The 108300-nt window shown below is 45.2% G+C and overlaps 2 protein-coding genes across 3 annotated transcripts; both read left to right on the forward strand.

The window, feature by feature from the left end:
• The first annotated feature begins 36358 nt into the window (after window positions 1-36358).
• LOC142563937 (uncharacterized) lies at window positions 36359-57861 on the forward strand. Of its 2 annotated transcripts, XM_075674674.1 has the most exons (5): window positions 36359-36389; window positions 46189-46314; window positions 50519-50655; window positions 55380-55455; window positions 57438-57861. In XM_075674674.1, the coding sequence occupies exons 1-5, from the start codon at window positions 36384-36386 to the stop codon at window positions 57525-57527; spliced, it is 435 nt and encodes a 144-aa protein (XP_075530789.1). In that variant the 5' UTR covers window positions 36359-36383; the 3' UTR covers window positions 57528-57861. The 2 variants fall into 2 exon arrangements, with proteins under 2 accessions (XP_075530789.1, XP_075530790.1); XM_075674675.1 differs by lacking the exon at window positions 55380-55455 and having other exon boundaries at window positions 57438-57525.
• Window positions 57862-69245: 11384 nt separating this feature from the next.
• LOC142564816 (organic cation/carnitine transporter 2-like) lies at window positions 69246-92479 on the forward strand. Its single transcript, XM_075675984.1, has 11 exons — window positions 69246-69302; window positions 71164-71543; window positions 74662-74765; window positions 75374-75528; window positions 77716-77884; window positions 80601-80748; window positions 81239-81330; window positions 83255-83469; window positions 86269-86450; window positions 87481-87626; window positions 92348-92479. The coding sequence occupies exons 2-11, from the start codon at window positions 71175-71177 to the stop codon at window positions 92421-92423; spliced, it is 1656 nt and encodes a 551-aa protein (XP_075532099.1). The 5' UTR covers window positions 69246-69302; window positions 71164-71174; the 3' UTR covers window positions 92424-92479.
• The last annotated feature ends 15821 nt before the right edge of the window (window positions 92480-108300 follow it).

Consider the following 108300-nt stretch of genomic DNA (forward strand, 5'->3'; position numbering starts at 1 on the left):
TGGAAATTCACACCGACTGCATTTTAAGAAGAGCTGATCCATCAGGATTTGCACGTACACGCAATAAGAGAGAGAGAGGTCCTGGATGGTGAATATTGCAGAAATTTGGCTGGCATCGCGACTAGCATGCTGTTCCCGGTGATTCTGCTTAAGTAAAAGTGATATTCACAGAACATACAACTAACTCTTTACACACGCATGGCAGACGCACAAGAAACCATACAACATGCATAACTGAAGTATCTCGCTGAGACCAGTGTCTCGCAGTAGAGTTAAAACTGCCTTCGTAGCGCGTAATGCACAAGTATCCCTATGGTCCGTGGTCCAAGAACATGTTGTAGCTCAAGGCGTGAAACTTGAGGTACGTTTACTGCGTCGATTCGTTGTAAAAGGACGCAAATGAATGTACACAAAACAAGTAAACACCACAAACGCTCAATTGAAACTGCTTTGTTCCAACGAGGAACAAATACACAGGAAAAGAGCGAAGCCGAAAGACAGCAGTTGAACAAAACACAAGGGGGAAAAAGTTCGACATATATCACCTGCTCTCATGGAAATTTAGAATTCAAAAAGCAATGGTGGACGAACAATTCACGCATATATCGCAGTCATTGTTAGGGGAAAAAACGCTTCAACAATGTAGCTGGGTCTCTTGTAATTGTTAGGATACAGAACTGACATGCACTCAAGTGCTGGAATGCTTACATATTTTGTGCTGTGTGATGACATATGAAATCCCGGAGCAGCTTTCAGTGCACTGTAGTGCTCGTGCAAGCGTGCATACAAGCAGCGCCTAGTCTGCCGATTGCATACCATGTCGCTAGACAGAAGAATGCGGTAAAACACTCTGCATCGGGAATTTGTTTAGCAATTACTACGTTTTCGCCCGGAAACCTTAGCCATACCCCCACGTTTCAGTTTAGTTTTCTTGCCAACTATGCAGCATACCCGCTGTAACTGCTTAGCCGGGGGAAAAACCTTAACTATAAATTTATTGCCTACTTTTTTTAAAACTTATGCGAGAACGCCTGGAAGTATGAAATAACTGTGAATTTTGCCGTTTTGCCTGAATTTCATGGGAAATGCCTGTAGTTTTCACCGTTTTGAATACCCTTCGCATAGGCTAGCATGTCTGTAGGGAAAGCCAGCTGTCTGCAATATAGTGCGGACGAAAAAGTTTTCCTCTAATCACTAAAATGAAGTAAACTCTGGCATAGCTGCCACGCTTTCGCACTCTGCAGTTATGAGGTCGTGTGACCATGCAATGGGAAATGTTTTTTTTGACGAGACAGACTTCTACATTGTAGGCAGCATGGCTTTCTCATGGACATGCTGGTTTTTCTTTCGGGAGCCTTGGAAGGTTTACAAATGACTAAAGGAGAGAGAGAGAGCAATTGATAAATGAAAGGTAGGGAGGTTAACCAGGACTGAGCCCGGTTGGCTACCCTACACTGGGGAAAGGGAAACGGGGACGGAAATATTATAGAAAGAAGAGAAAGTCCACCGGGGATATCATTCAGTCACTCAGTCCGGATCACAGACGCTGACTCAATCCTGTATCTTTCAAATATCGCGGCAGCGATTTTGTGGCCTTTTGAAGCTGTGGCACGCCAGGCCATGGTCCCAAGATCTTGTTCAAGGTGAACGGTTTTCTATCTAACTGGTTGAGAGCTGTGCAGAGATCTTGTCTTTCATTTTCAAATGATGGGCAGTAGCACAGTAGATGGTCTATAGTTTCTTCGACACCGCAGGCATTGCACTCGGCGCTATCAGCCATTCCAATTAAAAAAGTATATGCATTCGTGAATGCGACGCCCAAGTGTAAGCGGCACAGCAAATGTATGGGCTCTTCCTACGAAACGAAATAAAGGCGGGAAAAATTCCTGACCGTTCCGCATTTGCAAGCGTTTTCGCATATGATTAAAACAGTCGGCAAGAAATTTAATGTTGAGTTAGCTTTGTTATTCGCAAGTAACCATCCAATTGCAGTGGCTATGTTTCATAACTCCCAAGAAAACAATGACGAAACTTGGTGGTTTGGAAAAGGATTGCGGGGAGAAGCATACCAATTGCTGCGCGAATTCTCAACGCAATGTGGTTTATTGCATTCCTCTGTATTGAAACAAGGTGTACAGGGTAGACCTGGCGCTTCTTTAACGTAGGCCTTCGCGAGGCCGCACAAGGATTGGGTTTGACAGCAGATTGCGCACAATACGAGTGCGTTACGTCATTTGAGGGCTCATCAATTCTACATGCTAACAATTACATGAGTAGCGGGAAAAGTGCTGAAGCACTTTTTATCAACAAGAACTGCGATATACGTGCGAGTTGTCCATCGATATCTCGTTTCTTGGTGGTTTCTCGTTTCTTGGTGGTAGGAGACAAGTGTCAATTTTTTTCCAGTTGTTTTTGTTCGCCTCCCTTTTTCAGCTTCGTTAGTTTCTTCTGTATTCATTCCTCGTTCGAATAACCCTGTTTCAGTTAAGCGCTTCTGGTGTCTAGATGCTCTGCGACTGTTTGATGGCACTTCTTTACAATGAATTTTTACCGAGCTAGCCCAGCCCTCTGCTCCCTTACATTAAGTACGGTCCTCGGAAATGCAAAGAGCTTTCGATTTCTGGACAAATGTGGCTAATGATCACGTATTATGCATGCCTAATGTGGTTAAGAGTTAGTAATGCTCAATAATCACTTGCATAAAGGGTGTACATATAAGACGTGGTCTGAACCTATGCACTCTTCATGTTATTAGGTCTGTGTAACGCACATTATTTACAGCACTCAGTTGTGCGCCCATCAGAATTAGTGGAGACCTATGCACACCTAAGGTGAATAGCTGTGCACAATGCCCAATATTCACTTGAAGTATGTGTGTACTTATCACACTAGATATGGGCCCATTAATGCCTCATCTGATTGAGCGTTCCTAATGCACATTATTCAAATGCGTCAATTCTGAACTTATCAAAATTAGCCGAGACCTATGTACAGTTAGTGGGATTAAGTATACATAACACACATTATTCACACGCACCAAGAATAAACCTATAACATCAACTGTGGACTTACGCACACTTAATGTGATTATGTACATATAACCCACACTTATTACCAGCATCAAGTGTGCACCCATTACATTAGGTGGATAAGTCGAGTCTTATGAACAGTTATTGTGATAAAATTTGCAAAGGTGCACATGAGCAACGGGGCATCGTGCTTGGATGCGCTGTCGCTCTTGGCTTAAAAACAAATGTTACGGCGCTAAGCAGATGTGTACGAAGTGAGACACAGACGACATATACAGGCGCCATCTTCCAACTGTTTATTCACCAGAAACCGCGCAATTTTATACATCAGACCTAAGTGCAAAGTAATCACAGCCGAGATAAACTAACAGGGGCGATAGGACCTAACACTAAACGTATGCCACTGACCCATACTGCATTGCCATGGCAGGTACATATGGGCACGCGTGCACTACAGGCGTAATCAGAGTATGCAACCAAATGAGGCAGCGACACATTCTAATCTTAGCGTTGATTACAGGCTGTCATTTATGAATGACACTCCTTTGTCGCATAATCCTAGGAAAGGTGTGCTAACGCCCCTATCTCCTGCTCTTTTTATGAAGAAAGCCTCGATTATCTCTCTTTCAGTCCGGTTTTTTGCTTTCTTTAGAAAGATCGTTTTGTCCAGTAGTGGCACAGAACCACAGCGCTTGCAGTGGTCTGCCAAGCGGCCACCCATGTTGCTGTTGACCGCCAACAGGTGCTTTCTCGTTCGATCGTTGAAGCATCGTCCCACTTGTCCAATATGCATACTGCCGCATATTAAGAGGATATTGTAAACAACATTGCTAACACAATCGGTGTAGCGTGTGACCTCCTTCTTGGAGCATGTTGCAGGCAGCTTACTCGCCATCAAAGGGCAAATCTTGGCCGGTTTTCATCGGGCTGAATACACAATGCGCATATCGTATCTAGCTGCGGCCTTCTTTAAATTGTGTGACAGCTTATGTACGTACGGAATTACACGTGTGTTCATTTTTTTCATTTGTTTTTGTCGCCTTTTCCCCTTGTTTTATCTTCTGCAGAAGGTCTTCGCACACACCCGTAATAACAAAGCGAGGAAATCCAGCGTCTTTAAATCAGCTAATCTCACGACTAAAACCTGCAACATGATTGTGGCCGCATGACTTCTTTAATGCCGTATCGAGACATGCACTAGCTCTTCCCCATTTCATCAGTTTAGAATGTGAGCTTTCAAGTGGTAAAAGGCTTTTCTTTGTCCTTGATTGATACGTCCGGCAGTTTAAGATCCAAACACTGAACTGAGTTATCTTGTGGCAATTTCCAGAAGAAATCTAGTCCGCCAGGTCCTGTGAAGAAGGTGTTAGTTAATTCTGCCACAGCAAATGCCAAGGCTTGTCTCAGTTAGATTTAAACGCACAAGATTGTCATCCACATATCTAGAAATCCGACCTACATTATAATTGCCGATTTTGGCAAAGATGCGCTTGTCAGTGGATACAAGATCAATGTCCCCCAAAACTGGAGCTACAGAAGAGCCGATGCAAATACCGCCTTTTTAAAGGTAATGAGAACCGTGAATACAAACTATGGTCGACTGTAAGTAGAAATATAAATTCTCTAAAAACGGATTAGAACTCACGCCAGCATTGTTCTGGAAGTCCACTTCACCCGATGCTTCGATAGTTTCACGAAATGCGTTAAACAGCCCATGCCGGGGTACGGAATAGAAGAAATCTTGCACGTCAAGTAACAAGGCAGTTGCTGCGGTAGCCAACTTGCCTTCCGCCAAATTTTAACACCACAACTGTCAAATTGCGCACCAAGAATGGGTCCTGTATGTCCAGCTTCTTGAAGATAGATGCGTTCAAGATAATCGCTAACCTCGCGCTGCCAAGTACCTTTCTCGGATACTATCACTCTAAACGAGCACTAAGGCTTGAAGGTTATTATTATCCGAGTTGTTAACTGCCTTTCGGAGGTGCTCCAAATTTCTGTGTTTTAGCAGAAGGAGGGCCAAGGACTTTGCTTACTAGGTAGAGGGTGCGACGGCTTCAAATTTTTCCCAATCGCCTTATATGGTCTTTTGTATCGAACATACTTTCATGGATTAACAGAAAACCGCCCTCCTTGTCTGCTTCAACAATGGCAAGACCTTCTTGTTCCAGGCATTCCACAATCTTCTTATATAGAGGTTTTTTCTGTGGCTTATAATTTGGCTTCACGCTTTTACAACTTACGGAAAAATGAGCCCCTTGGTTCCCCGTGTAGTTCTTGTTCGCTGCTGTTCGGTGTTCTGTCTGAAACGGTGTGGGACGACAGAGAAAATTCGTCGTCGAAATATACACGTGTCCATTTAGGACTGTGCATTGGACATGCTTTCTTTTACGGAATTATTTCAATTGCAAAAAAAAAAAAAATATTCTTTAATGCTGAATGAGAAACAAGTTCATAACCAACGCTGTCCGAAATGTACTTCTTTTTAGCTCTGTGGAACCGATTTCGTCGCTCCCAATAAGAAGCATGGCAGAATTTATTTATTTATTTATTTATTTATTTATTTATTTATTTATTTATTATCATACCCTCAGGGCCCAATGGGCATTACAGAGGGAGTGGATATGGTTCACAAACAAAAACATTCAAGCGTATAAGGACAAGTATAAGATAAACAGACAGTAAGAGCAGCAAAATAAAAGAAAAAACAGCAAAATTCGAGTCATTTTAAAGGATTACCTGTCACAGCGGTCTTGAATGATGATGCATCGGCTAAGGTGGCGATAGAAGAGGGAAGGCGGTTCCACTCAGAACAGGTTTTCGGCATAAAGGAATCCGAAAACATGTCCGTGCGACAAAGAGGAACAGCTACCTCATTGCTGTGATCGATACGGGAGGATAAGTAGAGTGGCTGCGAAATCAGTTGCTGGTTCAATGAACGGTGATGGAACACTTTGTCGAATAAACAAAGGCGCGAGATGTTGCGCCGACTTTGAAGGTTAGCAAGGTTAAGTGACGATTTCATCTGCAAGACACTAGCGGTACGCGAATAGTTCGACATCATAAAACGGGCTGATCGATTCTGAAGGCATTCTGTGGATTGAATGTGAGTGCGGTGTGCCGGATCCCAAACTGCACACGCGTATTCGAGTTTGGAACGAACGAAAGTTTGATAAAGCATTAATTTTAAGCGCTGAAGAGCTTGGAAAAAATTACGTCGGAAATAACCGAGAGTGCGATTTTCATTACCTATGATGTAGTCAATGTGAGTATGCCATGACAAGTCATCAGATAAGTAGACCGCGAAATAATTGTATGCAGACACCGGCTCCTGTCCGATGCCATTAATTATGTATGCTGAAGCCAATGAGGCATTAGTACTTCGCGAAAATGTCATGTACTTGCATTTACTGATGTTAAGGGTTATTAACCATTTATTGCACCATTCAGATGCCTTATATCGGTCAGATTGAAGGACAAGTTTATCATTAGGATTATTTATTTCGCGATAGATAACATAGTCGTCTGCAAATAGCTTTATACTAGAGTTATCTTTATACTATGTTATCTGGAAGATCCTTCATATAGACCAGGAATAGTAGTGGACCTAAAACGGAACCTTGACGGACCCCAGATTCAACAGCACGAGATGAAGCGTGATTGCTAGCGATATCATACTGGGTTCGGTTAGATAAAAAGCGTTCATTCCATTTGAGGATGTTTGCGTCAATTTTCAAAGTGCTGATTTTTAGTACACTCTAAAAACAAAGAGAGTTCCGGGCACTCTCTTTGAGGGAGTAGCGGCTTGTCCCATATTTCCCTGTCTTTTCGAGAGTAGATCGACCCTCTTTGAGAGAGAGTACGTCACCTCCTGTTGACAGAGTTTTGTTACTCCACCGCAAGGGATTGCTAGTACTCTTCCGCAGAGTGATAATAGTCATCCCACAGGGAGTGCTAGTACTCTTCCGCAGAGTGCTAATACTCTCACCGCAGGGGTAATGGCACTCCACCAGACCGAGTACTTCTACTCCCCCAAACAGAGTGCTAGTACTCTTCCCAATACCCTCTTAGCGAAGTCATGGCCACGCATGCAGGCAGGAAATCAGATTGAATTAGAGCCGCTGATATACCGTTCCCTAGGCGGCTCCTCAGAGTCAGTGGCCCAATTCCAAGCGGCCTTCATAATAGGCGTGAGCAAAGTTATGCAGGATTTTAAAGCCATTTTTCCTGGCTATTTGCTGTCTACCATGAGGAGTGACTGCTCGGAATCGGCCTATGCGTATGAGCCCCGAACGCCACTGCGGAGAAAAAAAACCTAATAAACATTTCATCCGCAATTATTTTCGCAAATTTCACAATCAGGAGTCACATAATCTAATTAGAACACAATAGTCAAGGCAACCACATACTTATGGAGAACCACATTGCTCTATACATCACGTGGATTCAAACCAGCGTACACTCGCATCTATACAATTCAAAGCACACATCCTAACCATTACACCACAGAGCCACCACGCCCAGTCACGTTCTTTTAGAGGTTATATATATAACAAATGTATTTGAGGAATCGGCTGCGGTGGGTGGGGTTTCTCTGCAGTGTGCTGTGCTGTTGTGTACTGGAATACGTTTTTGCATCATTTCCATTCCTTGCCCAGGAAGTCACCCCAGGAATATAACAAATGTGCCGTTCAGCTCACGATCGATTGCTTTTCCAGTCCATGCATTATATGTTCTCCGAAAATACGCGGATACAAAGTATCGTGCCAACCATCCACGTATGTGAATTTAATTCGCGCGTATACTGGTGAGCATTTCTGTTTATTTTTTCCGCCAGTTCCATTCGTACGTGGTCAACTGCGACGCCAGTACCAGGCATTTCGACGTTCCTCACGCTGCCGTGTAGGCGTTCTTTTCAAGTGCGTTAGTGTAGAGTTTGGTTCAGTCCGCTGTGGGCTGTTGTCCTGCATTAGCAGCGGATCGCTAGTGTTTTGAAGAGCATACATTCCAGCATTTGGAGACTGCTTATGCCGATAGCCGCGTCACATGCATTGGCACGCATGTTTAAATGACTAATGTGTCCACTTGTTACGCGTGCACTGCTCGTATCCTGTGGCAGTGCTCGTTCTAAAAGCTTCCAAGACCATCTACACTCATACGTGTGTTCAGTATATATGCACAGGATGGACTTGCCGGCTAGTTGGGTGAGCATTTTAGAAGAAACAGCGCAACACAAGGACGACACAAAAACATGGACCACACCACGAAGCGCTGGTGTGGTTGATGCTTTTTTTCGCCTGGTATTAGCGCTGTTTCTTCTTGCACGATACACGCACACCACAGGTACGCGAAAGTTTAGGAGCATAGGGCGTTAACTTTGTTTTCCCCGTTTCCTCTCAGTGTCAATGGCACAATGCGTTGCCCGGAATTGCGCACGCTTACCCCCATATTCAGAAATGCATCATAACTTGAAGCCCATGCTTGACTTGATCTAAATGACGCAAGTCGTGAACGCACCAAAAGAAAGGCAGTGAGCGTCCGGGGGACGTTCGCACCAGGCGTCGTTTATATAGTAAAGCATGAGCTTTGTATAAGGGCACATTTATGAATACGGGGGTTAGTCATCTACTTCTCAAAGAAAATGTCGAAGAAACGCCCACCAAAACCAGGCACATCCGTAAACTTAATTAGGCAATACGAAGCACCATAGAAAAAGAGTGGTATTAAAAGCTTTCAGTATTATTCTTTACTCCAAAATGGTTGCGCTGTCGTGGCTTCAATGTACACAGATAGTGCAGCGTTAGCTAAAAAGCATGAATTTCCGAACTCCATGCCAAAATAAGCTTGTAAAATTATTTAGGTGCTAGCAAAGTATTTACTAAGGTAATCGCAAATAGAATCAGGAACACCTTAGACTTCTGTCAACCAAAGGACCAGGCAGGATTCCGTAAAGGCTACTCAACAATAGACCATATTCACACTGTCAATCAAGTGATAGAGAAATGTGCAGAATATAACCAACCCTTATATATAGCTTTCATTGATTACGAGAAAGCGTTCAATTCAGTCGAAACCTCAGCAGTCATGGAGGCATTACGGAATCAGGGTGTAGATGAGCCATATGTAAACATACTGGAAGATATCCATAGCGGCTCCACAGCCACCGTAGTCCTCCACAAAGAAAGTAACAAAATATCTATAAAGAAAGGCGTCAGACAGGGAGATACGATATCTCCAATGCTATTCACAGCATGTTTACAGGAGGTATTCAGAGGCCTGGAGTGGGAAGAATTGGGGATAAAAGTTGATGGAGAATACCTTAGCAACTTGCGATTCGCTGATGATATTGCCTTGCTTAGTAACTCAGGAGACCAATTGCAATGCATGCTCACTGACCTGGAGAGGCAAAGCAGAAGGGTGGGTCTGAAAATTAATTTGCAGAAAACTAAAATATTGTTTAACAGTCTCGGAAGAGAACAGCAGTTTACGATAGGTAGCGAAGCACTGCAAGTGGTAAGGGAATACGTCTACATAGGGCAGGTAGTGACCACGGATCCGGATCATGAGACTGAAATAACCAGAAGAATAAGAATGGGCTGGGGTGCGTTTGGCAGGCATTCTCAAATCATGAACAGCAGGTTGCCACTATCCCTCAAAAGGAAAGTGTATAACAGCTGTGTGTTACCAGTACTCACATATGGGGCAGAAACCTGGAGGCTTACGAAAAGGGTTCTGCTGAAATTGAGGACGACGCAACGAGCTATGGAAAGAAGAATGATGGGTGTAACGTTAAGGGATAAGAAAAGAGCAGATTGGGTGAGGCAACAAACGCGGGTAAACGACATCTTTGTTGAAATCAAGAAAAAGAAATGGGCATGGGCAGGACATGTAATGAGGAGGGAAGATAACCGATGGTCATTAAGGGTGACGGACTGGATTCCAAGGGAAGGGAAGCGTAGCAGGGGGCGGCAGAAAGTTAGGTGGGCGGATGAAATTAAGATGTTTGCAGGGACAACATGGCCACAATTAGTACATGACCGGGTAGTTGGAGAAGTATGGGAGAGGCCTTTGCCCTGCAGTGGGCGTAACTAGGCTGATGATGATGATGATGATGATGATGATGATGATGATGATGATGATCCAGGGTTTGTAGCGATCCTTGAAAACCCTTTATTTCTAAAATGCCATTTTCAAGGCATTGAAAACCCTGGAATTTTTAAAGGTACTCGAAAGTCCTTAAATTTGTACACTTGGCTAGACTTAGCAGACATAGCCAAGCGTTTTTTTTCCCTTCTGTGACACTCTTCGCATGTCACTGAGAATTGTCTGAGGAGGTAATAGAAGGAAAGCGACATCCTTAAAGTTGAAATTACAAAGGAGCTGCGGATACCAGTTTTAGGCACATGGAACCAGCGACAAATGTACTTGGAGGAGCAGAAGCAGGAAGCTCAACAGTTGAGGCATTCAAAGAAAAGCCGTGATGAGTAAATCAAGAGCTACAGACACAATAAAAGGAAATTACAAATGACTATTGCTTATTTGATGGTGAAAAGCTGAGGCAACAGATGACATAACACACACTGTCAAACAGTATTCAAAAACTGCAAGTGTTGCTGGTCCAAGTAGTTAATTGTGCTATTGCAGAAAAACTTTGAGCGCGTTCTTGAAATGCTTCCTTGCGTGCGTTTAGTGATGGGCGGTGAAAGGCAAATTAGCAGTCTTTCAAATGTTTGAAATCAGTGAAATGCGATTTGTTTTGTTTTCTTTTGTTTGCATTAAAGTTAACGATGTTGTTGAACAAGTTATTGCCTGTCCAAACTACAAAAAAATTGCACGAGGTTCTTGAAATTACTGTGTCGGGGCCTCGGAAAGTGGTTGAAAACCATTGATTTTTTTCTTCAATATTGCTACGAACCAAGTAGAACAACTGTCATGGAGTAAAAAACTTGGCTGAACGGGGGCTTATACGAAGAGTACAGGAAGACTAGAAATGCAGTAGTAGGCATGGAGGGCCCTGAAAAAAATGTGCCACATCTGCTCGTCTGCCTTATGTTTCTGCATTGACTGTCACATTTTTAATAGAAGTGCACTTCCTGTTCTACTCCAATAAACGCAACATTACCAACTCCAGTGTGGGGCAGTCCTTCAGCCAGTGCAGAACTCTTTCTGCACATCCCTGTCAGCTCTGTCATTTTTCCAGCATTGTAGTACAAGATTTGTTAAACTGGTTTCGCAGAATATGAGCAGTATACCCTTAAATTAGCTGTTTTATTTGTATGCACAAGTTCAGGCCCTCAGTTTGGTTGCATGACAAATTGCCATACCTCAATAGATACAAGAAACAATTTTATTAGAGTTTAATAAAATCCAAACAGTAATAATCACAACAATATAATGACATACATTTCTTTTGGTACGTATACAGCCCATGTCTTGGCACTCTATAAATTCAACTATACATCGCAGGTACTGTGTCCTGACCACTATTATTCTCATGTGTAAAACCATCACAGCAATTCTTCAACAAATATCACAGTGATTAGTGACATACACTTTGTAACTGCTTTACATGAGCATAATGTATACAAATGGTCCCTGTGTACCTACACATGACTAGTGCCACCCGAGTACTATTACTCACAGGTGTAAAACCAACAAAGCAGTTCTTTAAAAATATCACAGCGCTTAGTGACGTACATGCTGTAACTCCCTTGTAAAAGCTTAATACAAACACGTGAGCACACAGAAAGCTAGCAGTGGTCCGACATGGAAATACCACCGCCTCAATACTAATTCCCAAGTGTAAAACCAACCAAGCAGTTCTTTAAAGAATATCACAAACCTTAGTGACATACATTTTGTAACTAGCTTATATAAGCTTTACACAAACATGAGAACATACACAAAGCTATCGGTGCACCTACATAGAAGTACGGCCATCTGAACACTATTATTTGCAAGTGTAAGCTCAACAGAACAGTTCGTTATAGTGACGCACATTTTGTAACTGCCTCATACAAGCTTAGTGCAAGCACAAGAATGCGGAAAAAATTAATTAAAAACTTGCTCTATGAATACACAAAAGGATCAACACAAATGGTAAACACCGCTTTGAAGACACGTGACCGTGACAAAGCGCAGTGCTGTGCCGGTTGAAACTGCCATCCACAAAAATATTGAGCAATGCTTAAACCACACGAAATAAAGTGCTGAAAGACTGCGTCTCTAACGTACCTATCTTAATTCAAATTTCTTGAATATAGGGCTCTCTTGCAGATAAGGCATCTGATCCAATTGACCTGATTTTACACTTGCTAAATGCATACAATGCACTCAGATATAACTGGTACTAATAATTATAAAAGGCATTCAAAAACTTGATAGTATGATGAAGATGCATGACTAGAAAAGTTCTGTCCCCCTCGTACTTGTTAAAAAGGTGTAAGTACGACACATGTTCTGTTTTCCCGCAATTTTTGCATTAATGGACACCCGGGAACCTCGAACCCACAAGAAAAGAAGATACTGCTGTGTTAATAGTGTTATGAATAACTTTTTGTGAAACCTTTTTACAGACAAGTTGCAGTTTCGTTTATAGAGGTTGAGCTGTATCACGCAAAATAACATGAAAAGTGGTCACATGGGAGCATGACACTATGCCATGATGTTTGTTTCAGTTGACTCTCTTGCCTACAAGTCACTGCTCACTGTGACCAGTGATGAAACAGCAGTGTCTGTGCGATTTTTAACACACTTCTCTCCTATGCCATCCTTACCTGAGTTGGCGGCACATAGATACCCAAATTTCGATAGTGTTGCTTTCTGAGGTGGTTGTTTTTGATTTGCTCAATATCAGTTGGCACTTCAGCTGCATCAAACTTCTTTTTTACCTCTTCAACAACAACATCAACAACAATCTTATGACACCTGTGCTGTCCCTTTAGTTGCCTACAAAGACCAGTTAATCTAGCAACAACACTGACAGTCTCTACTATCTTCCAATGGGGAAGAGGTGTGTCCCACCATGTGTTCCACATTGTTGTCACTATGTGGGCTGGATGGGGAGGCAATAACTGTAATATGTTTGCATATCTTAAAGTGATGCTTGTACTGTGTTATAACACCTTAGTCTTCACTTGCTGCACAAGAACACTGGCTCACAGTCGTGGCGAAAAGCTTTTGTATGTTGAGCAAATGAGTTGTATGCGCTACAAAAAAAGTCACAGTGATAGCACATATGTTGCTCTACCAGGCCTGGTGCGGTTCCTTCTGACACTGCTGCTGATGCTGACACACTGCTGCTTCCCTCGTACACTGTTGCAGCTGCAGTTGACATGGCCGTCTCTGTATCTATTGCTGCCGTGTAACCTGTCATGGTAACTTCAGGTGGTATCGGGCTCACTTCTGCAACAGAGATGTCGTTTGCCCCTTGAGGGCTCTCGTCATCAGGGCCAATAATTTCGTAGGCATTGTCTCCTGCATCGGAAAACCAATAAGAACAGCCTGAATTAATAAACATAGCTCTAAAAAGTACGGCAACAAAGCTTAACCACAAGCTTTGCACATCAGTCACCAGGCTTAATGAATAATACTTGCAGGAGCAGTTACACAATTGTGTGTGTACATTACAGTTAAGCCTCATTAGAAGAGATACTCAAGAGGCACGGGAAACATGTCTCTCGAAACCAAGAATTTTAAAACACTGAGGAGCCAGACTAGATCACTTTATTATGCATCATCACTAAAGTATGTTCAGATATATCTGAAGGAATAATTGCTCAGGGTGGCTTAAAGGGCCCCTAAACCACTTCTCGACATAACATTTCAAGTAAACACACGCATCAAAATCAGAATGTCGTCACAACTGATGATGCGAAACGCCACAGTGCGTACCACTGTGGGAGCACCACAATATGAAGAAAATGACCCCGTGCGCCTCTCTGGACCTATCCTGCACCCCCCAATTTGTCCTGACATCCCCTGGCTGTCTCTGCTGATGTCACCAGTTTCCGGTGCTGTCGATTGGTCGAACGAAAGTGTACGACTGCCGGCAAGGCCTGCAAGCAAATACACACTCCTTCTTCCTCGTCGCGTTGCTCGCGATGCCATTGTGGGCAGCCAATGGGGGCAAAGAACAGAAACGCCAACAGAAGGGTATCAATATGAGGCTCTTCAACTAGAGTCACCATACAGTTCCACTGTATTGGCGAGGTCATTAGCGCCACCCCTCGCAGGACGACGGGCCTGCGTGGCAGCGACAGAGCTCGTTGGTGATGGCCTGTCCGTAACATATGGAGGTGTACTAGGCGAGGAAAAGACGATACTGTCCAGATGGCGTGTACCAGATGAAAGAGTAAAATGAGCGGGGACTACCTTTCGATAATCAAACACACATAGCTCCACTATTACTGCACCGTTTCGTAAAATTCTCGTGGCTACGTGTTCGTTGCCTTAACATGTACAACTGCAACACCGCAACTAAATTTCAACCTCGGTGGTTTAGGGGCCCTTTAAAGAAGACATTCACAGCTTTTTAGTGACTGTAGATTGTATTAGCTTCCTTCCAACTTCTGGAAGTTAAACACTTCACTTTGCAAGCCTTGTTGCTCGCAGGACCTTTGAGGTGCTCTTAGACGCTCGTCAGCTTCAAATGCCGACACTTTCTGGCCTGCACTGTCCTCGTTGCCCTCCTTTTCTAGTTCATGCTTAAAGAGACATGCGCAATCGACTTGTGTGAGGATTGCGTGATCTTTACGCCCTGCGGAGCACACAAGGTGCATGAAGTGAATGTGTCTGGGTTGTGTCCCTTCGAAGTAGTGAATACTTTAAAAGTCGTTAGTAACAAAGGTGTCGCTTGTGCACAGTGTTGTTAACGTGGTAAACATCGGAAAACCAACCAAACCATTTTCAGATGTCTCTTACAACCAAGTGTATCTTGTAATGAGATTCTACTGTACTGAATATTTTTCATCTATGGATCATCTGCATGTACATAAGGTCACAAAGACATGTTGTGTGGAATGGCGAATCAGGAAAAAGCTCGTACTCTTAATTTTGTCCCTAACATAAGCAGCTGATAACAATATGAAAAAAAAGCAGGTAATGAGGCTAGCATGGAACATAATCCTTCAGCTCTAAACAGTTTTTAGGGCCCACATCATTCCCTCATATGACATAAGGAAACAACTCGATTGCAGTAATGGCTGCATGTGATCTGAGTTGATTGAAACAAACAATACGTAAGGTTGCCCTGTATGTAATTTTATCAGAGTGCTTTTTAGATGTCCTGCTGGCGATCCTGGCTGCTCGATGTTTCTCAAGCTTTTTGCCACGATTCCTTTCTTTTCCACTCCACTCTTTTTTCTGGTTTTCTCCCCTTTCACTTCCCCCTAGCGTAAAATAGCACACCTGAAGTATCAAATCTGTTGAATAATTGTGTGTATCAAACCTGATAACATGCGGGCTTCTGTGTGGGCTGTGCTGTATTTTTGCGCTGTACAAGTCAATTCAAGATGAAAGATGGAATGTCCCTGCCTTTAGTTTAATTTTATATATATATATATATATATATATATATATATGTCTCCCTCATGTTTTGAAATATATGTACATTCAGGAGTGCCTGCATGCTCTACTCCCCTGCTCCAGTGACGAAAAGGAGAGCCTTTTTATGTACCATAGTAAAACATTCACAGGTTTTCGCTGTGCCCATTACATCACTTATCATATGGATCTGTCACAATACAGAGTAGCAGTGGTCCATAATACTAGCCCACCCCAACATAACTATAAATTAGCACATACCGACATGCTGTGAAACAGCTGTTGCAAAGCCGCTGGTGCTGGCAATTTCCGCAGCACTGCAGTGGTACAGCCGAGTGCCACCTGTATAGTGACAAATGCATATGCATGTAAGCAACTCAGTAGTTGCTGATGGTTTCATAAGCTTTACACTACACAATAAAGTAATCTAGACAACTTTGTTGGAACAAATACACATAATTAGGACACCATTTAAACACTAACACGATTAATTGCCTACAATCTCTCACTCACTAAGGGATAATACTACTGAAACATCGGTGGAGAGCTCAGATTAACACAGCCCATAAAGGACAAGCTTTCTTTGAGGAAGACAGCTATAACAGTGGTTAGTTTTCTTGATCATTTTATGCGCTAGCTTTGATTTAAATGTCATGCAGTACTATAAAATATGAAGTGCCGCATTTCTAGCAGCAGAAGGCGTCGTCAGCCTCATGGTACAACTGATTTTTGCACTGTTTGTGTCAGTGAGCAGACACATACACAGAAAGCCGAATTCACACATACATATACAGTGCCAAGTGCACTCCACCTTCTGAAAATGCAGCCACCAGTTCCAATGCTGCTGAAAGGACAGGTTATATAGAGTGCGAGACTGCATGGAACTACCACTTATGACTGAAGTGTATGATCTGCTGATTGGAGAGGTAGTCACATGCTATTTCTAGTCTCTTTTAGAAGCATTACTAAAGGATGAATTAAAATCTATTCATAAGTCACGAATTTCACGCATCCACAGTTTGGTTAAATAACTTGTGAGAAAAAGACATGTTTGCCTAGAATAGCAACCTTTTTTTCTGCTGCAAAACTTTCCTTCGAATTAATGAAATAACTTTACAGTGTCATAATATATTGTGTTTCTCGCAACTACTTGCCGGCACTGGTGAGTTACAGTGTTTATATGTGACTCATTGGGCGACAATACTGCCAAACACAAATGCTTCACCAACACGAGAACACGTCCCTCGCAGAGAATAGCAGCCATATATGCCTCTGTGAGACATGATCGCACCTTCGTGGTCAAAATGTACATTACAACGACACCACCAGCTCACTAAAAAAAAGCCTCAGTACAAGGCAGCAGCCAACTGCATAATGTGAAATTGCAACTGATGTCCACTTACTGGTGGCCTGTGTTTGAGTCACTTCTGGCAGTTGACTGGGTGCTGAGAAATGCACGTCCTGGGTTGTCCCTACAAAACATACAGGGTTATGTCAAATGTTGAAAATATATATACACCGGCATTTCATAAGTTGCAAAACAAATGAGCAAACTAATAAACAACTGTAATGTAAACAGAGTACACATGATAAAATAGGCTGTCAAGTTGTAATGAATTACGCGAAAAACCTAATGCATAGGAAAGACTATATGTATACACACGAAGCTGACACAATTTAATTCGCTCTAGGTTTTTCCATGCAGTATATTCAAATTATTATGTCTCTTGGTTAGAGCAAAATTAGCGTAAATTACGCACTAAATTATGTAACCCGGAAAACTTTTCTTCAATATGCATCTGTGCGCGCTTCGAATGAGTAGCGTTGTAAAATTTACGTACATGGCATTTAACATAATTGCTGAACACGAATTTCCTTTGCCCTGTGTCGTGTACAGTGAGCTACATATATCTGCCCCCCCCCTTATTGTACTAGCCATACTGCGTGCCACTGCACCTATACGCACGTCAATAAACCTCACGACACAGAAATAAAAAACGCGCCAATCACCCATGCCTGCATGTTGTAGTGGGCCTAACCTAACCAAGCATGAACTGTTGCTTTTCATAGTAAACACAGGCACCGTGCTGATTGCAAGTATACATCATGTCACTAAGCAAATATGCAATTTCATTCTACCACTATTTTTTTATCACATGGATATATCTGTTGAGAGGCAAGACAAAAAGCAGTCACTTCTCAGAACTAATCAGCTTTTTAAAACACATTTCTAACTTTTCAATGACACTTGCTGCTATGTGTTTGTCTCCAGAGAGCATACTCGATTTGACTTTCCAATCAGACATTACATAAATATACCATGTTAAGATGACTGCCTGGAGCACGTGAGAATTTTCATCTTGGTGTAACATACTGTATCTTGATTTTGTTGACATTTGGTCAAATGGTACACGCAATATACCCACATACTAGTTTTCTTGTCCAAACTGAATGCTAATGTATTTTGATTTTTTGGCATTGGCTCCTCTGCACTACGTGAAGTCGCGCTGCACTGGCTCTTTCACATCCTCGTGTCCTTGCAGCTGCCTTCTTGCGTTATATAAAGCGGGTGCCTGAAAAATATCGTATGCAAAAGTCAACACAAGGGCATGGTGCAAAACAACATCAAGACAGTCAAGGCCATGACAATAAAAGAAAGTCTTAGCTCTTAGTCTTCCTAGTGAAATGCATGCAAAACATCCAAATGACTGCAACAGTCAACGGCTAAACTAACTTCAATATTTAGATTTAAGCAAAAAAAAAACAAATAAATAACAGTTCATCCTTGTTTGTCACGAATGTTAGAATACTCCTGCTAATGAATAGAATATTGGTCATTTTGAGAAGTCATAGGTCTGTCATGAGTCTGGTGTATCGCAAACACCACTTGTGACACATCCTAAGCACGTGCCCAGTTTGCCCCCCGCACCATCCCTGGTTGTGCCACTGCTGAAGCCATAATTTGCAATTCCGTACTGCAAACATGATGCTCAGTAGGGATGAAAATATTGTCCTTCAGCTCAGTGGATATATGGATGTGCCTATAAAAAAGGGCAACAAGGCTTGTTATGGCAAGCTTACCCACATTTCAATACTAACAAGAAAGTTCACTGCGGCCTGCATGTAAGCTTACTAAAAGGCATGAACTTATTTTCATGCATGAGGTGCGCAGTGGAGTTCATTTTTGACAGACCCGACTACTGCTGCAGTTTGAAATCTAGCATTTTAGATTCTTGAAGGCATGTAAAAGTTGCAGTTAGACCGCAGTTATTAGTTTATTACACCAACCCATTGTTCTGTGTACGACAGACTGGTAACACGGAATTAAAGCAACACTTTATTTTGATATTTTATTTCTCTACTAAAAATATTCAAGCGATAAACACATTTTGATCTGCCATGCAATAGCAAAATGCAGACATTACGCTTGTAACCCCCCGAGGAAGGCTGATTTAGCTGTTCATATGACATAACTCTGACACGCCAACTCATATTAGCAAATGCGCAGGCATGTCCAAAACAATAAGCGTATGCAAAGCGCCCCTGCAATTGTAATTCCACACAGCAGCCGTTATATTCGATGCCGATGCGTAACTAGCTGCTCGACAATTCACCGAGTTCGTAGACATAAGCATCCTTTCAGTTTCGCACCGTGCACGAAAACCGCAACAGGAGACAAAACCAAACCTATAATCACACCATTTCAACATGAGCAAAAACAGTTCAGTCTTAGGGATAAACACTGTGAGAGCGATTTAGTGCGCGATGGCGACGATGGACGGCTTCGAGCGACAAAACGGGCCGTCGCTTGAACAGATGGCTCGGTTCTAGAAATCTAGAAATCGTCGCTCGTCGCCCGGAAGTGCTATGAGTGACTAGCCAATAGCGCGAAGCCGGAACTGTATGTACATACACCGCTCAAATGCTATCGATTGTCGCGCGGAACGAGCAAATGATTCAATTTTTATACGTGCAAGGATAAGAACCTACTGCAAGACCTCCGGAAATATTTCATGCTACTTTTTTATAGTAAAATACATCAACGTAAATTACTAAAGCACGCGTCACACGTGATTGCAGCCCTCATGCCGGCAACACCGGGGAGGCGTCGCTCAATATCGTCGCTCGCACGGAGTACGACTTGTAGGCGACGAGCGAACGCGACAGCCATCTCCATCGCGTCACTTGTAGCTGCCGCGCGCAAGATCGCTTATATGGGGTTTATACTTTTTTTCAGCATAAAACATGGATTCCTCATGCGTTTTCAGTAAGTTCAAGATAACGCGCCCAACTGACCTCTTGCAGCATGCAGCTGAATGCCGGCGGCAAAGTTTCTAACTAGCACTGGTGCTGCACGTAACTTCAGTGGTCGCCGATTCCCCCTGCGTGAGACACCGTCAAGCGCGCGGTTTATTTATAAAAGAAGCATGCTGCCAGCAAAATGACGCCTTCTGTTATGTGATTCCTTAGTTCAACAGCGTTCCGTACACCGTAGACTGCCAAACTGAATAAATTCAAACACACAAAACGCACGCTAATCACGCTCCGCATAGGCTCGGAATCACGGGCTGGTGAACGAACCATTTTGAGCGTCCTCTAGCCTGGCGTCTTATTGAACATACCATAGTTCTGGCAGCGTTTGCGATTTTTAAAGCTCTTACGGACAACGGCAAAGTGATAAAATCACATGCAGTTATCGCGACGACTGGCTTTTTCGATTGACATCGAGAGACAGCGCGTATGCCTAGTGCTTTGTCAATCGCATCGGCTAAGCGCAGCGACGACTTCCTGGCGATAGCATGACATATACGGAGAATGTGCACCCAAGTTAGAATTCACTTACCGTGGAGGATTTGTTGTTATATCCAAGGCGTGACGAACGACTGTCGTGTTTTCGTGGCGACGCGAGATAGCTGACACACGATCTCCCTTGGCTGGCCTTCGTTGCTGCTGCTGCTCGCTGGACGGATCGCTTTTCTCCTGTGCTCTGTTGTTCCGCGATCTTGAGCGCGCGCGCGCGCGGTGGAGCAACTCCGAGTGAAAAAGTAGAGCGCTCGCTACGCGTCCCTTTGAACTTCGGCGGCCTGTTCTCTTAGAAGCAAAACGATGTGTTCTTTGCTCAGCGTGCATGAATGATACATTGCCATGTTCAGGGCCAGCCACCTACAGTTGAAGCAGAAGATTACGCTACGTTTTGTTCTCTATTGCCGAAAGAGTAGAACGGGCATTCTACTCTTTCTCTGAAGGGGAGAGTGAAAAGCACATTTCACTCTCTCCTTGGTGACAGAGTGAACAATGCATTTCACTCTCCTCGACATTTTGCGAGAGTAAAACGACGCTTTGAAGAGTGAACCAGCCACTTCACTCCTGCGATACCCTTCCTAGTTTTTAGAGTGCAGCTGACACGTGGCGGTACCATTCCAGAGCTTGCGCAGATGAGTATTGTGTCTTCTTTCTTTTTTGGCCTCAGTGCTCCCTTCAGGTGATAGTCGGCGTTCGTGTTGTCCACTTCTCTATCCTTTGTCCTGTCTGCACGGCTCACCTCTTTTGCATAATGTTCCACGTCCACTGCCTTGACCGTGAGTGGCACGGGCTAACACTCCCAGGGGTAAACTTGCACACAAAGTCGAAGAAAGTGGGCGAGAAGATGGCCACTATGATAGCCTAGTTGGTAAAGGATGGCTTGCTTGACACGAAGGGTGTGGGTTATGCCCTCTTGGCGGCAAGTTTCTTTGTCCACCTTTATTTTTTTCTTCCGCGGATTATTTCATCATTTATATCAAGCTTAGCAATTCCTGTCAATGGTTAACCTTAATTCGCGCTGCACATTTAGGATTATGCATCACCAACTTGCCCAATCAACCACCCTGTTAACTTGACAATTCAAGTCGCCGGTGTGCTTTTACTAGATTCATTGTAAATTCCAAAAAATACACACACACACATGAAGAAGACATGAAAGACGCGGAAAAGCGCTGCTACCAACTGTTTATTCCAATCGACACACCCTCCGATGTTACAAAATGAGTCACGCACAAGGGTCCTACACCCTTTTCCCATGTGAAAGTGATAAACATAAGTAAAAACTAAAAAAGGTGAACAAAACTGCTGCCTGCTTTAGATAGCAGAACTCGAGAAGTCCAGTTTGGTGCCGTGCAAAAGCAAAGCTGGCTCGCTTACACAGATAGATGAATTTTTGTGGATATGGAATGGCTTCTAAACCATACGGCTCGAGTGGCTTTAGAAGCCACTCGAGCCGTATGGTTTGCAGGTGCATTTTTGGCACTGTTTTCGGAATTTATAATGTTAGACCAACTAACCAAACAGACGGTCCTTCTGAAGTATATTTCTAGATGAATTGCCAGCCGCTTTGTATGATTGTGACTAACCAGAAATATAGCGCCTCTGATACCCTTAGGTTCCTCGTTCATTCTCGATTACTTAACGTGATACTGCGAATAATCGTGTCAGAAGTGAACACCTTTTCAAATCAGCCAGCTGATGCAGCAGAATTGTGCTATTAGTTACAGGAGAGATTTAATGAGTCAGCTTCTACTAAAATAAAGACCAGTTGGTATTTATCAAGTAAGAAGTGTGTAACTGTTGCCCTTCGTGTGCGTCTAGGGTGGAGAGAAAACTGATTGTCTGTTTTCATTTACAGGTGGTATCTGGGAGTTAAAATCAAGGATCGTGTCATGTGGGATGTGTCAGGGCGACGCCATTGATATACGACGTTGTGTGAATTGCAAGTTTGTCCCCGAGAAGTTGCGGAAACTAGAATGCGAGCACGAGTTGTGCGAACATTGCTATGAAACCATCACGTGGTATACTTGTCAATTTTATGGCACTGGTACTCGTAAAGAAAAGGTATGTGAATGTTTCCCACCTTTCAAGGTGCAAAACCTGGTGTGTAGAATAGAGATAAGGTAATAAATATCTAACTTCTGACACGCAAAAAAAAATCGATTGTTTTTTTAGATACTATTGTTGTTTATTAAATACTAATTTTAGAAGTTTGGTGGGAGAGATGAAATCCAGCACTCCCCCCCCCCCCCAAGAAGAAATTATTTCTACATATTTAAGTCGACAAAGGAAAAGAGTGTACATAAGGCGGCCAGGAGAGCGACGCCGACGGTATTTCATGTTCTGAATCGCTGTTTATACACTGTCAAATCTTTTGAGAACTTTTTTCATGTTCATGTTAACATGGTTTTGTGCTTTCTTCAAATGTACGATTGATGAGGTAGAAGCTAAGGATTAGAAAACGAGCGATGAAATGAAACATGATACGCGCAACCTTAAGAGACAGGTAGACTGCCATGCAGATTGGAGAACCCACACCTGTATATAGCTTATTTCTTAGTTGAGATTAAGAAGAACCTTTTGCCAGGAGTGATGTCCCTGTTCCCTATTATATTTAATGTGAAACGCGTAATTGCTTCAATGACACAACCACTGGCCAGATTCCAAGAAAATGTTAATTGAGACAATAGGTTAAATTCTAGCTGCTCCTGGAAGCAGAATTTTGATTTAGAGGACTTTACCATTGAAAAAGAAAAAAGAGTTGTGTCATTACTTTAAAACAAATGAATAATTAACTTTACAGATTCGTAGCTCTGCAATGCAAGAAAAACAAAAAGACAAGCTACGCAGATCGAACGCACACGTTGCAATCTGTGTAAACCGAAGCGCTCATGAAAAAGTTAATAAAATGCTGTATATTTGGTGATTTCCTTGCTTGGTCTTTCGGAGTAAGGGAAACTGGCGCGCGCATGCGCTCTCGCTCGTCCGTGCGAACCTTATGTTGGCTTATATTTCTCATACAATCTCCCTTTTTTATTTTAAATGCACCATCCACGTTTTGGTGAACCGCCAATTGTAGGCATGGGTCATTGTGCGGAAACGACCATCATCATCAACAGGGTGATGGGCTTCGTGCTCAATACCCCATTGTAGGTACGCGCATAGTAGGGAAATAATCTGAATAATGAACACGCCGACACCCATCTTAGCCGACATTCCGTTCTGGGTATGCGACATATTATGGAAACTATTATAATCATCAGCAGGCGGCGATCATCTCGAAGGGGTAGTTGGTGGCACGATATGGTATGGTATGGTATGGTATTCCTTATGCGATGGCGCACACCCACTGTGGGGTATTGGCCAAGATTTGGATGAAATTAGGCTATCTTTATTAAAAAACTGAAAATGGTAAAGCTAACTGGAGGAAATGAACAAAAATAAAATGTTGAAGAATTCAAGACAATCTCTTTGTAGCAATTATAAAATCCTCCACGGTTGAGCAAATATCCCTGTGGCACTGTCCAAGAGAGGAGGCTCCTAGAGAAAGGATATTTATAATTGAAAAGCTCAAACCAAGCTGTGTAAATCTTGATTCTAGATTTTTTCTTAAAGATGTGAAACGGCGGCAGAATATGAAAAAATGATCTATTGTTTCATCTTCTCCACAGACTGGGCATAGAGGGGAGGGCACCAGACCTGCCCTGTGACGATAGAAGTTTAATTTTGGTATTCGACAACGTAATTGAGTAAAGATGACTTCAGTTTTTCTGGTGTGAAAGGAATTTTTAGGCCAAGGGAATAGGAGGTGTCGATATTCTGAAAAATTTGCTACAGCTGGGTTCAAGAAGTCTTGAGTAATTGTATATCTCCTGAATCTAGTAGTCGTCAGGTAAGCTATTGTAGGAAGTAATGGTAATACAGGGCCACTGAGGGCCGCTCTCGCGAGACTGTCAGCCATTTCATTCATGACTAATCCTTTATGTCCAGGCACCCAAAGCAATCTAATTAAATTTATGTGGGCAGGCACTAGAAAATGAAATGTACGTAAAAGGTTAGTGACACCATTTGCTGTGAGCGAGGAACATAAGGATAAAGAATCTGTTATAATTACTACCGCCGATGTTGACAGATTTAGTTTGCGTAAGGCTAGGACTACAGCCAGAAATTCAGCCAAAAATACTGAAGAAAAGTCCGGAATCCTGATTGCAAATGACCAGTTTAGAGAGGGAGAGAAAATGCCAATTCCAGATTTTTCTTCACACTGTGAGGCGTCTGTCGCAATGACCGTACTTATAGCTAAACTCAATAAATGATCCTGTAATAAGCCGTTTAATATATTATAAGGGAGATGTTTTGCATTATTTGGGTAGATGTCATCAAATATAATTTCTAGGTTCTCTCGCACATCACAAATAGGCGGTACCTCCCAGAGACGTACATTTAAGGGATTTATCAATGTTTGTACGAAGACGACCTGTGGTGTATGAAAACGATGCCAGTGTACTCCGAAGAAAAGTGCAGGCTGAGAAATGAATATGTATTTCAATCTTCTAATAGGGGATTCATACAATTTCAAGACTGTTTGCACCGTCAGTAACCGAAATCTACACAATATTGAAGGCAACCTGACTTCTTGGTGTAATATGGTATTGGCAACATATTTCGGTAATCCGCAACACAGTCGTATGGCTTCCCGCTCAAGTAGAACAAGGGGACGTAATTTATAAGCTGGGGCACCAGAAAATAAAACACATCCAAATTCTAAAATGGGCCGCACATACATCTTGTATATCATTAAAAGTGGATCTCTCCGCATTCCGGACCGACTATTGCACAGCTTACGTAGCATACCAACTGCTCGTACTCCTTTTTTAACGATATGGTCAATATGGCCGAGCCAGTTGAGGGAACCGTCATATACTACACCTAAGTATTTCACCGACTCCACTTGAGGTATAGTCTCGAGGCGATAGGATATCGATATATTAACGGGATTGTTAAGAGGGAAAACCAATATCGAGGATTTTCTAACGTTAAGTGAAAGGCGAATTTTGTTTAACCAGGTTTCTATGGCGTTGAGGTAGTTTTGCAGTCGATAATATAGAGAGTGAATATCACTGTCTGATGCGAAGAAAGCAATGTCATCCGCGTATACGTATGTTTGTACATCTTGATGAAGAGGAATGGAACACATCAGAATATTAAATAGTAATGGTGAAGTGACAGCTCCTTGAGGAACACCTCGTGATTGATTATATATACTCGAGGAAACGCCTCTCAGACTGCAGTAAAATGTTCTTCCATTTAAAAATTCACCAATCCAGTTTGAAAAATAATTTGGAATCTCTATATTTCGCAATATATCTAATAAAATTAAGTGTTCTACACTGTCGTAGGCTTTGGAAATGTCTAATGTCACAAGGGCACATATTTTCCTCTGTCGCCGTGCTAATTTTATTCTACTTTCTAGGTCCACGTGAGCATGCCAAATTGAACATGATGGTCGGAATCCAATTTGGCAGGGGCTAAGCAAGTCCTTGTTCTGTATAAATTTAAGCATGCGGGCATATAGAATTCTTTCAATTAATTTAACCAAATTTGAAGTTAGCGCAATTGGCCTAATGTTATCTATTTTATATCCTTCCCCATGATTTTTAAGAATAGGGATGATTTTAGCAATTTTCCACGCAGACGGAATCCATGAGAAGCAAATTGAGTGATTTACAATAGCTAAAAGGTCATCGGGAGCTTCCTTAAATAAAATTCTTAGCATAGTAGATGTTACCCCATCCACACCGGGAGCTGAATCTGGAAGTCGCTCCACGATTTCAGCCAATTCTAACATGGAGATCTCTGTAAAATCATCTGATGCCCTTCGTAAGCGAGAACCACTTGGCAAGACAGAAGAAAATCTAATTTCTAATCCCTTCGCGATTTCTTCTAGTGATTGTTTCATTTCATCGCTACTTAAGATTATAGAGTCAATATTAATTTGACGCGGAAGAATTTTTCTACCGCGGAGAAAACGGAACAATGCACGCTTATTTTTATTGTTAGATAAGAAATCAAAATGCTTACAGTCGAATTCATCTTTGGCTTTAGAAACTGTATGTTTAAAGACAGCTCGAAAAAATTTATAGTCACTCCAATTTTGGGGACTCTGGTTATGCAATAATTTTTTCCAAGCAGCTTTTCTCTTTCTGTAGTCTCGAGTGCATTCTTCATTCCACCAAGGACTGTAAGAATTTCTTTTATTCAATCCAATCTCAAATTGAGCCTTTTTTTGAGAACTTTCCAAAGCGGAACAGATAATCGTGGTTTTTTGTTCTGTAGGTGCATCAGACAGAGATGAAAGAACATTTCGTAAGCATTTTTTAAAAATGTTGTAATTTATGAAGGTTCGAACCTGAACACCTATAAATGTTACCGGACGTGCAACGTCAAATACTATCGGAAGGTGATCACTGCTTGTCGAACAATCAATAGTCGACCAAGAAGTTACGGAGAGACTCGGGCCAGAGAATGTAAGATCTAGTGAAGAGTAAGATCGGCCTCTAACAAACGTAACAGATCCGGAGTTTACACACGTGAGGCGATTGTCCAACGACCAGTTCCACAATCGGGTGCCGCACAAATCTGTTCTTAAACCCCATGAGATATGGTGAGAATTGAAATCACCTGAGATCACAATGTCACGTCCACAAGAGTTAAGAACACTATCCAGTGTGCTAGTGTCCTGTACGCCAGATGGAAAATATGCATTAACTACGGTAAAAGGAGAACATCCCGGGAGAACCAATTTTATAGCTAGGATTTCACACTCTGGAGTAGAAACTTGAAAGGAAATTTTAGCCTTATGGCAAATTTTAGATGAGATAAGTGTAAGTAATCCGCCACCTCTTGTAGGACGGTCTAATCGAAATGACCTGTAGAATTTCAGTTGAAAAGATTTCTCAGGTTTTAGCCACGTTTCTTGTAACATAATTAAATCAGGATTTAGTTGAGAAGTTAAACAAGTTAAATCTACTGATGCAGAATATAAAGAGCGGCAGTTCCACTGAAGCACTTTTAGTGATCCTATTTTTTGGAAAGTGCCGCAGTCGAAACTGCCTTCTGCAGAATGTTATCCTTTAGAACAACACTGGACTGACTTTTCTTCGCCTTTGAGTGAGGACCGGGGGAGGAGTCTTCACTAATAGACGACATGGTTCTTTTATATGCTCGAGCATTTTGTTCTACCTCTGTCATCTCCAAATCTGTATTAATCAGATTGCAAGTCGTAGGGCCCGCAGAAGAGGGATTTGAAAGTCCAATATCATTATTGCAAGGATTGGTGTATGATCTTTCATGGTTAGTTTGGTGCTCAGGATCAATTTTTTGCGTTGGTACAGGAGCTGGGCAGGTAGGTTGCATCAAATGAGATAAATGACTAGAAACGGCTTGGGAGATACATTCACCAAGGCTCATTGCCAACCTTTCCATAGCTTTTGTAACTGCCTTTTCCACAGCGGCCTCTATAGTTGCAGTAAGTGATCGGTCCGTGGTAAGATTTTGTCTACCTATTGTCCCCGCATAGCCAGATGCCCTTTCTTTCACAATGTTTATGGCCTCCATCCTAGAGCAGCGTCGACGATCAATTATTTCAATCACCTGTAACTCTTGAGCCCTAACAGAACAGTTTAAATAATTGGCTGGATGATTTCCATCACAGAGACAGCATCGCTCTTCTTGGGCATTACAATTACTTTGAGCGTGTTCTACCCCACATGCGCAACAACGTTGTCTTGATTTACACCCTGCCATACTATGGCCGTATCGCCAGCAATTGCGGCATTGAATCGGACGCGACGCCAGGCGTTCAACTCTGAACACAAGGGGCCACACCTTGAGCTCTGACGGGCAGGAAGTTCCAGCAAAAGTCGCAATCACTGATTCTGTTGGGACCCGCTTATTGTCTACCACTCGAGTGCATCGGTAAACAGCAATTACTCCAGTCCCAAACAATCTCTCAAGTGTTTCAGCGGGAGAAAGATCAGCATCGACACCTCTGACTATTCCCTTAGTGCAGGCGAGGTGAGCAGGGATGAAGGCACTCACCGGTAATGACGCGAATGACGAGCACTTTAGCAAATCCGCGACACAGGACTGGTCTGGCGATCGACACACGATACCTCCGCGGCCGAACTGCCTCACTTCCGTGATGGTCTGGTATGAAGAGGTAGCAGCTTGCAGGGATTTCTGGATCGCCTGGGGATTGGTGAGACGTATAAAGCCTCCATTTGAAGGAACCAGAGCCACCGGGATGTTGCTCACACCACTGCGGATGAACAAATCTAGAGGTAATTCATCCGTTGGAATAGAGGCCGCCCATGGGGACAAACCCCTGCCTGGGGAGTTTATAGACATCCGCCTAGGAAGAAGGTGGCGTTAGAACTAGTGAGAGCTCAAGAAATAAGATTAGTAAAGCCTAATATCACCCAAAACCTGGCCAAGTGACAGAAGCCGAAGCGAACGGCTTCGGTAAGTATTAATCATGATCAAAATGTGGCGGAAATCTGAAAGAGCTAGTTGGTGTTGGCACGAGAAAAGTGCGCGTGCGTGTGTGGCCCAATGGTCAGAGCATGCCTGCAGCGCTGGTGGGCCAAGGCGCGAGTTTCGTCGCCAGACGCGGTTTTATCTTAAAGTGAGTTGGAATCTACTCGGCAAAAAGCCGAGCAGCGACCAACCGACAGAGCGCCAACTGATCCAGAACAAGCCACAGGATAGTTGATAAAGAAAGCCTGGTCGCTGAAAAAAAAAATTGGAGGACGCTTAATCTTCGCCTTCAAGAGTGGAACGCGACAGCGTTCCTGTCAACCCGCCAAGGGGTGTAAGACAATGGGCTACGGCGCAGCGACTACGCGCCCCGCATCGGACGCGGTGAGCGTCGAGCAACGCAGCGTTCGGCGCGACAACGAAATGTGCGCCAGAGCAAGCGACGCACGCCTGAGCCTCAGAAACAGCTCGTTTCTGAGGCAACACCGCGTTCACTAGAGGCGCTTTTGTACCGCTTTGAAGCATCGAACTCGTGGCTCAGTTGCAATAAAGAAAAAAAAAACTCGTGGCTCAGTGGTAACGTCTCCGTCTCACACTCCGGAGACACTGGTTTGATTCCCACCCAGCCCATCTTGCAAGTTGTTTTTTATTCATGAAGTGCCTGCTGGGATTTATCGCTCACGGCCAACGCCGCCGACGCCACCGGCTTTTCTGCGACACGAGCTCCTTAACGCTGTCGCGTTAAAAATCACAGTTACGTAACTGCCATTTGTTGCGCCAAAGAAAACGGACGAACTAGATATATTGCTTTGCATCTTATGTAAGGAAAATGGTAGCGTAAACGGCAGCAGTTAGTGGTTTACTTCAGAGCGGTGTACAATCTATCAACATTGTACGCTTCAAATGTCCTCATAGGTGCTGTTTACAGAATTTTGGGTCCTTATTTAATAATGACATATAGAATCGAAATGGGGGTACGTAGAGTTTATTCTTTTATGCGTTGGCATTCTTAGGCTGCTTCATGCACGTTCAAGGGGAATGTATAGCTATTATTCTATCTATGTATGTCTCTGTGTTTGTATTTAACCGTTTCCTCGCCTATAACTGGGTCCCTGGGAGGTCAGTGATCGATTGGCTAGACCATGGGGCTGCTTTGCTGGGGCAACAGGGTGCTAAAACAATCATTCGACCAACTTGGGTCATTGAGTATGTGGGAAAATGAACCTCTATCTTGCCGATATGGGTCACTGTGGACGCGGTACTGGATTGGCACCGCTGTTTGAAGAAACTCTATGGTGCCTACTTGGAGAACTTCGCACGTGGCACTCTGTTTGTGCTGGTCTCCAATGAACACCTTTGATGCCAACTTGGGTTATTGGGTATGTGCCAGTATAGGTGTGTGCCACTCTTCAATGGGCGTAATTGACCAAGCGCGAGGCACACCCTTCGGCAGTCTCTGACCGCCGAGTCGAACCCCACAGCCTGAACGCTGGAACATAGGTGGCATTGTCGCTGTTCGGGAGTTTCGTCTGATACACTCTGCATCAACGTCGAGAAAGCGCTCCTTCTGTGCAGGAGTTTCATTTGCACGTTCACCAATTTAACGCAATCTGTCTGCTTAGCGCTTCTTCCCTCATTCAGCTACAATGTCAGTGCTACACGAAAGAGCAGCCTCTCTAAAGGCGACGCCGTTCCTACGGGCGCACCCGAGGCAACTAACGTAACATTAGTTAATGAATAGTAACGTCAGGCATGCTGCCAAAAGTGGTGGCGTTCCCTCAACTAGATGCGTTTTGGAAGAGTTATTTATTCTCCTTTTCTGGGCAGAACACCACACGTACAGTAACATTCTCACTTGATCTTACAAACGTCGCATACACTTGAGCAATCCAGCAAACGCAGTTTACAACAACCACGCTTTTACGACTCTTACACGAGTGCGCAATGTCGTCAGCTGCAGTATAACGTGACAGGCTAATCAAGTATGTGATGTTGAAGGAAAATGCCGTGACCCATCTGTTTGAGTACTTTATGAATGTCAGCATCAGCTGACGCACGTTCACATTGTTGTTTCAGCCATAGTTCCGCGTTGACCAACCAGACAGACTCGCAGCCTCGTCCATGGCCAGCCTCCAATGAACTGAGACGGTACTTGCACTGACACGCTGCAAAACTATCTGCAAAAGGAGAACAACGCCAGCAGCTTCCCCCCACCAGTCGCAACAGTCGCCGAGCGCGGCTTCTCGTTGGCTGCAGAAGTCGTTGCGTGCGCGCTGTGATTGGCCGTGTCATGCGAGGCGGTAGTGTGTCATTGGCTGCACGTGGTTACTCTCCTAACGCGTGACGTACCTACTACTCCTTGCCGACAGGAATTTCGCCGTCCGCGTCGGCCGGACCACCAGCTCGCCTCGGCCAGTGACCACCGGTGTGCCTCAGGGTAGTGTGTCGAGCCCGTTTCTGTTTAACCTTACCCTCGCTCCCATCATCGAGTGCATACCGAAAGCTGGCCGTTTCCCTGTGCGTGCTGTTGTGTACGCGGACGACGTCGCACTCTACGTGCGTGGGCCGACGTCTGCCATAACCCAGATGCGACGCGGACTACAGGCGGCCCTGGATTCCGTCGCCGGCTTCCTCCGTGCCATCGGCCTGCAGCTTTCATCGGCCAAGAGTGAGGCGATAATGGTGCAGCCTCGCGCTGCCGCTCGCCGCCACACCGGCCGCGTGCTCATCGATGGTGTCCCACTGAGCTGGGAGCCGACGGTGTGCTACCTTGGTCTGACCATCGACCATCGCCTCACCTGGGTCGCGGCTGTGAAACGACTGCGCGCCGCCTCTCTCCGCGTTGAACGTGCGGTTCGCCGCCTCCTCGCGCGCGGGCAAGGCTGCCCCCCATCGTTCGCCGTCAGTGTTTATGGAGCGATGGCGCTCTCGCGGGTGTTCTACGCGCTGCCGCTCTGTGATGTGCGCGACTCCCTGTGGCGCGCCGTTGACCGCGACCATCGCAGGGTGCTTCGAGTGTGCCACGGCCTCCCCCGTATGTCACGAGTGGCGGAGACGCTCGCCGAAACTGGCGCCTGGCCCCCTTCATTGACAGCTGACCTCCGCGCGCTCGGTCGTATTGAGCGCCTCTCTCGAGCCCCCGGAGCGGGCCCCATCCTGTCGCTGCTCCGGGATCTCCCTGCATCACGTGTAGGCAAGATGATGCAGCTGTTCGAGAACATCGCGGCTGGCCCGCGGGCTCCACCACCAGCCTGGCCGCCTCCGAGTCTCGCCGTGCCCCTGGACGTGTGTCTCGAACTGCCAAGCGTCCGCTCCAAGCACCGCACGCCTCTCTGCTCCATCGTGCAGGAGGCGGCAGCAAGGATACAAGATGACCTGGCGGGGAGAGCACACCTCTACACGGACGGCTCGGTTCTCGAGGACGGCTCCGCGGCTGCTGCCTGCATTGCTCCGAGCCTTGGCATCGAAAACCAGTGCCGCCTGCCCTGCCGAGCATCCTCCACCACCGCTGAGCTCGTGGGCATTCATCTGGCCGCGGACGTGCTCGAGCAATCGCCACACATCTCTCGTGCGGCGATACTCACCTACTCGAGGCCCGCGCTACAGTAGCTGCTACTTGAGGAACGCGCCCCACTACTCGCCCAGTGTGTCGCGTGCAGGCTCCACGCTTTACAGCAGCGGGGACTCGATCTTCGCCTACAGTGGGTGCCTTCGCACGTCGGCGTCGCCGGGAATGAGGCCGTCGACAAGCTCGCGCGACGCGCACACGACCCGAGCATCGAAATCACGCAACGGGTAAGCTCGTTCGACACCGCGCCGGTGAGAATCCGCCGTGAGCTCGCGCTGCGCCACCCAGACGGCCGAGTGGCGCGCGGTAAAACCCCTAAAACTTCGTAAAGTAGTGCCACTCTCCTCCTCCGCCTTCACTCCTCCTCGTTTCTCCTCTCTTTCACGCTCCCTCCTCGACCATGGCGCCGCCTACGATGCTCGAGCGCAGCAGACGACCTTTCGCAGAGTGAATGCACGCATAGCAAGGCAGTGCTCTTTAGGCGTTCACGTTGGCTTTCCAGATCCGCGTAACTTCGTGTACAGCATAGAATTTCTAGTTGGATTCTTGTAAAACTTCGGTAACGGCAGCTTTTGTTTCATTTTTTCATAACTATTTCTTTAAAAAGTATCTGAAGGAGTGTTAACGCTGTGCGTTGACGACTGCGAATGTATCGCGTGCCCTACAATTAGGTACGCAACATTTGTCAAGAACGTGTCGCAAGATCTTGTTGCGAATGGTGGTAAATAACACGTTTACCATCGAATGACAACCTCTTGGCTTCCAGCAAGCCCTCAGCCTAAAGAATCCGCGCCGCCCTTACTATGTGAATTCGCGGAGCGTATGAGCTATGATGTACAAAGGCTGACGCAGATCATTGCTCGGGAGGTTCGAAAGTGTATTACAAGCTACAGTGCCGCCAACGTGCGTGCTTGCCAATCTAAGCGCGCGCAAAGCCTCAGAGGTGGGCGCTGGTCATTATGTTTCTCGTGTCTCAACGCCGACAGAAATACCGCGGCCGATCATCGAGTCGGGACTGTGCGTACACAAGAAAATAAAATGAGCTTTTAGCATTCGTGCGCGAAGCGGGAGCGCGATAACAATGCTTGACTCAATCTCAAATAAGACCACTGTGGCCTTCAGTAATTTTTTCAGGGTAATGACTTCTCATGAATAACCCTGCATCGTGCGTTGGTTCGTCCGTTTACTAAGTGACGTACTTGTCGCGAACCGAGTTGCACTGAGGTGCATGCATTCAGGACGGTTGCACTCCCTTCGAAGTAACATTTGCGAGACATGACTTTATTAGTGAAGTCATGATCGCGCAAAGAATCTCCCCGCCATGACGCGGCCGAAATTGCGGCAAGTGAAATGAGGTTTTATCCATAGGTTAAAATGATATGAAACGGCATTCGAGTTGCAAGTTAACAAGTTTATTTTCACATAGATGCATTACAGATTTGCCTTTGCAGTCACAAGTCCGTGTGCACCATTTATTGTCTCATTGCGTAAATAAACGCACCAGCCTAAGAGTCCTACAGCAAGCGCGTCTCAATTAGGCATAATGACTGTAGAAACTAATAGTGGCATAGACGAGCAAGCGAACGAGTATATGAGCGCTCGAACTAAATGAGCGAGCAAACGACTAAACGAGCGTGCAAAACAAACGAACGAGCAAACGACTAAGCACGAACGACGACTAAACCAGCCAGGGAACGGGCGGGCGACCGCACGTTTTCTTTGCGAGGGCTCCACCGCCGCATCTTAAGCTTCGCACACTTTAAAGCTCACGCGAATTAGCACATACGTCTTAATTACCTATGATGCGGTCGCTCGACGACGAACGCACCGCGTAACACGGTTTCGGGAGAGCACGCACGCTTTTCATCGGTGCCTCTGTATCGCAAATTCACCGGGCGACCGCCAACGAGGAACACGAACAAATGTGGCAAACAAAGCTAGTCTATCTAAAGAAGGCTAGTAAGTAACCACAAGAGGCAGAGAGTTGCTCTCCTGAGGCGCTTTCATGATCGAGACTGAAATTTTATCAAGAGGACTGCGCTGAATCTTACAAATTTCGTAATCACGTTATCGTACGCAACCTCGCGTGCCCGCGAACTCGAGCCGGTTGGCGTTCAAAACGATTAAGCGCACCAAATATGACTAACACGACCACGTAGTGCGCATATAAGCAAAGCAGACGTTGCGTAAAAATCATGTTAAAGCGTGCGTACAAATGACAACATGCACAGTGAACTGTGCAATATCTACTACGTTATTGCCCGCAGCACAATACGCAAGCCTGGCACATACAATACTCTGAGAGAGCCACAACTTACATCACATAGTCGCGCGGAGGAAGTTGGTCGGAAGTTCTCCCACCCGATTCGGTGAAGCCATGTCTTTCTTCTAAACGCGTTGCGCTTACCGGACGGTATCGCGAACATATTCTTGCCTTTGCTAAGACTGTATTGGCATCCAAACGCGCAGCAGGTCATGGTAACAGAAAATGACGTGAAGCGACGTCCCACTTGCCACAAAACATCCTTCAAGGCGTTCACAAGATCAAAACAACACAAAATAGGAACGGAAGGAATGCGGCCAACAAGCGCCGCTTCTCGAGCAAAGATGGCCCTGAAGCGCGACTGTAAACAAACGAAGCCGGCGCAAGGGGCCACGTGATGCCATTAGGCCAATAGCGACGCGGCGTCGGCTTCGGCCAGAGCGCTGGAGGAGGATGCGGCGTTCTTCAAAGCGTGGCACTACTTTACGAAGTTTAAGGGGTTTTAGCGCGCGGACGCCCGCCACGCCATCTCCCGGAGGCAGGCTTCACCAGGCGCGAGCGCGCTTTCCTCCTCGCCTTGCGGACCGGTTGTCTGGCCCGCCGAGAGGAGGCACCGCCTACAAGGAGCCCCTTCCCCTTTCTGCCGGGACTGCGGCGCGACCGAAACGTTGGAACACTTGCTGTGTGAGTGCCCGACTTTCTCGAACGCGCGCGCGGCCCTCGCAAAAGTCTACCGTACACTCAACCTCCCCTGTGCAACGGTGGACAACCTACTGCACCCCTCGGGCTGCATCTCGAGCCAGAGGCGCCTCTTCCGAGAGTTTCTGGTGTTCGCCGAGGACATCGCCCTAGCTGATCGCCTCTGAGCCCCCTCCCCACGCCTATTGCGGTTCGGCCGCAGCTGCTACTTCCCTCTTTCTCCCACCACTCTTTTCTATCCCTTCCCCCCTGTGCAGCACGGTTGAGGTGTCCTCATCTGAGAGACAGTTACTGCGCAGCACTTTACCCCAATTCTTCTTCCTCCTCAAATAAGAATCTCTATCTCTCTCCTCCTCTCCACGACGCGGCGCTCCGGTTGGCTCTTCATGATCCCGCAGCGCACGGACGATAACACAACGGCTTCCCACCTGATTGGAAGCCCTAGCACTGGCCCAATTAAAATGTGGTTGCTACAGTCACTACAATTTAACCTCGATAATGACGGTTCAGCTGAAGACGAGCATAGAGGTTTATTCCTTTCTATGTATTGAAGTAGGCTTCGCCAAGGTGAGGATGGAATCGGCTTTGGTTAGTTCAAATAATGCGTAGACGAAATAACCTGGTCTTTGTTAAAACAACAAGGGGGTTTCTCAACTGAACAGAAACACAGTAGAAGGCGAGAGAGCATCAGGTGGTGTGGTGAGGCTAGCGAAGTTGCAGGCATCGCAATACTACGCAAGGTAAATATACCTGCAAGTCGGTAGAAAACGCCTTCTTCCTGCAGGGGACATAAAGTAGCCTGATCGTAATGATAACAATGACGGTGGTGGTGATGGTGATTTTTCGTACCTTTCAGGTTTCGGAAACAGGTTACAACACAGATTTGGATGGCGTTATGCTTACATGTCCCAGATGCGTCGCGTACAAGACCTACTCCGCGATGAAGGTACGAAAAATTTGCTTCACTCATTGAACGTAGGATCGCGTCGCCCGCGGAGTTGTCTCAAAGCCTAAATACTTGGTCCTTTATCGCTAAATAGTTTGTCCAAGAGCATGGTAGGGATTATTGCGCTGACCGAATGCATATTTGCCAACATCTGAACTATAAAATAGGTTTAAAAAACGAGAGAGGAGGGAGAGAATGAATAGAATTTATTGATAGGAAAGACAGAGAGGTCGACCTGAGCTAGTGCGCTCTAGTCTGCTACTCTGCACTGGGGAAGAGGGAAGGGGAGTGAAAGTATAGGAATGGATGATGATGATAAGAGAAGTGGTGAGTGCTTATGTACATGAGACAGTTGCCTCGCTAGAGCCGCTCGTCGAGCTTGCTGTCCTGCAGAAACTCCAACAATACTTTTGTTGCACGCATTGAAATTGCAGTGTCAGGCCATGGGCCGAGGATAGCTTCCTCCGACAGTAGTTGCCTGCCAACGCTGGCTAAGAAACTGTCTAACGTCCTTCGCTCCAGCATATATGCTGGGCAGTCGCACAGTACGTGTTGCAGTGTTTCGGGCATCTGGCAGTGTACACAATCAGGGCTGTTCGATTGGCCAATGAGGTGTGCGTAGCGACGGGTGAAAGCAACGCCGAGCCGAATCCTGTGTAGCAATGATGTTTTGCTCCGTGTAAGCTTCGGGGGCAAACAGAATTTACCGTCTGGGTCAATCATATGAAGACGTCTGTGAATGTTATCAGAGTGGGCTCTGTAAGCCTTTGTAAGGTCCTGCATGAGTGCCTTGATCATGGAGTTGGTGTCAGGTCGCGAGTAGGCAATCCGTATTTCATCAGAGTAAGAGGAGGCCGATCTTGCCTCACTGTCAGCGAGTTCATTACCAAAAACACCACAATGGCTAGGCACCCATTGAAAGGTGATCACGTGGCCACTTAACTCGGCACTGTGATAAAGTTCGACGATTTCCAGCACGAGCACATAGTATGGTCCTTTGTTTAAAAAGTATTTTAGCGCCTGTAGCGCTGATTTGGCATCGCACAATATTGTCCATTTATGGGGTGTCTGCGTTCTCATAAAACGGACAGCCTCCCGTATTCCCGCAAGTTCCGCAGCCGTAGATGTCGATTTGTGGTCTAATCGAAATCGTTGAGTAATTCCAAGTTGTGGGATGACAAATGCGGCCGTTGTGGCAGATGGCGTGACCGAACCATCGGTATATACTTGTACAGTCCCACTGTATAAAGTAAATATGCGCATGGCAGAAATACTACACCGCTGAAAAAACGTACCTATCCCTTGCTAGTCAAGCAAAACGCTCCTTTTCTTCGACTACCCTACCAAACATCCTGCGAAATAGCTCCAAAAAATTCTGGAATATTATAAATCCAAAGCGTTCGCAACCACTTGCTCTGTGCGACGAGAAAAATAAGCCTATTCCTGATCAGGAAATCGCCGAAGCGCTTAATCATGCATTCTCTTCCGTGTTTACGAATGAGCCTAAAGGTGAACTTCCTGAATTCCCACTTTTCAGTTACCATACCATGCCCGCAATCACCTTCAGTTCTGATGGAATCAGGAAATGCATTGATTCCTTAAAGCTGTCGTCTTCACCTGGCATCGATGGTATTAATTCTAAAGTCTTAAAAAATACTAAATATGTAACAAGCGAGATATTATGTCACATTTTTCAGCAATCCTTATCATCAGGAGTGGTGCCGGATGACTGGAAAGTGGGTAAGGTTATTCCAGTCCCAAAGAAAGGTCCTTCATCATCATGTAGTAGCTACCGCCCAATTTCTCTAACTAGCGTCTGTTCGAAATTGATGGAACATGTGCTTTACTCCCACATTGCTTCATTCCTAACATCTGTCAGTTTCTTCCACCCTAACCAGTATGGCTTCCGTAAAGGTTTATCTTGTGATAGCCAATTAGCACTCTTTATAAATGACATAAGCTCTAACCTTGATCAAAACATTCCAGTTGATGCCCTCTTTTTAGATTTCGAAAAGGCGTTTGACAAAGTTCCGCATCAACGACTACTCCTAAAACTTTCTCGCTTGCACCTTAATCCCCTTGTTTTGAACTGGATACGAAATTTCTTAACTAACAGACAACAGTTTGTGTATGCTAACAACCACTCCTCCTCTAAAAGCCCTGTTCTCTCCGGTGTACCCCAAGGCACAGTTCTCGGGCCCCTCCTATTACTTATATATATTAATGATTTACCGGCTAATCTCACATCTAACATTCGCCTTTTGCTGACGATTGTGTCATTTATCGCCCAATCCTAGCTGATACCGACAACCACGCATTACAAGATGATCTAGACAAAGTTACCTTGTGGTGCAGCATGTGGCTAATGTCACTGAACACTACAAAGACCTTACTAATACCTTTTCATCGACGGAAGATTCACCATACTCCTAAGTACGTTCTCTGCAACTCGGAAATATCATCAGTGGAGTCATGCAAGTACCTAGGCCTTACACTCTCAAATAACCTTTCTTGGTCCCCTCATATTACGAACATCACTAACGAAGCCAATCGCACGCTTGGTTACTTCCGCCGCAACTTGCGCTTCGTACCACCATCCCTAAAGATACTAACTTATCTAACTTTTGTCAGACCTAAGCTAGAATACGCATGCTCTGTTTGGGACCCGCACCAAACCACCCTTTCTAACACTCTAGAAGCAGTTCAGAATCGTGCAGCTCGCTATATTTATTCTGATTATTCTTACCACACTAGTGCCTCTCAGCTAAAACTAAAAGCAGGATTTTCCAATCTAGATATAAGGCGTCATGTTTTCAGACTGTGCCTTTATCACAAATTTTATCATTCTGCTCCTAGTACTCCAGCCATCAATCCAGCACACCGCCAGTCCTGCCGATTATGTCATGAAAAATCTGTGTATCCTCCGCCTGCCCGGACCACTGCGCACCTACATTCTTTCTTTGTGAAGACTGCCCGGGACTGGAATGACCTTCCCGCCGACGCCGTGCACCACTCCAATCCACATCATTTCAAGGCTGCCATTGAGTCCATATTCCACTGAAGTGGTCACCCATCCCTCATGTAATACCCCACACTGGGGCCTTTGAGGTAATAATAAATAAAAAAAAATATATGGGACAGGGTGAGCTGCTTCAAGCCAATGGAGGAAACGTGAGATTTCTTCCTAATTCCGGGTATCTGAAGCCTCACTAGTGGTCTTGGCAATGTCCATGGAGGTGTCGCGGGGATGTCGGTTGCCTGGAATCTTGCAGGTACAATGCTTGCGTGACATGCAATAGCTTTAGAAAAAGCACAGTCAAGGTTGATGCTTGGAAGCGTTGACAGTGGATGGTGTGAGTGTCTGGTTAGCAGGCGAAGATAGGTTCGCACAGGTTCACAAGACCTGTATATGTCGATAGGACAAGCCCGTGCTTCCGCTATTGTGCCCTTAGTTGACGTGCAGCGTGGCAAGCCAAGACATATCCGTAGTGCTTGTGCCTGAAGGCTCTCCAGCGTGCGTATACAAGATGACCCCATGTTAGATAAAACAGGCATGCTGTAGCGTATGTAGCCCACAAAAAGTGCCTGGTACACTTGGAGCAAACTTCGCTCAGAGGGGCCCCATCTCAGTCCTGATATTACACGAAGAACGTGTATGAAGTTACTCAGTTTAGCCCTAAGCGCAGTAACATGTTTGGTCCAAGAAAGACTGCGGTCTATTATCACGCCAAGAAATCTGTGGTGGGTGACTAAAGGAAGCGTCGTTCCGTCGACAAAGATTGGATAATTTGACATCGATTTGCGCGTAAATGCCATGACTGCACACTTAGTTGCTGAGAGTTGCAGGCCTCTACGGCGCAAGTACTTCGCCGTTATGGTAACCGCACGTTGAAGCCTAGCACGCACTTGTGGACGTGTGACCCCGGATGACCAAATACAGATATCATCCGCGTACGTACTGATACGCGCTGTTTCAGGTAGCTCGTCTGCAAGGCCCACCAGTATCATATTGAACAATACTGGGCTAAGGACACCACCCTGCGGAACACCCCTGCGAACTTCATGTCTATCAGTCTCGCCATCCGAAGTGGACATGAAAATGGTGCGGCCACTGAGGTAACTCTGCAGCCATGCATACATCCGGCCACCAACACCAATATCCTCAAGCGCCTGAAGAATCGAATGGTGGAAGACGTTGTCGTAGGCACTTTTGATGTCCAGAAATATTAGGTCCAGGAATTATTAGGAAATATTAGGTAGAAATACTAGGTCGATCACACCGTCAATGGATGATCGGCCTCTTCTGAATCCATTGATGAAATCAGGAAGTCCACCACTTTTCTCGAGTAGCCATTCCAGTCTGCTCAGTACCATCCGCTCCATCACTTTACCGACACAGCTTGCCAAGGCTATTGGCCGATAATGTGAGAGATCATGCGGGCATTTCCCAGGTTTTAGCAAAGCCACAAGACGACTGCAGTTCCAGTGATTAGGGACAGTTGCTGTGTCCCACGTAGAACTGTAGAGCGCCAGGAGAATTTCTCGAGCTTCTACTCCAAGATGACCAATCGCGGAGTATGTAATTCCATCTGGTCCTGGACAAGTTGATCGGCGGGAAGAAGATATCGCAGCGTCGAGCTCGTGCATAGTAAAAGGCGCGTCCAGACGGTGATCACTAGATGACGGGAAAGTCAGTCGTGAATTGGTTGGTATATCGTTCGAGGAGCTCACGAGCAATTTGCAAAAGAGGGAGAGAAAGAATAGCTAGCGCCCATTGGTTTTTTTAAAACAGCCATGAACACAAAACTCTCGTGGGATAGGCACGCATTCGTTTGACGGTTACCTAATTGTAGGCGCCGCGCGCAAGCCGAAACTTTGGCACAACGCTGCTTGACAGGTAACAGATTCGTTTTCAGATCGAAGTCGCTTTTTCAGCGTCCTACTTTGTACAGGTTCGGGCACTTCGAGAAACATCTAGAAAGTTTGTTCTGAGCAAGCGGCCTCCTTACGGCGTTCTTCGTGGCCACAACAGGGCCGACGTAGTATCAAACCTATTTCTTTTCGCCATGTGGTATTATTATTATTATTATTATTATTATTAACATATCGCAATGCTGTGCCTCTACATAATAACGCAGCTTTCAAATATTTCCGCGTGCACAGTTTATGTTCTGAAAAAAATTTGATGCATGATTTGTAAAATAGTATGCAGAATCCTACTTTATGAACATTACGAAAAATTAGGGATTGCTCCCAAGTTGCGGATTCACGTAATAGAGGACACATTAGATTTCGAGGTGCCGAAGAATAAGAGAGAAGGCAGGAGTATGAACCAGAAAATCGTTTAATCGCCTACACTAAGCTGTGGGAGCGAGTTAACTAATGGAGTACAAATATTACAGAGAGAAGCAAAGACGTGGTGAATGCGTGTACTAGTGCGGACGGCGCCCGGCAGTAACAAGGTATCCACAGAGAACAGTCACCTTCTAGAAACAGAAAGGAGCCTTTACTGGAATATGGGACTACGAGCCATTGGGAAATTATATGAGCAGCACCCGCACGGGCAATGTCCTATAGTTCCGTCAGCGTAATGCGTTGGAGAGTGATTGTTTTAGTCATTCAAATGGAGAGAGGAAGCATGAAAAAGTGTTCGACGTACTCTTCGCAGCAGTAGACATTGATCATTGCTGCAGGAGACATGTAGGTCTGAAGACATGTAGAAAGGAGACATGTAGACAGGTTCACATGAGAATTCGCAGCGGGAGACATGTAGGTCATTGCAATAATTTAGTTTAAGCCTTCGGTGAAGGCAACTCCTAACCACAGACAATACCGGAAAGATGCCCCGCGTCGAAAAAGTGCCCACGAAATTCGGGCATGCACCTAAGGGTCTAGACTATTCGTGTAGTCTGGTCCTCCTCTGTGTTTGGGTTAAGATTGATGAAAGCGGGTCACATGATTTAGTTGATGACACAGTTTCAAGTGTAGCACGGTGGCTAGGCTGTGGTCAGCGCAGGCAGAGATGTGCGTGAGGCTTTGCCTATGAAATCTTGGTGCTGTCCATTGTAGTACCACCTTTTGGCCGAGGGGCCTGAGGAACTAGGAAATTTCTTAGAATTGCTTCGAGGAAAAAGTTGTAGTGCTATGCTGTTGCATGGTTAGGAATGCAAAAAAGAAAAAAAAAGAACTGTGACCCCTACATTTACGTGTTCTCGCGCTTTTGCTGGACATTCTAGGTGCTTGTTGCGACGTCACATTATTCTTTCGCTCACGGACGTCCTGGGCACACTTCTTGAGGGCGGGAATGAGCACTTCTGTAGCTGCTGAAATACAGTCATCCGCAGTTTAGCCAAGAACACCTGAGGATTTCTGAGCGATGGATACCAAAGTGAACCGCACTAATTGAAACGTCAGATAGCTTCAAGGTGAAGCCAGCGTATACTCAGTTGTGTTCACGTTTTCCTGATGTCTGTTTCTGTCCGTGCCAAACGCAGGCCATTGATGACGGTGACAGTGATTTGGTTAAACTTTTCTGGCGGAAACTCAGGAACGGCCTCGATAAGAATGCTCTTGCTGTTTGTGTTGAGTATTTTGTGTTTCTATCTATCAAAATGAAATAAACTCTCTCGGCTGCTTGTAAGCTTAGCATAACAAGGCGTAATGCTTAGTTCATTTAGCCACACATTTATATTTTCTTTGAACGCCTTCAACGTTCAACTGAGGCTGTACGAAAAAGAAAGATTATAACAAAGACAACAACAACAGCTATAACAACATCCATAACAACGAGATTATGGTGCCGATAAAGTCGACCATACATTGTTCATTTACATGTGTGTTTGTGTATTCAGGCGCACCTCGTGGAAAAGCACAGTAATCCTCCGATGAAAATGCAATGATCCCAACGCGAGAATTTGGTGAGTAGTCACACAGGCTGCTGCCTTCAAGTATTATTGTAAGACTAAGACAATGGACTTTACACAGTCGCGCCGGAACGTAATGAATGTAAACACTGGATAGGCCAAAAAAGTTGCATAATCGCAGGTTATATGTATCAGCTGTCGAATGCAACGGTCCCAGAAAACTGGAAGAATGCGAACATTATACTAATCCGCAGAAAGGGAGGTGTTAAAGAATTGAAATATTATTGGCCCATTAGCTCACTCCCAGTATTATATAAAATATTTACCAAAATAATTTCCAATAGAATAGGGGCAACACTGGACTTTAGTCTACCAAGGGAACAGGCAGGTTTCAAAAAGGAATACCCTAAAATGGATCACATCCATGTCATCAATAAGGTAATTGGGAAATATGCAGAGTACAATCAGCTCCTATATATGGCTTTCATAGATTACGAAAAGGCATTTCATTCAGTAGAGATACCAGCAGTCATAGAGGCATTACGTAATCAAGGAGTACAGACCCCTTACCTAAATATCCTGGAAACTATCTACAGAGATTCCACAGCTACCTAATACTACACAAGAAAATCAGGAAGATACCTTTAAAGAAAGGGATCAGAGAGGGAGTCACAATCTCTCCACTTCTATTCACTGCGTGCTTCACAAATTATTCAAGCTGTTAAACTGGGAAGGCTTAGAAGTAAGGATCGACGGTGAATATCTCAGCAACCTTCGGTTTGCCGATGATATTGTTCTATTCGGCAACAATGCAGACAAGTTACAACAAATGATTGAGGACCTTAACAGAGATAGTGTAAGAGTGGGGTGGAAGATTAATATACAGAAGACAAAGATAATGGTGAATAGTCGGGCCAGGGAACAAGAGTTCAAGATCACCAGTCAATCTCTAGAGTCTGTGATGGAGTCCGTTGACCTTGATCAATTAATCACAAGAAACCCTGATCATGAGAAGGAAATGAATAGAAGAATAAAAATGGGTTGGATCGCATACGGCAGACATTGTCAGCTCCTGACCGGAAGTTTGAGATTATCACTGAAAAGGAAGGTGTACAATCAGTGCATTTTACCAGTGCTGACATATGGAGCAGAGACTTAGAGACTGTCAGAGAAGCTTGAGAACAAGTTAAGGACCGCGCAAAGAGCGATGGAACGAAGATTGCTAGGCATAACGTTAACAGACAGAAAGAGAGCGGTTTGGATCAGAGAGCAAACGGATATAGACGATATTCTCATTGACATCAAGAGAAAAAATGGAGCTGGGCAGGTCATGTAATGTGCCGGTTAGGTAACCGTCGGACCATTAGGGTTAGAGAATGGGGACCAAGAGAAGGAAAACGCAGCCGAGGACGGCACAAGACTAGGTGGTGTGATGAAATTGGCAAATTTGCCGGCGCTAGGTGGAATTGGTTGACGCAGGACAGGGGTAATTGGAGATCCTGCAGTGGACATAAAACAGGCTGGTGGGGCTGATGATGATGACGAGATTTATCAGCAGTATTGTTTTGATTGCTCGCGACTACTTTTGCTAAGCAGCATGGGGAGTATGAGGGCGATGGTAGCCGTGGTTTGCCTTCCTTTGGCTTGGATATAGAGGCCACCTATTAGCAGTATCGAGTCTCACATCAAGTCAAAGATATGTAGAATGAACGGGTGTGAGACAGAGAAGCCAAATAATAGTGGATAGCCAAGCTTAAATCCAATTGACTGCCCTACAGTTAGGGACGGATAACCGACGTATACTGTTCGTGCAATTTCTGTGATTTCTCATATTTTTCATCAAGGAAGGAGAGCATCCAACCCAGCATCGGAATTATTTAGGACACGAAAAGGGTGAAGTTTGTGGCAAAATTGTTCAAACTGAAAAGCCGCTCCGTGCAGCTGTGGTCGCTGATCTTGACGACGGAGCACTGTGCGCTGTTCTGCGATACAAAAGACAATTTCTCTCATATAGAAATGCATGCGGTGTAGAGGAAGAGGGGGCGGGTTGGCAAGCGAGCAGTATACTGTTCTACCAACAGGCTATTGATCTTTAAAGAAGCGGTAGCGAAATAATGCTGACATGAAAGTGAAAACATATTTGCTGATGAATGAATTCATCTGAGGAAATCAGATGTCGCAAAATTAAGGCCTGCAAATGGAACGAGCCCGAGTCGTCTTGTTAAAACGACAAATCGTTGAGAGTGGTCTGAGATGAGGCTTAATCCTCTAACGTACTCGCCCTGCGTTCAGCTAACCAATACTTTCTATAGCAAGCACCCGTTCTTCGCTTTTCGTTCCTATATTTGGGCTTTCTCTGAGCGGCAAGCATTGTTGGAACTGTTTTGTTCCTTCGATGTATATTCTAGTGGTTTCAGATATTCAAAACGAGTCTGTCAAAACCACCTAGACCCCACCAAAGAAGCTTAATTGCAACATATCCCATCAGTGTCTGGCTGCCTATCTTTCTTAGAACTATCGCAGCCCCTTTAAACATCTTTTTGCTTTTTCTATCCCAACATAGCTTGCGCTTGCTACAGTTGAAGTACAATGCTCAAAAACTGAAACGTGAGCAACTTCGAATTTACCTCAATACGTTGTTTTCTTTTCTGCACTTACAACAGTGGCATAATTCAGACTCCAAGACCCGCACTTGGTAATACCGCACGCTCAAAAATTATTTATGGAGCGATATTACACGTCGCACTTCCATGTAATTCTGTGTAGTAGGAGTTCGCTACTGTTAGCTTAGAACCCTGCTCATGTGAGTCACAGCATGGGTTTGAACTTTCAGCACGAAAAACGGCAGGTGGCTTAACCATAACACGATTGATACATATGGCATAGATACATTTCTGTACGTTCGGTAATCATCGAAAATTTAATTTCACTTCTAGGATTGTGACGACAGCACGCCCTTGGCTTCAGTGGGCGAAGGTGGCGGTGATCGGCAAAACGACACTGTTTCCGGATTCGAGACCTGTCCTTACTGTTTTAAACCATGGGAGAAACAAGAGATTCAAGTAAGGCCAATTTTTTTTCTAATTTAAAATTTTGATCTATTGCCAAGGAAGAGTCGGAGTTACAGGGAGGGGTGTAGTCGATGCAGTCGTGTAAGTCGTAAGGTTTGCGAATTCCACTCGGTCAGTGAGAGACTTCCTACTAGGTGTCGAGACTGCCTTGCGGCGTCTGTCCTGGAAGGCGGAATTTGAACGCTGTGCTCTTCGTGATATGCTGTGCGAGCAGCGTTATTGGAGGAATCATTGCCACTGATTCCGCAATGGCCAGGTACCCAATGAAAAAGGACCTCGCGACCTTTTTGTTGGACGTGATGGTAAAGTTTCACGATTTCGTAAGTCAATTGGTCATGACATCTGTGTCGGAGAACTGACTGCGTGCAGTGTAACGCAGGTCTTGAATCACAGAACACAGCCTATTTTCTAGATCTTTCAGAGTCAATGAATTCCAGTGCTCGACGCCGGCCCGTTAGTTCTGCCGCCGTTGAGGTTGTGACATGAGATGTCTTGCACCGCAGTGTCATTCCTCGCGTTAAGGTAACCACCGCAGCACCAGAACTGCACGACGTAGTCGATCCATCGGTATAGATGTGCACGTAGTTGCTGTACTTTTCATGCAAAAGAAGTAAGCTCAGCTGTTTTAGAGCAGGGGCCGGTAGATCTGTCTTCTCCTGTAGTCCTGGAATCATTATATGTACTTGTGGACGGCTCAACCACCACGGAGGGAACGCTGGCTTGACCGCAGGTGCGTACCCTGAAGTAAACGACTATATATGAACAAGTTGAAAGGTAACTGAGGGGCTCGATTTCCATTAGTCAAATCACAGGAAGCCAAGAAACAATGACACGAAGGACAACTTAGGGGCATGTTGTGCAATGTGTAACTGATGGACAGATTGTATCCTACGCTGATGACACTTCGGTGTTCATAACCGGGAGATCAGAAAATGACATTGAAGAGAAAGCAATCAAAACACTGAGTGCATTAAATACGTGGGCAAAATCAAATTGTTTGAAGATTAATTCTAAAAAGACAAAAATAATATTGTACTTTCCAAAAGGAAAGGTAATTTCTCATCCGTTGAACGTGTTCTTAAGCTCTGATACTGTTGAAATTGTAGATTCTGTTAAAATCCTTGGCGTTATATTTTCAAAGCATTTGACTTGGAATGATCATGTTGATTATATCAGATCAAAAGTGTCTTCAGCTGTCGGTGTCATGTTGCGGCTGCGCGGTATTCTTCCTGTGAAAGTTAGGCTATTGCTATACAACTCATTAGTTCTTTCTCTTTTGCAATATTGTTGTACCGTTTGGGGCACTACGGGTGTCACAAATTTATCCAAGCTTCACCTTCTTCAAAAAAGAGCTGTAAGATGCATTGCTGGTGTTCCTTATTGTTCCCCCACACATGACTTGTTTTTAAAATTTGAAATCCTGCCAATCTATAGTTTATATAATTATAGACTTTTAATGATCTATAAACGGTCTTCACACAGTCATGAACATTATATTAGTTATCTGGCAAAACTTGAGAAAAACACGCATATCCTGCAGACTAGACATAAAGAAATTTGGTTAGTGCCGACGCCTAGGGCATATTATACCGAGCAGTCTCTTTCTTATACTGTTCCAGTATTATTAAATAAATTAAACAGAGAATTGTTTGACCCCTTTCAGCATTCAAGTGATGTTATTAAGCGATTTTTTCTTCGCAAGATTACGAAATGTTGCACTCAGTTTAAACCTATACCTGTTATTATTTTTTTTTCGTTTCCCCATGACCAGTTATTTGTTTTTTTAATACCTATGTTTGTGCTGCAATGCATAGCGCTGCTTTTTACAAGTGTTTTGTTATTTTGTTTCAGTGTTTATTCGGAAAATTGAAAATCTCTGCCTGTGTACTGTACTGCCAGGTTGATAAAGGGGGCAGGACCTCTGTCAAGCTTACGAGCTTTTAGTCCTGTCTCCTTCTCTGTCCAAGAGAAAAATAAAGACTGAATTGAATTGAATTGAATTATTAGTTGTTGATAGTCGAATTAAAGCGATGATTAATAAATCGAAATGAAAGTGCATGATAAAACAACTGGGCGTAGGTGGGATACGAACCCACGTCATCACATTACGCATGCGGCGCTCTTACTTGCTAAGTGAGCCACTGCGGCAATGTGTTCCCACCAACTTTCTCGGGCACTTATGTCCATCTACAAGAACTAACGCTGGGAGTGTTAGCCAGCGCCACCACTTACGGTCACGGCAGTGGATGTAGAACGTCTTATCTGCCGCAGGCATCACTTAGTGTGGGGACTTTTTGGTTCAAAGCAACTGGTCAATAAACCCACACATGCTACCTGAGGCCATCAAAACTGTCAGATTTGAGACAATCCGAGCGCTCAGTTTCCTTTCTTCTCGTTCATTACATAGCGAAGGTTTTCCACTTATGGACAACGGTAATTATCAACACCTTCAGAAAAACCAACACCACGAGCAGCTGCGCTTGCGATTCGCTTTTCGATAGCACATTACGAAGCCTTTCGTTGCTATTTAGGCACTCCCGTGATCACAGAAACTCTACTGCCCATCATACTGTGCACACTTTGTGACTGCTAGGTGACCACAAAACTTCCGTGGCGCAACTTATGTCGAATGATAATCATGATATATTTTGTAGCGCGACGGCAAACCTTCCTGGTGCTAGAACACGCATCATTGGTATTGCACAACGGTGGATGACAAAAAGTGTGAAAGCTGAATGAACAACGGTGTTTATGGGCGGTGGTAGCAGATGATTTATTTTTAAAAAGTAGAATATTCATACTACTTTTGTCCCTACCACTTATTTTTACCACAGAACCGCTTTTTTTTTCGAGGTCTTCAACAGAGTACTATTGCACAGAAAGTATTTAATCACCCGACCACACATATATACCGCGTCGTATAGTCGTGTGTATAGCCATCTGCACTACCACTACAACTAAATCGTCACTAGCCCTGTTCTCTAGGTATTTAAGCGACAAAACAACGTAGGGTACGTAAAAATTGTCACCGTATCAAGTACTCGCCGTCAAACGGGTTATTCCTTTTATGAACCGTATTGGTTTCCTTGGTCCTTTCCCCGTTTACGGACTCTGATTTTTATCGCTTAGGACACTTGCTGTCGCCTGACCGACTTGCGAGGTGCATTGGCTGTCGAACGAGAGCTATTTTTATAGCTCACTGAAACAGACGCGATGTCGCTCAGGAATGGCGTCTGAAGGTTCAGGTGCTGTGGTCCGTCGGTGGCACTTCTCGCGTTTCTACGCCAACTGGCACGGTGGTTCCAGGCAGTGTTCGTCGATTAAAATCCGCTACGCGTCTGTTGTGAAGATGCCGCGAAATGCGCCGTTTTCCCCATGTGTATTAGAGGAAAGTTGGGTGAGGTTATGTCTGCCTCCGGAGTCCTCATCTTGGAATGCTACCTCATGGAACGACGTCGAATTCGTTTGTCATCCGAAACGTATCGGTTAGCCCTGTCGTTCTCGTGCGCTCACCACGAACCGCACCCATTTATTTATTCCCTGCCGCATCCTGTGGTGTGCTATTTCTGCGCTCCTCGTTGACACGTCGGAAGAGGACGCCGCAATACCTATTTCGATGCGGGATAATTGGTAACCTGTTTGTCAACCTATTGTGACAGCTTTCGTTGTTCCTATGGCACTCAGTGGCCTCCGCTTATGCGGGAAGCTAGTTTGGCTGTAAAATCAAACAGACGTATTTTTTTTGCCCGTAGAGAGCACCAGAACAGTGAAAATCGTGCCGGTGATAGCGTACGTTAGCAGTATCACAGTCGTGGTTTCAACGACGTCGGCTTACCGATGTTTGACCGATAATGTGGTATAGTCACGTAATATACCTGAGCCTATGGCAGTATATATGTGCGTTACACTCATTTTCTCTTGCACGTGCGCGTATCTTTGTGTTTGGTACTAAGTAAAAAGGGTTTCTGATCACGAAACAAAGTGGTTAAAGCTTTTGTGCTTGTACCCCCTTTTATCAACAACGACAACGGAAAATTGCTGAAGTTGGAAGAAAGCTGTATTGGCGGACCTTCTAAGAACTCTCGCTTAAAGCTCAGAGCTACACAGCGGCCGTCAGGTGAAAGTGCAGCGGAGAACCACAGCAGAGGAGCAGTGCTGAGAGTCCCTATATCATGCATTTGTACTGGTGTCGCAGGAACACGTGGTTGACTGCTCGGAACAGATCACAGAGTGTCCGGAGTGCGTCGAACAAATGAAAAAAGCCGATTACGCAGAACACGTATTACAGTGCGGCATAAAGGAGAAAGAAAAGAAGGCAGGGTGGTCTGCAAGGTGAGTAAAACATTTTTCCCGGTAGTCGGTGAAAGAAATAAGCTGACTGTATAGACAAGGGTGTACGTGAGCTTGACACGTGATGCTTGACGTCTCCTTTGAGAATGCGGGTGGCCGCTGGTAACAATCGCTTACGAACAAAAAGCACTGTGAATATGCGCGCACAGCTCGTCTATCTAATCATGGCGAAACATGTTGGTAAAGAGCGGCCACTGCCGCAGGGCCCTGCGGCCGAGTTACTGCATTGCCGCCAGCATTCCGGGCTGCTTGTCAGGCCGTTAATTTTGTCTTCCGAAATTTTAGACGCGTGTTTTAGCTCTGTTTTGGTTTCGGTTTCGATAGCAATACTTTAGATTCTGCTTTACCTTCGGCTGCAAAAATGCTCAATACGTCGTCTGTAGCGGAGCAGAAGATAGCTTTAATATCTCATTTTTAAGCATGTCGTACAAATGGACGTAATAGGCTCGCTGATCGCAAACGTTTTACTGGGAAAGCTGCCAAGCTTCTTGTAGAACAAGAAAGGCTGAATCAGCTCATGTATATTGGAAAAGTAATGCGATCAGTGATCGCCTTATTGCAATTCTTTTGCCGTTTCTCAGTTGCACACAAAAGGAACCAGTGGCTCCATAGAAAAAAAGCTTATTTTTTTCTTGTTAACATAGGTAAGTGGACAGGAAAAATATTGGGTCACACACTTCATAAAGCCACAGACTACAAGAAGAATGTTTCAGCCTTGACAGGCAACGCTTCAACTTAAAGTGACACTTGCGAACCAGGCCAAGCGCATGCAGCATGCAGTGAGTTAAACATCCTTCACTAACGATCCCAAATGTCTATTACACTGCTCGAGTCGCGCCAAATGAAACGCTTGTGTGCTCGTACGGGTGAGCCACATATAACGAGCCCTGTGCTTTAAACCGAAGGTCCTACGAGTGACTTTCGGAAAACTACGCGTTGGAAGGAATGCAAATCTCTTCCTGAAAACATGGGTGCAAAAACAATCAATCAGCTGCGCGGTAAACGAGTGCCGCACCTCAGATTCTATGCTAGACGTCCAAAATACGCTCACCCAGCATAAGAAACGTTTTGGTAGCACTTTTCTCAACGCAAGAGTCAGCAAAACCATATCTAGAGAAGGAAAAGAAGCACCTTGCCGCACGAACGAGGCAACGCGTGGAAAAGCGTGGTGGTGTGGGGGTAACCAGCGGCGAATGACCGGCGCAGCATCAACGTCTCTATGGAAACGGGATGCGTGCATGGAGGTAACCCCATAGACGTATGATAAGCTGTCTACCTTTGAGGTAAAGTGGAAGCGCACATCGCTACGCCACCTGGCGGGTGGTCAGGCCCTTACTTGTTCCGCCGCGAAACGGCTCGAGTGTCCGCTCGTTACTTAGGTATGTTTCTCTATGGTCTAATCTGGTCACCAACTCTTGTTGGCGCAGTCTTCGCACAGCTGCGGGTTTGATCAGCTGACGATAAAGCCATCGCGAGCGAGCGCTGGCGAGAACTATGCAACAAGAAAAGGCTGAGCATTACCACGCCTGTTGTTTCATTCTTTCCGCAAATCCCCGCAGTCCCTGTCAAAAGGTGGCTGCCCCCTCGAAGCAGTGCAAGTCTGGTCTTTAGTAAGCACAAACACTAAGGCTGCGCTTTTCTTATTGCTTTGGAGCAGCTCCTTAGTCCGTTTTCCCGAACAAACCTTAACGCCATAAGACGCCCTTTTATAAGAGTAGGGAAAAATAAGTTGCATAAAAAGCCAAGGTGTGTTTGGAAAACTAGCCTTATTAGATCAGAAAGGCAGCCTTTTGCTCGGTGACCTTGTTGTCATAAGGGGCGAACATGCGAGCGAGGCTGTGAGCTTCTTGTTTGGCCGCAATCGTTGGTTTATTTAAATCAAATTGCTTTGAAGTAGCTACAGCCAATAAAAATAAGAAGTTAGAAGCACATTACTACGCGCTGTCACAAAGCAGTGCATATACAGCGAGTTTGTGGTTTTGTGCGTTTCTCACGGCGCAACATTTATCGTCGTCTGTTTTTCTATTTCTGTTTTCTTATTGTGCGTGTTTGTGCGTTCGTGGTGCTTTGCATGTGTGCCGCGGCATGGTTCATTGCCAGGTAATCGTATTGTGTGCCCTGTCCTCTGTGAGCTGCCTGCTTTTCTTGCCGTTTGACTGTTTATTACGCCATGCGATTTCCCCAAAAGCCGTCGGTGTTTTTGTCTGGGGAGGAGACGCCCAAGCGTAGCGAAAAGTTTGTATGATACTTGGTATATACTCTCCTTCAGTAGCACTCATACGAGTGTCGAGCTCATGCGTCCCCCCCCCGCCCCCCAGCCTCCCCCTCAGCCTCCCCCACCAGCCCCCTCCCCAGCCCCTCGCCCCCGTTTTCCCCGTGGAAGAAATGCAGACGTGTCGTTTCTGCTCTCTATTGCTCACAGTTAGGCCCTCCCTTTCTGTTCTGGGCAAGGAGCTGAAAAAGTAGCGCCGGTGTGGTCGATCCCCCTCGTGAGTGCGAGCCTTGTTCTGAGACAACCATAAGTAGCAGCACGAGAGAATCGCAATCGTATGGGCTCGGAGTGAGTGGCCACTTGGGGAGAAGAGGGCGGACAGCTCGATTTCAAAAAAGAAGCTAAATCTACCGAGAAACTTTTCCGTCGTTGTTTACCTCTGTGGAATACTGACGGTCCCTGAGAGCAGACCGCATGAGTTTCAGGTAGCGGTGCGCTTCGCGAACGTCGGGTTTTCCGTTTTGGTGCCGAAATCCACGCGCTCTGCAGTGGTCAGCCTTCTTGCACCGGATACGTGGCGCCTTAACGTAGCTCACGATCTACCTTGAAAGAGCGCTTCCTTTTTGAGGCGAGAAGGTTAAGGGAACGTTGAACTGAGCCCCGCCGCGGTGGCTTAGCGGATATGGTGTTGCACTGCTAAGCACGAGGTCGCGGGACCGAATCCCGGCCGCCGCGGCCGCATATCGATCTGGGCGAAATGCACAAACGCCCGAGCCCCGTGCAATGGGGGCACGTTAAACATGCCCTGTGGTCAAAATTAATCCGGAGTTCCCCACAATGGCGCGCATAATAATCAAATTGTGGCTTTCGCAACGTAAAGACCCAGAATTTTACTCAAAGTTGAATTATAAGGGTTGTTTATGAAACGTTTTAAGGCGCCGAAAAGGCAAGGAGGGCAAAAGTTCACTAAATGGTTGGTTTGTGAAAATGAGCTTTAGTGTTCGACGTGGTTTGTATTGTTACACATGCATGATTATTATGCTATTGCTACATGATATCTTTATTTTAAACTGATGCTTAATGGATTTTGTGAGTACTCTTCTTTACCGTGTTTTTACTCATGATAGTTGCTCGTGATTTTTCAAGGATATGAAGTTTCTTTATATGCAATGCATGTGACTACATTTAGTGAAGCGGTTGCAGTTCATAATCGATTTATATCTCTGTGAATGTGCGTGCTTGTATTGAAGTGACTTTCAGTTATAAGCATGTGCTTCTTTCTTTTCTCTGTCGTGCAATTCAGCACCGAAATTGTTTACGATGATCTTTGTTCAACTCGCTTACTTATGCAACAGTAAGGTTGCTTCTCTTGTTTCTATTGCTGCTCTATAGATGTCCAGTTCAACACTAACTGCGACAGAGATCCCAACAAGACGCTGACTGTGGGAGCTTTTTGTGTTCGTTTTCAATCAACTTTGGATTGTTTTCATTTCTATCAGGGATACTGGGCGGGCACAGGGATAAAAATCATCCATCATGCTTTACACTATCTCCACTGCTGAACATTGGCAAAGGAGGTGCGTGGTAATACAGGATCTAAGGGAAATACTGTGGAGGAAAAATATGTCAGATGTCTTTATTAAAAAGACCAGCTAATACTGCCTTAAATGTGAATTAAAAGTTTACACGTTAACAGGTATTTGCGCATCGTAGCGCTTGTAAAGGGAAAGACAAATTCACATAAGCACGGGGATGCCGCAGCAAATTGCACATCGTTTCTTGATTCCAGGTAACGGGGGAAAAATTGGAAATATAGACGCTGGGATTATTACATGTAAGCACATAAAAATGTAACTGTGTTATTCCTGGGGCTATGAATTTTCACGTATCACAAGTAATGGGTATTTTAACATCTTAATGTGGTTAGCACGCGTTCGTGAGCCTATTATACGTCATAGTTGCCAAAACTACAATAATATATAAAACACCAAGTCAAAGATTTCATTGAAATTATATAACCCACAGACGCATATTGGTCTGATAAGTGTGTAAGATGTTCAGGATTTCAAGTGTCTGGTATCTTATGGGATGAGCAAAACGTGAACAAGGTGAATGCAGGAGGCTCCTGCATTCACCTTGTTCACGTTTTGCTCATCGTCTTGAATTTCCATCTCCCGCATTCCCCGTCGTTTCTCTGGTATATTATGCGGAATTCATAATTGTTTTGTTCTATTGAATATTCAGGTCTCCAAACACGTTGTTGTTATGTGCAGTCAATGAAATTTTAATATATCAGGCAGTTTCTTCTACTTGACTTCACTGAAGTCCTGGGAGCTGAGTAAATGAGGCTATTTTTGAAGCATGTAGGCGAGCAGTTGTGCTCGTTGGTTGAGAGCTTTATAGTATTTTAGTTTTTTTCTCTTCGCTCTATAGGCAGCTCACCTGAGCAAAAGTGTGCGACTTTTCTATTTGTTTTTATTTTTTTTTCGAAAAGTTCCCAGAGAGTTTATGACGGCAGTGGAATACGCCAGAAAAGAGAAGAAGTTAACGAACTCAAGGAAGCCATAAATGTGAGTGTCACTTGTCGACCTCAAATCTTCTGTGAATTTGCGCATGTGAGGCCGCTACAGGTCGATTATTAGCAACATTCCACAACCAAATTACTTCGTCCAAATAGTGGCGCTACAACACGGGTGATGCTGCACATTTAGAGCAAACTTGTGTCTCTTTTCCCATGTTTGGTTAGTTGGTAAGCAGTGCACATAGCACCACTTACATAGCACATAGCAAAGCTTCCCGAGTAAGTTGTGCACATAGCAAGTAATCTTAACCCTTTGAGCACCCAATAATTATTTCCATTTGAAATGTAGTTACTTGTGCTTTCCGAATAACGAAATCCTTGGAGCTGGAGAAGGAATGAGTAATTTTCATATATTCAGTGCGTTTTGTCATGGTTACAGCATGTGGCCTTCGTGCGAGAACTTCCTGCAGGATCGTGAGATAGGGCAATACCCATTTCATTTCTAGCATACATGAAAAGGACCGATCCAGTCACTTGAAAGATAAGCGTGATGTGAAAACGTTGTTGGAAGAATAACAGAAGTGAGCATGCTACATCGATCCAAATTGACGCCGAGGGCAAATGTCCAGCCGTCTGTCTTCCAAGTGGATTTAATAAAGCACTTAACACGTATTGATCAAACTAGCTGCACTGGTTGAATTAGAAGTGTTCGCAACGCATCTTAAATAATACAATTACAATCAATGCTTTTGTTTTGATGCACTATCCTCACGTACATAATTATGCACATAGCGCAGGAGGGGTTAACTGACAAATTAGTGACAGCGAGCGCACCTCTCGTTATCCTAACAAAACAATAAATTGCAACATGAGACTTAGATGCAATACATTGCCCACCTGTAGGTGCCTCCACATTCCACAGACCTCCTAATCGAATAGCGCATGTTATTGAATCGCTTATTAGATTTCTGTGAAGTTCTTACGCTTGGTCTACCCCATTCTTAAGCCACTGGGTATAGATGCCACTACGTACCTGTGACTGGGTATACCCCAGTACTCCAAATAGGTTATCTGCCAACATGACACAAGGCGTATCAATGCAAAACTCTATTTACATATGTGCCATATATCTGTGTGCACGCACGTCTTACAAGCATTCAACGAACGGTGACTATCACATCGCGCTCGTGTTCTCGACATCGCTGTATCGACGGTGTAGCGCATGGCGAAAACTGCGCATTCGCCTGATTTGGTGTTTGTGTTTCGGCGTTGCTTGTGCGTAGTGTAGTGCATGAATTGCATGAGATTAAAATTGTGGCTTATTCGGAGCATGAACCAAGGAAATGCGCGGGATTATATTTGTCGTAAAATAAAAATAAGCATAATTGTAAGCATGGCATTTAGTTTTATACTGCCTAACCAACGGCTTCACTAAATTTTCGCTAAATTCCAAATGTGCGATGGACCTACGTATTAGTTCGGTGTGTATAGTGCGCAATCAATTATTGTTGCGTGAACTAATGTTCCCTTTTAGAAACTTTACATATTTAGCACGTAGTGAAAAATGGACAATTTGCATCAGTGACACATCTATATTGCCATAGCGTTCAGAAAGTGACAGACAGAAAACTGTTGCTCAGTTTTCCAAACCATTTCTTGATATATTTTTGTTTTGACATGAAGGTTTGCGAAGTTACGCATGCATTTATTGCTTATTTTCCAATCTGAAAGAGAACATTCAAAACCTCCAAAATAGGTTATAGTTTCCCATGTCTTAGTTGCCCTTGAATAAGTAAATGTTTGTGCCTAATGTCAGTATGGCGATGCCTAACAAATAATGACATCATAAAGAAGGAAGGAAAAAATGGAGAAGGACAGACAGGGTGGTTAACCAGTTTAGCTCAACCGGTTTGCTAATGACAGCATAATATACTTCTAAGGCTAGGCATGCAAACGTGTGCGGTGGTTATAGGATCAAACCAATATTGATTTGTGTGATAGCCTTAACTAATGTAAACCTTGTTTTTTCAGAGATTAGAAGAAAGAGTAAAGAAACTGGAAATACCATTGGAAAGGGTTCTGCAACGATTGCAAGAAGAGGCAATGAAATGGAACTACTAATTTTTGGTTGAAGTTTCTGATAACTTTGTAGGGAGCTGGTCGTGCGTAATTTAAGATTTCACATATGTTGTAGCCTTCAGGCAAAGAACACAAACGTGCAGGAGGATTGTTAGCTGTTGCGCGTTTTGGTAGTTCAGCAGCACTGGCCTTCTGGTACTGAACACGAGGTCGAGGGCTCTATGCCTGGGAACGGACACTGTATTCAGATGTCGGGATGCAAAGAATGTAGAGAAGCCCGTCTTTCAGTTCAGGGAAACGAGAAAGAGGACTTGCTGGGAAATAATCAATTGTATTTTTTTTTTCGCTACAGGGAAATAAACGGTTCTGTTATTAACTTTGTTCTTATTGTTTTATTTATGATGGTCTTTTTATAGCCAACTGCTTTCCTATAACCCAAGAGTAAATAAAAGGCTACGTTTCCTCTCGAGTTGTATTTTTCCGCATTTATCCAGCAAAGATGCTGTGAAAATGGCATATCTTTACCAATTACAAACGGAAACGTTGAGCCAAATTGAATGACCAAGCACGTTGCGAAAAATGCAGGCGCTCCCATGTTTAACACGGCAGTGCCGAAATTAGAAGCTGGAGACATGTACTTCAAGATGACGTACTTGCCATTGCCAAATAGCAACATGTCCCACTAAAAACGGCTTCCTCCGCTGGCTAGGCTGCGTTACGACGCTGCTGTTGATACGAGGTTGTGGCGTTGGTCGCTCGTTACCAGAAACCTAATTACCAGGATACACAGGGAGTTGCGATACAAGCATTTTAACGCGATAGCGTTAAGGAGCTCGTGTCGCAGAAAAGCCGGTGTCGTCGGCGTCGGTGTCGGCGTCGGCGTCCGCGGCGTTGGCCGTGAGCGATAAATCACGGCAGGCACTTCATAAATAAAAAGCAACATCCAAGATGGGCTGGGTGGGAATCGAACCAGGGTCTCCGGAGTGTGAGACGGAGACGTTACCACTGAGCCACAAGTTCGATGCTTCAAAGCGGTACAAAAGCGCCTCTAGTGAACGCGGTGTTGCCTTAGAAACGAGCTGTTTCTAAGGCTCAGGCGTGCGTCGCTTGCTCAGGCGCACATTTCGTTGCTCGACGCTCACCGCGTCCGATGCGGGGCGCGTAGTCGGTGCGCCGTAGCCCATTGTCTTACACCCCTTGGCGGGTAGACGGGAACGCTGTCGCGTTCCACTCTTGAAGGCGAAGCTTAAGCGTCCTCCAATTTTTTTTCTGGGCTATGCATCTAACACCATGTACTTGGTTTCGCCAGGTCCAGTGATGTTGGCTGGTTAGTGTGGTCCTTTGCAGGTAAGTGCGAACAGTGGTGGCGCTAAAGTAGTAGCGCATTCTGCAATGGCCTGTGCACGTTGATTTCGAAACACGGTAAAAAAGGCAATCGTGTGCAGTGCGAGACACTTAACGCTACGGCACACGGTGTTTACGACTACAATAAGAATGATTGGGGCTTGACAGCAACCATGGGATGACTATGCCGGCAAAACAACACAAATGATGGTGTAGCGTGATGACAATTGTACGGCAACCATGACGACGATGATAGTAAATATGGTGTGACGACAACCACTGTTGTGATATGATATGATAGGACTACGGCGGAAGCACAACAATTATGATCAGGGGCCGTATTCTGTAACGGTGTGCTGTGGAACCGGTTCGGCCTGGCTGTTACGTCTGAGTTACGTCGCTGGGAGAAAAGTGTAACGCGAGGGAGACCAGTGAACGAGCGGCGTTCAGCCGCAAGGGCACCTCATCATTTTTCTTTGTACTTTAGGGACGATGACGTAAGTGAAGGATGCTGCTAGATTGGTAAAAAAATATATTGGTTTTTATAAAACACACGCACATTTAATGCCCAGCCATAACCACTAGCTTCGGACGGGGACAGCTGCCGGTTTAGTTTTATCTGCGTTGTGTTACATATTCATATCGCTGGTGGGCTATAGTTCAAGTAATCGAAGCTCTATTAGGATTTCGTCTAGCCGCGGCTGAGCTTCCTAAGGTGGACGATTGCGATGAGAGTTCCATCCACACATCCCACAACTTCGAGAATCTTGCCTCTGTCGAAGAAGCATTCTTGACCGCCGCTTTCTCCTGCACCGTAGAGGGAAATCTTACACCCCTTTTAAAGGCCAACAGCAACGAAATTTCGCTTGGGCAAAATTGTCTATAAACGCCTGACGTCTACTCTCAGAGTAATCTTGGCAAACTCACAGGGCTGGCAATTGCCTAATTTTGTTATTATCAGCTATTAAATAGCGCCAATGATGACGATGCGTGCACCTGGCGACAAAACGGCAGCGATGCGGAAATGGCGATCATAGAAGAACCGTACACAACTGTTGATCTCTCATTTGCGCCCCGCTGCGCGCAGGAGGCCAGGTGCAAAGCTCGCTCATCATTTGCGAACGTACTGACGTCTCTCCCGGCTTGCGTTTTCCTTGTTGTGTTCATGGTTTGAGCTGTTGCGAACACGCCGATGCGTTGTATGGCCATCGGGGGCTCGAATACGTGCTCGAACACGAGCGATAGCTGTGTAGCACACAACGCTGCGTAGACCAAGGTCGAACGCTTGTTTCCAGTTCCAGCTTTCAGAGGGAGAGGGTGCACCACGGCGCAACATGAAAGTGCGACGCGAACCAGCCAATGCGCAGAGAATATTTAAACTGCGGCACAATGCTGCACCAACAATGCCGCACAAGCTGCGCTTCAACAGCACACTTACCCATCAAGATCTGCTTGACAAACCCTTCCTCGGGCTGACGAAGTACTACATGCCGCGATGGCGCACGGGAACCGAAGGCAAGTTGTATTCAATGGCGATATTCTCGGCCCATCATTTCTACTAGCGCATCATTTTCAAGATAATTCGTGAGTTTCTATATCGGACGCGTCTAAGAATGCGAACGAAATCTTTCCTAATACAGCGCCAGAAGCGAGAAGGAACCGCATGCCCCATTTGTCACGCAGGAGGACGTTACGCGGCGGCAAGTCATGCAGGGATACGGTGTCGCCAGAGCGATATGGGTAAACTTTATCACGGCCGCAGTTCGGCCTGTCTAGCCGCGACTTGACGCAACGCTCTGCACCGAGCACCTCTAGCCCGACCGTGCCAATCCTCAGCTATATTTGTCATCCTTTACTACACATGTCACAGGTACAGCGGTGGCGTAGAGGTAGAGCATTCGCCTCGCATGCAAGAGGACCGTGGGTCGAATCCCGGTGCCACGCAATTTTCCACCGGTTTAAAAAAATGCGTGCGTTGATAAATTGCATAAACAGGCCTTGCGTACGGCCTGATGCCAGTCACCGGTAACGCACTCCCTCACCAGAGCACGACTGGCCACCCTGGTGCAGTACCTGGACACAACCTCCTATACGAATACAACAATCAAACCCCGGCCCTCAGTCCCCAGCAGCTGCGAAGCCACTGACCATGGTGGTGGTCAGACGTGTGACGCAGCAGAGGGTGCTAAGAATCCCTAGTTCCGGACAGGCCGCCATTGGAATCTGAACCAGGCAACGTTTAACGCTCCAACGTTATCTAGTGAGGCGAGTCTAGCAGTGATAGTGAAGGAATCGGAGGGCAGTAAATGGGATATAATATGGCTCAGTGAAGTCAGGAGGACAAAAGAAGCACATACAGGGCTAAACAGCGGGCATGTCCTGTGCCACCAAGGCTTGGCGGAGAGACGAGAACTAGAAGTCGGATACTTGATTAATAAGGTTATACCGGTGCTGGTTACATACAGAAACTCTATCGCATGAACAAGAGGGTGGCAGGTCTTGTTGTGAAACCCAATAAGAGGTACAATTTGAAGGTCGTACAGGTCTACGTCCCAACATCCAGCCATGATGATCAGGAAGTCGAAAGCTTCTATGAAGACGTGGAATCGGCGATGGGTAAAGTCAAAACAAAATACGCTATACTGATCGGCGACTTCAATGCCATGGTAGGCAAGAAGCAGGCTGGAGACAAGTCAGTGGAGGAATATGGCATAGGCTCTAGGAAAAGCAGGGGAGAGTGATTAGTAGAGTTTGGAGAACAGAATAATATGCGGATAATGAATACCTACTCCCGCAAGCGGGAGAGCCGAAAGTGGACGTGGAGGAGCCCGAAGGGCGAGACTAGAAATGAAATAGACCTCATACTCTGTGCTAACCCTCTCATCATACAAGATGTGGACGTGCTCAGCAAAGTGCGCTGCCGTGACCATAGGACCAACCCTTATATATAGCTTTCATTGATTACGAGAAAGCGTTTCAGTCGAAACCACCGCAGTCATGGAGGCATTGCGGAATCGGGGTGTAGACGAGCCGTATGTAAAAATACTGAAAGATATCTACAACGGCTCCACAGCCACCGTAGTCCTCCATAAAGAGAGCAACAAAATCCCAATAAAGAAAGGCATCACGCAGGGAGATACGATCTCTCCAGTGCTATTCACAGCGTGTTTACAGGAGGTATTCAGAGACCTGGATTGGGAAGAATTTGGGATAACAGGTAATGGAGAATACCTTAGTAACTTGCTATTCGCTGATGATATTGCCTTGCTTAGTAACTCAGGGGACCAGCTGCAATGCATGCTCACTTACCTGGAGAGGCAAAGCAGAAGAGTTGGTGTAAAAATTAATTTGCAGAAAACTAAAGTAATGTTTAACAGTCTCGGAAGAGAATAGCAGTTTACGATAGGTAGTGAGGTACTGGAAGTGGTAAGGGAATACATCTATTTAGGGCAGGTAGTGACCGCGCACCCGGATCATGAGACTGAAATAATCAGAATAACAAGAAGGGGCTGGGGTGCGTTTAACAGGCATTCTCAGATCATGAACAGCAGGTTGCCATTATCCCTCAAGAGAAAAGTATATAATAGCTGTGTATTACCGGTACTCACGTTTGGGGCAGAAACCTGGAGGCTTACGAAAAGGGTTCTATTGAAATTGAGGACGACGCAACGAGCTATGGAAAGAAGAATGATGGGTGTAACTTTAACGGATAAGAAAAGAGCAGATTGGGTGAGGGAACAAACGCGGGTAAATGACATCTTAGTTGAAATCAAGAAAAGGAAATGGGCATGGGCAAGACATGTAATGTGGAGGCAAGATAACCGATGGTTATTATGGATTACAGACTGGATTCCAAGGGAAGGGAAGCGTAGCAGGAAACGGCAGAAAGGTGGGCGGATGGGATTAAGAAGTTTGCAGGGACAACATGGCCACAATTAGGTCATCACCGGGGTAGTTGAAGAAGTATGGGAGATGCCTTTGCCCTACAGCGGGCGTAACCAGGCTGATGATGATGATGATGACTACAGATGTCATTAGTAGTCTGATCGGTCGATGAGTCCAGCGCTTCCGGCTGTTCCCTGTGTGCCAGGCAGTTGCCGGTGAAAGTTGGAGACGCCATGTCGTAGACGCCTAGATCGCTGAAATTGTCGCTTGCTGCTTTTTAAACGTGACTCGCAGTAGCGCGACGATCAGTTGTTACCGCAGAGCCAGCGGACAAGTGCGTGGTGAGCGAGCGCTTATCTGTTCGCCGAACGCGCAAACGTAACACGTTCGCTTCAGTGAACCCGAACAACGTGCTGCTGGTGAGGCAAACTAGCGCGCCATGAACCCTGTTCCAGATGCTTCGGCGTGCGATAAATTATGTTCTTTTAACGCACCAGCCACACTATACTCGCGGACTACTTTTCTTGGCTATGAAGTGAAGGCTACGAAAACTAATCGCGCGCCTCTTTCAGCACTGCTGGAAGTACTCCAGCAGTTTCGCTCGCGTTTCCTTACGTGGGAAATAGGAAAAAATAGTTCTTTTTTACAGCACCTAATTTGAAACAACACGTAACATTCACCGGTCAAATATTGGTATTTTATTGCACTTTTAGTTTGCTCTCGATTTTCCGCACACCCAAGACTGTCACACGTTCTGCACATTCATCAAACGCAAAACGACCCCGTGTCTTCTGGTGAGTTTTCGTAGCTTGCTGTCCCGCCAATCAACTCCCCTGAAAGGCTGTTGACTAACTTTAGCAACTAAAGACTGTTGAAGCACACACAAGAAAAGTTTTCCTAGCGTCTGCGCGGAAACGAAGTGAGCCTATCTGGAAATCGCAACCATCGGCACGTACAACTGTTCGTTAAAGACAGGGGGCAGGAACCTCGTCAAGCTGCAATTGTGCAGCTTTTTGTTCCAGCCCTTGCATTTTATTTTGCTGTAAAAAGGAAAATGCGAAATAAAGTTGCAAGTTGAAAGTTGAAAGTGAGCGAGTTGACTACTGCGCCGGCTCTACCGACGGCAGCGTCTGTGGAACGTCACCGTACGGCTTCTTCGGAGCTGCGACGCAGGCTGCGACGCTGGCTGTTCAGAACGTGTTACATATCGTATGTGAATGAACATTGGTTCACGCCGAGTTATTGTATTTGCCTTGACTAGAGAAGCTGTGCGACGTTGGAGAAACCGAAACCGGTGCCGAGCACGCTCGGACTACATTGCGTACGAATACAGTTATGTGCAGAAGCTCCGCCCCAGTAGCTTTCGATTCATAGCCAAAGAAAGTTGTCCGCGAGTATAGAGCGTAGAGAATCCAATTGTTGAAAATTTAGCTTACGTGGGCCACGCGTGGATCACGTCCGCGTTAAGCCGGACTATATCGTACCTTTAGCTTGGAGACCCAATAGCCCTTATTCTTCGAGCGGAGGCACAATGCATCGAGGCCCTGCTCTTGAACGTAGACAACGATAGAGAAAATCGGCTCGACTGGGAGAATATTGGTCGCATTAAAGGAACATCGCGGGCGTGCTACAGCATTGTCACAGCCCAAGAAGCAGCTGGCAAGGTATACTAACTCTCTGGCTTGCAAACGTGCGGGACCTGTTCGCTGATACACGGGAACGGAATACAAGCAAGGAAAGCAGACAGCAAGGGTGCTGGTTCTGCACGTTCTTCACTGTACGTCACTGTCGCCGGGCGATAATGGCAACGCTTTTTTCAGTTTCGTTGTGAAAACAGCATCGATTTTTGAGAGCTCTTTGTGACGCACTGACCTGTATTTCAAGCCTAAGGTTTTGCACAGGGGCTACTGTACGTGCAAATGATCTGAACCTGGGCTTTTTATGCGGTCGAAAATTTCCCAGCAGTCGGCCTTTAAAGCGAAGCTTCGTATGGCTAGGCGAAACGAAAATGCGTCTGTTCGTGCTGCTTGTGTACAGAAAACTGTAATCATCAGCAATGGCTTGACCGTCGTCGTCTTCTTCCACAGCTAGCTCCGTTGCCGCTCATCATTACAGCTTCTGGAATGATGAGCGGCAACGTGCACGGCAACGTGTGCGGCCCCCGTGTAAACACCGGGGCCGCACGTTTCAGCTTCGCTGTTAAACCATCGGTGAGGAATGATTGGGCAGTGATTTTTTTCTTTTCCTTTAACCGCAATTACAATAGCGACGGCGGTAATGATGCGACTGACAGACGGTTATGACAACCCAATAACTTCTACCTTCCAGACGCACTACTTAAAACAACCTGTGAGGAAAAATAAAGCCGGCAGATGCTACGCCCTGTGGGAATCGATGTTATGTGAAGCAATCTGCGAGGAGCCTACTAAGTTAAGGAAGCCACCATGAGAGCACCAAGAGGTAGGCAGTTATTTCACGACCATGTTCTCACGCATGCCGTGAGATTCATGTAGTTACCTATCATTCTTTTGTCGTAGACTCTTGTCATACATTGCCAACTGTGGTACGTGCCAAGTTTACGAAATGACCATGAGAGCACCAAGACGTAGGCGGCTACATAGATACTGTCAAAGCGACAAATTTTCACCATGAAATGCTTCACATTAAAAAAAAAACAGCGCACACAGCAGTACGTCGCAATGTCAACGTTACCAAATCTTGTAGCCCGCGGTCTTCTAGTTTGTCACAAATCCATCGCACTCGGTTTTTGAAGAGCCTAAGATGCCTTCGGAACTGTGCTTCGCTCACGCCGAATGCGTCACATCGCTGCCTTTCGTCACGTCGTTGGCTTTGGCCTACGCTCGCCAGCAACACAGCCAAAGAAGATGCTATCGGCGTCTCTCTCGTAGCGCCCGCCAGCGCGACACTAGCCTACGGCCTAGGTTGCTCTTGCAACCATCGAGGTCATGCTCGCGACCACGCGCGACATTCGAGCGAACCACTTTTTCGCGGTTCCCCTTGTAGGAGACGATGGGTTCGCTTCCACATGATTCACTACCTGTGTGACGACAACAAAGCCTGCAGTCACGCCCACCAGGGATGACGACAACAAAGCGCCGACCAATGGCGTTCGTGCGAGTGAACCGGTTCCAGAGCGAACCGTTACACAATACAGCCCCAGGATTATGACGGTGGAGCGATGAACAAGCACGGCGACCATGATGGTGCCGTGGCGACGATGGCACAACAAAGATGCAGGAACTGAGATGACGACGACGGAGATGACGATTGGGTGACGACAATAATAAAACAGCAACCACGATAGCGACATGCGACGATGACAGGACAACGAAGAAAGCACAGAATTACAACCACTCTAATGGAGATGGCGTGATGAACATATCACCACAACAACCACAACAGCGGCGCGACGATAATGATATGACAACGACGATGGAGGCTCTCTGACGATGACCACAATGACTGCCACGACAATGGCCGAATGAAAACAACAACAATGGCAATGGCAGAACAGCCACAATGGCGGCGTGACGATGATGTCGCAAAAATGAAGACGGAAGCACCGCAATGATTATAACGGCAATGATGATGGTATGACGACGATGCTACAACTGCTGCGACGGCGTGGAAATGATGGCACCACAACGGCAGATGCAGGGCTACTTTGACCACGACAATGACGGTATTGTGGCGGCGACGGCATGACAACAGCCACGATGGTGGCACAATGACGATGGCAATACAACGAAGGGAGATGAACGACTACTATGACCACGGTGGTGACGACTGCAGTGTGTTGATTGCACGCAAAGAACCACGGCGGCGGCGTGAACGATACTGGCGCAGCAGCGACGACGGGTGTCCAACGACGGTGAGCACGACGATGACAGTGGAATGATGATGCTTTATGACAATGGCACGCAAACCTAGTCGGCGGTGTGACAACGGTGGCACGACAATGACGACGAACGCACAGTGACGGTGACCACGGTAATGACGTGGATGGCGTGACAACGGCAGTGTTTACTTACACGGAAGACAGCGAACAGCTGTTTTTGAGGGATGAATGCTGCTGCTAGAGCGCGTGCTATGAACTGCGCCAATAAACGAATGATAAATAAATATCGTGCTCTATGTAGCCAAAATCGCATATCCAGTTCATCAACTACCTGTTGTACAAAGTTTATCCCCGTATATTTCGTAGCGTGCTCCAAAGAACAATTTAAATGGTGGAATTAGGCGACCATATGGACGCTGACGCTAGACGTATTTGTTATTCACTTCTTTCTGCGATAAACGCACTGCCTGACAACTGGAAAAATATCTAGAGCCCTATATTGCCTAGTTGATGCAGCGTAAAGGCATCCGACCTATCGTAGCAGATAGCTAGGACTTCTAGGAAGTGCGACCACAAAGTCTGAACATACCCGAGTGGCTCGAAGGCACGCCTCTGTGAATTTCCTGTGTGACCCCGTGCAACTGACCGATAAGAAAAGTTCCGGGGCCATTTTATTTCCCAAAATAAAAGATAAGCCTGCCCGACGCTTCTGTGTTTTTTACTAAAGCGACAGAAAAACTGCCTCGTTCTGCGCATTTAGGAGCTGCGAAAAAGTACTGCAGTCATGGACATTGAGAACATGGTCGAATGACCGGTATTCAAATATAGTCCTATCAGCAGGTCAATATTTCCAATGGTACGAAAGTTAGGTTTTGATATGTTGTATGAAACCACCAGTATACAATGTGTCTGCACTCTGTATATTGTGTCTTACCAATTCATTGTACTTAAAGAATAATAAACATAACTGAACTTAATTGAACTAACGTTAGCCAAGCGATTAAATAAAGAAAGATTTGAAAGACACGGTTAGTTAAAGAATTATGAGAACTACGGTGTTCGACACTCCGAGGTTTAACAATCGAATACCATAGGTCCTAAAATGGTATCTTGTACCATGTTCTTTATTTTTATTTTTTGTTGTTGGTACAAGTAGGTTGGGGCACCCTATATATGCTGGTGCCCAAAAAATATGCAGTCTTTATGCATGCGAAATAGCCAGACATTTAAGAGCAGCTTCATGTATATATATATATGTACTTGAATGGTAGATATGAAGAAAGGAAAAAAAACACACGGCAGATTTAGCGCGCTTTGTATTTATGCAATTGAGTGCACCAAGCCATTACTGACCTAAATTTGACTGTTTGCTCGTTTATACTGAACTCATACGAAGGAACGCACCCACGTTTCTCATCGGCTGCGTACGTTTCATACGTGCAGGGCGCATTTCACGTGTGCAGTGAAAAGCAAGAAAGACTGCAGCATCACGACAATGGCAACTGCAATGTGACGGCAACAGAACGGTAATGAAGACGGCATGATGATGGCATGTAGACGACGATGATGATGATGGCTAAACGACGGTGGCGCGATGGCAGTGATGACAGTGATACAACGAGGAGGACGATATGACAATGAGCCCAATGATTATGACGGCGACGGTGAGATGACAACGATGACACAACCGTGACGACGAGGTATACGATAACAATGAAGGCGGCCCTGAAGGCGACATTTCGTCTACTGCAGTGTAACGATCATTAGTTAAACCTTACACAACAACGTTACATCAGAACAACGTATGGCATCTCGGTTCGCAAGGACATTACTCATTTGCGCATCGAAATAGAGCGGAACGATGTCCATGTAGAGCTATTGTGCGTCCACTCGTGTGTGTGTGTGTGTGTGACGTAAACATAATGGCTTCAAGAACAACAGAAGCCACTCACTTCCTGGTAATGTCCCGTTGCATGCTGTTTTGGCAATACAAATCCAGTGGTACACTGATATAGGAAACTGAAACAGTTTTAATTCGTAAAATTGTAACTATTTGTAATTCGTAAATTGTAAATTTGTAAACTAATGCATGCTTACAGTTAGGCTGACTTCAATATCGTTTTAAGGCTGGCCGATAGTGTTATTTTCTACGGAAGATGATAGTTCTCAGTGTTAAAATTTCGTTTCTTTTTTCTTTTTGAAATACACTGACATGTTCTTCAGTGGGCGACATAATGCGGCAACAATACAGCCATAGCCAATCAAGGTAGCGTCCGATCTGCTACCCTATAATAGCCGATCAAAAAAGGGGCGAGAAAACAGCGAGAGAAGGACCAATAAAGATTTCACAGACACATTTGTGCTATAGGTGCATCGCTGATACATGAAAGAGTAAGTGTGCTGATCTTTTGAAAATATTAAATCATGTGCTCAATTATGTTTACTAACCAGCAGAGGGACTAACCAGCAAAGAAACGATCAAGTTTATTTGCGTAGAGGATTCGCGGAACACTTTCTACTGTGACGCCATACTAAGCTATCCAGAGTAAGAATCTGCTCATGGATGAGAAGTAATTACTACAAAGAAAGAGGTACGTTCGCCCGGACACAACAACCGTTGTAAAGTAATCTCTGACAGTTTACGAGGCTGCTGTTATCTCCCGTATGAGAGGAGTGTGCCAGGAGATGTCCATTAGGTCACCTGAGCATTGTGAGACGGGAGGTGCGAGGTAAGTGAGAATTCTATGCGCGCCGTTTCAAATTTCTGAATGACTGCATTTGACCAACCCGCGCAAACACGTAAAGACACGGTATTGAAAATTAATGGAGAGTTTTAGGAAATATAAACAGCATCTATTGAAAGCATGTGGATTTGCCACTTAGAACATTTCGCCAATTTCTTCTCTGGAAACTTTCGGCTATCAGACAGTGCGGATGGGCACGGACCAGAAATAGCACAGCGAAAGTAGACTTGCTTTCGCTGACATACTTTTTTGGGGGAAAGCATGCACATGACTTAGCAAAGAAGGTCTATAAAATAAAAATTGTCCATTCACAAATATGTGAGTATGCCACAGAGTGCATTTGAATTTAGTTTTTAAACTAAGCAGTCCTATGTTCTAAAAGTGTACCGCTACTGTCGCGAACATTGGACGGTGTAACGCCGCTACGGAAGGAAGTAACTTCTGACAAAAGTTTGCTACCCGATCATATTTCCCAGTCTTTGAGAGTGCCTCTTATTTTAATTATGTCACAAAACAGATGAGTAGGGCAAATATGGGACTATATATACTATAATGAAACTTCATTACCATGTTAAGTTTAATTAAGCTTCACTTCCACAGTTATTCTCCACGTGCACCATTGGAGGCCTTTAAGCCATTGGTCATCTTCAATGCTTTTTGGTATCCACAATATTGTTGTGGGTTGCATGGCTGTAGTGTATAATGCTCGTCTACGTATAGCGGTCATGGAAAGCATATGCAAGCAAAGAATAGCGCTATGTTGCTGTAGAAGCCTACAAATCTGTAGTAAACATTAGAAAAATCCGAAAGGCTCTTTCAACTTTCTGTCATACTTTTGCCGCCCATGCAATCTACATAAACAATAACTTTCGGAACTGAGGGGAAATCTTGCATAATGGAAGCGTACTATAGTGGTAAGGCTTTACTGCCTGTATTCTTGGCCCCGTGGTGCATCAATACATTTCTTGCGACAAAAATCGGTGCACACAGCAGCTCGCACGACAAATTTCGACATTTCCGGAGGTACCCATAAACATGCACATGACGTGGTCACCGTATCTGAAGCACGCAGTACTTTACTCTTGTCACATGACCAGCTCACAATGAGCCTATGTCGATTCGGATTGTTAGTGCCTATTCCTCATGTACTTAATTGTTTGACTAAAATTAGAAACCTGAGCAACGTGGCGATTAGTTTACGACTAGTAGCTCACAAGCACCTGGAAAGATAATGTTGCGATGTCCTTTCGTGTACTTAAGCCTTCGCGCAGTCTTTATCAAGAAGGATACCTTCCAATTTTCCCCTAGTTTTCATCTTATCCCAGGAATTCACACAGACATTAATAATTTGATGGTACATAAAATATTGGGAAATTCTGTCACTTCTCCAGGACATTTTATTGTCCAAATGGACACACATGCACACCACATACTAATTCGAAGGCACGCACGCACGCGCACACACACTCACACACACACACACACACACACACACACACACACACACACACACACACACACACACACACACACACACACACACACACACACACACACACTGACTGTACATCCCGCAGCGCTGATACACTTGCAGCGAGTACCAGTGATGAATGCTGCGGACAAATCTGCCAAGTGACCAAAACCAACACTTCCATGGTTTCACGCTACTGAAGAGCAGTCGTGCACACATGGACGAAAACATAAACACAATGACTTTGTGATGCAACACTGACGGGCCTTTGCGTCATCCTTTTCGTTCCTTCTTGTGTCCTTGTTTGCAAGTCTCCCTTCTACTACCATGAATCCTCGCCGCCTTGCTCCGCTTACAGTGGTTCCAAACTTCCAGGTACGGGCGATATGACGGAGGTGGTCGACCTGATCGGCCACTTCGGGCCTTGGCAAGCCTGTTTCGTGGCCTACGTCACCTACCGTGGCATACTTACGGGTCTGAACAACCTCGCCTACGTGTTCCTCGTCACCGACCACGACCACTGGTGCTCGCGCCCATCTCTGCCGGACGGTCTGCTCGTAAACCTCAGCGAGACCGAATGGAAGGAACGGTTCATCCCGTTCGACCCGCAGTCCAAGTCGTACAGCCAGTGCTCATCGTACGGCTTGCTGCACAATTCCACCGGCGGCGAGCTCATTCCCGACAACAGCTCGGTGAAGAGCTGCGAAGCGTGGACGCACGACGAGCATGTGTTCGGGCACACGCTGACGAACGAGGTGAGATGGTGGCTGAGCCCTATTTCCCCAAAGGGCTCGAAGAAATGCCGCCAATGAGGAAGGTCTTCAGCGTGTGTGTTTTGAGTGACGCGTTGCAGTTTCGGTAAATGCGCAAGATAAGCATTGTTGAGCAGGCAAAAGGAAATAGCGAATGAGAACCTGTCGCAAAACCCCCCAATTTAACGTAACGAGAGACGTTTGAGAGGTTTAAGGTTTGATGAAAAAGAAAACACTTTTCTTCATTTCGATCAAATGCGGGTCTATAAGTGCGGACAAATTACAACTACTTTCCAAGAAAGCAGTACACTTCCTTTTATGTTTTAAACGACAAAGTTCTTCACTAGACCCAATAAGGTAAGGTGAACTCCAGCGCAATACGAATTGAAATTGTGGTTCCCGATAAAAAATTTCTTTCTCAAGTATTTAACGTCAAGAAGTTAAATTGACATTTAGTACTCTTCAACTCTCCAAGAGCTTAGGGACTAGACATAAGCACTTTCTAGCAATTAGCAACTTAATAAATATCACACCTCTAAATACTCCTATGTTTTCAACAATTATACCTGACTCCATGGAATCACCTCCCTGAACATACAGTGACGCAGGACTACTTGTCAGTTTCTATAAGCACCTCCGTTCAAAATATTGTTTACATGTTTTGCATTTTTAAATTGTTTCATTTGTTAATTCTTCCTCAGGTGGAGATTTGAGCAGTAGCAGTTAGGCTTCCTAGTAATTGTGGCCTATTGGGTTTGTTTACGTACTGTCAATAAGTAATCCGCATCTAATTATAGCATCTAAAAAAAGGAGGAAAACATTACACATAAAATTTTACTATAAAATAAGCCATGTGGGCAAAAAAATTACTAACGCAGACATTTGCTTTAGCAAGCAGAATAGTTTGTGTGATGACATCAAATGTCAAGTAGCACTTCTTTCTCTAATTTCTGAAGCGTCTTTTTCGGTATTGTAGGCCAATTCCACGAAACTAATCGTCATATAGCTTCGCAATGTCACTGCATTGTCTAGTGCACAGGCTTTTCTGTGTTTTTGACGAATAAGGTTAATAAACACAGCTTAATTACTTTTTAGTATTGAAGTTTACTTGTCCTGCCTGCATATGCGAGTGGAGGCAAAAACTAAAGGATTCATAGGCTGATAAGATATATGTGCTCCTAGAGGCTGGCATTCGGGCCTATGAACTTACTCTTAAACAACATGACATTGGCCCTCTAAACATTGTAAATGATGTTTAGAAGGAGCACAAGTAAACATGACCGATATTGTTCAATGTTCGAGCTCTATTTTATAAGTCATTTCCGGGAAGGCTCCCAAGTGCTTGTTTATGAAAGACGAAACGTGAAATTACCGGTTAGGCTATACAGAGGCCGCCACCGGCGTGAAATACGTGAAACAACTTGAGCTTGCTGATGGAAGCGTATGGGCACTGTGGCAGAGAAATTACGTTGCCATATACTTAGGTAACATTTAATCCCGCATTTCCAATGCTTAGAAGTTTAACGTATGGTACAGCGAGTGGGGGTTCTACGGATGTGCTTCGCTATCGTGCTCGCTTCCTATTGGTCGTAAGTCTGCCCTGGTCGAAGTTGGTGGGCCTGAATTAAGCGTGACTGTTATGCTGCCCGATTCCCTCGACGCCATTTATGGACCTTGTGCGTCATCTAACGTCTGCAAGAACATGCACATTTTCAAGCCTTAAAACTCCCGATTAGTACAGCTTTGAGTCTGAAGTGTTATGCCTACCATGAGAGAGGTACATTTTTCAAACGCGAGTTCGGTTGCTCACACGCAGACCTACTCCCGAGCTATGCCTGTATGAACGCCGAGTGAGAGGCTATATTTAGCTCCGATTGCGTCATGCCTGGCGCGACATCCGTGCCGTCTGCGCACGTGATCTATGCGTGCACGAGCCCTGGCTTGTTTTCTTTGCACAACAATACCTAAGTATGGTGCGTGAGCAGCACGGTTTCAAAGAGATAAGCGGCAATACGCAGTATCACATGTTTTTATTCCATGTGGATTTAGCGAGCGACTCCTAGGCTGACTTAACTGAAAGCTTTGCGTCAAAACATATATCTGCTGACATGCTTTGCACAATTCAGGAACGAAACAGATCTTTCCTAAAGTACGACACAGATTAGGAGGGAGGGAAAGAGAAAAGTAGAAGGCAGGGAGGTTAACCAGAATAACATCCGGTTGGCTACCCTACACTGGGGGAATGGGAAAGAGGAAACAAAGATAACAGGGAGAGAGAGAGGAGGGAAAGAAAGAAGGAAATCGCGGTGAATTCGCTGACGTGTTTGGTCCTAGAGAAATTGCATTAATAGTCACAAATGGTCGCACAAGCCCGTCGTCCTTAAGAAGCACAGATTAGATTTTAAACAAGGAGTATACGTACGAGATGTGTCCCAATTGTGGAGATGGCCTCACGTAAAAGGCTTATGGAGGAGCACCAATGCAGTTGCGTTAGTGTATTCGATGTCTAGTGACACAGTGAACGGTTTTAATGCTTTAAAAACTAAATATTCATTCACTCGCTTCGTTCTGATATCTTAATTTGATGTCAGCGGTTGCGCTCTCCCGCCACTCTATGTTGCTCTTCTACTACATTCTGCTGGAGCTTCCTACAGCTCATTTCGTGTCATGCTAACAAATTCGTTTCATTCACGGGCATGACACGCCCGTAGTGTATCAAAATAGTTTCTTCTTAGAAAAGTCAACCGTCTTTCAATGAAATGTACAAAGACCTAGACAGGCGAGGAATCAAGATAAGACTTAAAATTCTTGCGCGCCTAAATCATCCTATAAACTTGGACAAGTGACTCTGGTACTGCAAAACGAGGTCAAATGAAGCGATGCTACAAATTAAGAGCCCCTCAGTCGCTTTAATTTTTTGAAACTTACAGCAAACAAGGTCTATTTCGAAAATCAAGAACTTGTTGCAACATTCTTGGAGGATAATAAAGAAAAAAAAGAGGGAGAAGGCTCTTTGTGTTGCAGTTGAGGTGATGTCCGAGAAATTTATTATTACGCACTAAACAAAAAGAAAATCACGTCCATGCGTTCCTTCAATTAATTTTTTACTTTTTGGTTTCAGTGGAACCTCGTGTGTGAAAATACATGGAAGAGGTCACTGATACAAAGCACCTACATGGCTTGCTTGATGTTGGGCATTCTCGTCATAGGTAATCTGTCAGACAGGTATGTTTTTGTCTTGATTTGCCAAGCCTAAGAGAATTTGGCAGGTAAAGCACATTCCCGTACGTAATAAGTAACATGTGTGTGTTTTTTCTTGTGCTTAATATTGGAAAACTTGTTTGGGTTTCACGCTATTGTATTGAGTACACTTTCTGATAGACTTCGTTTAACAAGCTGATACCGAAGTGACATTTCGTCTTCAGAAAATTCTTAAACAAGAAATAGCTATGGGTACGGAATGAAAAGAAAGAGAATGCCTAACTTGTTTTCCATTATTTTTTTCTTAACGCTGGGAATGCTTTCTGAAGTTCGTGTGCTAAAGCAGTACAGCACAGCACCCCGATGTATTGAGATTCCATCTCAATATAACTATTAAGTGCAACATTGCGGCAAGCGCATAAAAAGCACGATTGACTTTCATTTATACTAAACTTAGAATAAATCAACGCAGTCTTTGATTAACGCAATTTTACTGGCATTTGATGCCGGATAACGAACTCTCTACACCTTTAAATCATATCTTGCGTGTTGTTTACAACGCGGGGGGACACCTTGTGAATATAACCTTACCACGAAATCTCTGTCATTAATTTCTTTGTTCTCTCTTTCAGATTTGGAAGGAGAATTGTGGCGGTTCTAAGCACTATCTGCCTGTGCGCTTCCTCCTTTGCACTGACGTTCAGTTCGAGCCTCAACTTCTTTCTGGTAGCCAGAGTTGGCGTGGCCGTTGCAATTTCCGGACTCCAGGTGGCCTGTTTCAGCCTGCGTATGCTCAGTTTATAACTCATTTCGTGCTGACACCGCCTGTTCTGTGGTATGCACCATGCAGTAATAGGGCGGCGCTTTCTTTGCAAACCCTCAAAGAATTAGTTAACCATTGCTGCTGCTGCTGCTGCAGTCCTACTGAGTAGTGCACGTGATTTCAACATCATATGCGCGCTCTCCAGGTTTCATTTCGCCAAAGGCGCTGCAATAAAACGGGTGTAATAGCGAACCTTATGATCATATTTCTCGTCGTAGTAATTCCCCACTCACACCACAGCTTACCGCTCTTTATCCGTCATACATCAAAAATGTCTTTCGCCCTCGTACCATTACGCCTCTCAGCCTGCATTCACATGACGTGCTGTTTGAATTTCGGCGCTGTTTTTCAACCGTGTAGTGCATAAACATTGCATCGCAATGAAGTCGCAACCGGTACGGTGCGTAAACAATGCCTTAGCTTGCACGTTGCATAGAGTAACAATAGCCGCAATTGTTCGCATCGGAGTTAGTTTTATAGCAGTTAATGGACCACTTCCCGAAAGTTTCTCTTTAAATTGATTCCAGCATGGGCGTTGGTTGCGCACAACTTTTCGGAATTAGAACGGCGCCTGTTCACTGACCTATATTGATGGGAGGTGGGTCGGAGTGAGTGCCGGACATTCTGTTCACGGTCAAGTTGAAGAGCACGCACTGCGCTTACAACAAACGCATATAGTTTTTGAATAGAGAAATTTTAAAGTGTGCTCTCCATAGTGGGGCTGCTTCACGTATTTTCCTTTTCAGCGAGTTGGTTAAACAAATAAAAAGTTGTACGCAATATGAAATCCTTAACAAAAAGAAACAAACCTTCAATAAAAGAAACAGGTAAAGAAAATGAATACCTCTGACATAATGAAAGCTCAGGCGTGCAAGCAGTAAATAAAAGATGGCTAATAAAGGAATACATGCGTAGCCTACTTTTAAAAAGTAAACAGTTTACCCTCATATGCGAAGTTCACTGGCTGCTTTGATAGTAAAAATGACAGGTTCTCTAAGGCTACGAAGTGGTGTTGACGCGCATCGCGTTTTTGGCCCTTTCATGTGCAATTTACTCTTGTGAGTAATTTACTTTCAGGACATTTTAGGGCGTCATCTGTGTTTAGAAAGAAAAAAAAACTATAGGGGCAGATTGAAGTAAAACGATCGATTTTTCTAGGGTGTTTTGCATATTTATTTAGTCTGAACAACATGGATCTGCACGTAAAATTATATGAGTGGAAGGACAAAATAATTTGCATGAAAATGAGCGCAACGTGAAGACTTGTGGGTGTTTAAGGAGCCAGACCGGCAGTATTCGTTAATGCCGATCTACTTTCTAAAATAATACTACCGAAATTAAACAAGTAAAAATCAATCTTTACGGTGTAGAGCTACCCCCACCGACCAACCAGTGGTGCTACCCTTTCAAAGGCTTTTCTAACATAATGTGCGCGCGAGACTAAATGTCGCGATATAATTAAAATCTGGAGAGACTGGAGACACATACGAAACATTTCAGACCTGTTTCTTAAGGTATTGTGATCATCACGCGTAAACTTAGTACCTGGAATTGTAACCTCGGCGTCCAAAAATCACCGCGAGTGAAATAATGGGGGTGTAATGTCAAGAACAAACAGGTGGGTTAGGAGGGCTGCTAAATATTGTTAGGTATTCCGGAATCATTTAGACCAGCTGGTGCTACTTAACTTACTTCAAAATTTATCTGCGTCCTCACTGCGTCCTGAGCGTAGTGAGGGCGCAGTGCACCCTCCAAGTGAAGTGATTATTGTTGTTCGAGAGAGCTTACCGTTAGATCTTGTAATGTAATTCTGCGGTTTTATGTGCCAAAACCACTTTCTGATTATGAGGCACGCCGTAGTGGAGGACTCCGGAAATTTAGACCACCTCGGTTTCTTTAACGTGCACCTAAATCTAAGTACACGGCTGTTTTCGCATTTCGCCCCAATCGAAATGCGGCCGCCGTGGCCGGGATTTGATTCCGCGACATTGTGCTCACCGTTAGATATTGTGTGGTGGTCGCTAAGTGAATGGAGCTGCCGGTCTAATGCCATATACGCCCGTTTGTCGCCACATTCGTTGTAAAGTAATTTCACATACGAAGAAGTGACATGCGAAGTTTTAATCGAGAAGCACTTTTTTCTCACTTCAGTGGCAGAAACAATTGGGCCGAAATTTCGGATTGCACTGAATGTGTGCTACGGCTACGGCTGGGTTACCGGAGTTCTTCTGCTGCCCTTAATCGTATGGCTTGCGCAAGACTGGAGGAAACTTCTCATCGTTCAAGCATCGTTCGCAATGCCCCTCTTATTGGCCATTCCGTGAGTACCTGTTTATTTTTATTTTCTGATGGTAGGAAAGCAAAAAGCGCTGGTTCCTGGCTGGAGCAGGATATGAAACGTTCAGACAGGTAAATCAATCTGACCCAAATCGATCTAATTGAATCAGTCTTTTCTTCAACATCAAAGGTTTACGACGTTGATGTCTGTGGTCAAAAAGCAATTGATAGACCTTGGCGACGCACACCTAACAGCATATATAATAGGGGAAAAATTGCATTTAGGCGTCCGATATGCCAGGCTATTTCTCACACGCTCAGTGTTACAGCATGGCGTCTCAAAACACCACGAAATAACTTGGTGTATCATCAGGAGCAAAAAAAGAAGAAATGGCAAGCTCCAAAAAACTGGAGGAGAGGGAATAAGAATAAATAAATATGAAAATTGAACGCGTAATTTGGAGCCTGTGTCAACGAAGCTTTCGTGAAGCTGCTGATTAAACGCCACGTTATTTTTCAACTTCTGCAACGCGTTTCGCACCATAACCTTCACGCGCCTGTGCGGCAATGCAGCAAGACGCAGAAACTCCACGCGATGCCAACCACGTGATCCACGCGACTAGGCATTATACTGCTCCCGGGATTGGACCCAACCTTTATTACGCCATCTCCGGGATCAGCTAAGCTTAGTATTGCCCTATCTCCAAGGCCGCTCAACGTTTCTCAGCCAGAAGCCAACCGAGTAGAGACGCCGAACCACGGGAAAGAAGGCACAGAAAGCCTTGTCTTGAACATCAGTCGTGCGCTTGCTCAGCACTTATTTGTTGCACCGAAAGTATTTAGGTGTCGTTTGTTTTTTCACCGCACAATGACGTAGTGAACAAGGTTGGTCACCGGTACCTCTGTGAGGGTATAGTGCAAATGGGGCTACGTGTAAGCCAGTACGTTATGTGAGCGCTTTCTTGTGCACGAGCTATTCCGCAAGTCAGCAGCAGAAGTCGCAGCCGTGGCCGGCAGAGTCCACGAGGGTTCGCCTGGATAGTTTCGTTTTAAATGTGAAAGGCAAAAGACGACAGATACGAATGGATGCGTCTGCACACACAACAGCGTTATAAAACTGCAGCAGAGCTTAAGCGGCTTGAGCGGGCCACTGGCATAGCGAGAAATGTTTTTCCGAGCGTGAGCGAAGGGCGGGACGCACTTGATCGGGGACGGGGGCGGAAGGGCGAGGGACGGGGAGAAGTACTGGCTTCGTCCCATACAAACTGCCACTGTCACAGCCGCTGCCACTGCCGCTGCCACTTTTGCTACCCCCCTGCCGCTGATGCTGCTGCGACTTTAGGATGAATGCATCACGACGTGCCATTAGGCCACATAGAAGTCTACATGCTCATATCTACAAGAAAACCATAGAACACCGGATGAAGGCGTTGCGCGTGGCCTTCAGGAGACCCAGGAGGAGGAGGGTATTTGGTTCTAAGTCAAAAGCCGACGCCACTCGAGAAACGGTACAGTTGGTGCCCACGGCTTGACCTACATTTTCCACGTCTGAGCGCAATTCCTCCCATAAAGATTGTTTCCCTGAATGAAGTAAGCACATGCTTCGTACCGTGCAGTTGCCTAAACAGCGAGCAAGGCATCCGTGCCCTGGCGCCCCGTTTCTCTTTGTGAGAATTTCAGCTGCCAGAAAGAAGAAAAACACACTAGCACTACATCATTCAGCCTTTCTGGCGGTTGAGCGCGTCAACTGCAAGAGATGCATGGATCACACCCATATATTAGTACATTATCCCCTTTAGCCATAAATTCGTTCTCTGCGTTATAGCTTTTGAGCCGCCTAAGTGTTGGCATCTTGAAATTCACGAAAAGCTTACAGCCGCAGGACGGGCTAATAATTTTTATGTAGTCAGTAAGATTTCCGAAGCTCGCAGAATGTAAACCGTATTCAAGAAGCCATGACTGGAATGTCAGGTATGAGAATATTATGTAGTTGATGTTTAGCATACTTGGAAAGCTCCAAACCACTGTCGAGCAACTTCGAAAATAATAGTTATGCTTGAGGTAAATCCGCGTGGAACACAATAAAAGAAGTAAATCCGAGTTCACGGTAACACACATTGACAATGAGAGCTAACAACCAGTCGTCTATCTTCCCTCTTTTACTAAAAATCCTCCGCATGTATTGTTTAAACTTGTAGCACAGTTCCAGTCAGGAGTGTTTAAATGTATCTACACATTTTGAATACTATTATTTCCATTACCGCTTTCTCATTTGCGCGCTTGATTGGCATGTATTCTTGTGCATACGGCATCTGAAGTGTCTAATTCGGTGCAACAATTCGTGACCAACATAGTAACAGTGTTCGAACTGCTCGGCGTAACGTTGAGGGCAATGCACGTTTAAATTTAACAAAGTGAATTCGTACCACATCAAGATACTGCTACCCCTGCCGCGTGTTGAACCCGTGAAGTTATGCTGAGCAGCATAACACCACAGCCATGCGGCTAGTAGCATATGGCGGTAACCACCTTTATGCTGCCCCACCGTGTGGTCTCTATTTGACACTCAACTCTCGTGTATTATTGCATAAATTTTATTCCCCCGTGTTTCTTTCTGTCCGTGGTGACTGGCACCAAGCGTTGCCTGTCGTTCCTCCTCGTTGCGATCAGCCTATCGGGAGTGATCGACTAATATAATCGAACGCAAAAAAGCAGTAAGGAATTGGTTACGATATGTCGTTGACGGTTTCAATTTTCAGATGGCTGTACGAGTCGCCCAGGTGGCTCGTAAGTATGGGAAAGCAAGCTGAAGCGTGCGATGCAATCCGCAAGATTGCGCGATTCAACAGGAGGCAGCTTCGGGACGTCGAGAAGGAAGTGGACAGTCTATTGAAGAGAAAACAGAACGTAAGGAAGCTATCAATACGGCGCTTCGAGTAGTCTATAAGCCTGAATAAAGGCCGGGGATGACAAAGACAGACGCAGACGAGCGCTAACTTGCAGCAAATATTGATTGAGCGAAGCATCGTGATTATTTTCACGAGGAGTTCAACAGAATATATGTGAAGATTCAACAATAGAAGCATGCGCAACTCAGCGTTACAGCATAATGGAGTTGTTCATGATTTTATTATTCGTGGATGTTTGTTTTTCGCAAATCTGGTCTATATAGCTAAGCTGTTTTCTTCAATAAAACATATTTAAAGATTAGCGCCCGTTTGTACATTTCATGGTTATCCCCGTCTTCCTTAAATGCTTCGACGCTGCTGTTTATGATATGCCAACTACCCCAATCCCAAGGCTCAATCTTCGAGGTCCAAACGTTATTTAAACCAGGCGCGACATCGCTGCGGCACCTTGAGCATGAAATTCATACAGTGCTTCCTTTTTTGTGCAGGCCGCGCAAGGTCACCAGAGCAACGTGTCAGTTTTTGGACTCTTCAAGACAAAGTACCTACGAAGAAACACTCTGGTGCTGGTCACCGTCTCGTAAGTCCAGTCAAGCTGAGTAAATTTCATTACACGGAATAAATGAATTTAGGGAGGCCAGGCAGTGCTCGATGAAAATACTGGCGTTTCTTAGTGCGTCAGGGAGAGCGAAAGGCAGCTCAGGAGAGCGGAGATGGTGTAATAACATAAGCAAATTGGTCGGCATATGATGAAATACGCAGGCGCAACACAAGGGCAGTGGGACGGACCATCGCACCGCAGTCGATATAAATTAGGCTAATAAACAATAATTCCATAGTTATATCACTAAAATGATAACCTAAGTAATACATCATTCAATGTATGGAGAGAAGGATGAAGCAATTTTCGAGTTAATGATTCGAATATTTCAACAACTAAAATGCGAGTGTGTCCTTTACTAGCGGATGTGTTAGCAATCGTTGTTGCAAGTCATCAGCTCATGCATAAAACAACGTGCTCCTACATTCAATAATACCAAAGAATTGGTCGCATTATTCCACGTTTCCACAATAACACAAGCATTGGTGCAAGTATAGAATACCGCGTGTAGCCAAATAAGTGAAATGCGGCAACAAGCCACACGACATGTTTGAACAACCAAAATCGCCTTTCCCTTGTTTGCTGCTTTGACCACCATTCATTGAAAACGCTCACCTATGGCAAAAAAAACGTCTCGGTATCCGGCAGCAGACTTTTAATAACTGTGTATGTTCCATCACGTAAGTTTTATGAAAACAGCAACTGGCTGAACAGCTTTTTGGTTGAGTTGGAGGCTCGGTTTGGGCAGGAGTTTAAAGTAAGGCCGTTCAACGTCGTAAAACGACCTAAATATTTCTTGTAGCATTGCCATTTGTTGGGCGTGTTGGTAAATTGAAAGCAAATTTAGCGCCAGCAAACAAGGACGGAAGGGAGACGACAACACAATGCGCTAACTTCGCTTAATTGAAGTTTGCGCATTGTGTTGTCGTCTCCCTTCCGTCTTTGTTGGCTGGCGCTAAATATGCTTTAAATATTTCTACCCGCATATTCCTCACAAACAAGTTTTTGACGAGCAAAACTGCCTCCGAATAGGGACGCTGTTGTCTGGACGCCTGTAGTTTAACTTGGCACGCAAATTGGAACGGGCTGTTTGGCCCGGAATGCAGGACTTCTGTGGGTCGTGGGACTAGGTGCGCAAAATCTGCTTACTGCTGGCATTTTTGTGTGATGATGTACACGATTTGTCATTCGCGAAAAATGACGCTTTCCCATAAAAAAAAGCTATAAAAAAGAATATTTGTATCACCATCAATGTTGTTATTATTAACCGAGGGTCCCACTACAGTTCTTTCACTTTGGGACCCTCGTCTGTATATTTCTCATGTAATTACTTCTTTTTTTGGAACGAATAAATCTGAATCTGAAAAAAAGGGCGCTGGGGTTTCAACCCCGTAACCTGTGTTGGCTGAAAAAATAGTGGCTTCAAATGGCTGCAAAAGACGTCCGACTCCGCGTGTAGTAATTGAATGCAAGGATATGCACAAGAACAGAACCGGAAGGAATGTTTGAATTCTAGAAACGCTCGAGTGCAAAGCTAATGAAATCCCTAAATATTTGGGGGTGAAAATCAACAAAACACGATTGGAGCATCCGTGAAAACAAAAGCATGGGAGAACTAGGGACCGGAAGTCGTAATGATGTGTAATCTTAAAAAATAAAGTTGAGGCAGGTAATGTGGCACATTCAATACTAGATGCAGTATTACCTATTTAGCCTGCGCAATCTAGTAGACTACTCCGATTCAAAGGGAAAGCTATGAGCAGCAATCATCATAACTACCCTCATTAGGTTTGCGTTCATTATTTTGTCCCCCATAATTATCACCTCCTTCCATGACTTAGTTTCAACGATTTCATATGAACGCGACCGAGGAAGCCGCTCAGTCGAATCTGGTCCCTTTCAGCTTCCTGTCCTACATAGTGTACTACGGATACGCGAGGACTGCCACTACGCTCGGCGGAAACCCTTACCTGAACTTTGGCATCGCCGCTGGCCTGGAGTGCGCGGGCTACACTGTGTCCCTCGTCACCACCAAATACCTCAAGCGAATTCCCACCATGATTTCGAGCTACGCATTCTTCACTCTCACCCTGCTCATCACGGCATTTACGCCTAAAGGTGGGTGCCCACTGGCGTCTCCTCACGCCTACTTCCACACACACACGCTTATACTCACGCTTACCCCGAACGAACAGATGTCCGCTCAAGTTGAAACGTCCGCTCACACTCATATGTACTCGCGAGTTTGAAATGAATACATGAACCAGCACGAGGGAGAATGGGTCAGTGCGCTCATTTTACTGAGCGTGTGGAGCTCTGGCTTCGCGGTTCTGATAAGGATATCTAGTCTGTATTCAAAAACATGGAACTTACAGAAGTACACCTACCAGCCTCCTTTTTTTCTAGTCTAGAGAAATTAGGAGATCTGGCGCTTACGCGCGCTTTGCTTCACTCAACTATAGAGTTTAGCTTTTTGTACTTCGTAGTAATTAAAACCCCGCACCGTTATTGTGGGAGCACATCTATTCGGGAAAGTTAAAGCAAAGCACTCGGACTTTTGATTATCCCTACTGCACTTTCCTACGCGTTTATCTGTCTTCTCTAACGATTCCCCACTGTATGGTTGCGAAACGGATGATTCGGGGATTTGCTGGATTTCGCAGTTTATAGAGAAAAAATTACATGTTATTTCAATAAAATCGGCTATTCTGCCCAAAAATAACTAGAAGTAGGAAGCACTGCTAGGTACTATTCGTTACAGGTTGTCGAAATGAAGCGTTTTTTCCCTCTCTTTCTCCTTCAAGGTAACGTCAAGGTTTAACAAACGCTTTGTTCACACTACTTCAAGAAATAGGCTTACCTTAGAAGCCCTACGGTATTTATGTCAACACCGTCACCTTTGGCTCACCTGAACACAGGAGGGCCACAAATTTCCTCGCCTATTTTTATTTTCCAACAATCCTCTTCCTAGAAGATTTCTACCATAGATCCTCTTTCCTACGCAGAGTAGCATGGGGTCAGCTACGTACACACTGGGAGACCCCTAGCAATTAAATTCTAGAGCTTTCTTTCTCTTACCACGATGTTTAGCTTTCTGTTAACCGCTAATCAATCAAATTTATTTTCACATAAACAAGAGAAGCAATATTACATAGCCCAAAACTCATTCTAGAGTTGCGGGAAGGGTTGATATAATTATTACATTATAGTAACAGAACAATAAAAGGTAGGTAATGTCAGTGACACAAGACATGTATTTAAATCAACTTCAATGCAAGAATCACAGCAATAATAAGTTATTGAGCACTGAGGTAGCTTTATGAGAACGAAAAGGTACTGTTATAGTTTAGTTTAAAAAAAAGGAACGGTATTTTGGTTCTTTATGTTTTTCAGGGAGTAAATTCCACTGTTTCGTTGTAGAGAAATGAAAATATTCCCTAGTTTGTTCGAATAGCTGGGACCTCAAGCTGCGCTTATGATGACCGAGTATTTCGTCGGACTACGTGAGGCTGCAATATGATGTCCGTACAGCGTATTATGTAGCGACGCATCTTAAGCAATGATTTTCCTACGTTCCGCAATTTGCTTTACTGGTAGGATGTTAATGAAGAAACAAAGCGAAATGGGCAGAGTCACGCTTACCTAGAAACAGGGTAATGTGTAGGGCCTTGTTTCTGGGTGAAATGCAAGGTAGCGTGGAAGGGTTAATTTAATGGTATGCAGCAATGGCGTCAGTTATGTGGCAACGAATGAAGCAATGATAAAAGAATAGCAGGGTTATGAGCGATGACAAATGTCGCAAATTGTGTTGTATCGGCGTGCTTTTGTATAATTTTTAAGCACTTCTTCCCATGTCAGTTCTATGATAGTCTGCTGTCTAACGTTCTACCAAGAAACTTAGTTGAATGTACACGCTGTAACAAGTAATTATTAAATATGTAAGGTGGGTCTGAATTTAAGACGCGAAACGAGCAACTACTTTTCGACTTGTTAGGGACTAATTCGTTTGCGGAAAGCCACAAGGAAAGCTGTTGCAATGTTCTCTCTGCGGTTGCACACAGTTGTTCCTTTTCAGCTGTAATGAATATGTTAGTATCGTCAGCGTATAACACGCAGTCTTCGGACAGATACGATCGAAGATCAGTTATGCATACTAAGAATCAGAATGGTTCCAAGATCCAAACCCGTAGGCGACAAACTAGGATTTCGCACCTCTCGCCCTCAATGCTGAAGTCCGCTAAACTATCATGACGAGCAGCTTTTGCACACAAACTAGAAACATGCCGGAGCATTGATAAACGCAAGCTGAAGTGTCAGTATATACGGACACATCCGATCCCACATGCACACAGGGCCAGCGCTGTGTTGTAGGTATGCCTACTGTATCTCTATTTTCGTGCTGTTTCACCGTGAATCTCTTACAGCAACTAAAGGCCATTCTTTGTCGGGTCTTCTCCACTTTTATAATTGTCCACAGGATGCCAAACTAGCTCCTGTCTCTGCAGCAGCTCATCTATTTTTTCCGGCCGAACCGGAGAAGTAATGATAAGAAGAAGCAATGTGAATGTATGAAAGGCTAGTCCTTAGACCTTGCAGAGACTTCTATGGGGCAGCGAATACATCAATTTCTTCACAAACTATTGTTTCTACGCAAAAAATTCAACACTTCTTCTGCCCTCGGAGTCCTCAACATTAGCGCTGCAGTCCCTATGTGTACGTAGGCGTGCTGAATTCCCCACCTCAGGTGCTCTTTGCGTTCGTGTTTTAGAATTTAGGAATCAGAAAAAATAAAGCACTTCGGCACTTGTTTCTATCTCACAGCTTGTAGAAGTCCTGGATGTTCGTGTTCTGAACTTCCGCCCTTTGTCTCGTTATCGGAAGGTAACATCAGGGTACGTCACTTGTTTTTGTACGCAGAGTATCTAGCCCTGCGAACGACTATCCGCATGGCCGGCTGGTTCACGTACACATTGGGCTACACCACTCAGTTTGTGTTCATCAACGAAATGTTCCCCACCGTCGCTCGAAGCGGGGGCTTCGGGCTGTGCACAACTGTCGGCCGCTTGGGGGCAGCAATTGAACCTTGGATCAACGTCTTCGTAAGTACGCTCATCCTGTGGCTTTCTTTCTTTGTAATGATTTATTGTATCAGAATGGTCTAAACCGACCGAACTAATAAAAGCACATGTCATCGCACATAAACTATGTACGAGTTAAACGTAACTGCGAAAAACGTTTTGGCATTAGGTTGAATAGCCTGATAAATTTTCAGTGCCAAGTTCGTAGAATGTATATTGTATAGAATCCACACAATGTTCGATTTACTTTCTTAATTAAGGGACAATAGAAAACCTGGTCAGGAAACATTTTCATATGATTGCGAGTGCTCCAATGGCACTGCAAGCATGATTCTCGATAATATAAGTATGCTTAGGGCCAACAACGTGTATTCATAATTATAACTTTAGCGCTGGCAAAGAAACTACGTTTGTAGTTATACTTGTACAAAAAAGTATTCTAAAGTACTTTATATTGGACTCTATTTTATCAACGAACGGGTCAACGCTACGACAAGCTGGGCTTAGTAGGCTTATGCCAGTGTAGGCAATATACATTATTAGGCTTAGACCATACAAAATGAATATCCTACCTACTTTCGGCACGACGTCTTTGTTTCCACAGGCTCGACACGGCTGGCATTGCATGTGTTCTTGTGGTTCAAAAATTACCTGTTCTGATTTGATAGCGTCAAAGAAATTTTCATAAGAAAGGCTCTAAAAATTCAGGATGTCATTTGGCGAAGGCGCTAAGTTAAATATAAATAAAGAGACCGTGAGTCACAGAGGACGTGGACGCTTGAAGTGCACGTGGACGTCAAGCACTTTAAGGACGCCGGAGGAACGCTACGTAGGTTCGCCCCGCAGTCTATACAAAGTAAGTTTAGGGACAGCACGCTTGAGAAATTTTAAGGAAGCATCGCGATTGGTGTAAAGCGCCCAATCCGCCATTCTGATTGCCAGATATTCGTTGTCTTTTGTTGTGAGGTTATTTCTGCAGGTAAAAGTCCCGCCTGGTATCGTCAATTGTTTGCAATGGTAATTTGAATTATGATTTTGTTATTCCTTTCAGTTGATGTCGTGGGGTGAAAAGACTGTCCTTATTTTGTACTCGGCGATGCTTTTTGTTATATCCGCTGCGATGATTTTGCTGCCGGAAACCTTTGGCAGCCCTTTGCCCGACACTCTCGAAGAAGGCGAGCTCTATTCAGCACTCAAGTAAGTTCCCATGGTTTATTATTTTTCGCTGGCTGAGACCGAGACAAGAAGTTAAAACAAAGAAGTCATAATGGCCAGACGGATCGTATAAAAAGATATAGTGCTTGATCTAAGGCCCGGCTATTGATCCCGCAACATGTTTTTGTGTGTGAATGCTGAAGCACGGGACTAAATCATGGACCTATATTTCAAAAGCACTGTGGTGGAGTAAACAGCCGAGGAGTAAACCCAGCAGTCATCGCGCTTTTTTCCTTTGTTTGCCTGGGTACGTTCACGTTGCCAATATCAACAATTTAGCCACTTGCGCATTGTTCGGCATTTCTCGCAGTTTTCATTAGACTCACTTTCAGTTAAGGGGTTTTACCTAGGAAAGCCAGAATCTGATTATGCGGCACGCCATACTGGGGTACACCGGAATAATTTCGACCACCTGAGGTTCATTAACATGCTCCTACATCTCAGTACACGGGTGTTTTCGCATTTCGAGTGCATCGAAATGCGGACGCCGTGGTCGGGATATGATATGGCGACCTCGCGCTCATCAGCCCAGCACCATAGCCACTAAGCAACCAAGGCGGGTATCATTAGACGCGCTGTTTTAGCTTCGCCGCTATCACTTAGCTGCTGGACCTATTCTCTCAAATTTCTATTAGCTTATGAGGTGCACGCCATGATCTCTTCGGTAATTGAGCCAATCAGACTTCGCACTTCGATTCGGCGCCGAAGTATTGAAATTGAAAATTTGCACAACAGCTTCCGCCTTGGTGCCTGATTGTACAAAGATAGTTTAGTTGATCTGCCGGCCTAGTTTACGCAAGTCGTACCGCGTCAACTCGAGATATAAGCTGATTTCCATAAGCTTACCCCCCCCCCCCAATTCTTTGTAACGTAAAATACTCGGTCAGTTTCTACAAAGTTCTGAATAACCGCATGCGTGGGTTATGTCAAAGGGCAAGGCTTTCGATATAACACATCTCATTAATTGATTGATTTGAATGAAATAATAAATGTTTACGTCTATTGTAAGCACGAGGAGCAGTGTTCAATGATTAAAGTATGGTAACATGAGGTATACGGAAGCACTCCGGCCATAAAGCCCTTAGAGCGAACCTTCTTATGCAGTGAACAGCAACATAAAATATTCACGCAGAAACTCCCCTGCGTAAATCTAAGCATCTAAGTATGCGTAAGCATTGTACCACTTGTTCGTCTCGAAGCAGCCTCGTGTCGTCCTCAATATTGTCAAACTTGATACAACCGGTAAACGTCAGCGCTGCGGCAACACGAAGGTGACTTGATGAGGCAAGCAAACTACTGCAGGTGGCGGTGCCAAGTGCACTGATGACGTCCCGGTCATTACAAGCTGGCATCTCTCTTTAGCGCCTTATCAATCCGCGTCGAACTATTATGCGTCGCGCTCACCTTATCTTGAACATGGCCTCCTCTAAATGGGGTGTTTCGTAAATTGTTTTATTTATGTGTTTATGGAGGACGAGAGGATGCTGTTCGTATTTCTTTTCAGGTGCCGAGGTCTTTCTAGGGCGCTGTTTGTAAAGAACGTTTAGTAAAGAGAGTAAAACTATTTTGCACTATTAAATGTGTTGGCTTGTCCCATGGTAAGACACCTCCGTGTGATAAGAAAAGGCGTAGTGTAAAAACTGTGTTACCACTCTGACGGCCCTTCGCGCACAAAACTAGCTGAGGAGAGAATTGGAGGGCGATAGCTTTCAAGGCACATTTGACGAACTTTTTGAGTCGTCTGTCAGAGCTATCGCCATTTGCACTCGCCAGAAAAGGTCGGCAAAGAAGATGCCTCGATTGGCTCTCGTCAGTGATTTGATCTCTACCCTTAAACGCGAGGATGTTAGGGCTTGGGAAAACCAAACACTCTTTATACATGCATAAAGGTGTTCAAATATTGTGTGTCAGTGCTCAAGGGCTATTACAAAATTTCCACAGTGTCCCGAAAGGCATTGATTTTAGGCTGCATATAGTATGCAGGTTTGTACAATTTGGTACCCTGTTAGGGAGTCTAGTAAATGATGATGTCAACACACGCTTGCGCGCCAGCACTGAAGGATTCTGATGCGTGTTTTCACAAAGCAAAGCGGCTGGTCGCCGGCTTGAGCGTAAACCAGACAGCCGTGCCAACAACTTCCTTGCAGCAACGGAAAGCGATTATGGCCCAAGTGATAAGTGACAGACGCGTCGCAAACGCTGATGGAAAGTCGGTTGTTTGCCGCTTCGGGTCCAACACGAGTGTCGTTAGTTCAAAACACGTTTTGAAGCTTTGAGTCTTTGACCTAGACGTGGTCTTGCTGCGACGTTTATCTATGTTTATTGTGCGCATGTGTGACAAGGTGACATCTATAGGAGGACCTTCCCAATATTAAAGTTTTGAATAGCGCTTATACGTCTTTGTGTGTTCTTTAAACTAAAATTAAATTATGGGGTTTTACGTTCCAAAACCACGGTCTGATTATGAGGCACGCCGTAGTGCCGGACTCCGTAAATTGTGACCACCTGGGATTCTTTAACGTGCACATAAATCTAAGTACACGGGTGTTTTCGCATTTCGCCCTCATCGAAATGTGGCCGCCATGACCGGGATTCGATTCCACAACTTCGTGCTGAAGCAGCCCAACACCATAGCCGCTAAGCAACTGCGGAGGGTTGTTTTCTTTCGGTGTGCGCTGTCGTTTCGTGGCACTAAGCTTTCTCGTCAGCATTTGACAGCCCTGCTGCATGAAGTCCGGTGCGAGGAGTCTCGTAAGCACAGGCTCTATGGAAAGGGCAACGATACGAAAATATTTTGGTAATAACTTTGCACCTATACACATGATTTCAAACGTCGGGTTTGTAAATTTAATCAGAGAATTATGCCTGCCTTGGAAAACGAACCCTGAGTTCTTGTGAGCTGTGCGAAAGCTATGCCATGCCATAGCACATGCCAAATGTGATACGGCCGTTGCGTGCGAGATCCCCGGCCATGCGGCCAATCGTAGGTGGAAGAGACAAGCCGCCGTATTAATGAAGAACGCAGGGAATATCTTATAAATTTAAATAATAATGAACTGGCCCACCAGCATGCACGTGCAACACTGTAAGTGTCAGTCCCGGCTTCGTAATGTAAGTATTCATGGCAGGAGGAATATTCGCGTGAAAATAGTATTGTTTTCACGTGGGCTAATTTCACGTGAAAAGAGAAAATCGAAGCCTATCACAAAAAATATATATATACAGCGCAGTATACGAAATCCGCGAAGACAACTACATAGCTGCGAAATGAAACTTTTGGGATGATGGTTTTCCAGACAGATGAGAATGATGCGTGCTGCACACGCGACAAGGCGTATACTTAGCATTGGGTGTTCAACCGAAATAAATTGATTAGAAGTGCTTCCTGCGCCGTCGTGATTCTTTTTTTTCTTATCCATGCTTAGCGTGCTTCATTTCTAAGGCAATTATATCGCGCAGCACCTAGACGCTAAATACTATTTACAAACTTGGGTTGTATCTTCGTCCCAGAGACAATAATCACCATCTGTATTGCCTATCTTTACTTTCTCGAAGACTCTGCGTTCGCTACTTTCCTATCATGTTTGCTGTCTTACGTTGATAACGCGCATGCCCTCCGCGACCTCAACGTACCGCGCATGCGCGTTACAGAAAGGAAAAAGAACACTCAAAGTAAAGGACAATCATTGTTGTGGTGCAAATACTCTTTATGGTGCCCACAATAAGCCAACAAGTTCGTCTGAAGTATCCTGAGATGCTCAGGGCTGTCTAAGCAACATGAATTTTTCATTGTGCATTGAGAAAACCGCCGTCCTGGAAATGTTTGTTTTGTATCAATGTGTGAATGGCAGTCTGTTGCCTGTTCGGCGTGAAATTAGCAAAGAAATAGTGACAGCTTTCAAGTTACGGGGTTTAACGTCGGTAAGCAACAGAAGGGCTACGAGGATCACCACAGCCTCCCCTTTACTATTTACTACCTTTCCAGGTTTCAAACTTCGCCTATCTCTAACTAAACGAGTTAATTTATACTTCGCCGTCATCAGAATGCGACGGCATATCGAACCGATGACCTTGTGCCTACTAAAAACTACTAAGCTGATAAGGCATATCATGCAGTTATTCGAATAACTTCAGCGAGGGAACTGGAAGCAAGGCTCTACTTAATCCTGGTGAAATGCCATCATTTTGTCTCGTGAGCAATGGTAGGAGAATTTTCTTTTTGGAGAAGGGAGAGCGAGGTTTACCTGTTGAGATAGCAACCAAACGTTTCTAAATGGACGTCTGCTTACAATAGGCTCTTTTAAACTAATAATATTTGGGGTTTTACGTGCCAAAACCACTTTCTGATTATGAGGCACGCCGTAGTGGAGGACTCCGGAAATTTTGACCACCTGGGGTTCTTTAACGTGCACCTAAATCTAAGCACACGGGTGTTTTCGCATTTCGCCCCCATCGAAATGCGGCCGCCGTGGCCGGGATTCGATCCCGCGACCTCGTGCTCAGCAGCCCAACACCTTAGAGGCTCTTTTAAACCTCACTGTGCAGAAAGTGGAAGTGGTGAGGTACTCTGGCAATCTCAATCTGGCCGTGAAAGGCAAAAAAAGTTACAAAACCATTTGAATGCAACGTTGGCGCTTACATTTTTTTATCATGGCGATGCTGTTGCATATGTGCTCATTGCGCTTGCTGTTCTTTGTTTCAAGGTTATCGAAGAAAACGAAAGCCGCAAGAAGAAGCACAGATTCCTACAGCGTTGTGGAAAGAGAGGACCGGGAGTAGGGGAACAAGATCTGAGCTGGCGTATACTTAAGGGAAATAAACGGTTACAATCAACCCTGAAGAAAACCACATTGCCGCTTACATTTTATAGTGCCGCTGTTGTGCGCACCTTCCTGCGTCTAGCGCAAGCGTCCTCCCTCGGCATCCTCTTCCCTCGGCGTAACCTATCGAACCAGCACAGCGAAGGATGAAAGAGCTAACGCGCAGCGCAGCAGGTGATGAAAGACGGTGATAGCAAAGATAGCAAGAGGAGGAAAGCGGAGAAGGAGGCTATGAGAAAAGTGCGAGAAGAAAAGCCTAGTGTCGCGAAAGACGAGGTTTGCGGCGACGACCGGAACGAGATGGCGCCACTGTAGCGCACCGTCGTCTCTTGACCGATGGCCTGCGGCGCGCGCGTCGACCGATACCATATACGGAAACAAAGCGCTGCATGAGCGGACGTCTGTCGGCGGCGGCCGCTGTGACTCGTGCCCACGCGTCACCCACGCGCTGCTTCTCGCTATCTCCCGATGAGCGAAGCAGTCGCGCCCCACCATGCTCAGTTTGCAATGTGCCGCACGAGGCAAATTGTGCGCGCCAGCCAGGATGTCGCGAAATGGAAACACACATAGAGCTGCACTCAAATTTCACATTAAGGAGTGTTGTAATCTTCTGGGAATTTTTTCTTTTTTTACTTTTAAAGACATTTGTACCTGTTTTTGTAAACGCTTTAACCTACCTTTTTTCGAATATGGCGCTTTGTCGCGCATGGTTGGTCACCTGCCGTTTGTATACGTTCCAGTGTCACTGTGGTAAAAGCATCAGCTTTAAGAGTGGAAATCCCCGGGCTCTAAGCGGGATTAGGTGTGTCCTCAATTTTTCACTCATTCATTCGCATATTACTTTTTGGCGGAGATAAATTAACTTAAATAACTTAAATCCACGTCTGGGTATCTAAACCATGATTTAAACCGTTAGACAAGGAGCTTTGCCCTCTTCAGTCCCGTAGTACCCATTCGTATAAATTGATATCATTTGTTCTTAGGATTAGCTGAGGATTAGCTTAGGATTAGCTGCCGGGCACAGCACCAGTCACTAATACGGACTGCGGTTGCGCTGACACATCCAGAAGCCCACGCCCCCCTTAATTTTCGAGACATACCTAAACTTCGGCGCTGCAAATATTGAACAGTCAGTGGCTCTTGAATCTGTCCCTGTATGGTGTAAATGAAACTGTACTCTAGTTGGAGCCCCAGTGCAGGAGTCATTGTGACATATGCATGCAGATTCACAAGCTTAGTGGTAGATTGCTTTTAGAGAAAAAGAAAATAATTTCAGCTTTATGCACTGGCCACTATTTACCCAATTGTGTCTCATTTCTTGAACACTGAAAACTTTCTCCCTAGGAAATACAAAATTCCCAGCCTCAGATCTTGAACAAAGTATGCGGAGCACAATCTTCCCAAAAAAAAAGACCGAATTTATTCATAATTAAGACCCGAAACTCGTAATGATGAGTGCACTGAAAATTTCATCATGGCTAGTTTTGAATGCAGTCCTGAATATCAAGCTACGTTCATAGGCAAGAAAGAAATATTAGCTATATCGCGGAACTCCCGGTCCCTATTCTTTTGATAAAGGGAGTACTTCAGGGATACAAGCAATGAACTGGCGCAATTATAAATAACCACAAGGTGCGTTAAAAAAGTAGCAGTGCGAGCAAGTTACGACGACGCTCACGCGTACCAAACTGCATTGAATATAACATAAACCTTGATTTCACTGCATTTTGAAAACAATAACCTTTCTCCTCAAGGAATAAAAGTGCAGCGAAATGGGTAGGGGAGGCGGGGGAGCATCTTCAGCGATCTGTTAGTTTACTGACAAGCTGACAATGCTTTATCTTAGAAGCACGTTGATATAAGCTATTTGGTACGGCTTCATTTCCCTAACACATCTCGAACAAACAACTACAAAGAGTAGGCTCACTCAAAAGGCCTTGGCAGTCTCACCCGAAGGCGAAGCATTGAAAGCGACATCAAGGTTTGGCATTGCGCTGAAGGCGTCTGAGAACGCTGGCGCGGTGACGACCGCGGCAGAGACGTCGGCGGCGTCGGACTTCGACACCGCATGAGATGAGGCTTCCCGCGAAGCCGTCGACCTTTGTCAGTGCTGGCGCCATCATTGAAAGACAGGATTGCATAAATTTACCTTGACATTTGGCTTTGCACAGACCAGTAACTATATGCATCGCGGCTGTGTTGTACACACAGCTGCTCCACAGGAATGCTAATCCGCAACCCTCATGTCATTGGTGGCAGCCAGAACGCTGTTCTGGTTCTGGCAGAGCGGAAAGGGGGGTGTGGCGGTTGCCCCCTCCCCCATATGGCTTCGTCGCTTTTGGGACCACTGGCTCTGGATTTCTCGGGACGCCGTCTAATTATGCCCCGGCGTGCCCACGTATGCGTTGTTCATAGAAGGACAGCATGACAACGCCAATTATGACGGCGCAAATGCGCCTAGGGTGTCCGTGTAGTAACTATAGCGCTGAACCACTTGAGTTTCTGTAGGACACCGAGCTCGAAGAGCTGCTCTAGCAAGGCAACTGTCTCATATACATAAGCACTCCCCACTGCTCTTATCATCATCATCCATCCCAGCATTTTCACCCCTCTTCCCTTTTCCCAGAGTAGCAGACTAGAGCGCACTAGCTCAGGTGGACCTCTCTGTCTTTCCTGTCAATAAATTCTATTCTGTAAAGAAACACTGGTCTTGCTGTCGTTTTTCCTGTACCCGTTTTCCGTAAAGGCTTTATGTGTCGCCGCTGTTTGTCGTGTTATGAAATTGAATCTTTTATCAAGGCGATGTCGGACGCACTTGAACTACCAATGCGAGACTCTGTTTTTGGCCATAGCACATGCCTGTGAGTAAGGATTCGCAAGCGGGGCAGTTTCTTCGAGGGGTTCGGCATTCTTCAGACAACTTAAATCCACGTCTGGGTATCTAAACCATCATTTAAACCGTTAGACAAGGGGCTTTGCCCTCTTCAGTCCCGTAGTACCCATTCGGATACATTGATATCATTTGTTCTTAGGATTAGCTGACCAACAATTACGTGAAAGTTAAAGTGAAAGTGAAAGTTTATTTTCTTTTCAACGAAAAGAGGGCGCCAAGACAAAAGGCAAGAGCATTCAACGTAAAATGTTGAACCCCGTATAGTAGCCTGACGCAAGTTGAATTGTTTGAAATTGGTATGGCGCAGTAATGCTGTAAAGCTTTTGTGAAAATTCCCACCAATTCGGTCTAGGCCATTCTGTCGTCCCATGAGACAAGAGGAAACCATCAAGTACCTCTCAATTACTATGAGTTGACACAAAGACGGCGCGTGCAGCATCAACAAGCCAACGTATCGCGCAATTTAAGATATTCGTTTGTTTTTTGGCCAATAAGAACGGATCTTATGAGAATAAACATAGGGAGATGATTAGTTTCTCCATCTATATGGAGACGTTGCCTCCAGCGTCGAACCGGGGAACTCAAACGAGAAATGTTTTCCCTCTCACAGTATACCAGTCGGAAATAGGAACCGGCTTGAAAAGTTGTTTTGTACGTCAGCGAGCTGCGGGTCTGAGGAGGTTCAGTATAGCCACAATTGCGTACACGGTGCGTACGAATTAAAAGGAACGCCATATATATATATATATATATATATATATATATATATTTTACCGCTATTGATTACATCATGAATGAACGCGGCACGTGTAGGTATAGTTCATTGCTATGCTTAAACTGTTTGTTGAACGTAGACACAACACTGTATACCAGTGGGTGCCTAGGCAGGTAATACGGGACTTGAGTCCGAAGGTCTCCCCAAAGGGATCCGATGTAATAACTTCCTCGTCTGGTCTCACTTTCCACGTCGTATTTTTAGAAATAATCTGAAGGAGGAATGCTTCCACTTCGGTACTGCTTTTAAGAACACTTTTCTTCCTTTGCTCGTATTTATTCAATTTTTCTTTACTGTTATATAACAGAACTAGCTAGACAACGATGTTTACTGCCTCGGTTTCCCCACAGCAGGTTTATTTGGGATAGCACCGAACAACACTGGAATAGCCAATCCTGAATCCTTACATTGTCTCTATTCCACAATCCACAATTGTCTTTATTTAGCATTCACTGAGACTAAGCGGCAAGCTGACTGTAGAGATTAGTATGCGAGAGGCATAGCGCATCGACATACGACCTTGGTGCACTGCTCTACTTTCTCACATCAAAATGGGCCGCCGGCAGACGGTGTCTTGCCCGGACGTTATTCTTTCTTTGGCGCCTTTGGAGGATCGGAAGCTGTCGGAGCCACTTCTGCATGGGTGGAGCTACCAGTCGCGTCGCTTTATCATAAAGCAAAACTGCGTCAACGAGGGCCGCTTTCTTTCGCATCCGGCCTGCTGATTTTCAAGTTCGTTTGTCTTTCTTGAAGCCCCTGTGCTCGGAATACGCCAAAAGCCAGACAATTGTCGCCGCTTGTAAAACGCTCAGGAAAGCCGATTACTGTGCCGGATGCTTGCGAAGGCGTACCGTAACTGGAAATTCACACCGACTGCATTTTAAGAAGAGCTGATCCGTCAGGATTTGCACGTACACGCAATAAGAGAGAGAGAGAGAGGTCCTGGATGATGAATATTGCAGAAATTTGGCTGGCATCGCGACTAGCATGCTATTCCCGGTGATTCTGCTTAAATAAAAGTTATTTCACAGAACATACAACTAACTCTTTACACACGCATGGCAGAGGCACAAGAAACCATACAACATGCAGAACTGAAGTATCTCGCTGAGACCAGTGTCTCGCAGTAGAGTTAAAACTGCCTTCGCAGCGCGTAATGCACAAGTATCCCTATGGTCCCTGGTCCAAGAACATGCTGTGGCTCAAGGCGTGAAACTTGAGGTACGTTTACTGCGTCGATTCGTTGTAAAAGGATGCAAATGAATGTACACAGAACAAGTGGACACCACAAACGCTCAATTGAAACTAGTTTGTTCCAACGAGGAACAAATACACAGGAAAAGAGCGATGCCGAAATAGAGCAGTTGAACAAAGCACAAGGGGGAAAAAGTTCGACATATATCACCTGCCGTCATGGAAATTTAGAATTCAAAAAGCAATGACGACGAACAATTCACGCATATATCGCAGTCATTGTTAGGGAAAATCGCCTGAACAATGTAGCTGGGTCTCTTGTAATTGTTAGAATACAGAACTGACATGCACTCAAGTACTGGAATGCTTCCATATTTTGTGCAGTGTGCTGACATATGAAATCGCGGAGCAGCTTTCAGTGCACCGTAGTACTCGTGCAAGCGTGCATACAAGCAGTGCCTAGTCTGTTCATTGCATACCATGTCGCTAGAGAGAAGAATGCGGTAAAACACTGCATCGGGAATTTGTTTAGCGATCACTACGTTTTCGCCCGGAACCCTTAGGCATTCCATCACGTTTCAGTTTAGTTTTCTTGCCAACTATACAGCATACACGCTGTAACTGGTTAGCCGAGGGAAAAACCTTAACTATAAATTTATTGCCAACTTTTTTTTAAACTTATGCGAGAACGCCTGCAAGTACGAAATAACTGTGAATTTTGCCGTTTTTCCTGAATTTCATGGGAAAAGCCTGTAGCTTTCACCGTTTTGAATACCCTTCGCATAGGGCAGCATGTCTGTGGGAAAGCCAGCTGTCTGCAATATTGTGCGGACGAAAAAGTTTTCCTCCAATCACTAAAATGAAGTAAACTCTGGCATAGCTGCCACCCTTTCGCAGTCTGCAGTTACGAGGTCGTGTGACCATGCAATGGGAAATGTTTTTTTCGACGAGACAGACTTCTACATTGTAGGCAGCATGGCTTTCTCACGGACATGCTGGTTTTTCTTTCGGGAGCCTTGGAAAGGTTACAAACGACTAAAATGTATGGGCTCTTCCAATGAAACGAAATAAAGGCGGCAAAAATTCCTGACCGTTCCGCATTTGCAAGCGTTTTCGCATATGATTAAAACTGTCGGCAAGAAATTTAATGTTGAGTTAGCCTTGTTATTCGCAAGCAACCATCGAATTGCAGTGGCTATGTTTCATAACTCCCAAGAAAACAATGACGAAACTTGGTGGTTTGGAAAAGGATTGCGGCGTTAAGCATACCGATTGCTACGCGAATTCTCAACACTATGTGGTTTAATGCATTCCTCTGTATAGAAACAAGGTGTACAGAGTAGACCTGGCGCTTCTTTAACGTACGCCTCCGCGAGGTCGCACAAGGATTGGGTTTGACGGCACATTGCGCACAATGCGAATGCGTTACGTCATTTGAGGGCTCATCAATTCGACATGCTGACAATTACACGATGCGAAAACACCCGTGTGCTTAGATTTAGGTGCACGTTAAAGAACCCCAGCTGGTTGAAATTTCCGGAGTCCTCCACTACGGCGTGCCTCATAATCAGAAAGTGGTTTTGGCACGTAAAACCCCATAATTAATTAATTAACAATTACAGGAGAAGCGGAAAGAGTGCTGAAGCGCTTTTTATCAACACGAACTGCGATATACGTGCGGGTTGTCCATCGACATCGCTTTTCCAATGCAAAATCTCGTTTCTTGGTGGCAGGAGACAAGCGTCAATTTTTTTTCCAGTTGTTTTTGTTCGCCGCCCTTTTTCGGCTTCGTTAGTTTCTTCTGTATTCATTCCTCGTTCGAATAACCCTGTTTCAGTTAAGCGCTTTTGGTGTCTAGGTGCTCTGCCACTGTTTGATGGCACTCCTTTACAATGAATTTTTACCGAGCTAGCCCAGCCCTCTGCTCCCTTACATTTAGTACGGTCCTCGGAAATACAAAGAGCTTCCGATTTCTCGACAAATGTGGCTAATGATCACGTATTATGCATACCTAATGTGGTTAAGGGTTAGTAATGCTCAATAATCACTTGCATAAAGTGTGTACATATAACACGTGGTCTGAACCTATGCACTGTTCATGTTATTAGGTCTGTGTAACGCACATTATTTACAGCACTCAATTGTGTGCCCATCAGAATTAGTGGAGACCTATGCACACCTAATGTGAATAACTGTGCAGAATGCCAAATATTCACTTGAATTATGTGTGTACTTATCACACTAGATATGGGCCCATTAATGCCTTATCTGATTGAGCGTTCCTAATGCACATTATTCAAATGCATCAATTCTGAACTTATCAATATTAGCGGAGAACTATGCACAGTTAGTGGGATTAAGTATAAATAACACACATTCACACGCACCAAGATTAAACCTATAACATCAACTGTGGACTTACGCACACTTAATGTGATTATGTGCACATAACCCACACTGATCACCAGCATCAAGTGTGCACCCATTACATTAGGTGGATAAGGGGAGTCTTATGAACAGTGATTGTGATAAAATGTGCAAAGGTGCACATGAGAAACGGGGCATCGTGCTTGGATGTGCTGTCGCTCTTTGCTTAAAAACAAATGTTACGGCGCTAAGCAGACGAGTACGAAGTGAGACACAGACGACATATACGGGCGCCATCTTCCAACTGTTTATTCACCAGAAACCACGCAATTTTATACATGAGAGCTAAGTGCAAAGTAATCACAGTCGAGATAAACTAACAGGGGCGATAGGAGCTAAAACTTAACGTACGCCATGACCCGTTCTGCATTGCCATGGCAGGTACATATTAGCGCGCGTGCATTACAGGCGTAATAAGAGTATGCAACCAAATGAGGCAGTGACACATTCTCATCTTAGCGTTGATTACAGGCTGTCATTTATGAATGACACTTCTTTGTCACTTAATGCTAGGAACAATATGCCAACGCCCCTATCCCCCGGTCTTTTTATGAAGAAAGCCTCGATTATCTCTTTTTCAGTCCCGTTTTTTGCTTTCTTTAGAAAGGTCGTTTTGTACAGGAGTGGCACAGAACCACAGCGCTTGCAGTGGTCTGCCAAGCGGCCCCCCATGTTGCTGTTGACCGCCAACAGGTGCTTTCTCGTTCGATCGTTGAAGCATCGTCCCACTTGTCCGAAATGCATACTGCCGCACATTAGGAGGATATTGTAAATAACATTGCTAACACAATGGGTGTAGCATGTGACCTCCTTCTTGGAGCATGTAGCCGGCAGCTTACTCGCCATCAAAGGGCAAATCTCGGCCGGTTTTCATCGGGCTGAATACACAATGCGCACATCGTATCTAGCCGCGGCCTTCTTTAAATTGTGTGACAGCTTATGTACGTACGGAATTACGCGCGTGTTCATTTTTTTCATTTGTTTTTGTCGCCTTTTCCCCTTGTTTTATCTTCTGCAGAAGGTCTGCGCACCCACCCGTAAGAACGAAGCGAGGAAATCCAGTGTCTTCAAATCAGCTAATCTGACGACTAAAACCTGTGACAAGATTGTGGCCGCTTGACTTCTTTAATGCCGTATCGAGACATGCACTAGCTCTTCCCCGCTTCATCAGTTTAGAATGTGAGCTGTCAAGTGGTAAAAGGCTTTCCTTTGTCCTTGGTCTATACATCCAGCAGTTTAAGATCTAAACACTGAATTGAGTTATATTGTGGCAATTTGCAGATGAAATCTAGTCCGCCAGATCCTGTGAAGAAGGTGTTAGTTAATACTGCCACAGCAACGCCAAGGCTTGTCTCAGTTAGATTTGAACGCACAAGATTGTCATCAACATATCTAGAAATCATACCTACATTATATTTGCTGATTTTGGCAAAGATGCACTTGTCAGTGGATACAAGATCAATGTCCCCCAAAACTGGAGCTACAGAAGAGCCGATGCAAATACCGCCTTTTTGAAGGTAATGAGAACCGTTAAAACAAACTATGGTGGACTGTAAGTAGAAATATAAATTCTCTAAAAACGGATTAGAACTCACGCCAGCATTGTTCTGGAAGTCCACTTCACCCGATGCTTCGATAGTTTCACGAAATGCGTTAAACAGCCCATGTCGGGGTACGGAATAGAAGAAATCTTGCACGTCAGGTAAAAAGGCAGTTGCTGCGGTAGCCAGCTTGCCTTCCGCCAAATTTTAACACCACAGCTGTCGAATTGCGCACGAAGAATGGGTCCTGTATGTCCAGCTTCTTGAAGATAGATGCGTTCAAGATAATCGCTACCCTCGCGCTGCCAAGTACCTTTCTCGGATACTATCACTCTAAACGAGCACTAAGGCTTATGTGTCTTACCCGTGAAGAAGACTTGAAGCTTATTATTATCCGAGTTGTTAACTGAAGCGCTGAAGAGCTTGGGAAAAATTGCGTCGGAAATAACCGAGAGTGCGATTTTCATTACCTATGATGTAGTCAATGTGAGTATGCCATGACAAGTCATCAGATAAGTAGATCGCGAAATACTTTTATGCAGACATGCGCTCCCGTTCGATTCAATTAATTATGTATTCTGAAGCCAATGAGGCATTAGTGCTTCGCGAAAATGTCATGTACTTGCATTTACTGATGTTAAGGGTCATTAACCATTTATTGCACCATTGAAATGCTTTATTTCGGTCAGATTGAAGGACAAGTTTATCATTAGGATTATTTCTTTCGCGATAGATAACATAGTCGTCTGCAAATAGCTTTATACTTGAGTTATCTTTATACTATGTTATCTGGAAGATCCTTCATATAGATCAGGAATAGTAGTGGACCTAAAACGGAACCTTGACGGACGCCAGATTCAACAGCACAAGGAGAGGAAGCGTGATTGTTAGCGATAACATACTGGGTTCGGTTAGATAAAGAGCGTTCAATCCATTTGAGGATGTTTGCGTCAATCCTCGAAGGGCTGATTTTTAGTAGAAGTAGTTGATGAGGTGCTTTGTCGAAAGCCTTAGAAAAGTCAAGAAAAACACCATGAAGAAAGGAGCCTCGATCTATAGCTGCTGCGATGTGATTAATAAATAACCGAAGCTGTGTTTCACAGGAACAGTTATTCCGGAATCTATGTTGGCAGGAGGTAAAAAAGTCATTTGTTTGAAGAGATGAGACTAGATTACAGTAAATTACATGTTCTAAATGTTTGCACGGGATGCTAGTTAAGGAAATTGGGTGATAATTGAAAGCAGAATGCGCGTTCCCAGATTTATAGAGTGGCACCACTTTCTCTACCTTCCAATCTGATGGCAGCATATTAGATTCAACGGACGGTGTAAAGAGGTATGACAGGAAAACTGAAAAGTATGCTTTCATGTTCGTCAGAAACTTCGCATTAATTTCATCATCACTACATGAAGACCAAAGCTTAAGTTTCTCAATTTATTTAGCTATTCCCCCAAATCGACTACAATTGCATCCATGGGAAAGAAATCGCGGTTGTGCAGCTGCGGCATTACAACGGCAGTTGACTTTGTATACACACTCGCGAAGACGTCATTCAGGGAAGTACAACACTCCTAGTTGCGCAGAACGTGTCCAGCAGAGTCAACAAGAGAAATGACACGGCTTTGTGCAGGTTTAACAAAGTTCCAGAACTTGGAAAGGTTGGTGGAAAGAGGAGAAGGGAGTGCGCTCTCCAGAAAAAAAAGCATTTGCCTGTTTGATAGCAATGCAATAGGAGCACAGACTATCGCGATATACACGCCAGCGAGCAAAATTGTTTGTAGACTTCGCTAAACGAAAAAGACGCTTTTTTGTACAGTAGCCTCATTAATGTTGTGTTAAACCTTCGTGCCCGTTCGTTGTTAACCTGAATTTTTTTGTAACGGTATGTATTTGTTAATGAGACTTGCAACTTTACTTTAAAGGAAATCCAGTTTTCTTCCACTGTACGATCGAAAAATGTTGGAATGCAGTCATCCAAGAATAATTCAAGCTCCTTATTAATTGAGACATAATCTCCCTTTTTGTAATTTCTAAACGTTTTTGTTGTCGAAGGCTGGCGCGTGTTGGAAGTTGTTATAACAAAATGAAGACGGCTGTGGTCGCTCACACCAGGCATATATGAAATCGAGTGTACATGTCCAGGTGCTGTTGTTAAGATGAGACCAAGAATTTTAGCCGATGTAGGACCAATTCTAGTAGGCTGGGAAACGATCGGAGTGAAGTTAAAGTCTAAGAACAATGCAGTAAAAGATGAAACGCCGGGTAATGTATCAGATACAACCGGGACAGCTCTATACCAGTTAATTTTAGGCATATTGAAGTCACCCAAGAGAATTAATGAAGAGCGTGGGAACTGTCGAACCAGATAATAAAGCGCGTCATGTAATTTTTCACAGAAATCTGAAGCAGCATTTTGTGGGCGGTAGCATGCGCAAAAAAGAACATTCTTGTGGTTTAAAGAATTGCAAACACAAATGAACTCCAAGTCTGAGTTAGTTACAATCCCATGCGATACAAGATTATCGTCCATAGCAATAAGCACGCCACCACAGTGTTTGTCAGCATGATCACAGCGATAAATCGCGTACTTTTTTTCACACTCAAATAGCTCAGAGCTGTCAATTCTTGACGATAACTAGGTTTCACTAGCAACATGTACCTACGTGTGGTGGCCTTACTTGAAAAACAAACAACAACACAACCAGCAAGTTCAGTGTGTCGTTAAAGGTGTAGGCCTTGAATTCCTATTGCGAACGCTGGAAACATAAAACTTTCTTGTATGCACAAATCTTTGTATGTCACGTCTCCGTTTGTGCGATGCCCAGACCAGCGTTACCTTTTTCATACTTTCAGGTGAAACTTCGTTGCATTAGAAATAAAGGAGTGCTGCGCAAACGTCATATTCTTACCTCATCTATACCAATTCTCAGACCAGACGACGTTACACTGTGAACTAGGAGTTGTTCAAATGAATTGTTGTTTAAGCTAACTGTTTCATAGAAAATTACAGCTGCATGGTTAGTCGCACTGTGTTATAGTTGAAATACCGCATGCCACCTTTGAAAGCTAGTCGTACAAAACGTATCTGGGCACCAAAATAGTTTTCTTTTCTTACTGTATTCTCATTGCGGACGCGAAGCCACAGCTAAGAGGCACGCTCGTTTCAGGTTATGCGATCGTGCGCCCCGCATATAGATGAATGCGGACGGCCGGCGGAGTTTCCTCCTTCAATTAAATCATGCAGCAAAAAGGAATAATTGAAACAATAAAACAAAACAAAACCGCGGGCGAGAATTCCAACGGCCACAATATGTAAGAGCTTTTTTTACGCCTTACAGCTATCCGTTATATGTCGTACATGCAACGCTTGCGTAAGCACAGTCGCCGTGCAGATGGCCTGGCAGGTGTTCGACGTGTAGCAATGAGACCGTTATGCAATGCGTCTGGGCGTGTACTGATACCCGGCGCTATTTGTAGGCGCCTGTCTGCCAGGAGGCTGCCGTAATTCGCAGGAAATGAATGACGGCGACATTCCGTCACACTGCGAAGGCGACGCCCGGGATTGTGGGTTCATCGTGGCAATTTCCCGATCGCATCAGATGACTGTAGATTGAGCCCATCGATAAAACGGTCACGATTGGCCGCGTCGCCAGAGAAAGTGAGAAATGCACTCACCGTGACGACAAAGTGCAAGCACGTGCCATCTCTGCCAGATAATCCTTCAAACGCAATTGTCAGTTTGGAATGTACAGGTGTCCCGTTCACGACAGTGTTATGCAGCTGCGTGGGTGTGTCCGCGGTAATAGAAGGCTGCTCGAATGATGTCATAATTGCTGAATCGTCGTGAATAGTATGTATGTATGTATGTATGTATGTATGTATGTATGTATGTATGTATTGAGAAGAGGTTTATTGGCGGCTCCTAAGGCAAAAGCGCGGCGACCGGGAACGGCGAGACAGCCCGAAGCACTGTCCAAAAAAGGCGACAGTAATCAACAGCGCGAGCGGGGCCGAGCCGCGCGTTGGCGATGTGTCTGTGCCGCGAGGCGCGTCTTCTTCACAATCTCCCCCCGGACAAAAAGAGCCATCCTGGCGCCTTAAGAATCAGGAGGCAGAGGGTCGTGGTAGGGCTTGAGACGCGAGACGTGGACAATGTCACGTCCACGCCGGCGCAAGTCTTCAGGTGGTGACAGTGGCTCGATTAGAAAATTCACCGGAGATGTTTGCTCCAAGACTCGGTAAGGCCCTTCGAATTTAGGGACGAGTTTCGAGGAAAGCCCCGGAGTCTGGAAAGGCACAGACAACCACACAAGCACGCCTGGAGCGTAGGTGGTGTTCGGAAGCGTGTCGGTGCGGTTTTCTTTCTGGCGCTGCTGTTGCTCGGCCGTAAAGGAGCGCGCTAGCTGGCGGCATTCTTCGGCCTGTCGGGCGACGTCGGACACAGGTAGACACTCGGAGGCGTCAGAACGGTATGGAAGGAGCGTGTCGATGGTATGCGTAGGCTGGCGGCCATACAGGAGGAAGAAAGGTGAAAATCCCGTAGTGGCCTGGATCGCGGTGTTGTACGCGAACGTGATGAATGGAAGGATGCGGTCCCAGTTACCATGATCAGATGCCACGTACATCGATAGCATGTCACCAAGTGTGCGGTTAAATCGCTCTGTGAGTCCGTTAGTCTGGGGATGGTATGCCGTGCTTGTCCGATGAATAATACGGCATTCCGAGAGCAAACTTTTGACGACTTCGGAGAGGAAGGCGCGACCTCGATCGCTGAGGAGTTCTCGAGGTGCGCCGTGTCGAAGCACGAAGCGATGTAGAACGAAAAAGGCTACATCCCGTGCCGTAGCACTTGGTAAAGCAGCAGTTTCGGCGTAGCGTGTCAAGTGGTCAACAGCAACTACGATCCACCGATTGCCGTCTGGAGTCATAGGAAGCGGGCCGTATAGGTCGATGCCGACGCGATCGAAGGGTGTGGTAGGGCACGGGAGCGGCTGCAAGGCACCAGACGGGCGTAAAGGCGGCGATTTGCGGCGTTGACAGTCAAGACAGCACCGAACAAACTTTTGTACAAAATTGTACATGCCGCGCCAGTAGTAGCGGTGGCGAATTCGTTCGTACGTCTTGAAGACTCCGGCGTGGCCACACTGTGGATCGTTGTGGAAAGCGGCACATATTTGTGACCTTAAGCTGCGGGGAATCACCAGAAGCCACCGACGGCCTTCAGGAGAGTAATTGCGTCGGTGGAGCAGCTGGTCACGGATGGCAAAATGAACTGCTTGGCGTCGGAGGGTTCGGGATACAGGGATAGTCGATGATCCAGAAAGATAGTCGAAAAGAGAAGCGATCCACGGGTCACGACGTTGTGCGGTGGCAAAGGAGTCCATGTCGAGAGAAGAGATGGAGGGTGCGGAAGTTGTTCCGCAGGCCGAGTCTGGAGGTAAAGGTGAACGAGACAGGGCGTCGGCGTCGGAGTGTGTTCGCCCACTGCGGTATACGACGCGAATATCGTACTCCTGGATGCGTAATGCCCAACGGGCTAGGCGGCCAGTGGGATCTTTCAAGTTGGCAAGCCAACAAAGCGCGTGGTGATCTGTGACCAAGTCGAATGGGCGCCCGTACAGGTATGCTCGGAACTTGCCAAGTGCCCATACTAAGGCCAAGCACTCTTTTTCGGTCACGCTGTAATTGGCCTCAGGCTTCGTCAGCGTGCGACTCGCATAGGCGACTACGTATTCGGGGTAGCCTGGCTTTCGTTGGGCGAGGACGGCGCCGAGACCGACCCCGCTGGCATCTGTGTGTACCTCAGTTGCAGCCGACGGGTCGAAATGGCGAAGAATAGGTGGGGAGGTGAGAAGACGACGCAGCGTAGCGAAGGCGGAGTCACATGCAGGGGACCAGGAGGAGAGGGTGGTGTCACCGCGCAGAAGCTGAGTCAATGGCGCCATGATCGATGCGAAATTCCGAACAAAGCGCCGGAAATATGAGCATAGGCCCACAAAGCTCCGAAGTTCTTTGATGGTCTGAGGCTTCGGAAACTCAGCGACAGCTCGAAGTTTTGCAGGATCGGGTAGAACGCCGTGCTTGGACACAACGTGGCCTAAAATGGTGAGCGCTCGCGCGGCGAAGCGGCACTTCTTGAGGTTGAGTTGGAGGCCAGCGTTCGTTAGACAGGTCAAAACAAGTCTGAGGCGGAGCAGGTGAGTCGGAAAATCAGGCGAGAAAACCACGACATCGTCGAGGTAACACAGACATATGGACCACTTGAGGCCACGCAGCGTGTTGTCCATGAGTCGTTCAAAGGTGGCAGGGGCGTTACAAAGCCCGAACGGCATTACGTTAAATTCATATAAGCCGTCAGGCGTAATGAATGCGGTTTTCGGGCGATCGGCTGCAGCCATCGGTACCTGCCAGTACCCCGAACGCAAGTCAAGGGACGAGAAGAATTCTGCTCCCTGAAGACTGTCGAGGGCGTCGTCGATGCGCGGCAAAGGATAGACGTCTTTGCGCGTTACCTTATTTAGCCGACGGTAGTCGACGCAAAAGCGAATAGACCCGTCCTTCTTGCGAACTAGAACGACAGGCGATGCCCAGGGACTGTGCGAAGGTTGAATAACGTCACGGCGCAGCATATCTTCGACGTGGGTGGTAATGACACGACGCTCTTCGGCCGAGACGCGGTAGGGTCGTTGACGTAACGGCTGATGTGAACCGGTGTCAATGTAGTGCTGCACTTCCGACGTGCGGCCCAAGTGAGGTTGTGAAACGTCGAATGAACTTCTAAAGTGGTGCAGGAGATCAAGAAGGTCGGCGCGTTCGGCAGGTGTGAGGGTATCGGCGATGGCACTCGAGAAATCATCCTTGGACGTCTCTTCAAGCGCGGAAATCGAAGACGACTGGCCGGAGTCGACATCAAAAGAGTCTCCGGGGACGTCAACCAAAGACGAAGAGTCGAGGAGTTCCACGATGCCAAGGCATTCACCAACGAGCAATGTAATAGGCGCACAG

Source organism: Dermacentor variabilis, chromosome 11, assembly GCF_050947875.1.
Source record: "Dermacentor variabilis isolate Ectoservices chromosome 11, ASM5094787v1, whole genome shotgun sequence".
NCBI lineage: Eukaryota > Metazoa > Arthropoda > Arachnida > Ixodida > Ixodidae > Dermacentor > Dermacentor variabilis.

Bases quoted from the DNA above. Each gene is read 5' to 3' on its own strand.
- LOC142563937 (XM_075674674.1), top strand. The intron at 46,315-50,518 runs GTAAGGCCAATT...CTGGTGTCGCAG, and splicing joins GGGAGAAACAAGAGATTCAA to GAACACGTGGTTGACTGCTC. The intron at 55,456-57,437 runs GTGAGTGTCACT...TTGTTTTTTCAG, and splicing joins AACTCAAGGAAGCCATAAAT to AGATTAGAAGAAAGAGTAAA.
- LOC142564816 (XM_075675984.1), top strand. From the start codon at position 71,175: ATGACGGAGGTGGTCGACCTGATCGGCCACTTCGGGCCTTGGCAAGCC. The intron at 77,885-80,600 runs GTGAGTACCTGT...TTCAATTTTCAG, and splicing joins CCCCTCTTATTGGCCATTCC to ATGGCTGTACGAGTCGCCCA. The intron at 86,451-87,480 runs GTAAGTACGCTC...TATTCCTTTCAG, and splicing joins AACCTTGGATCAACGTCTTC to TTGATGTCGTGGGGTGAAAA.